The 104577-nt window shown below is 39.9% G+C and overlaps 1 protein-coding gene and 1 non-coding gene across 2 annotated transcripts; both read right to left on the reverse strand.

Annotated features, from left to right (window-relative positions):
* Positions 1–6656: 6656 nt before the first annotated feature.
* LOC126297710 (glycylpeptide N-tetradecanoyltransferase 2-like) lies at positions 6657–102713 on the reverse strand. Its single transcript, XM_049988842.1, has 12 exons — positions 102252–102713; positions 99884–99954; positions 95042–95165; positions 73573–73687; positions 71602–71818; positions 50805–50921; positions 48884–49054; positions 35934–36114; positions 34147–34264; positions 32496–32641; positions 19131–19268; positions 6657–11583 (listed from the first exon to the last, which is right to left on the reverse strand). Exons 1-12 carry the CDS (start codon positions 102294–102296, stop codon positions 11563–11565), a joined length of 1464 nt encoding a protein of 487 aa, XP_049844799.1. The 5' UTR covers positions 102297–102713; the 3' UTR covers positions 6657–11562.
* On the reverse strand, positions 48420–48494 carry Trnas-uga (transfer RNA serine (anticodon UGA)). Its single transcript has one exon. It is a non-coding gene; the product is annotated as a tRNA-Ser (tRNA).
* Positions 102714–104577: the final 1864 nt, after the last annotated feature.

Consider the following 104577-nt stretch of genomic DNA (forward strand, 5'->3'; position numbering starts at 1 on the left):
CTTGAGAAAATGGATCATACGTAAAGCGATTTGTCCCAAATTCTCACACCAGCGAAAAAGCCAGAATGAAATACTTGCAGCATTCCTCCTGGCTCATAAATGGTTTGAGGTGCTGAAATAAGATTTTGGCACAAGATAGTAAGCACATAGAAGAATATTTTGCCACATGATTAATATGCATAACTTCCATATCAAACCGATATTCATGAAACTACAGATTTATTCAATGAAATAATGTCATATTAAGGCCCACTGATAGCTGATAAAAAGAATTGTTATAGGTTCCTATAAACCAGGACCAGTTCTTCAGACATGGCTCTGACATTCACAGCAGGATTCACAAATGTCATAAGAATTGTGAAGTGAACTATCCAATTGTTGTGAGACTGCCTCCAGCCACTCCACATATTAGTGCCTTTTTCTAAACACAGCTATATAACATAAAGAACTTTCCAAATGCTGTAACTTATGTTGACAGAGAACACATATATCTAAAATTATCTGAAAATTCAGTACAATGTTTCAGTAGTTGCAAAAATTTTCATTCAATTGTACTACAAGCAGTTGCAGATCCTTAGGGGAACTTCATTATAGCTGATGTTGCAGGCTATGGGAATGAAAACAATGGTGGTAGAGTTCATTCTTCTAGTGCATGCTTGATGCAAGAAAGCGAGCTCAACATGAAGCTAGACTCTCCACTACTAAAGATATCAGTTGTCTTGCTTTTTGCATTAACTGGATATGAGGAATAACCACAGTTGAGCACTTTATGAAATCTTACAGTCATTGGGTTTTAGATGTGTGAAATGAACATTTCAGCAAACACTTTTCCAGACCACAATGATTAACTGAATGCGCTTCTGGAATAATGAGCACTATGTTGGGCATATTCTGGAAGCCAATAGAAACTTTACCAGAATTTACTGACAATATTGTGAAATTTACATGTTCTCATATCCCCACCATTAACCTATAGAGATCTCTGAATACTGGTGTACAACGCACAGTACGCACCGAGCCTTTTATGCAAGGCATTTATCATAGAGGATGAAACTTCAATAGTCCTCCAAATGAAATGGTTTTGAAAACTTTTTCATATAAAACACAATTTTCATGTGTTTCTCAGCTATGCTACTTCAACTATATTATCACCTCTCATTTTAGGAAAGTGAAAGAAATAAGAGATTAATGAAATGTATTCTGTACTTATAGTCTTCTGTAATTCTGCTGTCACCTCATCACATAACTTTTCCAAAATGAATCAGTTGTGATGGTGGTTTCACTTGCCCCATAAAGGGCGAGCAGCAAAAACAGCTGCTATCGAAAGCTTCTGCTCGTGCCGATTTTTTCCACAGTACAGCAAAAGAAACAAGTGCCAGTAACAGTACTAACTCTACTATCCACAACAATAGCCCAATGCTGCCGCATGGCTCTGATCGTGCCGCACCACTCCACTATAACTGCAGCCTTACACAATGTTTTTTGATGGGGAGGGGAACCAGTGACACTTTATAACATCTAACAACATCACTATTAATTTCATACGGAGTTAAAACTGTATTTCAGACAAGAATTTCAACTTCCTGTCATTAACATTAGTCACCTGAAAGAACATAGTTCATACAAGACAGGTGTCTAGGCCAGAATTCAGATTCAGTGAATAGTCTTCACCTGTCATGGACCTTATGATTATTGATCTAAGACAAGATTTCTGTTACGCACTGAAACAGATCAAGATGGGGCATCTGTCTATGAGCACAAAAGTCTTCATGCTCACTTACATAGAACTATGACTGCTGAAAAGATATACCTTCCTGAAATTATTCATAAAAGGAGGGACACTTTCTCTGTCTCCTCAAAAAATGTACTGATTCAGCTAATGCTTGGAGAGAAACAATACTTTGATTACAAAGAACTCTCAAAATACAGTGACCTTACACACCAATCAAGCAAGATCTTAGTAACCAAATTAAAAGCATTCCACATCTTTGTTAGGATCCTTTTGCCATTAACACTGGTTGCAATTGTCACTAGTATAATTGCATATATTTTTTACCTCTGGTTTTGCACTTAATTCTTACGAAGAATGGTTTATAACAATTTTCTCCAAAAATTGATATTTGAATTATTGTTTTCATCAACACTTCCGTAACTGCAGCATGCACTCAGCTACAGGTACAACAAGTGTACTACTATTTCTTTATTGCTTATATTTATTTCTTCTTTTATTTTGGCGACGAATATATTTTATCATTTTGGCATTATTATTATTATTATTATTATTATTATTATTATTATTATTCGGAATTTCCCTTATTTCCCAGTTAAAAAATAAACTTTCTTCTGGTTGAAAACACTTTTTCTGAGTTAAGTGACAGTATATTTTCCCTCGCAACTGCAAAACTTGTCAATCCTTTGAATGATTATGGTTTTAGCATTTTACTCAGTTGATGAATACAAAGATTGTAATATGGCAGATTTGCTGTTTTAACAGAGAGAAAGGTACCTCTGCCTGTAGTAGGACCTAAATTTGGAAAAACAGTATCTAACATATAGGCATAATAGACCTATTTCGAGTGCTCTATATTTGTATCAATATCTTAGGATAATTACACAGTACTATCAATATGTATAAGATGATGACATAATGTCATCAACATGAATACTCCCCGCTTATTATAAATTTGTATAATGTTTTCTTTTTTATTGTAAAATTAACAATATATAAAATTCCAAATGTGTGCTATTGCAGTACACTAACATTCATATGATTTATATGTACATTGTTATGAGAATATAACAATCTTTAAACTGTAATTAAACTTATTGACGACACCCATTGAATAAGAAAATACTGACGGCTGATAAAGATTCTTATTCTTATACATAGGCTTAGAATTTCCTGGCACTTTAGAAAACAAAACTCTGGGAAAAAGACACGTTTTGGAAATATCTTTGATGTGCAGTAACATGTACGCTGCGTATTTTCATATTATGAAGGTATACATTGGAAAAACCGCATGTTACTTTCTGAATAATTGAGATTGTGATGCGCTTTTGTAAGCCAGTCATAGCTCATGTCACATGATCTCGTCAAGCGATATTCAGAGCATTGGACACATTACATAATCAACCAACAGCAACGTCACCGAAATAGCATAAACACACAAACACGGAATGCTAATAGTTTAAATTAATATACATAGTGTTGCTACAAGAAAAGAAAAGCTTTCACATATAATACTGGTCTCTAAGGTTAGTAAGCTGTAAGAGTAGCTAAGCATTTACATATAATGTTGATCTTTCTTGCACGTGCTGCACTTTAAGATATATCCCACAAATCTACCAGTGAAATTTTTAATAATGACATAAATGTCTGATCTTCAGGGTTTGAAATTCTTCTAAATAGCTTGTCATCAAAGAGTTGATTTTTAAATGAGCCAAACACTCTGTGATTTAAGAAATTCATGGTACATTCTCGCACATAGTTCAACTTACGTTAAAGGATATTTACTTTGAAAGTAACACTTTTCAAACCACCATTCGCAATATTTTCCCGTGCCCTGTTAGAAATAGATTCGTTTCAGCAGTTGCCAGAGAGCGCAGGTAATAGGCACAACCACACTTGCGCAGCTACCATGACTTAGGAAGCCCAAATGTACGTGTGTGTAAAACACTGAAAGATCATACATTATGTCATAAAAGAAACAAGACATCAGAGGATACTCCAAGAGCATCAGAATTTCGTGGAATCTACTAAAATGTGCACATTTAAAGTGCATACTTAATGTGTACATTCATATGTCCAGATTCTCCATGAAGTAGACCTCGACCTGATATTAAGCTTTTCAGTGTGGGTTTTGGGATGTGAATTTTCTTGGGGCACCAGCACTGTATTATATCATGTTTGGTTCTTTACTATGGCATAACGTCATACATGCTAGAAGATGAAAACGTGCACTTGAAATGCAGCGAACGGTTGAAACATTGTGGAATTCCACATTTCGTTTCTGCCTCGGCGGAAAAGGTTAATAAAAGTAAAATTTCTTTAGCAAGGGAAAAAAATTACTTCACGATTCTGCAAGGTGGTTAATGCTTGACTGTCAGAAAAGTGGAAATAACATAAAATCTGAAACAAAAAACATATGTTAGCCTTCCGTAACTATGTGAATGTATTTTAATTCACTTGATAGCTCCCGGCCACAGATATCCGCTTTGTTTTCATTTGACGTGAGAGTAAACTAAGGGGAAACAGCAAAATCACTAAATGTAAACACGGGTTACATGGAGACTATCCACTAAAACTCAGACGGCTCTCCACATCAACCCCGAATCTACGATATTTGCTAACAAGGTCAATACTAAAAAATTGAAATTTTAAAAAAATATGTTCATCTTGTACCACACACATTTCTGAAAAGTCTGAAACATAAAAGATGTGTGTTCGAGGAAATGTAAGTCACTTTATTTGGTCTTAAATGTGTCAAAGTGGAGAGCCACGCCTCTTCATACAGCATTCTTCTATTGCACGTCACTGTATTTTGCTCAGTGCAATTTAAACGTGTATATTTTGTAATAGATACCATCAAACTACATTCAGGACAGTGGAAATTGAAATGCCCTGTGGTGCCTCCCCTGCTCCTAGTATGCCAGTTTGACAGCCTGCCCCTCTTAAAAAAAAATCTCTCAATAGCAGATGGGATTATTTGTAATCAGGCGAACAAGAACTCTTCAGAAAATTTGCTCTCTTTATTGCCTATTAGCTAATAACTTGCTGTTTAGTGTGACAAACTTAAATATAGGATACATAAAACCAATAAAGACAAGAGACAAACAAGAAAGTACACATTTCTTCAGTCCTTAGCTCCTAGCATTTTTTCTCTCTTATCTTGCTACAGCTTTACATGGCATGCTTTCCTTTCTGCAAAAGAATCTATTACCTCATCAAAGTTCATCAAACGTTTTGTTACATGAAAAATCGAAATGTCTTATCTAATACTAAAAAGTTGTTAATACAAATAATACCCAAGGCTGGTGTGGTCTCTTGATCTGATTACATCTTTTTGTCACTGTCTGCTAGATAAAACAACATGGGCCTTTCTAATATTGCAGCAATTTTGTAACACACACCAAATAAACAAGACCATTTTGGCACAAATGGTCATTTTTATAACATGTCAGAATATAATTCACAAAGTACCAATATCAGATGCCTATTTGGCCTACTAAAAGTAGAAAGCTTTATGTTCGGAAGCAGTTCCTCAGTTCATTCACACGCACCAGTTTCTCAAGCATGAGATCAAAAATTCTTCTCCTTCCTCGTTCTAACATACAGTCTTGCAATCACCAATTCTGTAGCTATTCCCGACATTGTTAAAATTTGTTCACCGATTAACCTCACTAACCCTGCCAGAATCACAGGTTTAGTTATCCCACAATTATTCTCCAGTTAGGCATTCTTACATGTTCATATAACACTTTTTCCGTGTTACTTCCATCATAGACCTTAAGCAGCTGCTTGCCAGGGACTGTACAACTGGTCCTTACTAGTGCAGCGATCTGGCCAAAAAATTTGTCAAAATTTCATTTTTTTGGATATGCTGAGAAGATAATATGTAATCTTTCTCACCTGTTATTCCTGTCAGTTGTTTATCTCTATTCTGGTAGTCTGAATCTATGGATTTTGCTAGTAATTATAACAACGTTGCTCATCCACAAACCCAATCAACCACATAATCAGACAGCGATTGGCATTCATCCGTTCGGTTTTACTCCGCTCAGCTCATATAGCGCCATCCCCTTTTGTGTGCAGAAAATTTATTTCTGGATGAGACAAGGATTCCCCTGACAGACATCACGTACACTACACATGCATTCAAAAATCAACTTATGATTCAGTCAGAAATCTACATAAAATGTGTTCAAAAAGCAACAGGGATGCATTTCAAATCACAAGCTTCCCCCCCCCCCTCCCCCCTTCAAGAACAGGAATTTGGCGTACCCTTTTCCCGGTAGCATGTAGCTGCTTGCTGCAACTGCTTGCACAGCCAACAGCCACATTCCTGTGGCCAGGAGTGGGAGAATCTACTACTCAAACGTGACTTAACTGTGCATGCACATGAGCCCTCTCGTAACTGCTAAAATGAATCTAATGTAAACAGTTGTGACTTCACACTCATTGGAGGCAATTTGTTTTTCTGAAGCACTGCATAGTCTTTCTAAAGCCTTTGACACATTTTGCTGTTGGCAGACACTTGCATGAGCACTGTGTGTCGTTGCTGTATATGGCGCATTTCCTTTGCAATTTAAGTTATTTTTGTTTTTTCTCTCATTACATTTTATTGTTGAAGGATTATTCTGCAGTAGCGGGATACAGTAATATCCTTTGTTAGAGTATCGGTTCTTACCAGTGAAAATTATGAAAATTTAACAGAAAACTGAAACAATGAAAAATTCCTGGAATTCTAAAAAAATTCCCGGGTTTTTCCCGGATCTCCTGGGTTTTATACAATTATTATACAAATGAACACATTACCATGGTTCAGTTTTTAACTTCCAAGGTGAAACAACAGGTTCCATAAGTCAAGTGATGGACAATTTCTTTGGAATGTTTTAAAATCAACAGAAAAACCCAATTTTGATTAAGATGACAACTCTCTCAGTTCACTTTTTTTATTCCAATGTACCTTACATTCAATTATTTAGTGTCTTTAGTAAATATACAGATCATACTGCTGTCCTCTATGCACACAATATGTACAAAAGCTGCATACAGAGTCCCGAACGAGGTATCACATTTAAAAAAACAACAACAACAACAACAAAAATTATGGCTGCACATTTTCATAGAAAAATTCAACTAACTTTATAGCAGAACTAGTATAGGTCACTTTGCTTATAATTTTGTATGACAAACAATATATGGATATTGAATGATAACCGAGAGCAGATAATTTTGCACTGGATTCCACAGAGAAACCCTTCTAAGGCACGTATCTACCACAATGGCAAAAAGAGCACAGAAAATTTATAAATTCTCTGCATGCTGACTGATATGTTTCACACACAAAATTCATTAAATCTGCAAATGAAATGCTTAATATTTCCACATTATGATTTTACAATAGACACAAATGAAGACACAAAAATTTACTTATTTGTTAACAGATACAATTGTGACTGGGTAACAGAAACACATTCATTGATTAATTACAAGTTTTTGCATTCAAAGTCTCCTACTTCAACACTAAAAAAGGAAAAATGGGAAGGAAAACATGGAAATATTGCAAAGGGACCAGGTTCTTCAATAAGAAACCCATAAGTTACTCTGCACAACATCACAAGTAATGAAAAAACTCTGGTGAACATAAAGTAATGTAGTAAAGTGTAAGAGACTATCTGCTGACACAGAGTAGCAGTCAAGAGATGCCAAAAGTCAGAAACACACATATTATGTGATTAATTCTGAAGAAGAGAGAGGGACAAAGGGAACATCAAAGTTCAGTGCCCCCATTGAAACAGAGGTGATGAGACACTGAGCACTAGCTTACTTTGACAAGAATAAAGTAGGAAATGTTTCCAGCCCTCCAAGCACTTGTCTTTAAGTATTTAATGGAATCACGGAAATCATATTTATTCATCTATCACAAAATTATCTCACAATGATTGGATGGAGATTTGCAATACCACTTCTCTCCAATGTGTGTTCCTGTAGCTGACTAACATGCCATTTTGCTCCGTTCCCATGGCCAAAACTAAAGATTAAGGATCACTTATTTGAACACCACATATTTCATAACCTGTCACAAAAGTTGAATGCACAACTATACACAGGAACATTGCACGTTTTCAGTATCTGGATAGAGCTTTTACTACGAGTAAATTATGCCCACATACCAAGTAACTTTTCAACTGGATAATACAAATGTTATTAATCATTTCATTCTACACGTGGATTATTATGCAAGTGTAGCAATAAAAAATATATTGCATACATCCAAAAGGTGTGAAAAGTTGATTGTATGTACAAAGCTGCATACAGAGTCCCAAACGAGGTATCACATTTGAGAAAACACAACAAAAATCATGGTTGCACATTTTCGTAGAAAAATTCGATAAACTTTATAGCTGAACTAGTACTGTATAGGTCACTTCGTTTATAATTTTGCATGATGAACACTGTATGGGTACTGAATAGTAACCAAGAGCAGGTAATTTTGCATTTGATTTCAGACAGAAACCCTCCTAAGGCACATCTCTACCACAATGGCAAAAAGAGCACACATAATTTATAAATTCTCTGCATGCTGTCTTATGTTTCACATACAAAATTCATTAAATTTGCAAATGAAGTGCTTAATATTGCCACATTATGATTTCACAGATAAAAACAAATGATGACACAAAAATTTACTTATTTGTAAACAGAGAAGATTGTGACTGGGTCAACAGAAATATGCTCATTAATGAAATACAAAGTTTGCATCCAACATTTCCTATTTCAACATTAAAACAGGAAAAACGGGAAGGGAAATATGGAAAGGTTGCAGAGGTAGCAGGTTCAGTAAGAAATCCATATGTTGTACAATATCACAAATTTGAAAATAAGCGGGTAAAGATAAAATATAGCATTGTGTAAATGAGACTATCTGCTGATACAAACAACAGTCATAAGATGTCATATGCAATGCATGGCACAGAAGTCAGAAACACATCTATTATGTGATTGAGTAATTGCGAGAAAGAGATGGAAGGAACATCAAAGTTCAGTGCCCCTTTGAAATTAAGGTAATAAGTCACTTGGCACTATCATCCTAGCACTAGCTCAGAACAGAAAAGGAAATTTTTCCATAATTTATGCAAATGAACCACACAAGCATTTGCGTTAAGTACTCAATGGAATCACAGAAACCCTACTTATTCACCTATACTGAGATTATCACTCAATGACTGGATGATTGGATGCAGATATGCACCCCGAGTTATCCCCAGTGTGTGTTCCTGTAGTAGACCAATGTGCCATCTTGCTCAGTTTCCATGAACAAAACTAGAGATTAGGAATCAATTATTTTAACACCACACTTCTCATAAAAATCACGAAAGCTGAATACACAACTATATACAGTAAAATTGTGTGTTTTTATTACTTGGATAGCACTTTTACTACGAGCAAATTATGCCCACATGGGAAGTTACTTTGCGACTGAACAATACAAGCATTGTTCGTTATTTCACTCTACATACCAGTTAATATGTACGTGTGGCAATAAAAACTGTCATGTACATCCAAAAAGTGTGAAAAAGTTGCTTATTAATAATGTTCACACAGCTGATATGTTGGTAGTTCAAAACTTTTAATAGGTATTTAAAAATTTTACTACATCATGGAAACTGTCATCAACTAAAGTCAGAAATTTCTACTAACAAAGCATCAGCAGAAAGTCATACATAGAAATGAACTTGCTCAGTAATTAATGAGTAAAACTGGCCATATCCCCATGGTACAGGAGACATTTGAGACCATAAATGAATATTAACAATGGTTACTGTTCGGGAAGTATAAGGTTTTTTGTAATATTTGGTTAACGTTTCATTTAGGAGTGCAACTGCTTACAAGTAAAAGATTGTGAATTCTAGAAGGCAAAGAATGTAACTCAAATTTTTTTTAAAAATCTTTGATTACTCTTCATTATTACTGAAATTTAAGGAATTTGTATTAAGTTCAGTTGCCTGAGGACTACACATAAGTGTAAAGTGCTAAACAATTGTTGGTAAGTTTTGTTCTACCTACATAGCAACTCTGGGTAGAATATATGTTGATGTATTTGAGGAAGGCGTATGACCTTCCCATGAAAAACTTTCAACAAATTCTGCGCACACATGAAAGTTCGTATGAGAAAGAATTTCTTGCATACTATGTATAAAAATGGCGAGAAGCAGGTACATTATGTCTAAAGGAAATGGGGTAGCCAATGCTCACAAAAGGCAAGCACAATTCGAACAGACCAAAAAGTTATTGACCACAGAATGTTGAGGAACCACTCCAGTAATATACAACTTCTACCTCAAGCACAATTTTAATGTCATGTGTGAATCCATAAATATTACAGTGAATGTGGTAATAATAATGTAGCAACAACATGGGAAGTTTTCTTCATACTGCACAAACTGAGATGTTTGATACTAATTTTTTATGTTGAAATAATTTGTTTTTCAAATCACTTTTCCATGTACTCTTACACTCATTATGAAACACACACCATCAAGATAAAACACACAACTCTAACTGGCCACTGTTCTATGAACAGTATATAAACTTTTAATTGATGTAAACGCATGCGCCCGCGCATGCTCTCACACACCCGCGCATACATGGGCAATTTATTCAAAACTAACTTCTTAGAGTTCCTGTTAGCTCTGCCACCATATTCTCTTTTTATGGTCAAAATTCTATCATCTTTATTTTTATGACACTTTGATTTTGATAGTCATTCAGATTTCATAATTAATGTTTATAATGAAATGTTAAGCCCTAGTTATAACAGTCAAAAATTTCTTGGAGATTTACAAACATTTATGCTTAATGTTTGATAATGCACAATTGACAAAACCTGAAACTCTTCACGTACAATTTAGCACCGTACAAATGGTCAACTGTTAAAAGCTTAAAGTTCACTTAAAGAATGGTGATAAGTAAATAAGCTAATATTACTGAAGCAATTCAGAAACAATTTTCTGTATGAGAATGATAACGTTACAAGAAGTGATTGAGAAATCTGGAAAAGTGTAGCTAGATGAGCAAACTCAATTCACACATGAAACATTTAAGATATTTTACATAGTAACAAATAACAAGTAAATTATTTAACTATCTACCACACCCATTTCAAGAATAATTTTGAAGTGTCAATAGCAAACAGGTCACGCATTCCAAATTATCATATTTTGTATTGTATACCACATTAGAACCTGTGAATACAAAGCTTAGAATTCTTTACCCATTACTACTAATGCAGTCAACAACTGGCTGGATTAATAATTACATTTCTGGAACTATACAATTCTCTCCGCGACACTAAATCATTTCCACTCTATTGGTTTACAGCTTTCAAAAAATGAAAATCATCAGATAAACATGCTAAGCTCTGCAATATACTGAAGTGCCACAGCTTAATAACAGTCTTAATAGCTAATATAGGACTTTTGTGGACTGCCATTTACTTTTTTTGTTCACAAATATGCACTAACGGCAGTGCATCAGAAGATTCATCACAGCTTACGCTATTTCACTCAGCTTATGCATAAAGCAATCACAATATAATGAAAGAATGAGTGATTTAATGAATATTGACCTTTGTACTCTATGCATGAAGAAACATAAATTAAAAATTATATGCCTGTATTGTCCTTTAAGTTATATCAGCAAATGACTCGAAAGACCAGAAAAATAGATATTTATCACCATTATAAAATTTCTTATGCCATAAGATAGACTTTTCAGACTCCTGGTAGCATGACTGCAGTCTGATCTGTCTCTGCCAAGCTGCTGATTGCACTTGTTAACTACTGTAACACTAAACCAATCTGCAAAAGACAAAAGGAAGAACACGTTACACAGCAGTGCACACTACATCACATGTAAGATACATCTGGTAGTAATCCCACACAACATATACTGAATTATATTAACTATGTAAACTAACATGAAGGACAAGAACAATAAAATTTTCTATTGAAATTATGAAGGAGGAAAGAATGAATAATAATATTAAAGAACACAATTTGTGAAGCAATGCAAATAAGACAGGACCCCAAGATATCAATTTAGGCACTTGTGACTAAGTACGAGATATTTATTGGGAGAAACAGGAAAGACGTAATATGTTGATCGATGAACAGGAATGCACACTGAGCCCACATTCATGAAACTTACTTTCTCTTCTCTGTGTGAGGTTTCATTCCTTGTCAGCTAAAAACATGTACGTGGAAAACGGGCTAAAAAAACCATACGGAAACGGAGGTTCAAAACTAAAAATTAAATAGCTTTCACCATATTGCTTTGGCGAATAAAAAGCAAAACACGGTCGACAGCCCACGAGTCATTTGCTAAAACAGCCAATAAATCAGATGGCAAACCGCAGCGGGAAAGTAAATGGTTAAGAAATAGGCATTCCATCTGGAAGTGGTGGACAGTTATTACTTGGGTGCAATGTGTAGAAAGTGTTGGGGGTAGCGCCACTTAGCAAATGAGGATGGTTAAAAAGGCAGTGACCAATACATATCCCAGTTAAAATGACCTACTCCTGGCGGGAAGGGCCAGAGGAGGTCATCCCAGCCACTGGGAGAGGCTTCATAAGCCAGAGCTTATTCCCGTGAAGGGACTCGCAGGCTGAGGTATGAGGACTGCAGCCTTGGCAGCTGTCTCGTTTCCTGGCAGACTGACATGACCAGGAACCCACAGAAACATCACACTGGCTCCCCCAAGACTGAGCAAGTGACAGTTTTCTTGGACCTACTACACTAAGGGATGGGTGGAGCACGGTACACAGACTTTGAAGGGTGCTGGGTGAGTCTGAGCAGAGGGCATACTGAATGTACTCCATGGCCCAATATGAGGTGAGGAGCTTGGCTGTAAATACTAAGCAGTGTGCCGGAAGCTAATATCGGAAGACACGGGTGCCAATGACGAAGGTATACCCCACCCCACAGTCAGTCCGAGAGCCAACAGTGTATACAAAAATACACTATTGGCCATTAAAATTGCTACTCCAAGAAGAAATGCAGATGATAAACGGATATTCATTGGACGAATATATTATACTAGAACTTACATGTGATTACATTTTCACGCAATTTGGGTGATAGATCCTGAAAAATCAGTTCCCAGAACAACCACCTCTGGCCGTAATAACGGCCTTGATACGCCTGGGCATTGAGTCAAACAGAGCTTGGATGGCGTGTACAGGCACAGCTGCCAATGCAGCTTCAACACGATACCACAGTTCATCAAGAGTAGTGACTGGCGTATTGCGACGAGCCAGTTGCTTGGCCACCATTGACCAGACGTTTCCAGTTGGTGAGAGATCTGGAGAATGTGCTGGGCAGGGCAGCAGTCTCACATTTTCTGTATCCAAAAAGGCCCGTACAGGACCTGCAACATGCGGTCGTGCATTATTCTGCTGAAATGTAGGGTTATGCAGGGATCGAATGGAGGGTAGAGCCATGGGTCGTAACATATCTGAAATGTAACGTCCACTGTTCACAGTGCCGTCAATGCGAACAAGAGGTGACCGAGACGTGTGACCAATGGCACCCCAGTAGGGTGACGACGAATACACACTTCCAACGTGCGTTCACCGTGATGTCACCAAACACAGATGCGACCATCATGATGCTGTTAACAGAACCTGGATTCATCCGAAAAAATGTTTTGCCATTCGTGCACCCAGGTTCGTCGTTGAGTACACCATCTCAGGCGCTCCTGTATGTGATGCAGAGTCAAGGGTAACTGCAGCCACAGTCTCCGAGCTTATAGTCCATGCTCCTGCAAACGTCGTCTAAGTGTTAATGCAGATGGTTGTTGTCTTTGAAACGTCCCCATCTGATGACTCAGAGATGTGGCTGCACGATCTGTTACAGCCATGCGGACAAGATGCCTGTCATCTCGACTGCTAGTGATACGAGGCCGTTGGGATCCAGCAAGGCATTCCATATTACCCTCCAAAACCATATTCTGCTATCAGTCATTGGATCTCTACCAGCACGAGCAGCAGTGCCGCGATACGAAAACTGCAATCCGATAGGCTACAATCCGACCTTTATCGAAGTCGGCAACATCATGATACGCATTTCTTCTCCTCACCCGAGGCATCGCAACAACGTTTCACCAGGCAATGCTGGTCAACTGCTGTTTGCGTATGAGAAATCAGTTGGAAACTTTCATCATGTCAGCACGTTGTATGTATCACCACCGGTGCCAACCTTGTGTGAATGCTCTGAAAAGCTAATCATTTGCGTATCACAGCATCTTCTTCCTGTCTGTTAAATTTCGTGTCTGTAGCACGTCATCGTGGTGTAGCAATTTTAATGGCCAATAGTGTACTATCACGGAGTTCCATGTAAAGGTCATGAAACTGAAGGTGATACACTAAGGCTGGAGTAGTGTCCTTAGGAAGCGAATGAAGGCTAACGTTAACATGGGTCGCTTCACGAAGCAAAGGTGGTGAAGGGTTCACACCCACCGGGAAAGTTTCAGGTGGTGTAAAGTTAAGGCACCGTAGAAAGTACTGAAAGCCGACTCCAAGAGGTAACAGAGAAGAGGGACGCGCCCCCTACTGAGGATCAAAGGAATCATCAAAGGAGGAGGCATAGGATGGGTGGCCATGCATGGCAGACAAACGGCATGCATACCAACTGAGAAGAAAATCATGGAGGTAGTAGCTTTGGCATACAGACTCTCAAATGAGTTAGTGTAAAAGGCACCAGAGACCAAACAGATGCCACAATGGTTGATAGTGTTGTGACGGCATAAGAGGGACGGACGGACGTTCAGATGCATAAACAAAGTACCCGTAGTCTATTTCGAATGGACAAGGAACCAGTGCAAACTGAGGAGGGTGGTTTGATCTGCACCCAGGAAGTACCACTGATGACATGTAGGACATTGATGACATGTAGAAGACTGAGGGATCGCGTACAGCGGGCTGCCAGGTAAGACGCATGGGAGGACCAAGAGCATTTCCTATAAAGCTTGAGCCCCAGGAATTTCATAGTTTCAACGAACGGAAGGGCAACAGGCCCAAAATGTGAAGATGGTGCGAGAAACCACTTGCGTGACCAGAAATTAATACAGAGGGTTTTGTTAGTGGAAAAGCGAAAGTCATTGTCAATGCTTCAGGAGTAAAGATGATCAAAGACATCGCTGAAGACACTGCTCAGTGAGACAGGTCCACAGAGAATTGCAACAGATGACAAAATTGTCAACAAAAAGGGAGCTGGAGAGGCCCAGCAGGAGACAGGCCATTACAGGGTTAGTGGCGATAGCAAAGAGGATGACGCTCAGGATGGAACCCTGAGGCACACCGTTTTCCTGGATAAGGGTGTCCGACAAGGCAGAACCCACACACACCTTGAAAACTTGATCTTTTAAAAATGCCTGAAAGAAACATGGCAGGCGGCCACAGGAGCATCACGTGTAAAGAGTACGGAGGATACCCATTCTCCAGCAGGTGTGTTAGGCCTTCTCCAAATCGACAAACACGACCACAGTCTGGGATTTCTGCAGATACCATTCATGACATGGGTGGACAAAGTGATGAGATAGTCAACTTCATAACGCCATGCTCGAAATCCACACTGTTCATTCATCAGTAAATGGTGGGACTCTATCCACCATACCAGCCGGGCATGAGTCATATGTTGCATCACCTTGCAAATGCAGCTGGCAAGAGAGATAGGGCGGTAGCTAGAAGGAATGTTTTTGTCCTTACCGGGCTTAGGTGTGAAGGCGATGGTGGCTTCACGTCAGCGTCCAGGAAATGTGCCCCCTGCCCAGAGTTGTTGTACATGTTAAGCAGAAAGTGGTTGCCTGCAGGAGAAAGGTGACGCAACACCTCAAAACGGTTGGTGGTGTGCACCGGTGAAATGGAGGACGACCAGGCTAAGGTACCACGTGATGACACCACCGAAGAGGATCTACGAGTTGGCGAAGGAGAAGATTGTTTGCCTTTGGTAGATTTTTTTCGAGCCTTTCCGGTTAGAGGAAGACTCGGGTGTTGTTTGGCTAGAGGGACGGAGAAAGTCTACATGGGAGTACTCCTCCTGTCCTTTCCAGCCTACTGGTTGTGAAGCTGGTGGCTTCGTCCCTTGAGGTGAGATTTTGAGGGTTTGTTGCACAGTAGGACGGGGGATGGCAATGCTACCTTGACACTGGGTGGTTTCACAACCTCAGACCTGAATTTCAGGCCGCATGTCTGCATTGTCATGTCCTTCATGGAGCAAGGGTAACAAGTACAGAACTATAGGTGCCACACTGGAAAACACAGGGTTTGCGACTAGCCAGTAACTTGTGAGTGACTGGGTAAGGCACTTTTTCCTTCACCCAGATCTCTTGGACAGCCCGCTCATCAAGATACATGGGACAATCCCGGTTGGAGGCAACATGGGAACCATTGCAGTTGATACAGCGGGGAGGAGGAGACGGACTATCGCCCACATGCACAACCCAACCACAGGTTACATATTTGGCTGGGTGTTTACAAGATGTTCTAGTGCGATTGAAACAGTAAAACTGTTAGTAGTACATCGGGTTCGGAATGTACGGACTGTGAATTTCATAGCCTGCTTTGATCCTCGACGGCAGCACCACTGTATCAAAGGTGAGGAGGAATCTACGTTTTTCATGACAAAAAAGTAGCCGTGAAGAAGTGAGGCAGCAAGCAGTAGTTGTGCTTGAAAATCAGAAGTAGTCTCCAAAAGCAAAGTGCAATTCCCAAACATGAGCAGGATTTCACAGGGCCAGCAACTGCATCAACACCTTTCTGAATAACAAATGGACTGACCATGGGAAGCGCTGACCATCTTCAGTATGCGAGACCATGAGGAACCATGGTGCAACAGGAAGGGTCTTTGAATCATTAGCCCCATTACGTTTACATTTTGTAGACATTGATTGGGAATATGATTGACTCATTGCAAGAAAATCCCCACAACTGCCAGCATCTCTGATGGCGTGCTCCTTCAAACTGAGGGCTCCCTTCACAAGGGGGTGCACCCGTCTTAGGTGATTGTTCACAACTCAGGTCACACTTCCTGAACACCTGACAGGGACCAATTGGCAATTTGGAAAAGTTGCAGCTCAGGCAATCACCCCTCACTCGGCCTGGCCTGTACCAGGGGATACGTGCGAACCCTACCTGTTGACCTGGGGCTGGGAATTACACTTTACGCATTACCCCGTCATCTGTTACACGCCAGATGTGTGGTCTGGCCTTCAGGAGTGCACAGGGAAAAAGAGGAACCTCAAACGCCGAAATGGAGGAATGAGAGGAGAAAGGAAAAAAAGAAAGGAAAAGGGAGCAAAAAACAAAGGTGAGACTGTTGTTACATCAGTGACAGAAAATGCAGAACATTCCCAGTAACATCCCACACAGGTTCCCCAAGGGAGGGAAAAAAGAAGAGCAAGAGGACAGACATGCAACATGGAAGGTAAAAAATGCTGCAAAGGCTGGGGGCTTGTGGTAGCCAAGCATGAACCCGCCAAAGAGTGGCGAGCCCGCTGGTCAGGTCTACCAAGGGGTAGGGTTCCTTTAAACATGAATCTGAAGACCTTGGAATGACTGTGCCAGTGGAGTGAAGACGTGCAATGCACATGCACAGCTGTTATATCAGTATCTTCACCATTAACAGTGTATAACAGCACTTTATTGTTCTACTCTGGAAAAGGTAACCTATATAGCGTTCAGTCTTCTTTCTCTGCAGAGATACTTTCTGGGCTGTTTGCAAAGCATTCACAGTTGTGCTGAATAAGAACATATTTTCCTGCACACTGCTGGGATACTTACTGGGTTGATTATTCATCAGCTGGTATGTGATGTGTGAGTAAATGCCTCAGATAAAAGAATAGCAGTGAACGAAGTTTGAATCTTAGTCCAACATCAATATGTCAACCTGTCACGAAAGTGGTGCAGGGAAATGGTCGGTTATTGCATAGACAGATCTTTCTCACAAAAAATCAGTATCATCCAGAATTTGATGGTCTATGAAACTTCAGCAATACCACCTTTAACAAAGATTTGATCAACTTCACTGACAGCCATGTCAATTTCAGCCATCATCTTGGTAAGTGTTGCATGGGATTCTCAATGTAGAGAAATTAATATTGGGCAGGTGAGAACTGTCCTTCCAGCACACCCATCCAGCCAGCATCCTTTCTTCTGCAGGTGTTATCCCTCCACTGATGACTGAAGACTTATTCCATACTTTCCTGTTTCACACAGTGCTGTACCACTGGATACCTCAGCATCCCACAAGGTTTCTTGATCTCATGAAAGCCTTGTCTTTAGGGTCTCCAGTAAATCTTATGACTCCATTTAATATGTCTGAAGGCAAACGATACACAGCACAATGTTTCCAAAGCATTTATACCCAATTAAAAAATTAAATGAAGGAAATTCCACAAAAATGTGAATATTCACATAGTAGACGGAAGAAAGGGCCATAAATGGCAGAACAGAGAAGGTCAGTCTTTGCGTAAAAACTTCATACTGTGAGTGGCTGAAAATAATGAGCTGGCCTGGACAAGTGTATACAAAAATAAGTGAGGAAATCGTCACATGAAAGGAGGAATAATATCAAACCACAACTGAGGTGTCATGACTGTATCTATAGCCACATGATATTTGCCCAATTTTTACATATTTCTCTACTGGTCAGTGGCAGTTCTGTACAGTAAGTGGTGGTCTGTTCTTACAGAAGTTTTTAGCCTTGTCCCTGGTATTTTCCACAATAATAGTTAACTTTAAAGACAATCTGCAACTAAACACTTTTAATAAGTTAAATATAAGAATAAGTTACTCTTAAAATGAATACCTGTTCTTTTAACAGTTCTTAGAAGAGAAATGAGAGTTTGCTTGTAAAGTTTAGTTACATTAAAAATAAGCTCACAGCTTATATAAAGAATAAACACAAAAATATTTTCTCATTGTGTATATATAGTAATGATTTACTAGAAAAAAGTTGGAATTATTTTGAGCAGAGGGTTTAAGTGGGAAAATGTACTTGATTGTATTTATTCAAAAGTCTACAACAAATTATTATAAGTAAAATGCTTCTGCTCTTTCTCAAGAATAAAAGTAGTTCTTAAAAACACCAAATTGTGTATGCATAAGAAAGATTTCTGTGTTGTTAACATACTTAATGAAACAATCCCTGCGTCAAATTCTACTGGAAATTAAAATGCATCCTGAAACTTAATTCCTTCATATCAAATGCCTTTTTAAACTGATTTTTTTAAAAATCTTGCATGATTTCTTCAATGAATACTGTATATCCAATTTCCTAAATTATGTGAACATAACAAAATAATTACTTAACCAAACCATGCCTATTAACCACATATTTTGAAATTATACCTTGTTTGGTTCCATTGGCGGACAGCGCCAATTGTACAAATAATATTGTAGGTTTCCATCCCCAATTCCAAACTTCAGAGCTTCCAGGAATTCCTTGTTTTCCATTAAATTTAGGGCATTGAAGACATCAAAACCTCCCTGAGGAAAAAATAAATAAATAAATAAAAATCCAATTTTGTTAATAGACTTCCAATAAATTAGCAAACTGTAATATTTAATGTGCCTCATAGTTATAATGGGACACAGTTGTTCACTTGGGTTTACACATTCCAAAATGTCTAAGGAATCTGCTAGTTCTTAGGCACAATTATACGACCATAGCACAAAAAAATAGTGTAGACAGTAGCTGCACAATCTGTCAAACACAATAGTGCCATGAATAATTGCTCAATATATTTTACACCATAATACAGAACCTCACCACCCATGAAATCTTCACTGCTCAAACAAATATTTGTATCTGTGAGGCATTCATCTAAATCTACACTCCAAGTCACCTTATGGTGTGGCAAAACTTATTTCAAGAACCAGCATAATTTTTCTCTTTCATACATTGTAATTTTAAGTGGTTGCAGGCTCAAGTTGACAGGAAAAGGTGAGAAAAGGTATGTAGCATCTAAGAGAACAACTAATCTCCTTTAGTTCTTTCCACATTCAGATCATCCTTTTCTCAGAGGCTATCTATTAACAAAGGGGGCATCAATTAATTTAAAATGTGTTACTTGCAAACACATGAAAAGAGGTACACCCTGTACTAGAGGTCTGACTTCATACGTGCAATGAATCCATTTACATTCCACCACCCAATGGGAGCTATCTTATCCATGTGGTCTTTTACTTTTCTTGCCTGTATCTTCTGACCAGGGTGGGGATGTTGTGACATAAAAGATTTGTTGAATGGGCTTACTGGATCCCTTGGACAAATTTCAATGCCCCTAATGCTCAGTACTTCCACCTGCATCAGGTTAGTCCCGTAATCCGCTGAATTACAGACCCACATTACTGACATCACTTTGCAGTAGAATTTTTGAACACACACTGTGTTCAAACATTACAAATTATCTTGAAGAAAACAATCTATTGACAAACAGTCAGCAAATGTTCAGATAACACCTTTCTTGTTAAACATAAATAGTTATTAATTCATATGATGTAATAAGTTCTATCAACATGGGATGGTCTCAAAGTGACTCCATATTTCTAGATCTCCAGAAGGCTTTGACACTGCTCCTCAAAAGAAACTTCTAATCAAATTGCATCCCTATGAAGTATCTCAGTTGTGTCACTGGATTCACAATTTTCTATCAAACAATAATTCATAGTAGTAGATGGAAAGCCATCATGTAAAACATAACTGATATCTGGCGTATCTCAATGAAGCCATTCCTAATCTATATAAACGATTTACGGGACAACCTGAGGAGTGCTCTCAGACGGCCAGCAACTGATGCTGTCATTTACTGTCTCTTCAAGTCGTCACTAGAGGAAACCAATTAAATAATAATTTAGGCATGACATGTACAGTGCAAAAAGTGGCAACTGACTCTAAATAATGAGAAGCGTGAAGTGAGCCATGCGATTACAAAAAGAATCCACAAAATTTTGGATACACGATGAATCACACACATCTAAAGGCTGTAAATTGAACTAAAATTTAAGAATTTCCTTTACCTTAAATTGCAGCTAAACATAAAATAAAGGAAAGGCTACCACTATTTCATAGCAGATTGATGCCTGGAGCACAGAAACACATACCAGGAAACAGCATTCACACTAACTTTAAGAGAACTACCTCCTTCCCTAGCAACAGTATGCGCGCGCATGCGGACGGACACACACACACACACACACACACACACACACACACACACACACACACACACACACAAGATGCAAATGGTTTAGTGACTGCCTACACTGCAATTGTCCATCGTTTTCTGGAGTATTGCTATGTGGTATGGAATCCACATCAAACAGGGTTGGTGTAGACCATTTATGGAGCTCAAATAAGAGCAGCTCGTTTTGTATTACTATGAAATACTGGAGAGTGTGTTATGGATAGAATACGGAGTTGGGCTGGTAACTATTAAAACAAAGATGTTCCTTGTTGCGGTAGGATCCTTTCCACAAAATTTCAATTATCAACTTTTTCCTCTGAATACAAAAACGTATTGCTCGTGAAAGTATTTTGTTGGTGTCCACCTACATAGGCTGAAATGTTCATTGTAAGAAAGTAATGAGACCTCACACAGGAAGATTTGTGTGTCCACTTTTCCTGCATGCTGTTCGAGAGTGCAATAGTACAGAAATAGCTTTAAGGTGGTCCAGTGAACCCTCTTCCTGGCAAGTAATTGTGAATTGCAGAGTAGTCACATAGAAACGCACACCTTGGCTAACTGAAGGACTAAAACAGCTCAGGAATCTCAGAGACACTGCATATCAAGCATACAAACAAAATTTTACTATCCTAGTTCTGCGAAGTTCTTCAGTCAGTTGCCCCATAGCTAAATATACATGATATGACAACTACTGAATTACCACAATCAGAAATTCATTTAGTTGTGATTTTTATGGAATTATTGCAACTATTTCACTTGAGTTACCTGTTTCTTTTCCCTTACAGAGTGACATCTGATTGAATTTTGAGAAATAATTTCAGTCTGTGAACACAATAGAAGCCAATAATGCTACTTCCACATTCAATGCAGCCAATATGTTTAATTTATGAAATAAACATTGTTATACGTACTTATATACTGATGGAATCACAGTTCACACATTAAAATTGCTTTTTCCTCAAGTTTCCTAAAACTACTTTCCCTGGTTTTCCCCCCTGACCCTTTAACTGTTTTCCCTGAGCACTGGAAGCAGGGATTAGTTAAGCCACTACCTAAGAGAGACGCAGCCAAAGCACCCTCTGAATACCAACCTATTTGCATTCTTCCTGCACTGCCCATGGCCTTGGACAGCTAGCAAACCACCTAACCACAAACAACATAATGGACAAATACCAATTAGGTTTCCATAAACAATGCAGCACAATCTCTGCCTTAAGGGGGGACGTTGATGAAATTGACCAAAAATGTCAATTTTCGATTTATTTTTTATTTGTTCGTGTAACTAGTGGACAATAAGTTCCCAAAAGTTTCAATGTTGAAATCGCATCCTAAGTGCCTGAAAATTAATTAAAAGTGTGACGCAGCCACCCTGCCATGCCCACATTTTGAAGAAGCACTTCAATACCAGCTCAGTGAATAATGATTCTGTGTACGACTTTCAACCAAATGTGTGTGGGATACATCTAGAAGGCCGTGATACATACTCTTCGGTTTTATAAATCATCTTTGGCCGATCCTGCACTTCTCAAAAAGTGTGTTCAAGGCAAAATCCAAATGAGAGTCTAAATTCGCTCATGTGGAAATGATTCCCTAAAACAAATTTGCATCTGCTACAGTGGTCAAAATTGCAACTTATGGTGCAGTTATTGTATTTAATGATGGGAATGTCAAGAGGATGAAGGTATTAGAAAGAATGGGCTTCAAGATAGGAAATTTTACTCAAGACATCCTGAGAAAAATAGATTTACAGCACGTCTCTGCAGCTGAAAAGTTGAAGACCTGGTACAGGAAAGAAGATAAACAAGGAACCAGAAACGAAGCCCTGAAGGGAAAGACAACCTAGAGTACAAATGTGGTGCCTTTTAAAGAAGTGACATAAGGGAAAAAAAGTTACTTTTAACTTTAAATTGCATTTCTTGAAAAGTTTGTTTTTTACATAACTTTTCCTTGGATTCTATGATTGCTAGAATTATGATGTTTTGTACACATATTACTGTAAATCTAATAAACGTTGTCTCAAGAGCAAATTTTGACATTCTGATTGCAAGCTGAGATATTGGGCAAAGTGCTTGGAATTTTGCATGAATTGTACTTGTGGAATTATAATTAAAAAATTATGAAAATTCTCCTATTCGACCTATTAAAGAACCTCATGAGAGAAGCTTAAACATATAAAGAGATGAAACAGAGAAATTTTTGTACAAATCTCTTGAATATTTTCTGAGAAAAAGGAACATACATTATTTTTTGAAAATAAAACTTAAAATTTCATTAAAAAAAGTTGAATAGGTATAATCAAAGGATTTTATATGTAAATGTGTTACTTTCATGTAAAATGTGGTGCAAAATTTAATTGCCATATCTCAAAAATTTTGGATTTGGTTCATTTTTGAAATAGTGTGTGTTTTTCATCAACGTCCCCCTTAATAAAGATAATAGACGATCTGAAGCTTGCAGCAGATGTACAAGAGGCTACTATCATGTGTTTCTTAGATTTCAGCAAAGCTTCTGACACTCTTCACTTCCACATTTTATTTGCCCAACTTAACAGCCTAAGTTTCTTGTCAAGTTCAGTTCAATGGTTTCGCTCATACCTGATGTCTCACCAACAGTGTGTCATGTCTGGCACCACAAAGTAGCAATGTATGCAAATAGTATCACGTGTCCCACAGAGTTCAGTATTAGGTTTTATATCCTTAACTGTATGTCAATGTGACATTAATTTTTTCCTACTAAAAATATTGTATGTACACTTGTGGCCTCCAGTTGTATCTCGGTGTGAAACCAATAAACATGATGATAGTTTTCAACAATCTCAATGCCAATGTGTTTGCACTGTCAAAATGGGCACAAGACATAGGTTAAAGTTAAGTTCAACCCAACCAAAACCCAAGCAGTACTGGTTAGCCATTCAAGGCTCATTAGCCCGAATTATTGGTAATCCCTAAAATCTTTAACCTCAAATGAGACAAATATCAACCTCTCCTTCAACAAAGAATATCTAGAAGTAATAGATAAAAATCTAAATTGAACTGAGCACATAGCTGCAATGTGCAGGAAGACATCAGCATGTCTCCATGCCCAACAAATATACTAAAAGCTCTTCCCTCTTCGCCCGAGGGGAAAAAAAAAACAGACTTTCAAAAATATTTATACTTCTGATTATTGATTACAGTTATATTCTCCTGTGACATCTTTCTCATGAAGGCTCAACGTGCCTGGAATTGGCTATGAATGCCTGTGTTTGTTATTTATGCAATGTTCAGCTGATTGTATTATGAATAGCTATCTTGGCTGTGTGTAGACAAGTACAGAGATTTCTGTGCCCTCTGTCTACTCTACTGTCCTATCAACATACGCTGTCCCCATCTTTCTCCTAAACCATAACATTCTTGTCTGAACAACATGGCAGAAACACCTGTTCTCATGAGAGCAAAAGCCTTTCAGTCCCACTCCATTGTTCAGCCACGTTCTTTAAATTTTTCTCAATAGCAGGAACCAGACTCTAGAATAACCTCCCTCAGGATTTGTGTAGGGGAGTGAGTACATAATACTTTGAATAAGAACCCATGTCTGGAAATGTCATGCAACAGTGCTACAGAGCATCAAAGTTATGATTCCAGTGCCTGTAAATGTATGTATATACATGGTGATTCCCTTATGATTGTAAGAACCAGGAGGCACATATGGTTTATCAAATGACATAGGTCCAGTGAGCATTAAACCCCATGGCAACCTTTGCATCATCTCAATCTCTTACGTTAATTCTTCCTATTTTAAAAATGGCCTTCTGGAAATCTAGGAATACAACATCGAACTAGGCGCCATACACCTTCGGAATTTCATGCAAGTAAAGAGTGAGATGACTTTGACAAGACTGCTGCTTGAAATGCACAACTGTAGTGTCACATGCACCACAAACCTACACTAACAAAATTATGAACTGCATGTCATTAAAACAAGAAAATAAAAACAATTCCTTGTGTCCCTTAGATTACAATAACATTAAAAACTCAAAGAAAAATAAAAACACAAGCTACTGGAGAAGCACGCACATTGAGCACGAAACCATTGCAAACTAGGGAGAAGCCCAAATGTAAGGTCTTTAAATTAATGTCAGAAATTAAACATCACTGTAGTATGGTAAGCACAAGTTCAGATAAATGTCCTGATGAAGTTGAATCCAATTAGAATATGCCAGTCATTAAACATTTTAAAAAGTGTTTTTAGGCAACACATGAAGAGAGAAGATGAAATCATCAATGTTTCCATTGTTAAAATCCTTTCTTTTATAATTCCGGGCTTCAGTAACTGAAACACATTAGTCAAAATGAAGATGACATGAATCAGAAGGAATGTTTTCTTGATCAGTCTGTTACTGTGCACATAGTGTTAGTAACTGAGATGCAAGCCTTTCCACCATCAGTAACTGTTGACACACTACTTCCCTGTTGTGCATCTACTTCTGATAAAGCAATTTCAGATAAATCTGAGCCATAAATACTAAAAACCTAGTTTTTAAATTGGAATTTGGGTGTTGGAGGGGATGGTAGAAAGGGGAAAGGGGTGTGAGAGTGAGGAAGAGAGGCAGCTGTGGCATCTTTATCTGGATAAAGTCGTTCAGGCATCGGCTTTAAATCCACATGGCTGAATGGATTGATAATTACTGAAATAACTTGTACTTTTATAAAACCACTGATTCATTGATCCATACAGAATAACATAATTACATTTGTGATAACTGGTTTTGTTGTTGTTGAGAGCATAAAAACTTCTTCCTGAATAACTTTTCAAATGTATCAGAGCAACAATCCATAAGCCTAAAACACTTAGTTGTGCAACAAAGTTGTGCATCCACATAGCCACTTCCCTTGCTAGTTTCTTTTTCACATCTATAACTCTTCTCACCACTTCATTGTTATCAAAGCCTTAACAATTCATTTTAACAGCAGCTTCAAGAATGAATCTTTCCTTTCACATCCGACAATGTGCCATTTTGAAACTTCGTGGTAGCTTAAAACTGTGCAATGGAGCGAGATTTGATACTGGCGTTGAGTCTTGGTATGGCACACAGTTCTGATCTGTGAGGGCATTTCAACTTCATGTTGTTTGACTTCACACAAGTTACAATGATGATTCAGTTTTCTGTGTCCAGCTAAATGTCACACCACAAATTGTACAGTCAACATTTACACCTTGTCTGTGGACAATATTTTGTGCAATAATTTACTATTTAATCTGTACTCATATTTTCCCATGACACCATAATTGTATCACCTTTTATCAAAGTAACAGCTGTAAGAACTGGAACAAACAGCACATTTGCACAGTTACTGTAATCCATCATATAATACATACAAGTAACAATACAGTTGTGGCAGCTTAACATGGACAACAGAACACATCACACTGTTTATGCGACTGCGACAGTTACAAGTTTTCAGTATTATGTATGTAGATTTAGGTGTGGCACAGTTTAATTTTTTGAGAAAATTCAGCCAACATTTTTAAATTCTTGCAATAACTGAAATAATTCAAGGGAAATTAGCCAAGTGTTATGAAAGAACAGGCATACAAACTAAGAAATGCAACATTCAATGTTGATTTTTGGTTAGAGTGTTTGGCAGGGGAGTGGAAGGGGAGGGGGGAGGAGGAGAAGTGATCCCACTGTAAGATCAAGCCGACACAGTACCTTCATTTTGATAGCTCCACACTAATGTTTCTCCAATATGGTCTAACCACCCTTAGACAACAAATCTGCAGTCATCACTGATCTCTTGCCCAGTATGCTGAAGATCCAAGGCCTTCACAGACAAGCACCAACCTCCAAACCTAGTCTACAAACTCATCTCTTAATACATGCCCATAATCCTCAAATCCTCCTCATAAACCAGATGCAAATGAGCTCCCTTCTTTCACTATCCAATAAAACCCTGAAACACATTCTTTGCAAGGGCTTCTACTACCTTATCATAATGTCTGGAAATGACGAGCATCCTTCCCACAATCATTACCACCTCTCACAGTGGTATTCTGCCATTTACTGAATCTATGAAATACACTGGTCTGCTCTTATGCCACACTTATTCTCAGCTCCTTGCCACACGAGTAATAGATTAGATTAGATTAGATTAATACTTGTTCCATAGATCATGAATACGACACTTCGTAATGATGTGGAACGTGTCAGGTTAATAAAAGATGTCTGTACAAGAAATTACATTACACAAAATATTGCATGACACTAATGATTAAGTTGTTTTTTTTTTGTTTTTTTTTTTTTTTTTTTTTTTTTTTACTTACTTTATATCTAAAAATTCAGCCAATGAGTAGAAGGAGTTGTCATCTAGAAATTCTTTTAATTTATTTTTAAATGTTAGTTGGCTATCTGTCAGGCTTTTGATGCTGTTTGGTAGGTGCCCAAAGACTTTTGTGGCAGCATAATTTACCCGTTTCTGTGCCAAAGTCAGATTTAACCCTGCATAGTGAAGATCATCCTTTCTCCTGGTGTTATAGGTATGCACACTGCTATTACTTTTGAATTGGGTTGGATTATTATCAACAAATTTCATAAGGGAATATATATACTGTGAGGTTACTGTGAGGATCCCTAGATCCTTAAATAGATGTCTGCAGGATGACCGTGGGTGGGCTCCAGCAATTATTCTGATTACACGTTTTTGTGCAATGAATACTTTTCTACTCAACGATGAATTACCCCAGAATATGATGCCATACGAAAGCAGTGAATGAAAGTAGGCATAGTAAGCTAATTTACTGAGATTCTTATCACCAAAATTTGCAATAACCCTAATAGCATACGTAGCTGAACTCAGACGTTTCAGCAGACCATCAATGTGTTGCTTCCAGTTTAACCTCTCATCAATGGACACACCTAAAAATTTTGAAAATTCTACCTTAGCTACAGACTTCTGTTCAAATTCTATATTTATTACTGGAGTTTTGCCATTTACTGTACGGAACTGTATATACTGTGTTTTATCAAAATTTGCTGAGAACCACTTAATAATTTTGTGAAAAACATCATTTACAATTACATCACTTAGTTCTTGGTTTTTGGATGTTATTACTATACTTGTATCATCAGCAAAAAGAACTAACTTTGCATCTTCATCAATGTGGAATGGTAAGTCATTAACGTATATCAAGAACAGTAAAGGACCTAAGACCGAACCCTGTGGGACCCCATGCTTGATAGCACCCCAGTTTGAGGAATCAGCTGTTTTAACATTACACGAACCACTTATTTCAACTTTCTGCATTCTTCCAGTTAAGTATGAATTAAACCATTTGTGCACTGCCCCACTCAAACCATAATGATTTAGCTTATCTAAAAGAATTCCATGATTTACACAATCAAAGGCCTTTGAGAGATCACAAAAAATACCAATGGGTGATGTCCGGTTATTCAGAGCATTTAATATTTGATCAGTGAAAGCATATATAGCATTTTCTGTTGAAAAGCCTTTCTGAAAACCAAACTGACATTTTGTTAGTACTTTATTTTTACAAATATGGGAGGCTACTCTTGAATACATTACTTTCTCAAAAATTTTTGATAGAGCTGTCAGAAGAGAGATTGGGCGGTAGTTGTTGACATCCGACATATCCCCCTTTTTATGCAATGGTTTTACAATGGCATATTTCAGTCTATCAGGGAAAACACCCTGCTCCAAAGAGCTATTACATACGTGGCTGAGAATTCTACTTATCTGTGGGGAACAAGCTTTAAGTACTTTGCTGGAAATGCCATCAATTCCGTAAGAGCTTTTACTTTTCAGTGAGTTTATTATTTTACTGATTTCAGAGGGAGAGGTTGGTGGAATTACAGCTGTTTCAAACTGTGCAGGTATGGCCTCTTCTATTAATAGCCTTGCCTCTTCTAGTGAAGATCTAGATCCTATTTTCTCCACAACATTTAAAAAATGATTATTCAAAATATTTTCAATTTCTGATTGTTTGTTAGTGCACTTGTCATTCAATTTTATTGCACTAAAGTCTTCCTGTGCTCTTGGTTGCCCTGTTTCCCTTTCAATAATATTCCAAATTGCTTTAATTTTATTATCAGAGTTACTGATCTCAGACATGATACACATGCTTCTGGACTTTTTAATAACTTTTCTTAGTACCGCACAATAGTTTTTATAATATTGAACAATTTCGGGGTCAGTACTCCATCTTGCTGTTAGATACAGTTCTCTTTTGCGGTTGCAAGATATTCTTATTCCTTTAGTTAGCCAAGGTTTTTTATATGTTTTCTTGGAATTATGTTTAACTATTTTCTTGGGAAAACAATTTTCAAATACCCTTAAAAATGTATTGTGAAATAAGTTATATTTCAAGTTTGCATCGGGTTCCTTATACACTTCATCCCAGTCTAGCTGCTGTAGGCTTTCCCTAAAGTTTGCAATATTTATATTGTTAATTGAACGCACTGCTTTGAAAGTCTGATTTATTATACTGCATGGAGCTATGTCATGTACTGTAACAAGCTGTGCACTATGATCTGAAAGACCATTCTCAACAGGATAAGCATTTATGTCCTTAAACTTATCTTGGTCTATAAAAAAGTTATCTATCAATGTACTGCTGTTCTTTGTTATCCGAGTAGGAAAATCAATGACGGAGCTCAAATTGAAAGAACTGAGTAATACTAAAAGGTCATTCTTCCTATTACACTCTTTCAGGGAATCAACATTGAAATCCCCACAAATGATAATTTGCTTCCCCCTGTCTGACAGATAGCACAACAAAGCATCCAAGTTTTCCAGAAATAGCTGGAAATTCCCTGAGGGGGACCTATACACTGTTACAATTATGAAAGTGCCATCCTTTAGTTTAAGTTCAGTGGCACATGCTTCCATATGTTGCTCTACACAAAATTTTTTAGTTTCTAAATTTTTTGCACTGTGGAAGCTTTTGACATATATGGCAACTCCTCCTCTCATCATATTATCTCTACTTACATGTGCAGCTAATTTGTACCCATTGATGCTAACCTTTTGCATATCAGTGACAATGTGATGCTCAGACAGGCATAGTACATCTATTACATTCTCAGTTTCTATATCTTCTAAACAAAGCAGAAGCTCATCAATTTTATTGTTCAATCCCCCAATATTTTGATGAAATATACTAACATTTTTCATTTTACTTTTGCAACTATCTTGAACTTTTTTGACATCTTTAGTACTTGCATGGCTGAGTTTCCCACTGGACACTGATCTTACACTAAAAAAGAGTTTCCACCATGAGATGTAGTTCCTCCCCCCTTTAAATTTCCTGCTATCAGCCCAGCCAGTTTACCCTTCCCTTTCCTGTTGAGGTGTAGGCCATGTCTAGTATAGTCCCACCTACAGAGTGAATCAACACGAACCACACCAATGTGTGACCCCACATCAGATCCAAGTAGCCGTTCCAACTCCAAATTAACTCTCCTGACAGAAGAGGTCAAATGAGGTCGGTCGTGGCGCTCCAGAACCGACACAAACCCAACACTGGTATGATTCGATGCCGATGCAATATTTGCCAGGTCACACTCTATGCTGTACCCCGGATCTCTGTCAATACTGTTGCCCGGCCCACCCACAATAACCACGGTGTCTTCCTTAGTAAAACCTTTACATAGTGAACCTAAATCCTCTGTAACCTGCCCAAGTTCAGCACTAGGTTTGAAAAAACTTGTGACCTGGTAATCCAACCCTAATTCATCCTGCAGAAGTTGGCCCACACCCCTAGCATGCGAACTACCTAGCAACAAGACTTTCTTTCTCTTTGCAGACTTCCCTACATTCTTAATCAATTTGCTGCTGAAAGCTTGTTGAGCCCTGTGTACATCTACTTCTGTGAGAGGCTCATCAGTTTCTGACTGAGGCAACAGGTCAAACCTATTTTGTACATTAATAACAAAGCGGTCAGAAGAATTTCTTGGCCTGTTCCTCATGCCTGTTGCCACTTCCCACCCCTGTTTACCCTTCTCCCCCCTTAACCTGCCCAGTTCTCGCCTAGCCTCATCTAACTCAGCCTGAAGGGCAGCAATTTTCCCCTCCTGTTCCACAATCTTCCTATCTCTACTGCATAGCCTACAGAACCACTGATGAGTCTCGCTCATTTTCCCAATTCCCACGCCACTACAGTCGCCCCAATGAAAAAAGTTACTACATCCATCACACCAGACCCCGGAGCTAACGATCCTACGGCACGTCAGGCACTTTACACTCATGGTACAAATCTATTTTAGTGACAGAAAGACAATTAAGTTACCGGAAAACAATGAAAATACGTGTACGAAAAATTAGGCCTACTCGCGACTATGTAAACAGTGGTTCAGAAGTTTTTTACTGGAAATTACTTAAGAGATGACGATACTCTACAGATATAAATGGGCAGCAAACGTATTTAGCACACTAAACTATCAGTAAATGCACTTAAGATTGCGGTATGAAGTTTAATCTGAAAACTCAAAAGTTCGGCCTGGCCGCGATATGTAAACAAAATGAACTTTACGTGATTACTGTGAAAATACGCGAGTAAGACAAAAACCTTTAATGGTATGCTTGCAGAGCACTATAATTAACGTAATAAATTAGTTTAAAGTGTTAAAAAACAGTTTATTACTACTTAAATTACTTATCTTGTACAAGAGCTGTGACTCAGACGTCCGTGTGATGCAACCATTCTTCCCAAAGAAGAGCCTACACCAACCCCACCATCTCCTTTGCTTCGTGTAGCACACTCAATTCTCTTTGCCTGCATCAATGCAAGCCACCTGGTGCCACATTCATACCTCTTTCCCTCGTGGCCTCTTTCTCTCTGTCATAAGATACCCTATTCCTTCACTCTTCTTTCCACTCTTTGCCTTCTTTTTCCTCTCAGCTCAGCATACCTGAGAAGCCCTCAACTAAAAGCAGCTGCAGCACTGACAATGCAGACATGCATATATGGATGTGCGTTTTATTTTAATTAGCTCTTAAGAATAATGTTGTCCAAAAGGTCAGCAACAGTTTCAGTTTTCTGTATGTGCCTGCCAACTCCTCAATATCACAACTTTATGGGGAGTACAGGTTAATTCTTACATGATCAAATTTATGTACCAGTAATGGCACTATTTGTTCTTGATAAAGAGCCTTTTTTTGTTGTTTATTTTACTTTACTGTAAGAATTAACCTGTGTTTTTACACAGCAACACTCTCACAATATCAATTCTCGACAAAATATTACGGGGAGTGGGTGCCTTTATTTCTTGTCGTTCTTGCACTCCAAACAAGGCTTTCCAGTGCCACATCTGCACAAATAATCATGTTGAACACACTGTTTTGAATTTATGTATCATTATTACCACCTTATATAAATTCCAACCAGACTGATGAGAACAATAAGAAATGGACCAAATTTTAGTATCTGGAGCATCAGTCAAAGAAATATCATTGCTGTTGATTTATTGCAAATAGTTAATTTACTTAGCATCTATATAAGATAAAAATTAAGTACACAATATTTAACTTACATTCTTTGCTGAGACCAGAGCATCTCCCATTAACTCTACCCACGGAGTCTTGGTAGAAACATTGTAAAAAGAATATGCAGCTTTCAAAGTTTTGTGCAATGGATGATGCATCACTGTAGATGGCAGTGTGTAAAAGCTAACAAAATCTTGAAAAAAGAAAAGAAAAATGAAGTTAAAATTTTATTGAGAGGTAAGTGGAAGTAAGTTGAAAGAATGTTGAGAATTTACTACTTATTACACTTACATATTAAAGATAGTCACAATACAACTGTAGATATGAAAAACAGCAAGGAATACACACATGCTGCAAGATTACAGTCTTAATGCTAATTAAATATTGTGGAGTGTCGAAAATTAACTTGTCCATAATAATGTTTATTGCCTGGTTAACAACTACATACGCTTGTTCCACTGCATAACTGTATCGAATTGAGCCAATCAAGATAAATTGCAGCATTCAATAGCATTAATATCTACTAAATTAAGTCAAATCAAGATCTGATAAAAAGGACAAATATTACATTTAACAAAAAATAATGCAAGGGGAAGTGGGTGTGGCTTGGCAGCTAAGTTCGGACTACTAATTCTAAAGGTCCAAGGTTCAATGTTGAGTCAGTCTTAGGATTGTGTGTGACTATTTCTTTCACTTCACCATGGTTCAGAGCCCATGTTGAACTGTAGGTCTCCCTATAATTAGCTGGTTACGTCAGTTCAACGGTCTGAGGAAGGCAATGGCATACCACCTACAATAGGAACATGCCTCACAAAGTACTGTGGTGTTCAAACCAACCTTTGAGCTGGTAACAGCTTTACTAACTTAAAGGAAGTATTATTAGTGTTCCACTGGTGACAAGGCAATTACAACAGAAACTCTTCCTTTTTTCTGCCAAAAGATTGAAGCTCTTGGTACAGTATGGTCAGACAGAATACATGCTTCCTTCAGGAAGGATAGAGAAGAGAATCAGTCAAGACCTTTCTCAAGGAATCATTACAGAATTTGTCTGAAATGGTTTACGCAAATACAAGAAAATCTAAATCAGAATAGTCAAACAGAGAAGTGTGTGTCTAAATACAAATCTAGTATCTTGAACACTATACTTGACCATGAACAGTTAACAAGAAAACCATTAGCTAATAAGTGGTCCAGCATAATTTATGAAGATGAAACTTTGTTGCTATTTCTCATAAACATATACAGCACATGTGGAAAACTGCAGCCACCTACAAGGCAGCGAAAGCTATTTCATACAAGCAACAAGCAGCAGAAAGTAGTCGCTAACTGACCTGTTACGAAAAATTCATACAAATTCCTGACATCTTTATGACCATGAGAGTAATCATGTTACCAATATGTTGACCGAGGTGCATAAGTGATAAATTATCATTCATTTCCTTCTTAGTGTCACAAGTAATGGGCATGTAGAATGCCTCAATGTTTGCATGAGAAAATGGTTTGGACCTCAGTCAAAACCAAGTCATACCTTTCAATTTCAGGTAATCTGCATCACAACATATCGCAAAAAAATAAAAATAACAGATGAATCACAATGTAATAAACTTGCTACTAATACAATTAATTCAAAAATGTGGCATCTACAATTAAAAAGTCATAGCTGTTACTTTGGTTTGGAGCTGAAATGTGTGTTACTACCTGTTATTTTATTGTTTTCTTCCACTACGAAACTGTCAATTATGCCAGGCTGGGGTAGAAACCAATGGCGAAAATCTTCCTCTGAGAAAACTGGTGCCAGGTCAAATCTTTTTAGGTACTGAAAAACAAAAATTTTGTAATTTAAGGCATGAACTTAAATAGAGTGCAGAGTAATAGAACTTCATGCACAATCAACAGTAAAAACAGAAATTTACATGCACAGCTAATTATGGCCACAAAACTTCCTGATCAACTTCTGCTCTACTGCAAACAGTGATTGCAAAACTAATTACACTTGTTATAAAATACACCTTGTAATAAATGCAGTAGTCATAAATATCCATGGTCGTAGACAGAAATTTATCCAGGGGGAAAGGGGGGTAAAACTCAAACAGCATTTTTGATATAAATGACAATTTCAGAATGTGTCAATCCACAAATAATAAATTTTGTAGATGACACAAAAAACTCATCATATCCCAAAAAACTGATGGTTACCCATAGAGTATGAGAATTCTGTAATGAATTCTAACTCTGTACTGCAGGTTGCAGGGGGAGGGGGGAATGGGGGATCAAGTGCCCCCTCTTGACATCTCCTACGCACCCTTGTTGATGCCTATGTACATGACTGAAGAAAATCTGATGATAATTTCAGACATTATCAGAGGACTACAATATTGCTGCTAAGTATTACTATTTTTCAGCATTGTTATTTTCACTAGTACTGTTTTTTCCTATACCAATTGAAGCAATATTTTCATGAAAATAAATTTATTTTGGTGGTTGGTTCATTCAGGGTTATGTTACCAAATATATGTAAAATTTAGGTAACAGTTGTGTTTCAGAAAGCTACTCTACAAAATATTTATGGAATTAGTGATCACTGGTAGCTAAGTCACAGGAGTACCCTATTTCCCCTTCTTGTTTGTGAGTCAAAGTTTCAAGCAGCTAAACATAAAAATTAGTCAAAAGAGCATTATTGTATTGCAGTTAAGCAAGTCTGAAACATGATAACACACTCATACTCTTCACCGATTACAAATAACGTGCAGTGGTACTTAATGGTGGCTCTTGGATTTTCAGCATTAAAACAGTGAATATATTTTGTTGGTCATAGTTTGAAATGGCATTCATACAATGAAGCCCATGCTTTTAACCAATATTTTCTCTCAATTCACAATAATTTAATTTCTTCCTAGTATCTGGAGTACAGAATTATATCCCCAACTGATCTGCATGTAATTCATTGTCAATAACTAGTATACATTTTAAAATATTTTCACACTGCAGTAAAATTTTTACACTGCAGTACAGCTAAACTCTAGTTGCTGCACAAAACAGATACATTGACAAGTGAATATGATCATTTTAATGTTTGCAGAATACTGGAACGAAGTGCTGGTCTCATTTCTAATATTGTTCAGTACACTGATGTGTCCCTCTATAGCATTAAAACATAAGCTTTTGTGGAATTTACTGCTGCTATTAACATGGAAGTTACTTCAGGATCAGTACAGGAAGTTTTCCTCTATCAAAAGTAGTAGTTACTGGAAACCCATTGTCTTATGAACATGTCACATAGTAAACACACAGTTATACTATATGTTCACTTCCATCCTGCAAATCCAAGTTCACATATTAACCAGGAAACTACTAGGGACAAAAATGAATTTGTATCTAAGGAAACTAGGACAGTCAGATGTTGAGTATCTGCATTCAAAATTGAACTATTCACACCTCTTTCACAGAAACTGATCACAACATTTGAGAAAGATGCTTATGAATACCTCATTAACTAAGACATGAGCTTGTGGTAAGTCTGCAGCTGTCATTTTCCTGAAACCTGGTGTTTTAGTTGTATCTGGGAGTTTGTAAAGCTTCAGTGTTCTCTGCATTGTCATATTTCTACTTAAATGTGAGAATTTCACTTCAATGAGCTTTTTAGGATTGAGTGAACGATGCCAGTATCTGCAACAGTGGAGAAAAACAATGTTACACAGATACCTCAGGTTAATAATACATTATTCTAAAAATATGGAGGACAGTCTTATGTAATCCTAATAAGTTGTTGCACATATAAAACACTTATATTTCATATATACCATACCTATATAAAAGCACCCCATCACACACTATTTATCAAGATTAAATATCAAATTAATTCCACCAAGATTTGACGTCACATTGATAAAATTATTGCTGTTATAGTCTCAGTTCAGATGTAACAATGCTTGAGAGGGTCAGAGGGAGGGAAAGGGTGGGTGTGTATTAGGGGGGGAGAGAGGGAGAGGCAGAGAGAGAGAGAGAGAGAGAGAGAGAGAGAGAGAGAGAGAGAGAGGCAGAGAGAGAGAGAGGCAGAGAGAGAGAGAGAGAGAGGCAGAGAGAGAGAGAGAGAGAGAGAGAGAGAGAGAGAGAGAGAGAGAGAGAGAGAGAGAGAGAGGAGAGGGAGGGAGAGAGAGAGGGAGGGAGAGAGAGAGGGAGGGAGAGAGAGAGGGAGGGAGAGAGAGAGGGAGGGAGAGAGAGAGGGAGGGAGAGAGAGAGGGAAGGGAGAGAGAGAGGGAGGGAGAGAGAGAGGGAGGGAGAGAGAGAGGGAGAGGCAGAGAGGCATTATTGAGAAAATCATTTCAATATTTACAGGAAAATGGTTGACAGAAATTTGATAGAAATCGTGGACTACCTGAGTATCTACATCAGAAAACCTAGACAAGCTCAGGGCACGAAACCACCTAAGGTGTGCAATGTTTTCTAAGTAGACGAGCTCCCCCAAGACATTCATGTGGTTTCTAGGATATCTGTTTGAAATTATGATGTTGTCCATTACCCCAATTTAATTATTATTTCAGTCTACACATTAAATACTAGCTTTTCTCCGTAGTTTTGGTCACTTGTGTTAATTGAAATGATCAAACAACATGGCATAACATTATTTAGAGAGTTATCAATTCGTAGACACAAAAACATTTAAATGGAAATACCGTCTTCCATAATTACATATACATAACTATCTGGCGATATATCCACAAGATTAGTTCTTCTGGTAAAAATCTATGAACAGAAATCTTAGGCACCACACCACACACAAAACTCCTTAAGGCTCAATGCTTAAACATAGGCTGTGGAAATGTTGTGTGTAATGAAAATAATTTATGCACATCAAATCCTGTGAGCAAGTAAACTGGTTTGTTATCCAGCCCTCACCAATCAGTGAAAGAACAAGTAGATGATTTATTAAATGGTCTTTTTCCAAGCAACTGTAGAAATAATGCTATTTTGTGTTTTTATATGTGGTGGAAGGAGGAAGATACACTGATAAGTTACCACATAGTGACTACCGTCCACCACAAGTGAATGCACGCTCGTGGTGTTGCAAGCATGAGACACAGTAAGGAAAGTGTAGAAGTGGAGCAGAGATGAATCATTCTAGCAGCAATATGGCTACAAATGGGGAAACTGACTGACGTGTGCGATTTTCACAAAGGACTGATTGCTATGGCCTGACACCGAAATCCAAATATCTGAGAAATAGCGAAGCTTGTTAGCTGTTCAAATACTACTATAGTGATCATCTATGGAAAGTGGTTGAAGTTAGTGAAATCATGCATAGGGGACAAGGTGTTGGACACCCACACATCACCAAATGTGCAGATTGGAGGCTTGCTGACTCTATAAAGCAGGATGCACATAGTTATCTTAGTTGAATGTGCGGGCCACTTCTACTCTTCCCAACACCGGGTCGCCCTGTCGTCAGAACAGCGCAGACAAATTTTGAAACAATGGTCTATAATAACGTGAGCCACACACCAGCAATTTTTAGTAAATTAATGGATCTCATCTCTGTGAACCTTCATTCATCAATGTAATGTAGACAATATTAACTGAATAATTTATCTTGACTAGGAGCAATGGGCACACCTATGATCTTTTAATATTGTGGCACCTGATGATGTGGCTTTAGACCTAAAACTGGTTGTGTATCAAAGTAATAATTTTACCAGCTGTAAGCAGAATTCTTCATAACTTCATTCTGACATTGACTCAATGATGTTTTAAGTTGTGATTTAAGGGGATACAGTATCACTGAGATTGGAACATTGATCAATGGAAATGTGTCACCTGGTCAGATGGATAATATTTACTGTTACATCAGGTTGATGTTAATGGTCCTATCCAGATCCCCCAACTCAGAGCAAACAGTTGCTCAAAACATGCATCATGCCATTGAGTTAGGGTGCTAGGGTAAGTATTATGCTATGAGACAGAGTCATCTGGGCTTTGGTGGCATCTAACGGTAGTAATTGTAGGCACCGTGACACTGTGGATTATGTTAACATTACTGCTTATCACCTGTACCCCTTCATGCTTGATGGTTTCCCTGAAAGCAATGACATCTTCCAGCACTATAGCTATCCAGGTGACAAGGCTAGAATCCCAATACAGGGGTTTTTGGGGCATGACAGTTAACTTGTGTTTATGTATTGGCCGCTAAATTGATCTTACAGGAACCTGATTGACCACATGTGGGATGCTATAAGGCACCAGCTTTGCACCCACAAGCCACTGGCCCTCAATTTATGGGATTGCATAACCCATGCATAGACATTTGGTGCCACGTGCCTCAGGAAACCTACCAAGGACTTGTCAAATCTACATCATATAGAATTGTAGCTGCACTGCATTCCAATTATGGACATTATGCTATAAAGCAGATGGTCAATACATTTTGGCCCATCAATCTATGTTTCACAAACAGCAAGAGTAATGGTAGAATACTATAATTTTTTGTAATTATGGGTACTGGAAATTAATGCCCTTTTTTACATTAAATTCAAACAGATAGATGTTAACAAGTTTTTATTTTAATCAATAATGTAAGCACCCGCATTACCACCAATCTTATGCCATCGTGTGCAAATTTTCAGTGCCGGCGCGATAAAAATCAATTGGGTTTTGAGCAAAATATCTGGAGATGGCATTTTGGACATCATTCACATTTTCAAATTTTTTGTCACTTAGAAAATGTTGCAGCAATTGGAATAAATGGAAATGAACTCACCGTTTGTCCAGCTTTCAGCACTTTAAAATGAACAACCTCGTGAACACACTAACAAACCTGGCTTAGCTGTACTTCACGGTAATTTATTCAAGAGACAGCCAATGTCTTTTGCATTTTTTATTGTCGCAGAGAACTCATTTCTCATTTTCAGTGATCAAGCAATCAAAAACTGCTTCTGTATTGTACCACTGAAACAGTAAGTTGTATGTGGTGGATCAGTTAGCTTCATTTATCTTTACCAATCTGCTGCAAATGTTCATATGAACCCATGTTGGTTAAGAGTGTTTGACGGTTCCTTGATTGAACAAGACTGATTTGCTTCCACTTCCACTTCCACCCTTAACATGTCGTGTCTAAAGTAGTTGGTGTTCCTGATCAATACGAGTCAGAAAGATCAAAATGAAAAGATCAGAACTTAGAAAACTAGCTTTTGCATTTATAAATGGCTGATGCACATGGATAACACTGAAAATGTTTTTTGGTAGCAACTGTTGTGTTACTACCGTTTCAAAACTCAAAAAGCACTTGACCAGCGTTCATTATGTAATACAATTACCTTTTTTTTTTGCCCCTGAAAGCAGACTGGTTTTATTCAGGATTCCAATACACTATACAATCTCTTTTCACCCTGAGAGAAAATTTCTTAAACCTTTATCTGATGCGTACCAGTTTCCATACATTGTGATCTACATCTACATTCATACTCCGCAATCCACCATACAGTGGATACAACTAGCACCTTCTCTCCCTGTTCCACTTCCAAACAGAACGAGGGAAAAATGGCTGCCTATATGCCTCAGTACGAGCCCTAATCTCTCTTATCTTATCCTTGTGGTATTTCCGCGAAATGTAAGTTGGCGGCAGTAAAATTGTACTGCAGCCAGCCTCAAATGCTGGTTCTCTAAATTTCCTCAGTAGCAATTCACGAAAAGAACGCCTCCTTTCCTATAGAGACTCCCAATTGAGTTCCTGAAGCATTTCCATAACACTCGCGTGATGATCAAATCTACCAGTAACAAATCTAGCAGCCCGCCTCTGAATTGCTTCTACGTCCTCCCTCAATCTGACCTGATCCCAAACGCTCGAACAGTACTCAAGAATAGGTAGTATTAGTGTTTTATAAGTGGTCTCCTTTACAGATGAACCACATCTTCCCAAAATTCTGTACAATCACGTAAAAATACTGACAGTTTGTTCAAGAAGTGAAAAGCATAATCCTGCAACTCAAAACACACATATGTATAGAATAGAGTTGCTACTTGAATCACGTGTTTAGACACCTTACATATGTAAAATTAAACCTTTCAGTATAAAGTGATTCAGGAATTGCCTTGAACCAACAAAATGTAAGAAAATGTGTATCTTTGTGAGGCATGGCTTTGTCTTCTCATTAAAGTTTGAAATGGTCTGTTGTGCTCTGGTGGTCACAATAGTAAACAAAACAGCTGCCAAACAGAAGGTGGGGGCTATTACAATCATAGCAATCTGGAGTGATACAGGAGAGTGATGTAGCTGAGCCACAACAAGTTTAAAACCAAACCCGCATAAATCACACAGATGAAGGTGGGAAATGTTATTCCCACTCTTCTGGCTATGAAACCCTCTTTTTCAACATAACCTCTGTTATATGGGACAGCCTTAAGCCACCTTACCGGGAGGGCCTGTATGACAACATGGTACCAATCTACTGGTCAATGCTGGAGCCAATGTCTTACTGCACGAATAACCTCCCCATCAACCACATAATGCTTCCAGTGGAGTGCATACATCATTGGGTAAAACAGATGGAAGTCTAAAGTTGTGAAATACAGACTGTAGGGTGGATGAGGAAGAACTGTCCAATGAAGTTTTGTGAGGACCTGTCAGATGTGCACACTTGTGTGAGGCCTTGCACTGTCATGGAGACAAACATGCTGAAGTCATTTCTACAGTTTCCTAAGGGCAGCACAGTACACTTCAAAGTTGATTGTTGCACCACGAGGAAGGATATCAAACAGAATAACCCCTTCATAGTCCCTGAAGACTGTCACCATAGCTTTATCGGCTGAGGGTGTGGCTTTGAACTTTTATTTGCAGGAGAGAGAGTGTGATACCACTACACAGATTACCCTTTTGCTTCCGGTTTGAAGTGGTGAATCCACATTCCATCACCTCTGACAATGTTCAAGAAAAAATTGTCATGATGAGCTTTGTAACATGAAAGCTGTTCTGCACAGATGGTCTTTCACTGCTCTTTACGGCCTTCTGTTAGGTGGCGAGGAACCAGCGGGCACACATCTTCAAGAACCCCAACTAGTGGACGAGTGTAACAGCACTACCAACAGACATGTTCTGTTGTGCAGTGAGTCGTTTGATTGGTATCTGTTGATCACCTTGAATGAGTTTGTCCACACATTCCAACAATGCAGGAGTTACAGCTGTGTGCTGTGTGTCGGGGTGCAGGAGATCGGACAGGATTGTCCCACCTTGTTGCAATGATGACAGATGCCTCACCCAACGACTCCCTGTGCTTTTGTTCACTACTGGCTCCTGAAGACATCCTGTGAGTGCCTATGAACATCTGTGATGCACTGGTTTTCTGTCAAAAGAAGCTGAAATTCGCTGAGAAAAAATGTGTTTCATTACTTATTGAGCCCCCCTTGTATAATGCTGGATATGCATCTTTTCTGGTGTTTGGCTAGCCAGTTCATTATGAATTGAAAAGGAAGAAGAAAAAGAAGAAGAAGAAGAAGGAGGAGGAGGAGGAGGAGGAGGAGGAGCTGAATAAACAAGTCACTAATTGTAAAATGTCTTTGGCCTACAAATAAATATTCAATACAGACATGGACAGAAACGACATTACTTTCCCGTACCTCCAATATATATAATCCACTGCTTTCCGTACCCTAAATCTCATTCCATACAAACAGAAAATTGTCTATCGGGCATAGGATGACCTAACAGCACAGAATTGCAACTAAAGTAGTAGTAGTAGTAGTAGTAGTAGTAGTAGTAGGCATTCATGTGAAGTAAATGCATTTTATTATGTACTGAGGAACAAAATACTTCTGTTATTTCATTAAAAAGTTGAACATCAGTAAAATTTTCTCAAGTTGTTGGATGCTTACATAGTAATGACAAATGATTAAAAAACACAAACATTAATATTATTTTTCTGATCCTCTAATAAATATCTGAAGAACAACAGATTATCAACACTCAGTAAAACTGTAGAAACAGGTACTGAATTTAGAATAAAAGCATTCACACAAGTTCAGACCTTACAAAATCTGCTTGCAGCATTGCTATGACACTGATATGAAATGCTGTACAACAATTCATTTTCAAATACAAAGAATATACAGCAGTATGTATTGTTTTTGGATACGGTTTGCTTTAGCAAAACACAATTTTGTTTTTTAACCCAAACATGTTTCACTGCACTAGCAGCATTTTCAGTTGGCTTTTATTTTATGGCTGTTAAAGAATGTTCTTTTACTATTTGTATACATGTAAATATTAGTTTGTAAACCGTAATTACAGATATCTGAAAACAAACATAAAACATGAATTCATACCTTTTTACCACATGGTGTGGTTTTCCTGATGTATTATGTTTCTACAGTGACTTTTTTGTTTCACAGTTTGTCACCTGCAACCACTTACACCTAATGGTAGTCAAATTATTTAAGCCAAAATTACGATTTGAAAATTGTTATGGTTATGACCGAAGAAATTCTGGTCGTATGTAAAGTACACAAGCGGCAAGGCGCAGTCAATACCTTCGCTGCGCAGTGCCGACGGTACTGTTATCGACGACTGTGCTGCTAAAGCGGAGTTATTGAACGCAGTTTTCCGAAATTCCTTCACCAGGGAAGACGAATGGAATATTCCAGAATTTGAAACACGAACATCTGCTAGCATGAGTTTCTTAGAAGTAGATACCTTAGGGGTTGCGAAGCAACTCAAATCGCTTGATACGGGCAAGTCTTCAGGTCCAGATTGTATACCGATTAGGTTCCTTTCAGATTACTCTGATACTATAGCTCCCTACTTAGCACTCATATACAACCGCTCGCTCACCGATAGATCTGTACCTACAGATTGGAAAATTGCGCAGGCCGCACCAGTGTTCAAGAAGGGTAGTAGGAGTAATCCATTTAACTACAGACCTACATCATTGACGTCGGTTTGCAGTAGGGTTTTGGAGCATATACTGTATTCAAACATTATGAATCACCTCGAAGGGAACGATCTATTGACACGTAATCAGCATGGCTTCAGAAAACATCGCTCTTGTGCAACGCAGCTAGCTCTTTATTCGCACGAAGTAATGGCCGCTATCGACAGGGGATCTCAAGTTGATTCCGTATTTCTAGATTTCCGGAAAGCTTTTGACACCGTTCCTCACAAGCGACTTCTAATCAAGCTGCGGAGCTATGGGGTATCGTCTCAGTTGTGCGACTGGATTCGTGATTTCCTGTCAGGAAGGTCGCAGTTCGTAGTAATAGACGGCAAATCATCGAGTAAAACTGAAGTGATATCAGGTGTTCCCCAGGGAAGCGTCCTGGGACCTCTACTGTTCCTGATCTATATAAATGACCTGGGTGACAATCTGAGCAGTTCTCTTAGACTGTTCGCAGATGATGCTGTAATTTACCGTCTAGTAAGGTCATCCGAAGACCAGTATCAGCTGCAAAGCGATTTAGAAAAGATTGCTGTATGGTGTGTCAGGTGGCAGTTGACGCTAAATAACGAAAAGTGTGAGATGATCCACATGAGTTCCAAAAGAAAACCGTTGGAATTCGATTACTCGATAAATAGTACAATTCTCAAGGCTGTCAATTCAACTAAGTACCTGGGTGTTAAAATTACGAACAACTTCAGTTGGAAGGACCACATAGATAATATTGTCGGGAAGGCGAGCCAAAGGTTGCGTTTCATTGGCAGGACACTTAGAAGATGCAACAAGTCCACTAAAGAGACAGCTTACACTACACTCGTTCGTCCTCTGTTAGAATATTGCTGCGCGGTGTGGGATCCTTACCAGGTGGGATTGATGGAGGACATCGAGAGGGTGCAAAGAAGGGCAGCTCGTTTTGTATTATCGCGTTATAGGGGAGAGAGTGTGGCAGATATGATACACGAGTTGGGATGGAAGTCATTACAGCATAGACGTTTTTCGTCGCGGCGAGAGCTTTTTACGAAATTTCAGTCACCAACTTTCTCTTCCGAATGCGAAAATATTTTGTTGAGCCCAACCTACATAGGTATGAATGATCATCAAAATAAAATAAGAGAAATCAGAGCTCGAACAGAAAGGTTTAGGTGTTCGTTTTTCCCGCTCGCTGTTCGGGAGTGGAATAGTAGAGAGATAGTATGATTCTGGTTCGATGAACCCTCTGCCAAGCACTTAAATGTGAATTGCAGAGTAGTCATGTAGATGTAGATGTAGAAATTAATTAATTCTGTGCGTGTGGAGGGGGAGGGGGTTAAGGGGGAGGGGCTCTATCAGGGTGTATACGTCGGCAAGGAAAAATAATTCCCGGATTTCCCGATTAAGAATGCAATTTCTCCCAGATGAAAACACACTTTTTCTGAGTCATTTTCCCTCGGAACTGTAAAACATATCAATCCTTTTGAATGGTTAGGTTTTTATATGTGGGCATAGAATTTCCCAGCACTTTATAAAACAAAACTCAGGGAAGAAAACCCCTTTTGGAAAGATTTTTGATGTGCAGCAACATGTACGCTGCATATTTTCTTATTACGAAAGTATAAATTCAAATTCCATCAAACATCGCATGTTCCTTTCAGAACCATTGTAATCGAGATAGCAATGCGCTTTTGTAAGCCAGTCATGCTCATGTCATGTGATCTCACCAGCCGATGACAGTGGATATTCAGACCCCAGGACACGTGATGTAGTCAGCTAATAGCAACATCACTGTGAGGTAGCACAGATACACAAACAGGGAAAGTTAATGTTTTAAATTAATATACATAGTGTTGCTACAAAAAAAGCAAAGCCTTCACATATAATACTGATCTTTTTTGTGTATTACACTTTAAGATATATCATACAAATGGGCCAGTAAAAGTCCAGTGACTTGTGCTCAAAGTTCTCCACAAATAAATTAGCTACAGCAGAGAAGAGAGAGCTTTAAGAAATTAATCGTACATTGTTCAACTTGTGTAAAAGGAAATTTACTTTCAAAGTAACACTTTTCAAACCACCATTCACAATATTTTCCCATGAAATGTTAGAAATAGGTTCGTTTCACTAGTTGTCAGAGAGCGTCATAACAGGCACCACCGCGCTTTGGCAGCTACTATGACGCAGGACGCCCGTATGTTCATACATGCAAAACATTAAAAGATCTTACATTATGTCTTTAAAGCAAAAGGACATCAGAGGCTACTCCAAGAGCATCAGAATTTCGTGAACCATACTCAAATGGCACATTTAAAGCGCATACTTAAAGAGCACATTTGTATATCCAGATTCCCAATGCAGTAGCGCTTGAGCTGATATTAAGCTTTTAAGTGTGGGTTTCAGGATGTAAATTTTCTTGGAGTACCAGTACTGTATTAACTCATTTTTGATTCTTTATTATGGCACAATGCCATACGTGCTAGAAGACGAAAGTGTGCTTGAAATGCAGCGAGCAGTTGAAATTAGCCAGTAGTACGGAAGTAAACACTTCGTTTCAAACACATTGACTGCCTCAGCGTAAAAGGTTAATAAAAACCAAATTTGTTTGGCAAAGTGACAAAAATAACTTCATTGTTCTACAAGGCAATTAATGCATGACTGTCAGAAAAGTGGAAATAAAACAAAATCTGAAACTAATAACATCTATTGGCCTTCCGTAATTATGTGAATGTATTTTAATTCACTTGATAGCTCCCGGCCACAGAAATCCGTTTTGTTTTCATTTGACGTAAGAGCAGTAAACGAAGAAGAAACAGCAAAATCACTAAATGTAAACACTGGTCACATGGAGATGACACACTTCCCCACTATAACTCAGACTGCTCTGCGCATCAGCCCTGGATCTACGAAATTTCCAAACCCGGGCAATACTAAGAAAGTGCCCCCCCCCCTCCCTGCCCCCTCCCTCGAGCGTTTGAGATATGTCGCCAAAAATTTTAAAAATAGAATTTTCAAAAATATGTTCATTTTCTAATGCACATCTTTCTGAAGAGTCTGATACATAAAACATATATGTTTGAGGAAATGTAAGACACGTTATTTGGTCATAAGTGTGCCAGAGTGCAGTGCCACCCCTCTTCACAAGCATTCTTCTATTGCACATCACTGTATTTCGCTCCGTGGAATTTAAATGTGTATACTTTGTACTGGATGCCATCAAACTATAATCAGGACAGTGGAAATTTGAAATGTCCAGTGATGCCTCTCCTGCTCCCAGTCACCTGGTTTGACATCCTGCCCCCCCACCCCCACCTTTTTTTTATTTTTTATTTTTTATTTTATTTTACTCACAATTAATACTGGATGGGATTCAGGAGAACAAGAACTCTTCAGAAAATTTGCACTCTTTGTCACCTGCTAGCTAAAAACTTTCTGTTTTGGGTAACAAAATTAAATATAGGATACATAAAACCAGTAAAGACAAGAGACAAACAAGAAAGTACACATTTCTTCAGTCCTTAGCTCCTAGCATTGTTTTCTCTCTAATCTTGCTACAGCTTTACATGGTGTGCTTTCCTTCCTGCGAAAGAATCTATTAAGTCATCAAGGTTTGTCAAACATTTTGCTACATGAAAAATCAAAACATCGTTGTCTAATACTGCGTAAGCTGTTAATACAAATAGTACCTAAGACTGGTGTGGTTTCTTGATATGATTACATCTGCTTTGTCACTATCTGCTTGATAAAGCACACTAAGCCTTTCTAACACTGCAGAAATTGTAACACACACCAAATGAACGAGATTGTTTTGGTACAAATGGTCATTTTTATAACATGACAGAATATAATTTACGAAGACCAACATAAAATGCCTATTAGGCCTATTACAAGCAAAAAGCTTTATGTTAGAAAATAGTTTCACATTTCACTCATACGCTCCAGTTTCTCGAGCATGAGATTGAAAAGTAGTAGTACCAGATTTTTATATAATTGTCATCTTCTTCCCTAATTTGTTTGATGTCCCTGTTTCTTCTCTTTCCTCGTTCTAACAGACAATTTTGTCATGACTAAATGCCTTTGTCAAAACTTATACACTGATTAACTTCACTAAACCTGCCAGAATCACCAGTTAAGTTATCCCCGATTCTTCTCCGGTTAGGAGTTGTTATTTTTGTACAAACCATTTTGCGCGCTACGTCTAGAATAGAACTTAAGCGGCTGTTAGATGGGGGCTGTACAACTGACCCTTACTATTGTAGCGATCTGGTCAAAAATTTTCTGACAAAATTTCATTTTCTTAGATACACCAAGAAGATAATACACAATCTTTCTTACCTGTTATTTCTGTTAGTCGTTTATTTACACTCTGGTAGTCTGACTCTATGGATTTCTCTAGTAACTATAACAACACTGATCATTCACAAACCCAATCAACAACAAAATCAGACAGCGATTGGCGTTCACTTGTTCAGCTGTATTCCACTCAGCTTGTATAGCCCAGTCCCCTTTTGCCTGCAGGAAAGTTTAGTTCTAGATGCGACGAGGATTCCCCAACAGACATCACGTACACTATGCATGCATTCAAAAATCAACTTAGATTCATTCAGAAATCAACTTTCAAGAGTGTTTTCAAAAACCAACAGGGATGTGTTTCAAAATCATATTACTAATCAATAAACCAACGTGCGCTGGATGCTAGGCGCTTTGTGAAACAAAGTTTTTTCACCTGAAGAATATGAATTTGCCCCCGCCCCCCTCCCCGCAATTGTCTCCCGGGTCAAATACCTGCTAAAACAAGGGATCAGTTGATATGACACATTCTGAGGCATCAAGGAATTGTCAATTAATTCCGTACTGGAAGGAAGAATAAGGGGAGGGGGGGGGGGGGGGGGTTGGTGGTGGTGGTGGTGGTGGTGGTGGTGGTGGTGGTGGTGGTGGTGGTGGTGGTGGTCATGAGGGAGGAGGGAGAGGTGGTATTAGTGAGGGAAGGGGGCAGGGGGGAATAAAGTGAAGATGATGAGACTTTAGACTTGCACAGAATAGAGTAACATGTAGATCTGAAACTTCCTGGCAGATTAAAACTGTGTGCTGGACCGAGACTCGAACTCGGGACCTTTGCCTTTCATGGGCAAGTGCTCTACCAACTGAGCTACCCAAGCACGACTCACGCCCTGTCCTCACAGCTTTACTTCTGCCAGTACCTCGTCTCCTACCTTCCAAACTTTACAGAAGCTCTCCTGCGAACCTTGCAGAACTAGCACTGCTGAAAGAAAGGACATTGCAGAGACATGTAGATATGCATCGAACCAGACTTCAGACTGAAAGAGGAGAAGAAAATAACAATGCTAATTTACTAGATAACATTATTAAAAAGAGAGAACAATTTACGGTTCTTTTAAATTTTTGGAAAAAAGAAGTTTTGAGTGGTGCAAACATAAAATCTATTTCACAACATTTATACTTAATTATTCAGTTTCACAATTGCCACTATTTAATACCAACCTCACAACTGACAACAGTTAATGACTACTACTTGTTATAAGGCTTACCTGCATGTTCCAACAGGTTTGGGCAAAACAACACCTGCAGTATATACAGCTTGAAAAATTCCACACAGGTTCACACGACGTGTTATTTCACGAATTAGAACTGGTGCAACTCTTTTTGATCTCAGCTTTTTATGTACACATAGGAAGTTTATCTCAACCATTTTCCGCTGTCTAAAAACAAACCATCAGAAACTAAGTGAATCATGGAATAAGGAAAATGAACTTTAGTAAATTGACTTAGTTATAAAATTTCTCAATGAAATGCATTTCTGTGTTAACTACACAAAAATATTCCAATTTGGGGGGAAAAAAAACAGTTTAATGACAAACAGGATACATCTGTCAGTGTCACTGGGCATGACAATGCAAAGACTGGCTCCAGCTATCAAATATTCATAAATTTGAAACTACAGAACATACACCATTTTACTTCTCCAATGGGGAAAAAGGAAACATCTCACACAAAACAGAAGCGTGAAAAGTTCCATTCCATAACATGAATGCTTTTATTGCCGCATAAGTGTCAATAAATTTGGCAGGCTTAGCAGTACTGTGGTGTTACTTTTAACTAAATTATAGTTTGAAAGGGGCACACCACTTCTAGCCACTATGGTAATGGCACCACCCAAAATTATAAGTAATTTCTCAGGTCCTGACAACAGATACATCAACTGTAGCAGACTCTTTGGTCAGACTGCACAGCATTAAAACCCATACCATTAAAATGTGATTGCAGTTGTATCTCGATGTTTATGACAACAATTTTACTACATTTTCCACATGGCAAAGTTAGATGTGCCAAGTATTTTCAAATACTGGAGGCAGATTCCTGTAGCTACGTCTGGTTACTTTTCATTTAATATCAGTATAATCAGATACTATAACTCATATATTGAGTTAAAAATTTAACACTCAATGTTTGATATTATTCGAATTACATAGGTACTCTAAAGGAAAATCTCAAGGACTAGTAATTTTCTCATTGCATGTTTTCTTATTATGCATAAATGGTACATTCTATAACAAAGAATGCAAATGAGTGGAAATTTCACTAGACTGGCACCAACAAATGAAAAAATTCAGAAGTAGTTCAATTACAATACAAAAATCCAACTGCATTTTTCGCTGCCAGTTGTCCACATAATATGGAAAATGTCAACAGTCACCAAGATCTAATTTGGGCAACAAGTAATTGGGTCGTTACACGAGAAAACCACTGTAATTAAAAAAAAAATTGAATCATGGAAATTAACTATGTAAGAAAAATGAAGTTTATTATACAACAGTGATCTGGCTAATGTACTAACACTGTACACATCCAACTCAGCATAATTACACACCATTCACATATGAACATTTTTTGTTCTCCTATCATTATTCCTAAACATCACATTCATGAGCACAAGTCTTTTTCCCCAACTCTGTGAAGCTGACTTAACAAAAAATTTTCAGCCTGAATGAGATTTTCACTCTGCAGCAGAGTGTGCACTGAGATGAAACTTTCTGGCAGATTAAAACTGTGTGCTGGACAGAGACCCGAACTCAGGATCTTTGCCTTTCGCGGGCAAGTGCTCTACCAACCGAGCAACCCAAGCACAACTTACGACCCACCCTCACAGCTTCAGTTCTGCCAGTACCTCATTTCCTACCTTCCAAACTTCACAGCTCTTCTGGTTCGGAGTAGAGTTTCTTTGAAATTTGGAAGGTAGGAGACGAGGCATTGGTAGAACTGAAGATGTGAGGGCAGGTCGTGAGTCGTGCTTGGGTAGCTCAGTTGGTACAGCACTTGCCTGCGAAAGCCAAAGGTCCCGAGTTCAAATCTCTGTCCGGCACACAGTTTTAATCTGCCAGTAAGTTTCAAAAATGTTCATTTTGACTAATATGTTAACAATAATTTTTAGAATACATTAATACAACTTACTCATTATATAGCCTCAGCATAGCAGGAATTGCACTTATAAAACCTACTAAACGATTGCTCTTAATTACACGGACACCACAGTGCCACTCTCTTTTCCACCCAGGAGGTTGTAGCGCCCTGCGAAGAAGAGAGATGTTTAAGAACAAGAATTTGCAACACCCAAAAAGAGAAAATAGTTACTCCTTTGTGACAAGGCACTAAAATCTGGATAAACAGAAATCACATAATAATAATCATTTTATTAATTTAGTATAATCATTCAATTAATAGGAGGAAGCGGTTTGTCTTTTGCTCACACGGTGGACGAGGTTTCTGTCAGCAAACAGGTGATCAATTATGAACAACAGGCTTGCAGGAAGGGATGTAATTAGCCACACAGTGATTTTGAAAATTTACAGGAAACCTACATAAGTGAAAGTTAGAATTTCAATCCAGCTCCTCCCAATTATACTGAGTATTTAATTCTTAACCCTCTGTGAACTATATTCCACATCAAAACAGCAGGAATTCAAAATTATTTTTAGTCCAGTTCTACTCTTTCTACTCTCCAAGTATATAATATACTGGAAAGTTACAAATATAGATAAAAATTTCAAGTTAGTATTTGACGGTGTCTCTCGTGATGATGTCTGTGTTTATTAAAACATGACTGGAGAAGCTGTTATGCAAAGAAAACACAGTATACACACATTCATAAGGGCATCCTTTGGGTCGTTTACAAATCAAAAATGTAGAACAATGGAAGCAGCATGTCTCTAAGCACTTTTACATCACCATATTGTGTGGTGAAGGTATTACCATATCTGCAGCACACCTCTCACGTTTGTTTCCAGAAAGGATACAGTTCGTAAGCTGGAGAATACCAAGCCACGGCCATACACATAAATGCCCCAACTAATATGGATGGCAGCTACAGGACTTAGTCAAGTGCTAGCTTTTGTTACTGCAGCAGCCACATTAGAGGACACTGTTTTCATCTGCGGTGTTTGACAAGCTTCTCATAAGAAGCAACTTATTTTTAAATTTCCTCTGTGCTCTTTAGCTTAAAGTCATTAATGTCATGTTTATCTGTTTATTTATCAGGCACAGTTTTGGATTTTATTTACTGTGCAGTACATAGTATCACTGTTTGCATTGTGCCAGGCATTTGTTTTGTGTTTGAACAGCCATTGCAGTAGCTACAGGCCTCCCAGTTTTGTTACTGCAGCAGCACATCGCTCATTAATTTTGCGAATGTGTGTTTCTGCTGTTTTCAGTATTAATAATAACTGTGACAGCTGTGTTTGGATGTGGACTGAGTTGGTGACCCTTCACTCACAGCTCCAGGAGGTGTTTGCTTCAGTCACACAGCTTGAAGCTGCTGCTACTGGGCATCACTGTGGAGGGCCAGATGTGAAGATTTGAGGAGCATTCAGCAAATCCCATGTGTCACCCGTTCAGTCCACTACTGTGGCCACCTTGGCTACTGCCTATTGAGGTTGACCCCTCACGTATGGTCAAGTGGGAGTTCATTCCAAGGTGCGGTAGGCATCGACAGACTTTCCGAGTGGCTGATCGGAGGGCCTCCCCAGTTCTTTGGATGAACAGGTTTTGGGTGCTATCTGTTGCTGATGATGTCCCCAAGATAGATTGGTTGCTCACTGTGTTCTATGAAAAGCCTCTTGGCCCACAAGGTTGGCTGGTTGATTTGTGGGATTAAAGGGACCAGACTACTATGGTCATCGGTCCCTTTTTCCAAAAAAACTAAAACCACCTAAAGAACAACAGGAAAGACAGCAGACGAAACAGGACAAGAAATACTCTGACAGAGACCAGACAAAACAAATTAAAACACACAGAGTGCGACGGTGGTTGGCCGACCATAGAGAGAAAAGAAAAAAAGAGGAAAAGCCAACCACCAAGAACACATTAAAAACTCAGTTTAAAATCAGAGGCTAAAAGCCAGAATCAACACTAAAAATCAAACACTCAGATGAAATGATAAAAAACCCCTGCCCGAATAAAATGCAAAACCAAGTCCACCATGGCAGAGTCCTATAATAAAAGGAGCAGACAGTGTGTCAGGCAGCGCAAACGTCTGCCTGAGCACACATAAAAGTGGACAGTCCAACAAAATGCGGACCACTGTCAATGCCAAGCTGCAGCGGCATAGAGGGGGGGGGGGGGGGGGGGGGTGTCCACACGGCGCAATAAGTGGCCGTGGGTTATCTGTGTGTGCCCAATGCGCAGTTGGCAGAGGACGACAGACTCCTTGCAAGAGACTCGCAAGGAGGAGTGCCACACAGTCGTCGCGTCCTTGACGACACGGAGTTTGTTAGGGGTGGCCAAACCGCGCCATTCAGCATCCAAAAGCAGGATAACTTTGCGGCGTAAGACTGCCCTCAAATCAGTCTCCGGGAGGCCAATGTCTAGAGTGGGTTCACTGGTGGCCTGTTTGGCCAGGCGGTCAACATGTTCATTGCCCGGGATACCAACATGTCCGGGGATCCACACAAAGACCACAGAGCGGCCTCAACGGGCAAGAGTATGCAGGGACTCATGGATAGCCATCACCAGATGAGAACGAGGGAAACACTGGTTGAGAGCTCGTAAACCGGTCCCCTAGAGTTAGTGCATAACAGACACGACCAGCAACCATCGAACCGTGGGTGTAGACAATGCCAGAGCCCTGATACGTGGCCAGGATGGAATAAAAGCGGCGCCTGACGGCCTCCGGAAGGACCAAGTCCTTAGGGCCCTGTGCCAAGTCGAGCCAAAGGCAAGTGCGAGGCACACACCACGGGGGTGTACGCAGAGGTGCCCGGAAAGGAGGTGGAACAGGGAAACACCCAAGCCTGTAGAGAAGCTCTTTGACGCGTACGGCGATCGGACAACCCGACCGGGGCCAATGTTCCAGCAGATGGACAACTGACTACGGGAACAGGAAACGATAATTTGGATGCGCGGCCAGCTAAAAACATGGGCAGCATAAGCAGCCAGTAATTGTTGGTGTCCTAACCGCAGTGGAGGGACACCTGCCTCCACAAGTATGCTGTCCACAGGGCTGGTCCGGAAGGCACCAGTGGCAAGGCGTATCCCACTGTGGAGGATTGGGTCCAGCACCCGCAACACAGATGGAGATGCTGAGCCACAAGCCAGGCTCCCATAATCCAGAGAGACTGGATTAACACCCGATAGAGCCGTAACAGGGTAGATCAGTCGGCGCCCCAGTGGGTGTGGCTCAAACATCTCAGAGCATTTAGATGCCGCCAACACGCCTGTTTAAGCTGCCGAATATGAGGCAGCCAAGTCAACCGGGCATCAAAAATGGCAGCCAAAAACCTGTGGGTCTCCACCACAGCAAGAAGTTCGTTGTCAAGATAAAGCTGCGGCTCAGGATGGACCGTTTGGCGCCGGCAGAAATGAATAACGCGGGTCTTGGCAGCCGAAAATTGAAAACCATGCGCTACAGCCCAAGACTGCGCTTTGCGGATTGCGCCCTGTAGCTGACGTTCAGCAGCTGCAAAGCCGATAGAGCTGTAGTAAAGGCAGAAGTCGTCAGCATACAGGGAAGCGGAGACAGATTTTCCCACCACTGCAGCGAGCCCATTAACAGCTATTAAAAACAGGCAGACACTTAGAACAGAACCCTGTGGCACACCGTTCTCCTGGACGTGGGAGGAACTATATGAGGCCGCGACTTGCACGCAGAAGGTACGATACAACAGAAAGTTGTGGATAAAGATCGGCAGAGGGCCCCGAAGACCCCATCCATGAAGCGTAGAAAGGATGTGATGCCAAGTCGTATCGTATGCCTTCCGCATGGGCAAAGGCCCACAAGGGCTTGGCATTCACGTGCGACAGGTTTACTGGTAGCTCGGAGTTCCAATGTTAGGAGCATCAATGGGGCCTCTTAGGGATATGGCTGCCAAGGAGGAGAAGGAATCCAGTGTGCACTCTGTGTGCAAACCAGGAGCAGTCTTTCCAGATATGGATAGGATGCTTCCAGACGCTGTGAAGAGCATGGTGCAGCCATCTGCAGGTAGTGGCTCATGTTGGTACCAATGATGCACGTTGCTTTGTATCAGACGAGATTCTGGTAGCTAGCTGATGTGATAAAACCTGCCAGTCTTTCTCCCAAGAAGAAGGGGCTCACCATCTGTAGCATCATCAACAGTACCAACTGTGGTCCTTTGGTATAGAGCCGAGTGAAGAGTCCTGAACCAGAGGCTCTGGTGGTTGTGTGACTGTTGGCTGTGGATTCCTCGAATTGAGCCATTGGGTGACGGGTTTCTGGGTTCTGCTTAATAGGTCACAGGTCCACTACACAAAGGATGTAGCTACACAGGTAGTGGAGGCCATGGAGGGAGCGAATTGGTGGTTTTTTTTAGGTTATAGGGTGCCAGGAACTACAGAAAGGGCACCAGTATAAAAGTGTGCAGGGCAAACACACAAAGGTACATTTAGCAACAGTCAGTATTGTAGTTGTAAAGTATTGTAGCTGTGTTGGAAAAGAACCAGAGCTCCACATGCCAACAGAAAACAAGAAAGATAGAATTCTTATAGACACAAAAAGCTAGCTAAAGCCAAAAATAAGTTCAGCTGAATTTTTTACAAATGACCTAACAGTGTTCAGAAAGGACAGATTAAATACAGTTGGTGGTGGAACATTTATTGTTGTCAGAAGTAATATACGTTGTAATGGAACAGAAGCAGATAGTTTCTGTGAGTTAGTATGGGCAGAGGTTATACTTGCCAACTGGAATACATTATTAATTAGTTCCCTAACTCAGGTGATACAGCTGCCGAGCAGTTCAAAGAAAACTTGAGTTATTTCAAATAGGACCCACTCACACAATTATACACTCCTGGAAATTGAAATAAGAACACTGTGAATTCATTGTCCCAGGAAGCGGAAACTTTATTGACACATTCCTGGGGTCAGATACATCACATGATCACACTGACAGAACCACAGGCACATAGACACAGGCAACAGAGCATGCACAATGTCAGCACTAGTACAGTGTATATCCACCTTTCGCAGCAATGCAGGCTGCTATTCTCCCATGGAGACGATCGTAGAGATGCTGGATGTAGTCCTGTGGAACGGCTTGCCATGCCATTTCCACCTGGCGCCTCAGTTGGACCAGCGTTCGTGCTGGACGTGCAGACTGCGTGAGACGACGCTTCATCCAGTCCCAAACATGCTCAATGGGGGACAGATCCGGAGATCTTGCTGACCAGGGTAGTTGACTTACACCTTCTAGAGCACGTTGGGTGGCACGGGATACATGCAGACGTGCATTGTCCTGTTGGAACAGCAAGTTCCCTTGACGGTCTAGGAATGGTAGAACGATGGGTTCGATGACGGTTTGGATGTACCGTGCACTATTCAGTGTCCCCTCGACGATCACCAGAGGTGTACGGCCAGTGTAGGAGATCGCTCCCCACACCATAATGCCGGGTGTTGGCCCTGTGTGCTCGGTCGTATGCAGTCCTGATTGTGGCGCTCACCTGCACGGCGCCAAACACGCATACGACCATCATTGGCACCAAGGCAGAAGTGACTCATCACTGAAGACGACACATCTCCATTAGTCCCTCCGTTCACGTCTGTCGCGACACCACTGGAGGCGGGCTGCACGATGTTGGGGCGTGAGCGGAAGACGGCCTAACGTGTGCGGGACCGTAGCCCAGCTTCATGGAGACGGTTGCGAATGGTCCTCGCCGATACCCCAGGAGCAACAGTGTCCCTAATTTGCTGGGAAGTGGCGGTGTGGTCCCCTACGGCACTGCGTAGGATCCTACGGTCTTGGTGTGCATCCGTGCGTCGCTGCGGTCCGGTCCCAGGCCGACGGGCACGTGCACCTTCCGCCGACCACTGGCGACAACATCAATGTACTGTGGAGACCTCACGCCCTACGTGTTGAGCAATTCGGCGGTACGTCCACCCGGCCTCCCGCATGCCCACTATACGCCCTCGCTCAAAGTCCGTCAACTGCACATACGGTTCACGTCCACGCTGTCGCGGCAAGCTACCAGTGTTAAAGACTGCGATGGAGCTCCGTATGCCACGGCAAACTGGCCGACACTGACGGCGGCGGTGCACAAATGCTGCGCAGCTAGCGCCATTCGACGGCCAACACCGCGGTTCCTGGTGTGTGCGCTGTGCCGTGCGTGTGATCATTGCTTGTACAGCCCTCTCGCAGTGTCCGGAGCAAGTATGGTGGGTCCGACACACCGGTGTCAATGTGTTCTTTTTTCCATTTCCAGGAGTGTAGTTGGTGACCAATTCAATTTACCTTCAATATGTTGGCAAAAATACACATTTAAAGCTGGCGATAGGCATAAAATGTCATACTAAATTGTATTGAATGCTTTCTCACAAGATTATTTTGAACACTTAGTTCAGGAGACTACTTTAAGTGTAAATGGTTGCAAAAACAATTTTGACCTATTACCAACAAATAATATTGAGCATATAGGGAGCATGATGACACATACAGGGATTAGTGACCACAAGGCTGTTGCAGCAAGACTTGATACTGCAACATCCACATCTACCAAAAATAAAAATACAGTACATTTATTTAAAAAATAACATCAAAATTTGCTTGACACCTTCCTAAGAGGCAGTCTCCTCTCCTTCCAATCTGACTGAGTAATTTTAGACCAGATGGGGTTTGAATTTAAAGAAATGGTATCAACAGCAATTGAGGCAGATATACCAAATAAATTAATAAGCGGTGGTACTAATTCTCCATGGTATACAGAACAAGGCAGAACACAGTTGCACAAGCAATAAAAATAGCATGACAAATTTAAGAGAATGCAAAATCCCAAGACTGTCTTAAGTTTTACCCAAGACTGTCTTAAGTTTTACAGAAGCTCTAAATTTATCATGAACTTCAATGTGAGATGTCTTGAAATCTGGCACAATACCCAATGAGATTCAGGTTGTACGTTAAGTACACCATTGGCAAGACGAAACCAATGCCTCCACTGCATGATAACAATGATGACAGTGCCACTAACGCAGAGTTACTAAACACAGTTTTCTGCAACTCCTTCACCAAAGAAGACTAAGTAAATATTCCTAAATTCGAATCTAGAACAAGTGTCAACATGAGTAACTTAGATGTAGCAAAGCAGCTTGAATCACTCGACAAAAGCAAGACCTCCAGTCCAGATTATATAGAAGTCAGGTTCCTTTCAGGGAGTGCTGTTATGATAGCTCCATACTTAGCAATCATGCACAGCTGCTCGCTCGTCGAAAGACCCATACCTGAAGACTGGAAAGTTGCACAAGTCACACCAATACCCAAGAAAGGAAATTGGAGAAATCCACTGAATTACAAATTCTTATCACTAATGCTGATTTACAGTAGGATTTTGGAAAATATATCATGTTTGAACCTTACGAAAATGGTTTATTGACAAATACTTAAGAGATTCAGATAATATCATTCTTGTGAAACAGAAGCTGCTCTTTATTCTCACAAAGTAATCAGTGGCATCGACAGGAAATGTCAAATTGTTTCCATATTTTTAGAGCTCCAAAAGGCTTTTGACATCATTCCTCACAAGCGACTTCTAAACAAATTGAGTGCCTGTGGAGTATCATCTCAGTCGCGTGACATGATTCTTGATTTCCTGCCAGAAAGCTCACCATTTGTAGTAACTGATGGAAACTTATCAAATAAAACATAAGTAATACCTGGCATTCTCAAAGGAAGCATTATAGGCTTTCTGCTGCTCCGGATCTACATAAACATCACAGGAGACAATTTGAGCAGCTGTCTTAGATTGTTTGCATATGATGCTGTCACTTTCTATCTTGTGAAGTCATCAGATGATAAAAAAAATTGCAAAATGATTTAGACATAATATCTGTATAGTATGAAAATGGAAATTGACTCTAAATAATGGAAAGTGGGAAGTCATCCACATGAGTACTAAAAGAAATCCACCAAATTCCACTTACACAATATATCACACAAATAACTAAATTGGAACATTCACATAGATAATATTGTGGGGAAAACAAACTAGATACTGTAATTTATTGGTAGAACTCCTAGAAAATGCAGCTGGTCCACTAAAGAGACTGCTTACACCACAAGTGTCTACCCCATTCTGAAACATTGCTGTGTGGTGTGGGATCCGCAACACATGGGACTGACAGAGGATGTCTACGAAGTTCAAAGAAGGCTACCTCATTTGTATTATCGTGAAATAGGGAAGAATGCTATGGGAATGGTACATGAATTGGGGTGACAACCACTGAAACTAAGTCATCTTTTTTTCCCAGGATCTTCTCATGAAATTTTGATCACCAACTCTTTTCCCTCTGATTGCAAAAATATGCATAAGGAGAAATCATGATGATGATAAAATAAGAGAAATCTGAGCCCACACGAAGATTTAAGTGCTAATTTTCCTGCATGCCATTCGAGAGTGGAATGGTAGAGAAATAGCTTGGAGATGGTTCAATGAACCCCCTGCCAGGCACTTAATTGTGAATTGCAGAGTAATCGTGTAGATGTAGAAGTAGATGAAAATGTGAACAAAGTAATAGACAGACTACATTGTGACTGTATAATGTCAAAGATTAATACTATTACTGAAACTGCTGTCTCTTCGTTACTCAACATACTGATCTGTACCTCATTATCATACTCTACACAGATTGAAATCAATATCTCAGTTAAAGACAAACAGTCATTTGAAGTAGAATTCACATTGTCATAGATATTATTCCAAATGTTTTCTGGGACAGAATGATTTTCATGTACATGGTCTGACTGCTGCATGTGCAAGGTTTATATATAGTCCCTGTCTCCTCTTACATCAAAACCTGCACTCTTAATATCTTATTGTTGCATGCAACTGCACTTTTTTATTCACACTCCACTGCAACTTTAAGCGTGTTGTTAGGATTTTAAATACAGCAGAGTTGAGGAAGGAAGGAAGGAAGGAAGGAAGGAAGAGAAATTCTGTAAATGACAAAGTCTTTAGTGACTGAAGTGTCATATCTGTTTCATGGTATATATGATCTTTACAAATGGCACATCTACACTGCTGCAATATATTGCAGAAATAGTGTAAATTTACCACTCCTGTGATGGCAATGATAATACTGCTGCTTAAAAATAATCGACAGTCACAAAGTCAAATCCTGGGTTGTCACATTTTTCCAGAGTTTTTAACATGCACTGTGAATGATTTTGGCTGTTCAGTTTACATTTTTGCTCAGATGAAACATTCAACAAAAAGTGTGGGAACATAATTTAACCCTGCACATTAAGGTGTGGTGATTTTTTGCAAGTCCATGTTGAATGAACACATGTGGTGATATTGCATGTAGAAACCTCAACCATTTCACCTAAACCATGTGCAACATCTACACATGTGAGACAGTGCTCAGCAATTTAAATTTTGTCACTAGTTAAATACCAATTCTGATATACTTGGTTTAATACTATCTACTGATGAAAGTACATCTATATGGGATGGAATCAGTAGCACATACAATAATGATCAGGGCCCACAGGAAAACCCACACAGTACAGCGAAATTTTTTTTATCATGTTTGTTTCTATACCTGTGCATGATGGAGTGTGTTCTGTAATATGATCACAGTCCATTTACTGTGGAGACATGAGTGGAAATAAAATTACTTTTCTTGGGAGGCAGGAGGGGGAATGTATCAGTTGAACAACTAGATGACACTCTGCTGGCCCCACAGAATGTTCCTCCATCATGATGGAAATCCTTCATATTTTACCCTATGTGTGCACCAACATTGCATCTCCTGTTCACGTAAGTTATGAATTATCTGTCCACCAAGGTATCTACAATCAAAGCAGAGCCTTATTTTGAGATTTGGAAAAATGTACAGAAGATAGGTGGATATGAAACTAACTACTAGGTCACCTAATGAACACCGTTGGCTTCATTTAGAAATGGAAGCTACACTACGGGAAGAAATATGACTTTTCCATTTGCCAGAGAGTATGACAATAAACTAAAGTTGGTGGACTTTTTTTAAATTTACTTTGAACTGTCAAAAATCTATTAGTAACTCCAAAAACTAACAATATAAAACCATTCCATAATGATTATAAATATTTGCTTTGGGAACTATTTGAAATAAACCCTATGTCTATGAACATTTTTGCTTCATATGACAGTTTGACCACCATCTGAAATTTGGACCTCTTCTCCTAGAACTTCCTGAACATTTAATATATTGTTATGAGATAATGAGAAGTTTTGGTCATTCTGTATGTGTATATATGGGGGGAAGGGAGTCAGGAGGGAGCTAGGGTGGGAGCTGGGGAAGGGGGACGGGGGGGGGGGGGGGGGGAGGGGGGAGAGGCAAAATTTTCATAACCTACTAAATAGTAATTTCAGTGTTTTATGTCCCTATCCACTTCTCAAGCCCTGCAATGTATGTGTGTGATGGCTTGCCTTCAGTTATTAAAAACGTTCAGAACCACTTTTCAGCTTGTGTTCCCAGGTCCTAGTAACTGACTATAGTATCATTACATTGTACACCTTTCTTGAATTTATTTTTGATGACACTGGACACATCTTTCCATATGATTTATTGTAATTCACAGCATAAAAGACATTCATTTACTTATTTACTCTTTGTAGGGAACAATAATTGTGCTGTTTTCCAAACAATGCATAAGTGCTATTCACCTTTCAGACTTTGATGATAATGAGGTCCAAAGGCTGCAACTGAACTGTTTAGTCTGCTAGAAAGAAGACTACTTCTGTTTCTCAACTGAATGTTAGGCTGACCTGGGCACCTATGATGAAATAAGACAGTATATCAGTTCTAAGAGTCATTTTCTCAGCACAGAAATTACTTTTTATGCTTCATACCCCCACTCGACCCCATCATTCTTCTCTTTTAATTGTGTCTAATGTAGAGTCCAACATTTTAGCAAAACAGCACAGCAGAAGGGGTTAAGTCAGTTTGTTCTTATGACCACTTCCTCCTTTAAGACACAATTTGCAAGAAACATGCTGACAGAGAGACAAGCCATGCCCACAACAAGGAGGAGCAGAAACTGTCCAATATTGTGTGCCTAACAGTTGCAGAGCACCAGTTTTGTTTTGACTGGAAATGTAAAATGTAACAAAAATAGATTTTCTTGCAAAGCTGAATGCATAATACACTTATAGAATGCTTTTGGCCACAGCCTTCATCAGCAAAAGAGAAACACACACAATTTATACACACAAGCAAGCACACTTTGTGCAGACATAACTGTCAACTCCAGTAGCTAGGCCTAGCCCAAGCTGCTGGAGATGGCGGTCTTGTGCGTATGAGATGTGCTTGCTTGTGCATATGAATGTTTTTTCCCCCCCTCTTTTGCTTACAAAGGCTGTGGTCTAAAGCATTCTTCTGTAAGTATTTTAACTGTGCCTGTCTGCAACTTAATGTGTGTTCTTTATGGTAGGTAGCAATCTTTCTTTCCCTACATTGTTGATATGCTACGTGTGTGTGTGTGTGTGTGTGTGTGTGTGTGTGTGTGTGTGTGTGTGTGTGTGTGTCGGTAAGAGGGAGATGTATTACCCATTAATTTAACAAAACCACACGATTCCTTTATATTCTTTATAATGTGGGTGTTAAACATTTAATATTTGTTTCTGCGGTATAGCACTTATGACAGCTCTATTCTTATTGAAATGATTATTAAGGGTGATAGGGAACATAAAAGTGCTAAACAGTGAGGGCAGTAATTTTGTGTAATAATAATCTACACTACTATACCAAGAAACATGGCTATTTAACATTGTCACTAAAAATTTCAACAGCATTTACTTGACATTATATTCTAATAAACTTTCAGATGAATATAGGCTATATACATTTCTGAAGAACAATGTGCAAGTTTTCTGTTAGAACTGGGAAAAAAATAAATAAATAAATTTGAAACAATGTAATGTCATGCTGTGCTCTGCTCTTAAAATGTTCGGTTTCTTTTCTTTCTTGCAGTCAGTTTTAACTACAATATCAGGGGATTTAAACCATCAGAAAAAAAATTTCCCCATATATATTCTCTCTCATTACACATATTTTTAAACAAAAATTGTATACACAACAATGTGCTGTTTTGTTTCCTCCCTTCACTACCAGATTATGATTAGAAAACTAGAATGGAATATGAATTTGCAATCACAATGAACAAGGCTCAAGATCAGAGAGAGGGGGGAGGAAATGGACACAGACGGGAAAGGAGGAAATGGAAAGAGAGAGGGGGAGGAGATAATTATGTATATCCATACATATTTAGAAATTGTGAAGCATTTCCAAGTTTGCTTCTTTAAGACAACATCATAAGCAGAAACAGTCCTTACGCAACACATTCTCTAGCACTGCTAATACGTATGGGAACATAGCTGAATCATGCTAAGCAAGACTACGGACAGGATGAGGGATAAAAAGAAACACACACTATTTAATAGTTAAAGAACATTTGAGTTGTAAAACAAGTGTTCACTTTTTCCCAGATGAACAATAGTGATAGGATATAAATGTGCTTACTTTGCAAAATCTTGCCACTATGGAACATTTTCCCTTGAATTTGCAGGGAAAGTAATTATCAAATGAAACAATGTATGCATTTTTTTAAAAATGATTTTGTGATGCCTTTAGGTAACTTTTCTTTATTTATATATAGGGTTCGACAATTTCAGTCTTGCACCATTTTCACATGCCTAAAACAGAAGCATTAGACATCAAATTCATTAGTATATCACTCATGAATTAAATGTAAGAACGAATCATGTGTCACAGAATATTCTTTAATGGCGAGCATGCGCGCACACGCACACACAAAAGCTCAGAAAGTATTGTGGTCCCATGATAATTAACAAATATATTTCCAGACATATATAGCACTATGTATCCTCAACGAATCTTCTACTAGCTAGGCCATAATTCTCCTAGTATACCTCCCCCCATTAACCATGGACCTTGCCATGGGGAGGCTTGCATGCCTCAGCGATACAGATAGCCATACCGTAGGTGCAACCACAACGGAGGGGTATCTGTTGAGAGGCCAAACAAACGTGTGGTTCCTGAAGAGGGGCAACAGCCTTTTCAGTAGTTGCAGGGGCAACAGTCTGAATGATTGACTGATCTGGCCTTGCAACAATAACCAAAACGGCCTTGCTGTGCTGGTACTGCGAACCGCTGAAAGCAAGGGGAAACTATGGCCGTAATCTTTCCCGAGGGCATGCAGCTTTACTGTATGATTAAATGATGGCATCCTCTTGGGTAAAATATTCCAGAGGTAAAATAGTCCCCCATTCGGATCTCCGGGCGGGGACTACTAAAGAGGATATCGTTATCAGGGGAAAGAAAACTGGCGTTCTACGGATCGGAGCATGGAATGTCAGATCCCTTAATCGGGCAGGTAGGTTAGAAAATTTAAAAAGGGAAAAGGATAGGTTAAAGTTAGATATAGTGGGAATTAGTGAAGTCCGGTGGCAGGAGGAACACGACTTCTGGGCAGATGACTACAGGGTTATAAACACAAAATCAAATAGGGGTAATGCAGGAGTAGGTTTAATAATGAAAAGGAAAATAGGAATGCGGGTAAGCTACTACAAACAGCATAGTGAACGCATTATTGTGGCCAAGATAGATACGAAGCCCACACCTACTACAGTAGCACAACTTTATATGCCACTAGCTCTGCAGATGACGAAGAAATTGAAGAAATGTATGATCAAATAAAAGAAATTATTCAGATAGTGAAGGGTGACCAAAATTTAATAGTCATGGGTGACTGGAATTCGGTAGTAGGAAAAGGGAGAGAAGGAAACGTAGTAGGTGAATATGGACTGGGGCAAAGAAATGAAAGAGGAAGCCGCCTGGTAGAATTTTGCAAAGAGCACAACTTAATCATAGCTAACACTTGGTTCAAGAACCATAAAAGAAGGCTGTATACATGGAAGCAGCCTCGAGATACTGACAGGTTTCAGATAGATTATATAATGGTAAGACAGAGATTTAGGAACCAGGTTTTAAATTGTAAGACATTTCCAGGGGCAGATGTGGACTCTGACCACAATCTATTGGTTATGAACTGTGGATTAAAACTGAAGAAACTGCAAAAAGGTGGGAATTTAAGGAGATGAGACCTGGATAAACTGAAAGAACCAGAGGTTGTACAGAGTTTCAGGGAGAGCATAAGGGAGCAATTGACAGGAATGGGGGAAAGAAATACGGTAGAAGAAGAATGGGTAGTTTTGAGAAATGAAATAGTGAAGGCAGCAGAGGATCAAGTAGGTAAAAAGATGAAGGCTAGTAGAAATCCTTGGGTAACAGAAGAAATATTAAATTTAATTGATGAAAGGAGAAAATATAAAAATGCAGTAAATGAAGCAGGCAAAAAGGAATACAAACGTCTCAAAAATGAGATCGACAGGAAGTGCAAGACGGCTAAGCAGGGATGGCTAGAGGACAAATGTAAGGATGTAGAGGCTTATCTCACTAGGGGTACGATGGATACTGCCTACAGGAAAATTAAAGGGACATTTGGAGATAAGAGAACCACTCGTATGAACATCAAGAGCTCAGATGGAAACCCAGTCCTAAGCAAAGAAGGGAAAGTAGAAAGGTGGAAGGAGTATATAGAGGGTCTATCCAAGGGTGATGTACTTGAGGACAATATTATGGAAATGGAAGAGGATGTAGATGAAGATGAAATGGGAGATACGATACTGAAAGACCTGAGTCGAAACAAGGCCCCCGGAGTAGACAACATTCCATTGGAACTACTGATGGCCCTGGGAGAGCCAGTCCTGACAAAACTCTGGCATCTGGTGAGCAAGATGTATGAGACAGGCGAAATAACCTCAGACTTCAAGAAGAATATAATAATTTCAATCCCAAAGAACGCAGGTGTTGACAGATGTGAAAATTACTGAACTATCATTTTAATAAGCCACAGCTACAAAATACTAACACTAATTGTTTACAGACGAATGGAAAAACTAGTAGAAGTCGACCTTGGGGAAGATCAGTTTGGATTCCATAGAAATACTGGAACACGTGAGGCAATACTGACCTTATGACTTATCTTAGAAGAAAGATTAAGGAAGGGCAAACCTACGTTTCTAGCATTTGTAGACTTGGAGAAAGCTTTTGACAATGTTGATTGGAATACTCTCTTTCAAATTCTAAAGGTAGCAGGGGTAAAATACAGGGAGCGAAATGCTATTTACAATTTGTACAGAAACCAGATGGCAGATATAGGAGTTGAGGGGCATGAAAGAGAAGCAGTGGTTGGGAAGGGAGTGAGAGAGGGTTGTAGTCTCTCCCCGATGTTATTCAATCTGTATATTGAGCAAGCAGTGAAGGAAACAAAAGGAAAATTTGGAGTAGGTATTAAAATCCATGGAGAAGAAATAAAAATGTTGAGGTTCGCCGATGACATCATAATTCTGTCAGAGACAGAAAAAGGACTTGGAAGAGCAGTTGAATGGAATGGACAGTGTCTTGAAAGGAGGATATAAGATGAACATCAACAAGAGCAAAATGAAGATAATGGAATGTAGTCTAATTAAGTCGGGTGATGCTGAGGGAATTAGATTAGGAAATGAGACAATTAAAGTAGTAAAAGAGTTTTGCTATTTGGGGAGCAAAATAACTGATGATGGTTGAAGTAGAGGATATAAAATGTAGACTAGCAATGGCAAGGAAAGCATTTCTGAAGAAGAGAAATTTGTTAACATCGAGTATAGATTTAAGTGTCAGGAAGTCATTTCTGAAAGTATTTGTATGGAGTGTAGCCATGTATGGAATTCAAACATGGATGATAACTAGTTTGGACAAGAAGAGAATAGAAGCTTTCAAAATGTGGTGCTACAGAAGAACGCTGAAGATTAGATGGGTAGATCACATACCTAATGAGGAAGTATTGAATAGGATTGGAGAGAAGAGAAGTTTGTGGCACAACTTGACCAGAAGAAGGGATCGGTTAGTAGGACATGTTCTGAGGCATCAAGGGATCACCAATTTAGTATTAGAGGGCAGCGTGGAGGGTAAAAATCGTAGAGTGAGACCAAGAGATGACTACACTAAGCAGATTCAGAAGGATGTAGGTTGCAGTAGGTACTGGGAGATGAAGAAGCTTGCACTAGATAGAGTAGCATGGAGAGCTGCATCAAACCAGTCTCAGGACTGAAGACCACAACAACAACCACCTTGGGATATGACTTGTTCTTACGTTTAATTCCTGAGTGACACTAATACACTCAATGCATAATGCTTCTAGTGTAGATACTTGAAAATAGCCTAACACCAAAACTGTACAATTGTACATCAAATAAAGAAAATGTAAGCTGAAGGCTTCACAAAACCATTTAAAAAATTCATTGCAGCTGCAGAGACAGTCACATTAAAGATAATGTCTGTGATATTTCTAATAGTAACACCTTATACAATATTTAACAATAATCTCATTTATAATTTCTCACATACTAATGTTGCTGTTTCCACACAAATCTATCAATGCATTACTTTACACTTACAAATAAATTTCAGCAAAAACTCAGTACAATACAAAACAGAGATGAAGCAAATTTCTGGTTTCTACAGCATTAATATCTCCTCAAGTTCAGTCTCTACTGCTTTTAAAAGCCATAAGGAAAAAAAATCAACATTTTTACTTCTCATTTCTGGGAATGCACTGTTTGTAAATTTAATCACATAAGGGAGAGCATGACAAGCTACTCACATTTCAAGTGTACGAAACAGTGTTTGAGAAAGAAAATTATTCATCTAGTCACACAATGAAAGTTGTTGACCATTTTTATGTTCTTTGTATCTCAGAATGTATGAATGAACTATAAATAACAGTACAAAAAAGTTTGGATATAAGATTTGGACATACAGTCTTCCTAAATATAAGTAGCTTGAGTTGAGTATAGTAAATGTGACAGAATATGGTCTACTTACATGCAAAAATTACAAAATTTACATATAAGCTCCCAGTTTAGAAATACTGTTAGAGCAAAACAGTTTTAATTTGACAAAATATTGCAGTGAAATTGCAGAAACTCAAGTTGTCCTTTTATTAAACTACAGTGGAACAGCACCAAGAATTCGTGAAAGTTTCACAATTGGGCAATGAGGTGTTGTTCTCACTGAGATGATACAATATGCAATGTAACATGTGATGCGACCCCCAACATGACACAGAAGCAACCCGAATTGGTGGCTCACATAGAAAAGTAGCTGAAGTGACGTAACTACAACAACATTATACTCTGCAAGCCTCCTCATGCTTTTTGGCGGAGGGTACTTCTGGCACCACTAACTGATGCCCCTTTAACACATTTCACTCAAAAACCAAGTGTTGGAAGAATGACTGTCAGCAGGCCTTTGTATCAGCTCTAATTTTCTTGTCATGTCCATTTTGCGAGATGTATGTGGGAGGAAGTAATATGTTGTCTCAGTCTTTCTGGAAAGTACCCCTTCAAAATTTAAATAGAAAACTTCTCTGTAATGTACAATGTCTCTCTTGTAATGCATACTAATGGAGTTTGTTGAGCACTTCTGTAATGCTCTTTCACTGACTAAATGATTCTGTGACTAAACATTCCACTCTTCATTGGATTCTCTCTCTCTCTCTCTCTCTCTCTCTCTCTCTCTCTCTCTCTCTCTCTCACACACACACACCAATTCTACCTGGTAACGATCTCATACTGATGGACGACACTCAAGAATCAATCAATAAAGAGCCTTGAATGCCACTTTCTTACTAATAATGTCAGTCTGGTATCTGAATTTCCTACTATTTGTTCTATGTGGTCATTCCACAGCCCTTCTTGAAAATGGGAATGACCTGTGCTTTTTTCCAATCACTAGGTACCTTATATTGACACAGTGAACTACGATAAACTGCTGCTAGTAGGGGAGCAAGTTGTTCTGCATAAGCATATAGGTATGTCTTCTGGTCCTGATGCCTTTCCACTAGTAAGTGGATATAGTTGCTTTTCTACTTTGAATTGGCTGTCTTTATATCTGGCACTTCGACATTCATACGATGGTTGAAAGGAGAGACTGTGTTAAAATCTTCCGCAGTGATACAATATCCGAAGGTCGAATTACGTAGTTCAGCCGTATCTGTCATCTTCTGTTTTGATGCCAGCAAGGTCTCAGAGTGAATGAAAAGATGATTTTGAAATGCTTATGGATTTTACATAATTTGAAAATCTCTCTGGCTTTTTAATCAGATCAGTTGACAACATTTTATTTTCAAAGTCTTGCAATGCTTCTCTCATTGCTCCCTTTATGCTTTTTTTTTGTTTGTTAATTCAGCTTTTTTGCTAGCTAGGTTTTGACCTCTTCTTGAGTTTGAGATAAAGCTCTTTGTTTACAGAGCAGTTTTCTAACACAGCTATTAAATCATGGTGAGTCTTTTCCATCCCTTAAGACCTTGCTCAGAACATATTTGTCTCTGACATATTGAACGAAGCTTTTGACCCCCCCCCCCCCCCCCTCCTCCATTTGTGCTCCAGATCTTCATCTCATCACTGAATATTTGATGCTGACTACTCATATACACTGGAATTTGTATTATGTCACTCTTGTTAAGCAAAAATATCTTTCTACAGTTCTTAACATTCCTTGCAAAACCTGTAGTCATAGTTGCTATCATGAATTTATGATCACTGATGCCTTCCTCTACATTAACCAATTCGATAAACTCAGTCCTGTGTGTTGCAAGGTTGTCTAAGATATTACCTTAAAGTCTTGGTTCTCCAACTATATGCTCAAAGTAATTTTTACACAAGACATTCAGAAGGATGTCACACAAATCCCTGTCTTTGGCACCAGTTCTGATAGTATGACTCTCAGAATCTATACCTAGCAAGTTGAAGTCACCCCAATTACAATGGTATGATCAGGAAAATTATTAACTATATTCTGCAAGTTCTCTCCAAAATGCTCTACCACTAATACCTAACTACACCCCAATTAATTCACATTTAGTGTCCCTGATAACCTCACTATAGTTCTTTACTGGAATCAATATGCTACCACCACTGCAACTCACCTATTCCTTACAATAAATATTCCAATCTCAACTCAGGATTTTGTTGCTATGCAGTTCCGGTTTCAACCAACTTTCTGTTCCTAACACTATTTGGGCATTATAACCTTCAATAAAGGACACCAGTCCTGGGACCTTTCCTTAGATGCTACTGCAGTTTGTTAATATCATATTAGCCTTTTCTATATCCAATCAGAGAGGACGAGCATTCTCTGAGAACACTGTGGTTGGTGTACCTTTGATTTTGGTATGCAATTCAGCTCTTATCTCAAGGGGAAGGGGGTGTTTCTTAAAAAATACTCTGCTACACTAGCATTCGCTTCCTAGGTGTAGTGCACATCTAACCTATTAAGAGGCACCCTACAATTCTGAAACTGAGACTGAAGGTCAAGAAATTCAGATCCAATACCATCACAGAGTTGTCTGAGCCTCTGGTTTAGACCTTCCATTCTGCTTGAAACCAGACAACCAAGATTCATCCTGGATACGATGCTACAAGCAGACAGCTTATCCAGCACCCAGTGTGCAATGCTAGTCGCATTCACCAAATCAGCCATCTGCCAACAGGATCAGAGGATAGTCTCAGAACACAAGTGCCATGCATCATTTGTGCAGACATGTGCCACTATTTGCAACCGGTTGCCACCTCCATGTCACGGAAGAGACCCCCCCCCCCCCCCCTCTCTCAGCAAACATACTGACTGCAAACTGGCTCCATTACCTGCCTATCATTGAAGCTCCTAATAACCAGCATAATCACCCTCCCGAAATGGGCAACAGAATTGGCCACTTGCCTATCAGGAGAGGCACCCCATACTGACTCAGAAGTTTCATCAACACTGAGTAGCAGCTATTACCTGTTGCTAACGTGTAAGGAACCAGCTGTGCGGCCTGTTCATTCTTTCACCTTCCACCAAGTGAAACCCAAACCCACCACTGTCTGCCAAACACTCTCAAGTGAGGAACGACTGGTCAGGTGTTTCTTACCAAAAGATACAGTGACAACAATGTCACCAGGGGATTCAAACTGCACCAAAGGTGTTGCAGATCACCACCAGCACTCTGATGTCACCACAGCTTTGAGCATTAACCAGAAGCCTGTCGACCATAGCCAACACAGCTTCCAGCTGTTTATGGACAGCTGCAATTCTGTTTGTATCCGTTCACAACAAGCACAGTCCCTAGCCATATTGTACTGTGTAAAAATTTGATATACAATGTCAAAACATAAAAAGAAGTCAAGATTTACTTAGAAAGTACTAGCAGACCCCACAAAAGAGTGAATTACCTGACTGTGGCACTACTGAGCTTGGAATATACGCAGAATATAACGAGGAGAATAAACAAATACTGAAATCTACTTCGCAGACTTCTCACTACAGCCTGAAATTTCTCTACTAAAAATGGATGAATCAACAGTTACTTTTTACTAGAAAATCTTCTCACCCAAAAGCTACTTGCAAGAAACATATATTCAAACTCTAATGCACTGACCTGAACTATAGGCTGTGCACTCATGAGAGATTTAAATGCAGAGATGTGAAGACGCTTCTGACAGTGAAAAATTACATGTTGAATTGCTAACAGGGGCAGTGAGATGGGAGGAGGAATGGGGAGCAAGATGACAAAACTCTCCCTCTCCCCAACCCCCTAACACTATCACAAAAATAGCTATTACTTTGCAACCCAAGAGAGATTTAATAGATAATTCAGACATATCTTACCATTTCAAAAATTCTGGAGGATAATCAAATCTAAACATTGAATCATCATCTTCTACATAGTTTTCATTAAGAAGCATATACAGCTCTTTTAAGACCAATGGTTCATTCAGATTCAGGGTATCCCATTTAAAACCATCTGGAAGGGAATAGGGAACTTGACGGATTTCCGATTTACTTTTATCTGGTTCTATTGGCTCATTGCAAGTAATTTTTTCATCTGAAACAGAAACAGAAAGTTCATAAATGCCCTAGTTTGTTCAGAATCTTAAAAAATAGGATTACAAAACACTTCTCTTTTCTTTGCCTCTTAAACCTTTTTATATGTTTACTTTTCCAGAACACCAAATATGGAAGTTTGTCACATATAGTTTGCGTTTTTGGTATGGTTACTATAATTTTCTTTTTATAACACTGCAAGTTAACGTGAACACTATGGAAATCATAAATGCTTTGGAAAATTCAAAATAAACTTTTGTTAGAACAAAAGTTCTCTGAGATGTTAGATAATTAAGGGCGACATTAAACATAAATTGGATTTCAGACGTACTCAAACGGCAGGTCACATACTGCAGAACAAGGACTGAATCAGCCTTGACTTTGTTGAAAATAACATAAAAATTTGAATGTAGCTTGATGTACGGTGCCCATGGATAAATAAAGAAAGTGGAACAGCAGTTATAGTATTTTATTGAAACACCAATCACTGGACAAAATGTAAATAGTAGGGGTGTTGGACTACAGAGACAGGCATTTCATCACTGTGGAAATTAACAACACAAAAAGAAGCAGAGAAAAGACAACAACACATAGGGAACAAAACACATTAAAAAATATAAAAAAGACACACCATGAAGGAATTATCTGAGGAGGATGGAAATCTGTAGATATGACATACATGTACAGTCATGCAAATGATTACAATTTCAGAAAAATTGAATGATTTGTCCAACATGAAGAGCTTCACAAATTGAATAAATGAATAACACATTTGACCACCTCTGGTACCTGTGCAAGCAGTTATTCGGCTTGGCACTGATTGAAAATGTTGTTGGATGTCGTCCTGAGTGACACGGGGCCAAATTCTGTCCAATTGTGTGTTAGAACATCTGTGGTCATCAGTCCCCTAGAACTTAGAACTACTTAAAACTAACTAACCTAAGGACATCATACACATCCATGCCCGAGGCAGGATTCGAATCTGCGACCGTAGCGGACACACGGTTCCAGACTGAAGCGCCTAGAACCGCACGGCCACACCGGCCGGCACAAGGGACACACTGGGACAAATGTGTTACTGAATTACTCAATTTGTGAAGCTCTTTCTCTTGAATAAATCGTCCAGTTTTTCTGAAATTACAATCATTTCAATCATTTGCTTGTCTGTGCATGTAGATAACATCTACCAATTTCTGCCCCATTTGGATAATTCATTTATTGTGTGTCTTTTTTGTCAGAGTATTTACAACTGTACAATAATGGAATTAAGGGTCAATGGCAGCACTTTTGTAGAGTGAGTGCACCATCAGTATTGTGTTTGTAAAAGTACATACAGAGCGAGAGAGGGAGGGAGAGGGAGCAGGGGGGGGGGGAGGGAGGGAGGGAGGGAGGGAGGGAGGGAGGGAGGGAGGGAGGGAGGGAGGGAGAGAGAGAGGGAGAGAGAGAGAGAGAGAGAGAGAGAGAGAGAGAGAGAGAAAATCAGGCAGCCTGATTATTGACCAATGCCTAACATCTTATGACTGCTTCCAAAGAATCAGTTCCAGTTGTTAGTCTTTTACAGCAGCAACCACAAAACTGAGGCACATCACAATATAATGGAGATAACAAAAAATCTTGCATCACATACAAAAACAGTTATTTTATCAAAATTTCTTTGAAAGTTGTAAAAATGTGTTACTGAATTACTGTGTGGATTTAGTTCTCATGCTTAAAAGTTCTGGGAATTAGTTATGGCTGACCATTAGCCCTACTCACCCATCTTTGGGACTGGCTGTGTGTTCCAAAACTGATACTGTTTTTGTAATGCTTCTTCAGTAGTTTTAGCTGGCTTTTGTTGGAAAGACAGCACTTCCATTGCTTTGCGAATATCCTACAAAAGGTCACATCTATTCAATACAAAATTACTGCATCATGAAAAAATTATATTATTAAATTTAAAATAACACAATTATGTCAAAGTACTCTGGCAATGGCTCTAAAAGAGCTCTTACATACACAAATAATTGTCAAAGGCTTGTTGACTATCAGTACAAATGCAAATTACTCTAATAAGTAGGTGAGCTACAAACATTTTATAGGTGATGAGGAGCAAATGGTGCAAGTGATTTCAGTGCCACAGTGACAAGGGACTTATAACAGTTACTGATTTCCATAATACCAGTAAGAAAGGCCATTGTAAATGAAATTTATCTGGTGAAATCAGTGGAATCACTGCAGTCACTTCATACAATGGGGTAATTACCTAGGTACGGGTCCAACAACTGTAGAAGACAGAATGAAAAACTGTACACTGATTTACAGATAATGTTTGGATCTTGTATAAATCAGCAAAGATTTTTAGCAGTTTGAATATTCCCACCAGTACTGTATTTCAGTCTATGTTACGGAAAATTGCAGAACATCTGGCATATTCAACTGTAAGAAAAGTTTACAACATTTCCTTTTTTATTTACAGCAATATTTTACTTCAGCATTATAGTTTTTTATTGTTGTTATTACACTGGAGAACCATAGAAACTGGTACACCTGCCTAATATCACATAGGGCCCCCACGAGTATGCACAAGTGCCGCAACACAACTGGCATGGACTCGACTCATGTCTGAAGTAGTGCTGGAGGGAATTGACACCGTGAAACCTGCAGGGCTGTCCATAGATCCATAAGAGTATGAGGGGGTGGAGATCTCGTCTGAACAGCACATTGCTAGCCATCTCAGATTGGCTGAATAATGTTCATGTCCAAGGAGTTTGGTAGCCAGTGGAAGTGTTTAAACTTAGAAGAGTTTTTCTGGAGCCACTCTGAAGGAATTCTGGACTTTTAGGGTGTCTCATTGTCCTGCTGAAATTGCCCAAGTCCGGCAGAATGCACAATGGGCATGAATGGATGCAGGTGATCAGACAGGATGCTTACGTATATGTCATCTGTCAGAGTCGTATCTAGATGTATCAGGGGTTCCATATGACTCCAACTGCACACACCCCACACCATTACAGAGCCTCCACCAGATTGAACAGTCCCCACCTGACATGCAAGGTCCATGGATTCATGATGATGTCTCAATACCATACATGTCCATTCGCTCGATATAGTCTGAAATGAAATTCACCCGACTAGTCATCAACAGTACAATGTCTGTGTTGACGGGCTCAGGTGAGGCATAAAGCTTTGTGTCATGCAGTCATGAAGGGTACACGAGTGGACCTTCAGTTCCGAAAGCCCGTATTGCTGATGTTTTGTTGAATGGTTCACACGCAGACACTTGTTGATGGCCCAGCACTGAAATCTGCAGCAATTTGGGAAAGGGTTGCAATTCTGTCACACTGAATGATTCTCTTCAGTTTCAGTCCGTCCTGTTCTTGTAGGATCTTTTTTCTGGCCGAGCAATGTAAGAGATTTGATGTTTTACCGGATTCCTGATATCCATGGTGCACTCTGACACTTGTCTTATATAGAAGTTGCCGACCGAAGCACCATGTTTTGCCTGTTTACACATCTCTGTATTTGAATATGCATGTCTGTATCAGTTTCTTTGGAACTTCAGTGTTGTATTATTATTATTATTATTATTATTATTATTATTATTATTATTATTATTATTATTATTATTATTATGTACTCTACAGCTGACATGTGTTAATAAAAATTAACAGGTTTTGTTCTAATGAAAATTCATCAGCAGCCTTTGCAAATAATTCTCACAGAATTGTGACAATATCATGGCTGTGCAGCTGTTTATGTTATATGGGGTAAGTAGACTTTTTGAGTCACGATATTGGACAATTCTGTGAGAGTTAGTTACATTTTCAGTGTCATCTGATGATTTTCTATAGAAAGAAAGAACTTTTTGCATAACAAATTACAGCTGTGGTAGTTTTTATTAACATTACGGTACAGAAGTGAGGACAGAGTTGCAGTCTATGGGTGTGAAGAGTTACAATTAGTTCAGTCAGTCATCACTGTGAAATTATCCCAGATTAGTCATGATTATTGCAACATTTACACAGAAATTTCAAACGAAACTTCACTGATCACTAGAATATTTTCTACTTGTCATGCAACTGAAAGACATCATGCCTCTTTATTCACAATGTCACCTGCTACTGTTTCTATGGGCAGGTATTATCACACACTAAGACTGCAATTATTACATCAAATTAAAAACTTACATACACATTTTTCATTAACAAAGATTCAACTGCACACTAGGCCACAGGCACAGATTAGATACTTTAACATCTGAAGGACAGTACTTTCTATTAGAGAAACATAATCTGTAACAGGTAAATCTTGTATACAAGATGTGTATGTGTTCACTATGAACTATATTGGAATTAAAAACTTATCTACATGCAATTGTCATTCAAAAGAAACCACACATTACATATCACTTTTTTTTAAGGAAAAAAGAACACAAATAAATGAAAAAAAGGAAGGAAAATTGAAAGGTTGAACATCCCTCAACCAAAAAGCTCAAGCTTGTATTAGGGAAGGAAATCAACAGTGCTCCTTTTGAAGGTACAAGTAACTGGTAAGAATTTCAGTTATTTCACAAAATAGTAATTGTGATAATTACAACATTTGGTCAGGCCCCAACTGTCAAGCAGCAAGTTACAGATTTAGCTTTTACTATGTTTCCTTAGTAGTATATTCCTTAAATTCAGTGCATGCCCTCGCAGCAGGATCAGTAGCAGATGGTAACACATTTGCACCACTTGAGGCAGAGAGCAGAGGGCAGAAGGCATAATTAGAGACCGGTGATTTGGCCTCGCTTATTCACCCTGTGAGTGAACAGGTGGCTATTCCTTCTGCAGGGTCCGAGCAGGCACATGGAGACCGAGATTTGCTATTTATTACGAGCTTCAAATGCTAGGTGTGTGATGGAGGCCATAGCAGGGTTCAGGGCTGGGAAGAAAACCAATGTGCATTTTTGTATGTCAGCTGGGGGGCCTCACACAAGATGTGGAGGTGGCCTTACCTGCTGCTATTGAATGTGCAGGGTGTAGTTAAGTGCAAGTTGTGATGTTGGCACCAACCACACCTGTCGCTTTGGTTCCGAGGCCATTCTCAATTCATAGAGGTGGCTGGCCTCGCACATTGAGTGCGAGCAGAGCTTGCAATTTGCAGCATTGTTCCCACAGTTGATCGGCTCCCTTGGTTTGGAGCCAAGTGCAGTGTCTCAACCAAAGTCTTCATTGACTCTGTGACAGTCTTGGCTACAGATTTCTGGATCTGTGTTATCAGTGCAGAATTGTAGGACCCCTTCTTGATAGGTCAGGGGTGCACTACACAAAGGAAGCAGCTACTTGCTAGCAGAGCACTTGTGGAGTGCACATGGTGGTTTTTTACACTAAGAGGTAGTTTGAAGTACTCTGGTGAACACTTGCCAGATGAAACGCAGATAGTGAAACCAGACTGCACTCAGAGTAATGATACTTCGACTATTAAAATTTTATTAGTAACCTGTCAAAGTATTCATAACAAAGTTTCCAAATTTACTGCCCTCCAGGAAATTTCTCATGCTCCAACTATTCTTGGGATCGAGAGCTGGCTGAAACCTGAAGTAGAAATCTCTGAGATATTTAGTGATCCATGGAACATGTATCAAAAAGACAGATGAAACGCTATAGTAGAGGAGAGTGTTCATGGCAGCTGACAAAAATATTGTCTGTGTTGAGGTCGAATTTGAGTGTGACAGTGAAGTTACACTATGTAATTGAAAGTGTCCGGACACATTAGGTGCATTGTGCTGCCAGGTACTACATATCAGCAACCTCAGTAGTCATTAGACATCATGTGAGAGTAGAATGGGGCACTCCGCGGAACTCATATACTTCGAATGTGGCCAGGTGACTGGGTGTCACTTGTGTCATATGTCTGTACACAAGATTTCTACACTCCTAAACATCCCTGGTTCCAAAGTTTCTGATGTGATAGTGAAGTGGAAACATGAAGGGACATGTACAGCACAAAAGGGTCCAGGCCAACCTTGTCTGTTGACTGACAGACTGCTGACAGTTGAAGAGGGCTGTAATGAGTAATAGGCAGACATCTATCCAGACCATCACACAGGAAATCCAAGCTGCATCAGGATCCACTGCAAGTACAATGACAGTTAGGTGGGAGGTGAGAAAACTTTGATTTCATGTTTGAGCAGCTGTTCATAAGCCACAAATCACACTGGTAAATGCCAAATGATGCCTTGTTTGGTTTAAGGAGCGTAAACATTGCACGATTAACAGTGGAAACCCATTGTGTGGAGTGAAGAATCACAGTACACAATGTGGTGATCCGATGGCAGGGTGTGGGTATGGCGAATGCCCGGTGAACGTCAGCTGCCAGCGTGTGTGGTGCTAACAGTAAAATTCGGAGGCGGTGGTGTTATGGTGTGGTCGTGTTTTTCATGGAGCGTTCTTGCACCCCTTGTTATTTTGCGTGACACTATCACAGCACAGGCCTACACTGATGTTTTAAGCACTTCTTGCTTCCCACTGTTTAAGAGCAATTCGAGGAGGGCGATGGCATCTTTCAACATGATTGAGCACCTGTTCATAATGCACAGCCTGTGACGGAGTGGTTACATGACAATAACATCCCTGTAATGGACTGGCCTACACAGAGTCCTGACCTGAATCCTACAGAACACCTTTGGGACATTTTAGATGCTGACTTCATGCCGGGCCTCACCGACCAACATTGATACCTATCCTGAGTGTAGCACTCCTTGAAGAATGGGCTGCAATTTCCCAAGAATCCTTCCAGTATCTGATTGAACGAATACCCATGAAAGTGGAAGCCGTCATCGATGCTAAGGTTGGGCCAATATCATATTAAATTCCAGCATTACCGATGGCGTGCGCCATGAACTTTTAAGTCATTTTCAGCCAGGTGTCCAGATACTTTTGATGACATAGTGTATCTGGTTGCATATAACAGTTCTAGGTGAAATCAAGTTAATTGTTGGATGTTTTCACTGGCCATCCGATTCCAATGGGACAGTTTTAGAGATTTTCAAGGCAGTCTAGTCAGTAGCATGGTAATCCCAAGATCAGTGATTTGTATTTACTGAGTATAGACTGGGATGTCTATGGATTTACTGCAAGGGATGAAGACAGTCTTGCGAACTGCTCTTTAACATGTTTCACAAAAACATGCCAGAGCATCTAGCTCAACAGCCCATGAGTACTGGAAATACTTGAGACCTTGTAATTACAAACAGGCGTGACCTTATCGATGGCGTCAGTATAGAGACAGTGATTAGTGGTCACGGTATCATAGCAATGATGGTCACTAAAGTTAATAAAGCCATCAAGGAAGCTAGGAGGGTATTCTGCTAGCAAGAGCAGATAAGCAGTTGTTGGCTTTCCACTTGGATGATGAACTGACACCACTTAGTTCCAGTATGATGGGTGTACAGGTATTATGGGCAAAGTTTAAACAGACTGCAACTCGTGCTCTTGAGAAGTGTGTGTTGAATACATGAATAAAGAAAGGTAACAACAAAATTCAGAAAATGTTCTGGAATCAATAGCTGTTGAACTCTCAGATCAAAAGAGAACATACAAATGATGGCAGGCACAAATTAGTATAAATTTATGCACTTGTAAAGATGTACACACACAACTACTATTACTATCACACCTTAACAAAAGCTCTTGCTGAGAACCCAAGACAATGATCGTCCTATGTAACACTGCTAAGCAGGTCTAAGGCTTCTATCACGTCACTTGTAGACCAGTCTCGTGTGGCGGTAGAAAAGAGGGAAAGGAAAGCTGACTTTTCCCCAAGACAAAAAAAGCTCTTGTCCATGAACCAGCATGGTTTTAGAAACCATTAATCATGCGAAACTGAGCTTGCCCTTTTCTCACATGATATCCCGCCAACCATGGATGAAGCGCATCAGGCAGAATCCACATTCCTAGGTTTCCAAAGAGCATTTGACATGCTGTCCCTTTGCAGACTGTTAACAAGAGTACTAGCATATGGAAAAGGTTCCCAGATACGTCAGACTTCTTAGGTAACAGAACCCAGTATGTTGACAGAACCCATTATGTTAACAGAACCCAGTATGTTGTCCTTGACAGTGAGTGCATCAGAGCAAGGGTATCGTCTGGAGTTTCCGGGAAAGAGCGACGGAGCACCTGTTATTTTCTATATACATAAATGATCTGGTGAACAGGATAAGCATTAATTTACTGCTGTTTGCTGATGATGTTGTGCATGGGAAGATGTCATCATTGAGTGATTGTAGGAGGATAAAAGACGATGTTTATTAAATTTATAGTTGTTGAGGTGAATGTCAGCTAGCTCTAAATGTAGAAAAATTTAAGTTGATGCAGATGAGTAGGAAAAACAAAACCCTTATGTCTGAATACAGCACTAATAGTGTGCTGCATGACCCAGCCTCACTGATTAAATAGCTAGGCATAGCATTGGAAAGCTAAATGAACTGGAAGAATCGTGTAAGTATTGTAAGAAGGAAGGTAAATGGTCAATTTTCAGAAGGTGTGGTTCATTTCTAAAGGAGAACATATATATAAGACTGTAGTGCAACCTATTCTTGATTACTGCTCGAGTGTTTGTGGTCCACACCAGGTCAGATTGAAGGAAGACATTGAAGCAATTCATAGGTGGGTTGCTAGACTTGGTACTGATAGGTTACAACAACATGAGAGTATTACAAATATGCTTGGGGAACTCTAATGGGAATCCTCGGATGGATCGGCATCTTTAAAAGTGACCAGAATGATTCTGCTGCTGCCAACATAATTTCATGCAAGAACCGTGAAGGTACGAAAAATTATGGCACATATGGAGGCATAGACAGCCATTTTTCCCTCATTCTATTTGTGAGTGGAACAAGAAAGAAAATGACTAGCAGTGGTACAGGCTACACTCTACCATGCACTGTACAGTGGATTATGGAACAAGAACATAGATATAGATGTAGATGAAGAAATGAAAGGAGTACTACAACACGATACAGCCTTACACATACATCAAACTACGTGAGTTGCTAACAGCAGCTAAATAGTAGCAAAGACAAACAAATGAAAAGAAACATTGTTTCTGATTACTAGTCAGAACAAATGGCTCTGAGCACTATGGGACTTAACTGCTGCAGTTATCAGTCCCCTAGAACTTAGAACTACTTAAACTTAACCAACCCAAGGACATCACACACACACACACACACACACACACACACACACACACACACACACACACACACACACACACCCATGCTCGAGGTAGGATTCAAACCTGCGAGTGTAGCGGTCGCGTCGTTCCAGGCTGTAGCGCCTAGAACCGCTTGGCCACTCCGGCTGGCCTAGTCGGAACACCCTGATATGTATACAGCTGTTCAGTCTTTAAGATAGTATCACGCAACAGCACATCCATGTGTGGCATGCCGGGCATGATGTGGGTGGGGGTGAATGAACGCTGATTACAAGCTGTGGACTCAGGCAAACACCTAACAATTCAAGAGCTTTACTGATCTTGATACATATGACATAGTGAGACAGGCATGCCCCTTCTTGTTGACACTGGCTGGGGCTGTTGCACAGGTGGCAGCTCCTATCTGGCACTGCTGCTCAGCCACCACATCATGCTGCTGAGGCCAGCAACCTCTGTAGGCCATGGCTGTCGACATCTGCAGTGTGTCGCATTATGCTGTTATGGCGTTTCACTACAGAGATAGTGCCTCGACTCCACACACGGCTGTGGTAGTGGTGTGAGGAGACTGCTGTGCCTTGGTACAACCTGCCGTCCTCTGACGGACATCAGCCAGCAGTTGGTGTTCTGGTACTGTGTCCTGCTAGCAACTGAGGACAAGAGTTGGAGTCAGCAGGTGGAGATGGCAGAATGGAAGGACAGACACCAAGTATTGTGAAGGATTTAGTGCAGATGGCAGGTGCAGCCTAGTCTCGAACACGTTGTTACTGCTTGTGGAGTCCAGTCGTCTTGCTGTCTGACATCATTCTGGCACTGTGGAGATACTGTTGGTTTCTTAAAATCCAGACTTAGTTATATGTCTCCAGTGCCCATTTATTTCACTAAAACCGGGCATCTACTGATGTTGCCGTAACAAGAGACTTGCCCTGATGTGGTGACACCAGCCCCGTGCCTCACGGCTAGCACTATTTACCACTGAACTCTGCTAGCCTTACTGAGCAATGCGCTGGCACCCACATGTCACTACCGACCTGCAGCTGCTTACGTAATGCTTCATGGCACTTCTGATGTAACCAACTCAGACAGCGAGATGGAGTAAACACAACTGTCCAAAATCAATACATACTCCAAAATGGTTCAAATGGCTCTGAGCACTATGGGACTCAACTGCTGTGGTCATTAGTCCCCTAGAACTTAGAACTACTTAAACCTAACTAACCTAGGAACATCACACACATCCATGCCCGAGACAGGATTCGAACCTGCGACCGTAGCACTCTCATGGTTCCGGACTGCGCGCCTAGAACCGCGAGACTACTGCGGCCAGCAAATACATACTTGATGCCCACACTGCTGATGGTGCTGCAAGCTATGAGTGGCTACCACAAGGCAAATGCTGGAAAGAGGCCATGCCCTTGAGGTGACTACTGCATCACCTGGTGGAATCCTGTGGCTGGCCTGCCTGATATAAGCAGGTGCTCTGCAGGGAATAACTGTTCTTGTTGGTGGTCCATATGATCACACATTTTCCTCCATTTCCTTCCTTTGTGGATAGTGTTGACCAGTGGACCACGTATTCACGACGACGTCTCAACCATAATTTTGTTGCATACCAGATAACCAACGCCGATTGCAAGCAATCCTTTTTTCTGTCATGATCCTCTCAAGATGTGTTAGTTTTGCTCCACAAGTTATCACTTACAGTGAATCCCAATACTTAGTCATTTCCTAGTATTTGCACTTTGTCACCAAATTTGGGGTGTGGATGCCAGTCTCTGATGGCGTGTGCGAGATTGGAATTCTATTGGTGGTGGAAGCTGCCATCAGAATCTTAGATAGAATGGGTCACTGAACTTTGCGGCTATAGTCGTCACGCTTTCAACTCTCGGTGGGTACTTGTCGAAGATCATAAGCATATTCCATGATCCAGGATTCTCTTCTTCAGTTTGCACTGGATAGGTAAGTGTGCACACAAGCTATGAGCCCTGCAGATCCTTTCTTGGACAAAATTCTCAAGATCACTACGCCTTTTGAAGCCACATGCAGCTGACCGTAGAGGGGAGTCTTGTTTTGCCACATCGGCCCTGACAGACAGGCCAACAATGCACACGCTGCAAGAATGCACCAATAAAACTGGGGCACAAACCAGCATTCAGAGTAAACAACTTGTTTGGTCAGCAACACATCGAGTGTTCCCAGTCATAGTTCCTTTCTGGAGGTTGTCTCTCCTTCCCTGCCTGGCAAGCACATGGGCAGTGTATTCTTCCCTGTTTCTACTGGTATTCACATCACACTGCACCTGATGGGTCTGGCAGTACCATTCCAGGTGGGTAGTGGTGCATCTTCTTCGAGCAATAGTTCTAACTGTGTGATGCTCGGCTCTCCTCCAGTGTATCCACATCAGGAGGAGGTCACGGCATACCGTGGTCATGAAATTCCAGTTTAGGGTGTGTTTTTGATGGCGGTCTCATAAAAATGTGCCCTGCATGCTTTCATTTGTTGTGGTTTCTTCCAGCACAGTGAAATACATTTTTGGGTTAGATGCCTTCAAGGAATTTGGTTTTTTCCATTTCTGACAATATCCAAGTATTTCTGATATCTGAGTATCTTTGGATATTGTGTTCCAAGGCATTAGAGATTTGATGACCTTTTCAGAATTGTTCGCTCCATGTTTGGGTTGGGCAGAATCTGTCGAGGTACACTTTCACTTGAGGTCAGGTTCAGCTCCATGCTTTGCATGGGTGCACCTGTTTCCTCATGTCCTCCACGGCACGGAGAAGACAGAATTGGACATGATGGTCACCCTCAATGTGATCACGCCAGTTTATTATCTTCTTCCAGTCAGTGCACTCCCCCAGTCGCTGGCCTGAGTGGCCGTGCGGTTCTGGGCGCTACAGTCTGGAACCGGGTGACCGCTTACGGTCGCAGGTTCGAATCCTGCCTCGAGCATGGATGTGTGTGATGTCCTTAGGTTAGTTAGGTTTAATTAGTTCTAAGTTATAGCCAACTGATGACCTCAGCAGTTAAGTCGCATAGTGCTCAGAGCCATTTGAACCTTCCAGTCAAAACGCAAACGTCAGCACTCTGTATTGCCTGCCGGCAGGCGCAATCTCAAGTTTGAAGCTCAGGAAATCATCACTTTTCAAATAGCCTCTGACTTGTCACTGGTCCTTCAGGAGTTCCCCCCTAATGCATCAACTGTCACAGCTGACATGGGCAAACCTCACACTCCATTCCATTGAACCGTGGATTCAGGATGGTTGGCCTCAGGGATTGCTCACAACCACCCACAGTGTCCTGAAGACATACTTTACCCTCTGGCCACAACTCTCTCCATGATAGAGTCCCCTTCCTTCAAATGGAACAAGATTGGCCTTAGGTCCTAATTCTGCCAGATCTGCAGTCCAAGGTCCTTCATCTCCTACGTAACTGTCACTGGGGTGTTCCATGTTTAAAGCAGCTGGTCTGTCAGCATGTTGTTGACTGCCTGTCAGAAGGGACACTGAGAAAATGGTTCACGTGTGCCCACCAGCAGCAAGCTCCCCTCCAAAGTTTTTCCACCCTGACCCCTGGCAGACCTTTGGGAATGTCTCCATATTGACTTTGCCAGCCCTTTTTTTGCAGTGGAAATGGTACATAGTGGTTGACTTGTTCCATAAGTTTCCTTACATCCACCCACTTGCCTCTACATCAGCAAATGTCACTACGGCCTCCTCTCACATCTTTGCTACTGAGGGTCTCATGTTGACTATTTTCTCAAACAATGGGGGCCATTTTCCAAGAAAATGGCTGACAGGAGACCCTTTGTTTACATCCACTCTATCCGCCCGTTTCTGTAAGCTCCAAAGAATCACAGAGCTCATCACCACACTGTTCGCCCATTTTGTGAGCTCCAAGGGATCACAGAGCTGCTCACCACCCTGTTCCACCCACAATTAAACAGGGAGGCAGAATGTACAGAGTAGGCTTTCAAGGAGATGGTGTCGACCACGGCACACACTACTTCCACGGATGAGGCCCTCACACTATTTTTTGCCGTCTATCAAGCCACTCCCATTACTAGAAAGGACCAGGCTGAGAAGAGCCATGCTGAATTACCACATTAGCAGCCACTGTGGACTCTCCTTACACTGCTGTCTCCACCAGAACCACAGCTCCGCCCCCCTCCTCCCTCCCCCCCCCCCCCCCCCCCCCCCCCCGCCTCAGGCCGTCGCTGCCTCCAGCTCAGTGTCCTGGTGTGGGCACAATCATTCAGTCATTGTACATCCTGTGTTTCTGTCACCAGATGTACAATTTCTCTGCTGGGGCCATCTTTGACTGTGCCACCACAACCAGCTACATCCCTGATAGCCGCAGCTGGTGTCCCCTGGCATGGACGCCTTGCTGTCTCACCCTCTCTTCGCCTCTCCAGCCATCAGTTCTGCTTTGCCCTGACCAGGCCCTCAGTGCCCCGGAGGTAATGGAGTGGATCCTGGCCCCTCTGCCTTTCTCCATTTCAGTTAGAGCAGAGGCAGCCCCCATCTCCAGTGGACGCACTGTGCACAGCCATGCCTGCTCCTGACAGTCCTAGGATTTTAGACATTGATATGCAGCATGGCCCGGACTACGCCTCATCAGGGCCACTCCCAGACATCTACATCTACGAGATTACTCTGCTATTCACAATAAAGCGCCTGGCAGAGGGTTCAATGAACCACCTTCAAGCTGTCTCTCTATTGTTCCACTCTCGAACGGCACGCGGGAAAAACGAGCACTTAAATTTTTCAGCGCGAGCCCTGATTTCTCTTATTTTTTCGTGATGATCATTTCTCGCTATGTAGGTGGGTGCCAACAGAATGTTTTCGCAATCGGAGGAGAAAATTTCATGAGAAGATCCTGTCGCAACGAAGAACGCATTTGTTTTAATGATTGCCACTGCAATTTACGTATCATGTCTGTGGCACTAATCCCCTATTTCGCAATAATACAAAACGAGCTGCCCTTCTTTGTACTTTTTCGATAACATCCATCAGTCCCACCTGATGCAGATCCCACGCGGCACAGCAATACTCCGGAATAGGGCGGACAATCATGGTGTAAGCAGTCTCTTTAGTAGACCTGTTGCATCTTCTAAGTGTTCTGCCAATGAATTGCAGTCTCTGGTTTGCTCTACTTACAACATTATCTATGTGATCGTTCCAATTCAGGTTATTTGTATATAACGCATATTGAATATTGGTATGAATAATATATTAATATAATACAATCTATGTATTATATTTATGACATGTTTGCAGTTTCTATAACGCAATATGATTTTGCGCCTTCTATACACCATTCACAGATCAGATAATGGCAACTCTGTTTAACGAAACAGGTCACCGTAAACAAAGGCTTTACAAATCTGAATTTGGCTGAGAAGGTATCTTTCTTCAAGTTGTAAATATTCAATTCCCCACTTATTACTCAACGTGAAAAATTACAACAAATTAGGACTCATTCGGAGGCACAGACAGAGTTTTTTCTCCTTGCTCCATTCGCCAGTGGGACAGGAAAGCAAATGACCTGTAGTGGTACTAGTAGCCTCCGCCATACACCATGTGGTGCTTGGCCGGGTATGTACGTAGATGCAGACGAAATGAAACTACATATGACGCAGAAGCTGAATAATGAACCCCATACTGTCAGCTGTCCCGCCATCCCTCATCTCAGTCGACACCATAAGGGCTGCTCCCACCCCTGTGTACTGTCTCTGGAGAGGGGGAGGGGGTGGCTGATGTAACCAACTGACAGCAATATGGAGTTATCACAAATGTCCAAAACTGATACATACTTGATGCTGTCTCTGCTCATGGCACTGTGAGTGGCCGCAACAAGACAAATGCCAGAATTAAGCCATGCCCTCGAGGCAATTGCCGCATCAATTGGTGGGATCCCTTGGCTGACATGCCAAATATAAGTAGTCACTCATCCAGGAATGGCAGTTCTCATTGGTGCTGCATATGATCCGTATATTACGCCAGCTGCCTTGTGATGACAACTACTGCCTTGGACCCTTGGGAAGTAATCCAAATAGAAGAGAAAACAAATCTGCTACAGTGACGACACAATTGTGCGAAGATTCATGTTTACAGAAAACCATTCTGGAAAATTTGATGTGTCTATTAAAAACAAAAAAGCTAAAAAAATGGTAGTGTCATCAGACAACTTTAGCCCTCATGAAACCGTTGCTGTGCAGCATATCTTTCTGGACACTACTTTTGTAAATAATTTGGGGGTAAAAGAGACCACTCACCGAACAGCAAAAACCTGGAGTCATCAATTAACACTCACAAAAGAGAAGGAAAACTTGCTAGCTTTTGTAAGTAAAACCTTTCTCCAGCTAAGATTCAAGTGCATGTACGCCTGTGCCCCTACAGCATACCAGCTGGATGCACAATGCAGGGATTGCAGTTTTGCAAGTGGACTGATGGGATGGGGATTGTGTCGGGTGGCATGGGTAGAGCAGGAGAGAGGTGGGAGGTAGGATGAGGGGTTGAGGAGGGCAGCTTCAGCTTTGAGAGAGATGGCTGGCTTGCTGGCTATGAATGCAGGGGAGGGAGGAGTGGCAGGTGCACAGGCTAGGCACGTGATGCACGTGTGCCGGAGCTGGTGGGGATCAGCACACAATGAAGGTGAAGTGGAGGTGTGAATTGAAAGGGATGTTAGGACAGACAAATAGATAATAGTTGGGGGTGGGGGCAATGGGTTAATGGAGATTGAAGCCAGGAATGTTACCAGAGCAAAGGCTGTGTTCCAAGGATAACTTCTATCTGCATAGTTCAGAAAAGCTGGTGGTACAGGGACAAATCTGGATGTAACAGGTTGGGAAGCAGCCATTTAAATCAAACATTTTGTGCTCCTTGCAGTACCTTCTTTGCTCTCGTAATCTTCCTCGCCTCAACCTCTGTTAACCCGCAGACATCACACTCTCCATCCAACAGTTTGCCCTCCCTGTCCTGTTAGTCCCTTCCAGTTCATGTATCTGCATAACTTTCATTGTGTGCAGCTCCCCACTACCTCTGAACACCAGCGCATTACATGCTTAGCCTGTGCACCTGCCACCCCACCCTTCTGCATTCCTAGCCAGCGAACAGGCAGCCTCCCTCTGATCCACTAACTATTCACCCCCACCTCCACCCTGTCTTTCTGAACCCCCCTCTCTGCCTCCCCCTCCCTCCTTATCCCCCTCACCAGACAACTCCCATATCAGCCCACCTGTACGCTAAAGTGAAATGCTTATATTAACATTGTTGCTACGAAACATCTCTCTGTATGTAATGTCTTTTGTTGTCGTCCTAAATAACATGCTGTAAGTAAGTAATTGGGTACTGTTATTGCACATCTTATGACGCTCGAAACGCATTTGTGTGCATTTTATGATTTACGTAGTTTGTATTCTACTTTAACAATTGTCCAGTATGTTCTCATATGGAATTTTTGTAGTTGCAAATCTGAACTGTTTTACACGGCTACAATGGACTTCCACAGCATTGAGAAACTGTGTGGGATTGAAAATTGGACCATATGGACATTTTCAGCAGAAACATATTACGTGCATCAGGTGGCAAATGCCAGGTGTTTATTGGCGATGAGCAAAAACCAGCAGTTTTGCCAGTGGGTGCTAAAAACATGGGGCAATGCTGATGATGCAGGCAGGTAGATCATCATAACAACTGTCGATGCAGGAGTCATGGCATTGTTGGTTGCGTGAGATATGTGGGACAAGCTATATGCTGTGTTTGAACAGATTAAGTGATGATTGATTAATTGAGAGAGTATGGAACCAAACGACGAGGTCATCAGTCCCGGATTTCCAAACGGGGTTACATAAGAAAGTCTGCTAAAAATGTTAAACACACGCAGTATAAGCATAAAAGATGAGACCAAATCTAGACACTGGAAAAGGGAGAGCGGGGGGGGACGCTGTCATGGGGTCACAGACCATTGAGACTGCAAAATTAGTCCTAATCACAACCAAACAGCCCCCGCTCCAGCACTAAAGGAGAACCTTATGTCCGGAAATAAAAACCACGTTCATGGAGGAAACCGAGGACCAGATCAACTATCTGTGGATCGTCCGCTAATATTAAATTTAAGGAAGCAGGAAGACTATACTTAGTACAAAGTGTCGAAAGAAGAGGACATGCCACTAATATGTGAGATATTGTAAGTTTGGCACCACAACTACATTGTAGGGGCGGGTCATTACGTAGGAGGAAACAATGGGTGAGTCGGGTATGGTCAATGCGTAAACAACTTAAAATGGTGGACTCCTTCCGAGAGAGGCGGAAAGAAGTGCCCCAAACTGCAGTAGACTCCTTGATTGTGTGGAGTTTATTATTATGAGCAGTAGAACTCTAGATGACATTTCACTGTTGGGCAAAGAGAGATTTGACACAGATGCACAGCTGGAATCATGAAAGGAAAAGGGGCAACAAATGGTGCTCATAGCTGGTAGGAGATGTGAAAGTGTATCCCACCTTATCAGTAATCTTAGAACCACCAGTGTAAAAGACGGTGGCACCCTGGAACTCTGCAAGGATGGCACATACAAGATGCCGGTAAACCATAGGAGCAACAGAGACCTAAAGACCCTGAAAGAGAGCGGTCCTATCCATAGTCTAAGCACCATCCAAGGGGGGGTATGGGAAGAAAGACACGGGGCGCAGTCCAGTGAGTGAAGATGGAGGTCCCAACAGATGGTAGTGAGACACATGCCAACCAGCAATCCCACCCGTGGACGGGTGTTAGGAGGGAGACATCCCTCAATGGCGAAGAGCACAGGCTATACAGGATGGTCAGGGAATTGACGAATGGCAACTGAGTAAGAAACAAGGAGTTGGCTCCGTCAGATGTGTAGGGGGGGGGGGGGGGGGGGGGGAATTCCCTGCTTCTGTGAGGAGACTATCAACAGGACTAGTGAGAAAGGCAGCAATAGCCAGACACACCCCACAATGAGGGACAGAGTCAAGGAGCTTCAAAGTGGGAGGCACTGCTGAGCTATAAACCTGACTACCATAATTGACTCTGGACAAAACCACAGCACAGTAAAGATGAAGAAGAGTGCAATGGTTTGCTCCCCAAGATGTGTGGGCCAGGAGGCGGAGAGCATTAAGCTTCCGCATGCATGTAGTCTTTAGATGGCAAATGTGGGGCAGCCATGTCAGCAGGAGGAAAACTGGAAGCCTTGGGCAGTGGCCCACGTAGAGGCCTGTCTGATGGCACCTTGGAGCTGGCACTCAGCAGACACCATTGAGTGGGAGCTGCACCAGATGCAAAAATTGTCAACGTACAACGCCGGGATAACCAGAGGCCCAACAGTGGTTACAAGCCCATTTATGGCAATAAGGAAGAGCATGACACTTAGCACAAAACCCTGTGGGATACCATAAGGGGGGCTGAGTGAAGTGCCAACTTGAACCCAGAAGAGCCGGTAAGACAAAGTCACATACAAAAATCTGAAGGGGACCACGGAAACACCGGTGATGGAGGGTAACTAATGGCGCCAAGCCATGTCATACACCTTATGTAGGTCAAAGAACACTGCGACAAGGTGCCGGCGGTGAGTAAAAGCCTGTCGGATGGCTGATTCCAATTGGAGTAAATGGATGGTTTGAGTTCGCCCTGCCCAGAAGCGACACTGATATGATGACAAAATGCCCCGAGATTCGAGTACTCAACATAATCTGGAGTTGACCAGCCTTTCATGCAGTTTACAAAGCACATTTGTAAGGCTAATGGGGTGGTGGCTGTCTAAAGATGTTGGGATTTTTCGAGGCTTAAGGACAGGAATAACTATACTGTCTCGCCATGGTGACAGAAACGCACCAGTGAGCCAGATGTGATTGAAGACCCTGAGGAGCTGTTGCTTCTGGGGAACATCCAAGAGCTGAATCATCTGACTGTGAATGGAGTCTGGCCATGTGGCTGTGTCTCGTGAAGAGCTAAGAGCCTGCACCAATTCCCCTTCAGTGAAAGGAGCATTGTAGGGCTCAAAGTGGTGGGGAATGAAATGGAGGGGGGTCAGTTCAACTCTGCGTTTCTGCTGGAGAAAGGCAGGAGGTTTGGAAGCGGACAATGATACCATCACAAAGTGTGTCACAAGGTGTTCTGCGAGGACCAATGGGTCAGTGCACAGAGCTCCTTGGATGATCAGACCCAGGACAGTTGACTCTTGCTGGTGGCCCAGAATGCTACAGACCTTCGCCCAAACCTGCGATAAAGAGGCATATGTCCCCAGAGAGGAAACATGGCACTCAAAGCATTCCTTTTTATTCCGCTTGATAATGTAATGAGGCTTAGCACGAAGACGCTTAAAAGTGAGGAGGTTGGTCTGGGAGGGGTGTCGCTTAAATCACTGTGGCACCCGCCTGTGGTCCTGGAAAGTGACATCCTTGGTCCACCACAGTACTGGCCAATGACAAGGGGATTCAGTAGATAGGGGGACTGCAGTGCCAGTATCAGGAAGAAGAACGACAGAGATGCCTTGCACGACTGCATCAATGAAATTAGAGAGGGAGGTGTCAAAGCGGACATGTATAAAGGCCAATTGGTCCTGCGGAATACCAAACGTGGGGGCCTATCTGCCTGGATAATGTCACTGGGAAGTGGTCACTGTCACAAAGCTCATCATGGGATGAGCAATGTGGGGAAGCCATGAGGGAAAAGGAGGAGAACGCAAGATCGATAGCACAGAAGGTGCCATGAGCGGCACTGAAATGGGTGGTGAACAATCGTCGAGGAGATACAAATCAAAGTCCACGATAAGTTGGTCGATTAGGATACCCCGACTGGTTGATGTGACAGTCCCCCACAGTGGACGGTGGGCATTGAAATCCCAAAGGAAGAGAAATGGGGTGGGAGTTGCTGAATTAAGGTAGATAGTGCAGCATAAGCAAGTGGGCCTACCTGGAAGGGGGCTACAGTGGGGAAGGGAGAGGGGAGAGGGGAGAGGAATCCACACCGTAGATGCTAGGGAGGGAAATCTTCCCCATATGGCTCACACTAAAAACAGGAAATTTTGAAGTGGAGGTCAAACCTCGGACCAAAATGCCAAAAGGGTGAAAGAATAGGCAAAAGGAACAAAATAGCAACCAATACAGGAAACCACGGGAGTAGCCACGTCGACAAAGCAGAATGCCGAGAGAGGGGAAGGAGGAGGCAACGGGGAAGGAGTGGGGATAGGGAGGGAGGGGGCAGGGAGATGGAAAAGCAGCTAGGGAATGAAAAATGAGCTGCAATAGCTGGGGACCCCATGTGCACCATGCACGAATTCACAAAAGAACCATGAGCCCCCTGGGGGGTTGTTTGAACAGAAAACAAAGCAAGCCCCACATTCTCCTTGGTCAGAATATGTCAATTTTCATATGATTACAAGTGATGACATGGTGATACATCTCGCTCATTTTGAAAACTTGGTACTTCGCATGCAGCAACCCAACATGAAGCCTTATAAATCACTAATGGTTTGCATACTTGACACACTGCCTGACACTCATGAAAGCCTATGACAGTCATGGTGGGCACAATCTGAAGATCAACAGATACTAAAACATTTAATGGATGTGTTAACATCTGATGATCATCATCATGCTTATCAGAGGGAGAAATGGGATGAGTTAGTTACACTGTTCCGTACGAAAGGAAATATTAAACAAACGAGAAATACAGAAGACACTACTGGCAGGAATGTTACTTTGTAAAAAAATCAACAAAGATAAGCTTAAATGTTTTGGTTGTGGCGGGTTTATACATTATAAAATATTGTTTCCACTTGTTAAACAAAAACAAAAAAGTATCCATAACCAAAATGAAAGTGAAATGTCTGACCAGACTTTGATCGGTGAAGTAATGAGCACAGAATTAGACAAGAATTTGTGGATCACCAATTGTGGAGCAATGAATCGTATGACTAAGAAAATTGAGTGGTACGTATTGTTTTCTAAGTTTGCAAAATCACTGCAGATACGTATGGGCAGTAATTGAACTATGAACAGGGACTATTTATTTCGGAGATTTTGTCTATGGAGAGAGGAGCTACACCATATGGATAGTGTTTTGTATACTTCAGAAGGATGAAGAAACCCTCTTTCTGTTATCACATGCTATGAACAATAGTTTAGACTTTATTTCATCAAAACACAAGGGCGAGGTCTGAAGCAACAGCATTGTTAAAGCCATCAGAGTGACAAAACAAATTCAATCTCATAATCCTGAGGTAAATCTTGCATCAAAGGATCCTGCAAATTTTTCACGAATGATTGGGTCCCAAATCAAATGCCTTGTTCAGAAATTTTTGAAGCAATGTGGTGCTGAACTTGAGGACTTTGGTGAAGAATTTTGCAGAGCATGTGTTATGGGGAAGCAGCATCACAGCAGTTTTCAGTCATGACAGTAATGCACTACACAACTTGGAGAAGTGATTCATGCTGATTTCTGTGGACCTATGAAACACAAATTGCTGGGAGGAGCTCAATATTTTCTGTGATTTACATGTGATTTTTTTAAAGTTGTGCATGGTAAATTTTCTCAAGCACGCATGTCCTAAAGAACACTGCATTGAACTTTGTACACATTGTGAAAGACAGACATGGCACAAATTTATTTCTTGCCAAAGCCAAGGGAACCTGATTAGAAAACTAAGTAAGTCCCTGCCTGTGTGGGAATACATCAGGGTTTGAGTCCTCGTCTGGTACAAATTTTCATTTGTTTCCAGTAAATTGTATATCTTAGGTGGTTCTGCATTCGCAATTTGTGAATACGCTTTCTGATTTAATAAGACTGTAGATCATCTGCAGTGCATTAAACTTTATAGACACATCACTAATGTATTTCATGTATGTGGCCTTGTTTGCATGGAGAAAAAACAAAGATCATTGCAACTCTTCATCAATATTTAAGCACTGGAAGTCATCATTCTGCATTTTCAAGACGCAAGTCGCACCATATATGCCCAATATTGCGTATCCACCACCCTCATCAGTTCAAGCTGGCTGAAATGCTTCAATGTGATGTTGACAATATGTGAGCGAAAAATATGTGGAGAAAATTGAGTAATACAATTTCCAAAACGGATCCCAGCTCTTAGTTCTTAGAGGTAAAAGATCTCTAGTAAGATCAGATCTTCATACAACATCTCAAATGCTTGAGCTGATACGGAGAAAAGATGTCCGCCAAGGTAGTGTTTAAAATTCACCAAAATATTAAATATTTTAATATTATTTTGTAGTGAGTGAATGAAATATCTTATTACATAATCCTATTACTCACCTGAACTATATATTGTTGCCAATAAAGATTTATGACAGCAAGTAGTGAAGGTCACATTCTCATTTCACTGTTAGCTTGCAAAATCATCACTATAACTCTAATCAAGCTACTTGTTTAAGATCATTTACAAGCCAAAAAGTGGCTATTCAAACTCACAGAAACTGTCACCTCCGCTGTGGTCTTAAAAGAGGCACTAGGATGGTGTTTATACTTATCCGTACTTAATGGTAGCTGATGAGTGTCTTACTGTCCTTTCATACATATGTGGTAGAGTCTGAATTAAATTTTGATATCAGTTTAGCCGGAGTGACTTGCTAATTTGCTTTGGACAACTTTATTTACTTTGAATAAAATGATTCCAGAGTAATGGATCATGGTTCTGTTCGTAAGATGGGGTTGATATCTTGAATGTCATAATCTCAGAAAATATAACACACTGAACCGGGAGTCCTAAATCATGCACAGCTACGAATATCACTTACCGCCATTCAGATTCACGTTGTTCTAACACTCATACCTCAAGAACACTTCCAGTTTGTCTTCATCAGATACAAACAAAGGACTGACATACAACATGCTTTCAAAAAATATTTAACAGTTTATATTTTCCTCTGTATAACATACTGTCATTTCAACGTATATTTTGTACAAAAATTGCTACTAAGTGCATAGGAAATTGTAAATGACAGTGTCTGTTCACTAAGTTCACAATTTACTTTCTGTTAACCTTCAAAAAAAAAAATCAAATCAAATCAATTACCTGGAGAGAGATATTACATCCTGCCTGAATTTCTTCTTCTATAGCGGAGTCATACGCCTTTTTATCAGCTTCTGAGTCTGTAGTAATTATGGAATTTTTCTTCCTCCGATTTCTTTTCTTCGCACTGTGCAGGCAGCAAAAATATTACGTTAAGATAAAAATGTAGTAGAATTCATGCAATTACCATATGCGAAACAAAGTGGTGGTGTTTGCAGGCATAACAGTATTACTAGATCAGTTCTAGCGTACTAATCTGCATTTGTGTGTAAGGTTTGTGCACAGTATACAGTGGATGTTTGTTATGCATTATCATGTCAACTTAGAGGCAGCCAATAACAGGATATTTTGGAACAGCCAATGACAAGCTCTTAATACGCTGCTAATATTGTACTGTTGGTCAACCTTTCACTAACTCCATATATTCATATTTCTAATTTCTTATGAAATACAGAATTTTGGTTGGGGTGACGGACTGGTCTGTCTGAGATGTACATTAGGATGGAAGGTGATACTATGCTTTAATTGACTGTGAGCAACAAACAATATGATTTAACCTCAAAATACTATTTGTTTACAATCCAACCACTTTTGCTTTGCATTACACACGTTATTTTGTGATCTAAATCATATCATTATAGCACTGGCTTCTGAGAAGCCACTGTTCGTTTGTTGTCCTTATTACCCCTCATCAGGCACAGCAGCTGTTATGAATGTACACTATGAAGTAAATACACGAACAGCCTTTAGTGAATTTCCAATTCTTGCTCTACAACCCCCCCCCCCCCTCCCCGCTTCTCTCTCTCTCTCTCTCTCTCTCTCTCTCTCTCTCTCTCTCTCTCTCTCGTGTGTGCGTGTGCATTATCCAGCAGTCCCTACCGAGCAACAATGATATTCCAACTTAACAGTTATGTGGCAGTGTTACATAACCAAGAATTAATCTCAGATCACGGCTAATATTCACAGAAACCAGCAGTGTGTAATTACCTTCTTAAAAACTAGACTGAATAAACTTGTGAATTTGGGTCACTACATTGTTGTCACTTGTATTCTTATGTAGACATTAAATTGATAATGACTGTGGAAATCCAAGGAATCAAAAGTCATTACTTAACAACTGCAAATGCCTCAGTCTGAATCGAAACACTTGTGATAAGCCTCCTGATTGGTTACATTTGCCCTCTTAAGCATTTACACTGTATTCATGTTCATTACACATTCTTTATAAATTATATCTTTTATTACATTTGTGTGTAAATATTCATTATTAATATAATCTCTCATCATATACAAATAGAGGGAGAGGCACACTAATCAAAAATTGTGTGTGCAGTTTTGCTAAAAAAACCAGAGAGAACATCCACCTTCTTGCACAAGGTTCATCAGATTCAGACTGCACAAAAATGACCTATAAACAGGGCATGGCAAGATAGGTAATACAGGGTACTTGGAAGACAAGGACACCCAGACAAGTCTTGCAAAAACATTATTTGTGGAATTCATGTTTACAACAAAAGAACCAAAACATGTCATACAAATAGTCATTCACAATAGGCCACAAACAACTGTACTTTGTAAACTAACACAATCTCTAATTTTTTTTGCATGATTATAAGTGTTTTGTACCACTTCTGACTAATTTTTTTATTCTCCCTTCATGTAACTTTCATACTTTGTACCTGCTTATTTCTATATTAACAACATTGTCACATGTCCCCTATCCCACCACCAGAAATCAATGGTGGCCACAGCTTCAGCTACCAAAACTTTCATTAAACAGAACTGCAGCACACCTTATGGGCCACTGGGTAGTTACAATCCACAAAGTGTTTCCACCAATGATTTCTGTAATTCCAAATGAATCTTATTCATTTATACAACCATCTTATGTTAATGAGTTGAGTTATTCTCTTACACAAGTCACAGAACTCATTGATTCAAAATGTATATGCGCACCTGAAATTACTCACTCCACACGTGGAGCAAAAGTACACAAAAACTGTGTTTACACATTTTACTACAAGTTTCCTTCCTCTGTTTGGTTCACTCTGCAATATCCCCATAGAAACTGAAGTATATGTGTAAAACAAAAATATGACGAAATTGACAGATGTTTACAAAAACCTTGAGGACTAGGAAATTGTGTGAGAAAGCTGAAGATACCAAGTCAGGAAACACCAGTAAGGTGGGAGATTAAACTGTAATGATACATGTGACCTAAGCTTTCAGGAGTAAAATAATATTTCTCGATAGGACCAAATGTTTAGAAAGTGATTCTACATCTGAAAATACTACAATTTCCTAATAAAATAAATTTGAGTCTTAACAAGTCGACAACCTCAACAATTGAAACAGATCCCAAGTCGTCGTCTTGCATTCCATAAACCATGAAAACAAGTAATAATTACTCAAATTAAAGCATACCATAGTTCTTAAACATTGATAATTTACATGGAATAATATTCCTATAATTAACACAATTTGAGAACTCTTAAGTATATTAAAATTTGTGATTTATAAAAATAAAATTCGGCTTAAATGCTAAGTTAAAAACAAAAAATTCCCTGATAATTTGTGAAATTCCTGAAATTCCCCAAGATTTCCCCGATTTTTCCAGGTAAAATGTAATTGCCTGCAAATTCCAGGTTTTCCAGAAGAATCACCACTCTGATATTGTCAACAAAATGGTAACCATAAACCATGTGCAACCATTCAATATATGTAAAGTACAGTCCATAAAAAGAATTATAATTGTTCTCATGACATCACATTCATTGGCTTTGCCAGCTCACAGCTAAACATTCACCCTTCAACCCAACCTACACCTTTGACGACTCTACACATATCACCATACCCTACAGTCCAAAAACTAAAATAAAATAGAAGCAAAATACAGATTGCTAGTGTTCTGCTATATCTCTGCATGTATATGACGTCGCTTGCCACATTACCATTATGTCGTGTGTCAAAGCAAACAACTGGTATCAACAGATTCATTTCACCCTTTATATCAGTGACTGGCTCCTCACACAAATAACTCTCAATATATTTACACAGGTATGAAGTGTTGTTGGTAACAACTGACAAAGGACCTATTTCTTGAATTTTAGCAGTTGCGATTGACAGAATACAACACTCATTATTAAAGTGAAGAGAAACTTTATGTGATGAACTATAATGAATCATACTTAATCATAATAATAATCACCATAAATAAAATAAATTATGGGTACCTGTTGATTCCTACTTACTATCTGGTTGTGTAACAAAGTTCATGGGCTGATGTATCAAAGAAATTAGTCGCTAGAGAAATTCAATGTAAGAAGTTAACATAGGTGTAGGATGGATAAAATTCACTCAACTTTCTTGCCTTATGTTCAAATGGCATTTCAAGCATTTGATGACTTCCCCTGTTATCAGGAGCTGTTACAGGTGCTACTATTTCCTGAATGTAAGAGTAGGGTAAATTATGTTGTGAAGTGATGAGAAGGCAACCGTAAGAAAGAATGTTATCTGTCTGAAGGAGCAGTGGCAATAGAGCACTGATCTCATTGGAAAGAAAACAACTCCACATAAAGAGCCGACCCTGCTTCTAAGTACTTTGAAGGGTATAGCCACTGACAAAGTTGTTTCCTAAGCTGTTTTTATGTTTTAACAGTCAGTTTACAATGATGATAATGACGACTATGATGGGAGGAAGTCTTCAAACAGTCTGAGACACCATTACTTATAACATGGCAAGGAAACAGTAGTTTTCCGAATATCACTGAGAAAAAAACAATGTCCCAAAGACAAATTACTTCTAGTTTATTATTTAACTACCTTTTCAATGAAGACAATTTTAATAAATGTGGACATTATACAGGCAAGCTGTTCCAATAAAATGTGCTCTACATAAATGTCAAGCACATCACCAAACCACAAGGAAATCCGTCTTATGTGATTTTTGATATTGGTGTCTTTTGGAAATTGAATAATTTTTACATATTTATCCAAGATGATAAAAAGAAGACATAAGTAAACAGTAGCCTCAGAAAAGTCAAAATCTGCAAAGACAAACTAAATTATAAATATGTCACTTGCTTTACAAACAAATAAATCCTTTTCTATTTTTAACATGCCACACAACTTTAAAACCATTTCTAAACTATTTACTGTTGTCAATATAATGTTGGTTACTCTTGTTAGCAACATATAGGTACGTACAACACTAACACTTGAATATTCAAATAAGAGGCACAATGTTATTTGCAGCATACAACCACCACTGTCATTCTATTTTGTTTGGCTACTATATTACATGCACAAGTGAATTCACCATAATGCTCACTTTCTTGAAAACACAAAGCTATGATTATATTACAACGTAAGCAAACCAGAATTGGTATGCAGTTTAAATAAGCCAAATTGTCACTTTCCAACCAAACACAGACCTCGAGCTATGTTACTAATTGACCTGTCATCACAACTGATATTTAAGGAGAGTCAGCACATTAAAACACTGATATCAGATTTTTGATTGCTACTAGATGACTAGGTTTTCTGCATTACCAAAACAAATCACTCCACAACCCCCATTCACTGGAAAGGGGGTGTTACAACTTATTCATCTGAAAACCTTGCTTGTTTCAGTGTAAATTTCTTTCAAAAACTAGTAATCAACTTTATAGTGTACAGTTTAAGTGATTTTTTTTAAATTGCATTAAACACCACAAAGGTAATTTCCATTTTGTGTGTGTGTGTGTGTGTGTGTGTGTGTGTGTGTGTGTGTGTGTGTGTGTGTGTGTGTGTGTGTGTGTGTGTCAGTCATCAGAACAAGGCATTGAAAGAGTTATTTAATCTCACCTCTTTGATCTGACATCTTTATCTGATATCTCCTTATTTGACGAGTCATTTTCCGTGCCACTGTTTGTCAGCTGCAAAGAAAATCAATATGTTATAATGGTAATTTGTCACACAGTAATTTACAATTTTTAGTTAGATAATTACACATACTGACATTGTCCAATACTAAAGCAACAGAAAAAAATTAACGGAAAGCATGAATTGTCACACTGCAACTGTTGTCCTTTGTGAAAGGGAGGGGAGAGCACTACTCAGGTAAAATATATCACCTACCTCAATAGAACAGAAAAATATTCATTTCCAGGTAATAGTTATTTATTTTAACTCACTTCCACTTTTCAATATGGCACAGAAAACATTAGCTTCGCTAGTTATCAACTAAATTGTTACCTTCCAACCTAACCTAGACCTTGGGCTGCGGTGCAGATACAAAACACTTTCTTCACCTAATAACACAAATTATGAATGTATAAGAAAGGATTATTAGCATTTAATGCCTGAACATAAATGCCATTACAAGAGGAGAATAACATCAGCTAAAAAGTGAACAAGAAATCAGTTGTTTGTCAAAAAATTCATCCTGGCATTGACCTCAAGTTATTTGGAAAGGAAAATGGGAAGATAAGTAGAGAAGGTATTAATATCTCATCAACAGGGTGTTACAAATGGAGGACTAAATGAACTTGGCGAGGACCACAGGTGAGAATGATTACAATACTGAACGTATCACTTCCAGGATGCAGCAGAACTGATTAAGGAAAAATTTAAATATGGATGGTTGCACAGGTATTCATAATACACCCTTTAACATGAGTCCAGCTATAAAGTTACTTCATTCAGTTCCAACATGGAAACTATTAGCTTGTATGGATGAGGAATTACATATGTATTGTGGAAAATTTAATCAAAATACTACATTTTCGACAGTATTTATAATCGGATTATAACTAAACTAAGGAGAGCACATTTAGCGAATGAATTTTCACATTTTAAATACAAATTACAGATTAATGGCATTACTAAAAACAGTGCAAAGTAAGCAATTAAAAACAAAAATACGTGGGAACCAACTAAATTTCAGTGATAATCTTCCACTATATATTACTATAAATGAATCACCAATCAGCAAAGACCTACACATTAACAAGAAGTTTCTGATGATAAAGCAAATAATATGTAATCAATCTTCACGTGGTAATCGTCTAAGTAATCATCTTAGGGTTGAAACTCTTTTGTCCGTGTTTGCTTTAACAACACATTTTTTGATGGGGTCTGCCTTCAGCAAAGCAAAAGTTTGTCTTTAATCCCAAACATGTTTCACTGCAGTCGCATCATCATCAGTGGGCTTTTATTTTATGGCTTTTAACCACATGGGTTGGTTTTCCTGATACTTTTACAGTGGCTTTTCTTTTTCCTCATCTTTTTCACTGTGAAGTTTTATATATATTGAGCTGTCACTGTTAAACAGGTGTAAAAACTAACTAGTTTCTGGATTAACACCGCAGAACTGTCTCCAATAACAACAATTCTCAATATCAGCCTGCTAGTTAAAATCTTTCTAGTTTATATTAGGTTAATTTCTTTTACAGCTACTTCGAAAACTTATTTACAATGGGGAAATAAGAGATGAATCCTCATCAGATCCAACTAATATCAATCACAATAACATATTTTACTCTAAACTTTGTAGGCAATAATAAACTTTGAGGTGCAGTAAGGAATCTGCATGAACCATCTAGTTGTACATTGCCAAGCGTTTTATTCTGGGACTACTTGCAAATTTTTGCTGGGAGAAAAAAGAATTGTGCACAAGTTCCAACAGCGAGTGTCTCCCATTTATACCCTGTTACGCCACTTGAAAAAACATATGACGATACCCTAACATCTTACATGCACGGTTCTCTAGTGCTACACATATAGTCAGTCCATCAACATGGTTAAAATAATAATTCCTTCTAAAACCGTCACACTTGTTTCTGCAACTATGACAATGGTTTTGACACAATTCCTTTCAAATTTTGTACAGACCTAAGTTTTCTTTTTCATTCCAGGTCTCCAGTAAGTTTAAAGAAACAACAGCATTTACTGGACTTTATCTATTCATCATAAGAAACAATAAGCTGTCTGCTACATTTACTCTCAACAAGCCGACTCAGTTACGGATTAATATACACTTTGATCACGACGACAGTTGTGTATTTGTGGACTGGATTTATTCGAAACGTAATGTACTAACATAAGGAGAGAGTATGTCAAGATTTCTGCTGTAACACAGCTGTTTTGAAAGTTCGTGACTGTTAACGAATACAGGTAAGAACACATAACTCACATTAAACATGTAAAGCAGCTATCAGAATGTGTTATTTACCTTATTTTTTCCAGACTGTGAGCTGTCAGAGCCTTCAAGATCCATAACCAACACAAGTGGTTATAAACGAGCAGAAAACGTGTCAGGAATAAACTTCTGACGGAAGACAAACTGCAGCATTCAGATGAATATTCTGTACATAAATAGTGCGCGTTTCATTTAACCTTAGGCGTAAAAATGTTAAACTTAGGCGCATTAATTCTAAAACGGCGCGGTGGATGAAATTTGCAAACTATTAACGGAAGTGGTATCATAACCTGAATGTCTGTGCAAATTTAATATTTATACAAGAATTTGCCATCTACAACTTCAGAACTTTCTCACTCATGAGGGGAGTAGGGATTTTTTTAAAACTTAGAGCTGAGTGTACTACAGTTATTTTGCATGTATGTACAACCTTCCCCCTCCTCACACAACTCTCCCAAATACCTTTTTTTCCCATAACCAAAGAATATAAACAAATACGAAGCCAAGGCACAGAGAACGCAAGTAAGGATTCCAAACATATTTTTCATCCATTGTGAAAAAACGACAATATTTTCGGAAACGGGTTTCATATATACATTCATGACATTTATCGAATTGTACATTTATAGAGAAGGAACGCAACTGTTTATTTATTTTTGCTGGATGTCACCCATATCACGCACTGCTTTTACTCTTGACGAATCAGTATTTATTATGGTAAACATTTATTAAGTTGTTTTTCAAAGTACAGAGGAATTAAATTATTCTGTATAGTCCGGAATACTAAATCTGGTTAAGTAAATAATTTTTCTCAGGCTTAACACAGGAAAATGTTTCATCTGGATAAGTGTTGCAATTTAATATGTAGTACTCTCGTGCTTGTTATCAACAAAACGCTAATTATTTTTATGAATGTTGTTTAGTGCCAGAAATATTACTGAGAGTCTACATCCTCTACGCATATTAGTAGATACAGGCTCCCATTTGCAGGACTCAACAAGGTGACAATGACCAAAATACGTCTCTACGTATCCGTTCACTGTGATCCTTTTTTAGAGAATCTTTCACTATGTATTATCAGAATTACGTGCACTATAACTTTAACCTTTGTATGTCTTATTTAGAAGGCAGCTCATATTTTTCTTCGCTGCCAGTGAGTAGTTCTTTACCTGGAGCAGTGACAGTTCACACACATGTGATTGTCACAGAAGCTAATTACAAAATATCAACAGCAGATGCGTACTGTTCGAGGTGTGTGCTCGTTACAGCTGCCTTTGGTAAGTGGCTTTAAAGTAAACTGCGACTGCTTTCAGAGATCCAGCTCGCTGTGGGAGTGGGCCTGGGATAGCCCTGCCACATTGTGGCACCAAGTCTGGAAGGTAGACTTAGTGCAGGAGGCAGATAGAGTGACAAAAGCCGGTGGTGAAATCCCCTTGCCTATACTGCAAGACCTGTATCTCACTAGTGTATTGGCAGGTTTTGCAGAGCCATGCCTGGCCCGTCTCCCAATGAATAAACAGCCTTGTTAATGAAAATGGAATGCCAACACTTCATACTTGCCAGCTGCCAGTGGCTGCTGAAACGCTTTACCATTATACTCCCATAGTTTTTCCCGCAAGAGAGTATCGGTCCTTCTAAGGGAATACCCAAACCCCTTCTCCCCCCACTCACCCCATCCCCATAGGCCCCCATTTAAACCAATATACATGAGAGATTCCCAAGACTTATGAAAGTCGTATCACATTTACAGAACTGGTTTCCACTACAGGATTGTTTGTTGGATTACACTGCAGGATTCAGAAACCTCATTTAACCTACAAAGCTTACTCAGTAGACTTACTCTTATGCTGCTGGGTTACAAATTTACTACTCCACGTAATAGTCCTTTATTTCTCTTGGATCACACGTCACACCATGCCTTTACTTCGTTTTCTGCTAGTCATGTGATCTTAACAAATCTCTCTCTATGCCCTCATGTCTTATTCTGAGGCCCCATGTCCTACTAAGCTCTAGGGAATACATTTCTCATCAACACTCACACTACAAGTCCACATATATAGTCGCTGCAGCTATTGTCACCTTGGCATCTCTCCTCATGATGCTCAATCTTGCAACATGTCTCAAGGGTCCCATACCCTGCTCATTTTCTCAAAGCTAAAGCTATTTCACTACTATACACCTTGTCATGTTTATGTACACACAACTACTAACTCTCTATTCCACACTTAAAAACTAGAAATGAGCCTGGAGGACTGTTTCTCTCTTAATAATTCATCCTTAACATATCACCTTTAACAATACATGGTCTAGCTCAATTAAACTAGTATGCTGTTTCGTCTATCTGATGGTTTCTTAGCAT

This window comes from Schistocerca gregaria, chromosome X, assembly GCF_023897955.1.
Source record: "Schistocerca gregaria isolate iqSchGreg1 chromosome X, iqSchGreg1.2, whole genome shotgun sequence".
NCBI classification, from domain to species: Eukaryota; Metazoa; Arthropoda; class Insecta; order Orthoptera; family Acrididae; genus Schistocerca; species Schistocerca gregaria.

What these genes read in the sequence shown, in the direction of transcription:
- LOC126297710 (XM_049988842.1), bottom strand. Translation starts at nt 102,296, where the DNA reads ATGGATCTTGAAGGCTCTGACAGCTCACAGTCTGGAAAAAATAAG. An exon ending in ATGCTGAGGCTATATAATGA is followed by an intron (nt 49,055 to 50,804) that starts GTAAGTTGTATT and finishes GTTTGTTTTTAG; the next exon opens with ACAGCGGAAAATGGTTGAGA. An exon ending in CTCATGTCTTAGTTAATGAG is followed by an intron (nt 34,265 to 35,933) that starts GTATTCATAAGC and finishes TTTGTTTTTCAG; the next exon opens with TACCTAAAAAGATTTGACCT.